This window comes from Festucalex cinctus, chromosome 7 (assembly GCF_051991245.1).
Source record: "Festucalex cinctus isolate MCC-2025b chromosome 7, RoL_Fcin_1.0, whole genome shotgun sequence".
In the NCBI taxonomy this organism is placed as follows: domain Eukaryota; kingdom Metazoa; phylum Chordata; class Actinopteri; order Syngnathiformes; family Syngnathidae; genus Festucalex; species Festucalex cinctus.
Genome location: NC_135417.1, coordinates 4,084,268 through 4,228,446, shown reverse-complemented (window position 1 = coordinate 4,228,446; position 144,179 = coordinate 4,084,268). Strand labels below are relative to the sequence as shown.

The window sequence follows — 144,179 nt, the reverse complement described above, 5'->3', positions numbered from 1 at the left end:
CTGAGCAAGAACTTCTCAATCGCGTTCTTCTTCCCAGCTTTCGTCACACTTCTGTTCTTCCAGCACAACAGGACTGTTTACGACATGGTCGCCGGCACCATTGTTGTCAAGCGCTCCAGGGTCAGATGACCCCAGACGAGCATCATCATCATCATCATCACCGCCGCCTGCGTCAAGTGTTTGAAGCTAAATCTGCGCAGAACTTATTTCTGGTCAGTGTGCACCAGGGCTTCATAACGAGGGTCTTATGGAAGGATGCGCCACAGCCTGCGCTCGGTTTGTGTCTGACCAATCGGCTGCATGCGTCTCTGTGCCAAGTTCATGTCTTTTTTTTTTTTTTTTTTTTTTTTTTTTTTTATATGGGGGGTATGACATCTCTTTTCATAAATACATGATTTGACTTTTTTTGTTTTTAATTCTATTTTAGGTCGGGGTGACTGTTCATTCACTCACTATTTAAGTTACGAATTCATGTATTTATAACATGATAGCATCAGTATCTACCTGTGAAATAATTTGAAACACTGGGTCTTTGGGTTTGGCTCATCGTTTCAGGTGCTTAAGGGCTTTTATTTTTCAAAGGTTTATTCAGTGTTTTAAAGCTTGAACTCTTCCTCAATTTGGCTCATCGTGGTAATTTTATGTAATTAGAAAAATGTGTGGTTGATTGAATTGGACTACAGCAAAACTGCTAAGGTCATACATGCTATGTTCCAGAATGCAAGTGAACCTTTGAATGTTTTTAAAATGCAAAAACAGCGAGTCTTTAATGTCAAAGTGAAACTAATTCACATCAGATTTTTATAAGCATTCTTAAAAAAAGAAGTGAAGTTAAAGGAAAAAATAATGCACTCCCTTTATGTGATAATATGGCAATGCCGTCTGACAGCTTTAAATTTGAATCTGCTTGTTGTACATTAAGTGATTTTACGTTTTCTCACGATCCTGTTGAGGCTGCTCGTTTAAGTGTTGCAACAAGAAAAACATGATGCTCACAGAACGGCGCACTCATGAGGAACAACGAGGTCATGGCAGAAGTGACTTTTTGAGAAATATTTTTCCTTTCATGTCCTAAATTGCATGACCTCGGGGACATTTGACTTTACAGGTTTCAACGTAAAGCCCACCAGTCTTTTTGTATAAAAAAATAATCACAACAATTTTTTCATGAGAGCAGTCTCAAACAAGCAGTGTTGTGTTGACCACTAAGTGCATGATTAACATTTTGTCAAACGTCTCTAATTCATCAGCTCGGCAGATACAAGGGATTATCACAAATGTCGTTTAACTTAAACCTGATTTTCAATCATAATTGTCTCCTATTATGGCTATAACTTAAACAGTTTTGTGCAGTTGGTTGACTTGTTTTTATGAAAAAAGTATTTGCTGTTTTTTTCCCCTTTTGCCTGTTCGTACAAAAATGCTATTAATTCTCATAAAGTAAAAGATTAATTCAGAGCAAATAAAGCTTTACAATTCGGAAAGTAAGAAAATGTGCTTGCATCCTTTGGGTGTAAAAAAAAATAATTGCTCTTTATTTTGTTTTGTTTAATTAAATGTTTCGAGGATGGTCGGAAGTCGGACTTTTCCGAATTCAAACCAGGAAGTGTGTACGGGAACGCCCCCTTGAACTTGAAAATTACATTTGCGAAGTCAGAAAAAAAGGACCCCGACTTCACCGATGGACAAGTGACGTCACTCTACAATGGTTTCCCATGGTAAAACACAATTTGCTTGAGTATAAAACTAGATAGCTTTCTTCATTCATCGATATTCGACATAACTTCATTTAATGCAAAGTACGTGACAGTATGCCGCTATCTACCTGCATGAAATTATACGGTGAACTACTGAACTGTATGGAATGCTTATGAAATAAGATAAAAACAACAAATGAAGCAAAATTACGAGAAGGTAAAAAAAATAAAAATAAATTACCACTATCCGCCATTTTGATTGTTTACTTTCGCCTCTAACGCTTTTAGGTTGGAACTGGGAAAAACCAACTCGGATGTTTCTGATTTTCGACCGTCCTCGAATGCAGCAGTAACTTGCAAACTTTTCAGCCTTTTGCAATTACATTATTGAGCACAAACCAAATTTAATATCGAAAAATACGTCCAACTTCTAACGTGATAAGCTTTACCTACCAAATGCAGACTTTTAGAATATTTGTTGACATCTTTATGAATTTGGCTCCCCCTAGTGTACGCTCACTCGTCATTCATACGCTTCAAAATCTGCCGCTTCAAAACACAGTCACTAAGTATGATGCATGCAGTACTGTACAATTGCAATAACAGACGTTAATTGATACCTCTTCAACATCGCTATCTTTAACAGACATAATTTTTGATAAAACTCTTTTATATAAAATAACTACAGTGGGCTGACAACGTCCCATGTCGAAATCTATTTGTGGCCCCCATCTTGAGTGAGAATCTGCAGGAGGAAGATTTTTGAGAACTCATTGCTTCAATTTATGACAGACCTTTGTGTTAAACTACGCCAATGCACAATAAATCTGACCATGGGTTAGGCAAGCACCATTAGCTACTGTACACCAATAATTCATGCAAACTGCTGTGAGAATCAACCTTGTATTTGTAAATTAGAGTCATAACTTCATAATAGTTATACCAACAGTAGCTGGATGAATCCACAGAGCAATAGATGGCTGGAGTAATTGAAATCCATCACCAAAGGTGTCATTGAAGTTGACATGTGATACATAAATATAAAGCACTGTGTCATTGTCTTTGCTTCCAAAGCAGAATTGATATCCGCCATGTACCTACCGTACTTTTCCAATATGGCGCCTGGCCAACCTATTATGAATGAACTCATTTCTAGGCTGGTGAATAAATAAGCGTTACCATGACATGAATAAAGCACATTTTCAGAGGCACACCGAGCTCCGCCGCTGTTACAAAAATAGACACGAGGCAAAGCAGAAAACTCACGATGAGTGATGCACAATCATGAAGTTCCCATGCGAGCGTGGGTATTAAATAACCTTTTGGTTAGCCTGCTTTTAGTTCTCTGTATTTAGTATTGTGTTGATTTTTACCAAAACAGTTGTCTTGACAACCATGGAGGACTGATTTGGAGTACTTCCTGTCTCCCTTTGATGACACTGTTGCTTGGTCTGATTTTCATTTGCTGAAAAGAAATTATTGTGTAAACAAGGAAAATATGCTTGACATTTGTTAACCATTTTAATCCCAGTGAGGAGGATAAGTGGTTCAGAAAATGGATGGATGTGTTACATTATTTTCATCGTCCTAATCATCGATTTGAAATGTACACTTAAATATATCTATCTACAGTAGATTGAGTGTTTAAATTTCAATTGTATTCAGTGCTGCCCTCTGCTGTTGTAATGCGGTAGTGATGCTGCTGCAATAAGTAAGTAAGAAAGTGAGTAAGTAAGTAAGCTTCATTTGTATAACGTGAGGAGGTGGAGTGGGCAGGCTTTCACTGGGGTCACTGAGGTCATTTAAGTGATGGTTGGTTCCTTATATGAACACAGGCATCCAGATCACGTGACACACCATGTAAATCAATGTTACATACATGTTTGAATGTAGCTTTGCTTTTATCCGAAGTGGGAGTTGCCTGGGCTGTTCACATGGCCGATAATTTACACCCTGAGCTCCATTTGGCATTTTCCAGATACTTTTGGCTCCCTGCGATTCTGTTTCTCCACCCCCACAAATCACTCCCGCCCGGCGCTGCCTAAACTATGTTGTGGAGACGTGCGTAAGCAGTGACTTTCTATTTTGAGCTGAATGAAAAGCAGTCTTGGCACTTGGACTCAGCCAAGAAGAAACCTGTTTTGTTCGGAGGATTTTCGCTTTCAGCATCTACACAAGAAACTAATTGCGTTTCATTGTCACCCATGTTGGAAAAGACGTCTGACTGTCAAATATTCCAAAAACAAACCTGAGGTTGCCAAGCCAACGACTGTTTAAAATTCCTTATTAGGTCATTGCAGCCATTTTCTGCAGGATCCCTTTTAAAATACAGTCGCAGTCACCGTCTACGTTGTTTTAATGTCATCCGAAACATACTCCTATTCAAAATATTAGGACTCTCAACTGCGCTTTGAGCAATTTAGTTTGAAAAACATCCAGAGCCTAAAATAACAAAATGTTTCCAAACTTCTTTCCGGATATAAAGCGATAAACATCCTCCAATACAATGAAGAGCCAGTACCATTTCCTGGAATGTAGAAACGAAGTTCCCCGGGCTTTTAAAGTGTTTCAAATAAATTGAAATGCCTTTTTTACAACTTGTTTTCAGCATTAAAAGCAGCAGTATCATTTGCACACGTTAAAAACAACAGTGAGGAATCACGAACAAACGAACTAATTTTTAACTAAGCCAAATGACTTTGGGTGTAGTTAGCTTAGATGTCGCTATGTATCAGTTGTTTGTGATTGTGAATGTAACAGAATGTAATATTTTATATTTAGCTCACTTTACATTCAAGGAACTATATGTGAATGTCCCGTACATGATTATATATCATTTTACTACGTGTTAAAGTTCATACAAGAAGTGTACACACGTCAAATTAGTAATGCTAGTATTGGCGCTAATGCTAACACAAGCTGTCCTGACGTGTCCTGTCTGGTTCACCATTATCATAGACCAAAATAGGTCATCTAAGGACACCACTGCAGTGATATGGATGGCCATTTTCTAATCTTATATACTATTACAACCTTTGTAGAAGGCGTTTATGTCAAATTAATGTTGTTACGTTAATTCGTAGCACTAATATCTGTGCCCATCTCCTCACCCTGAGGCACAATAGAGAAAAAGGACAAGATGTAATATTTTCAAACAGCTCAAATGAGGTCATCCTCCATGTGGATTGCTGATTTTCTTCTGTGGCCATTAACTAATTCACAAGCTCTCAATAGGCTCTTTCAGCGTGTCATGCTCCCCGCCATTGAGCCGCGCGGCCACGTTGCTAGCCGTCTTTCTTAATGTGGGCCGGAGACTGTGGAGCGGCCTTGTTGCCATGGCAGCAAGCACTTTCACATTCTCCCCGCATAGCGTTGGAGCGTTCGTGTTGCTACTTCCGAACCGGTGCCCAGTCACAGCCGGAGGAAGGTCTGCTCTCAGACAGGACCTCGCCAGGGTGGTTTTACCTCCCACTCTGCTAACACATGCTCCCATAACGCCAACACCCACTCACTATTCTCCATTCTCTATTTTACTAATGCAAAGGATTTCCCCAGGGTGCCCCCCCTCCCACATCACCGCCTCCTCTGACAGGATAGAATAGAACAGAGTATAGTGTAGCAGTTCTATTGTTGCATGTTAAAGAATTATGTAATTGTTTTGAAAGACACTGTTGAAATTTGGCCTCACTATTCCTCTGGGATAGTTATTTGTAAGATAACGGCCTTGTTACCTATCTTACATGGATATTTTTTTTCTAAGCTATATTATTTCTATTTCTTGAATAATGTTAGTCTAAAATAATGAGATCACAGTGTCACTGAATAAGCTAGCTTGACTTGATTAAAGTAACAGTGTGTAGAATTATCTGACATCCAGTGGTGATATAATAGAATGCACCGACCTATGTTTGAAGCGCGTGCAATTTGAAGCATGCGCATCACGATGCCTCAGAGAGACCACAAGCCTACCACTAATTACTATATTTGCTAAATTTGTCTCCTTTGGGTGTCCGTAGCAGTAAGATGGTAGCAAAACATGTCAGCCTTCTGTCAGGTGAGGAGAGATCAGTGTAATATAATTAGTGATTACTATACCTAGGAATAGATTATATAAAAGATCATTTTTTTGCATATTTAAATTAAGAGTTGGTTTTTAAAATAAACACTGGAAAATCCTAAATTTCTACACATTGTCCATTTAAGTTTATATATGTAATGCTGGCATTTAAAAATACTGTTGAGATTAATAATCATGTCCAAATACTCGCAGTTCCAATGCTGTGGATTCACCTTTTCATGTTTTTTTTTATATCGTTTTCACCCCCAATATTTTAAAATATTTAATAATAATAATAATAATAATAATAATAATAATAATAATTTTGTTTTCTTTGAGTTTTTTTGTGGAAAATGCACATTTTAGTTTAGCTGTTTTTTGTTGTTGTTTTGTTTTGTTTTTACCCTCAGTGCTTTTTAAAGGCTGTCAGTTATATGCGTATTGTCACTATTTGCAAACCAGCATGATCCTCATCCCTTTCTTCTTTAACTTATAGGCTATTATATGTTTAATACATAAAATACAATATGCAGTAATTTTAGTTATAAAAAAAATGAGCAAGAGAGCATGCATCCATTTTCTACAGGGTTTTTCTGATTCGGGTCACTGCACCCTGGACTGGTCAACAGTAGTCATGCGCTGATTACTCTTTTGACGGTATGCCCCAGTTTTAAAATGTTAGTTTCAAAACCGCTGAAACTTTCTATCACTAGTGCTAACTTTTTTTTCCTCCCTTCCCCATTCGAGTTATTATTATGAAACCTACAAGTTATAATGAATTTTAGGAATCAAAAACCAAACTCAATGTGTATTTACTGCAAATTAATGGAACTATTGCTGTTCAGGAATGCTTCATTTTTAAAACAAAGTCCTTTTCTTTGTTTATGTTTACCATCCTCGAAAAAATATTGCCAGAAAAGAAATATAACACAAATTCTGAGCAACATCCGAAAGGTTTTGTTTATTGATTTACATATTCTTAATGACAATGCCAATAATATTAAGTCATCCATTTATCCACTTTATATTCTTCAGGTGAGCTAGAGCACTAATTTCAGACCTGAATCTCAGAACTGTGAGATAGATATGCTAGCTACTCGCACAAAATGCTGCCCCAGTCATGACATTTCTTTTCCGCGCTAATAATTCATTCCAGTGTTCTGAAAGTAAACAAACTCAACTGAAGCCGGCGCTTACGTCATACTCCGCAACAGATCAGCAGGCCTTCTGTCATTTGCCATGTTATGCTGTAATGCAACAAGTGAGCTCAGAAGCCACATTTACGCCCACCTGAGTTTGCTGACCTAATGAATATTCATCATTAGCACATCGACCTCATTAAACCAGCAGTTGTTGCTCTTGGCTGTTTGCATCATGCTTTCTGTGTGTGGATCAGTGATACATGTCTGGACATGTCCGCCACACTTATAGGAGGATCTCACAGCAACGGGTGCTGGTGAAGAAACAGAGAAGCCAGAGGCCAGTGATGACACTTGGATTCCATTCATTGTGGACACCTCCACCTTTTCAAGGTAACCTGTCGGCACTTCAGGCTTGGATATATTTGTTGTGTTAAAAGCTCTTTCCAAAGATAAATTGGAAGTTTGAGAGTGGAAAAGGGCACAATCTTGCAGCATATATCGTGCTCAAGTGGGAAGCCACTGGAGGTTTTTGTGCAGTGTGTTGCTGTAGGCGACTTGTGTTATTGTGCACGCGGGAGTGTGTAGTGTGAGATACTATGTGGGTGTTCAATAATGCAGGATTGTAAACATGAAGCAGTACAGTGACGTCTTGAAGTAATACCTTTTTTTTGTGTAAATACAAAACTCTATTGCTATTATTTTGTTTGTTTTGACATGATTGTACTACACTTGCAGCACATGCTAATCTTCATCCAACCGCTGCAAATAGGCGACGGAAGCCGGACTCGTGCTGAAGAAATTCATAAATGCAAACGATAGTGGAAAAATCTTAAATCAAAGTGACAGATTTGAGAGTTCTGCCTTCATTCACACTCAAACGCAGTGCGGCGCAACTTTACGCATCGTAGCATTCTTTGCTAGAACTCCCATTTGAAAGCTTGTTTTAGCCTGCTTGACTGGTTCAACAATTTAAGGAGGGAAAGCCTGCTCTCTGCGCATGTGTTTCGCTTTTTCTTGGACTCGCTAATGATATTATAAAAAAAAGGAACAGCATCAACAAGGGCGTTAAGAGAAGAACATGAGAAGAGACACAGTGAACTCACGTTCAAAAGCAGCAGCATGCATGAAAATGAAGCGTTTTTTAATTGTTATTAAATCGTACTAATGACTTTTTAATGCTTATGTGACAACGAAGAAAACTAAAGCTAAAATTGAAACAACATTTTTGTTCACAAAATGAAATAAAAATGTCATTTTTTTTTCAAAAGTACATTTTAAATTTATAAAACTAATTAAAACATATTATAATTATTGACAAATGACCTTTGCCAAATAACATTATATACATGAGCTTTCATGGTTTATTTTAAATGTTTTTATTTGGTATTATAGCATAACTATAATACAAAAATGATTGATTTTAGTGTGTATAATAAAGTTGGGAAATGGTAAATTGGCCCTTGCGACTATTGATTTTTCTTCATGTGGCCCCTAAATGCAAAATGTTTGGACACCCCTTGGACTAGACAGTCAAAGTTTGAATGTACGTTGACATTACTTTGGGTTGTTTTGGGAAAGCCCAAAATAAAAATAAAAAAAAAAATAAAAAATCACATCTTTGGTCATCCAAAGTAGACATCGGAACCCTTTCCATAATAGCCAAAAGTCCTCGCAGGATATTTATTAAGTGTACGATTTTGTTGAACGCCCCTTCCCCCCTCTCCCCAGCGTGCCGTCAATTTGGAGGGGCCACCCTGCATGTGGCGCCTGCAGAGGAGCAGATAGCAGTCTGTTGGCACTAGAGTGCCCGTCTGCAGCCTGGCGCTCTCTCGCTGCCCTGTGCCCAGCAAGGGAAAGTGGACCGAAGAGGGCCAAGTGGCTGGGTGTGGGGGGAAAATATCTCCGGGGGCAAAAGGCAGAGGAGAACTAGTTGTTGGTTACTCTGAGTCATTTTCCAGCTGACGAGAAGCTCAGTCATTGGCAGGCAGATTAGATGGAGATTTGCCTGGAGAGTGGAAATGCATATGAAAATGAACAAGGGCAGAGAATTAACTCTTTGACTGCCAAAAACGTTTAATCACGATTAATAAAATTACAATGTATGCCGCCATAAACGTTAAATGACGTCAACTACATTTTTTGTATTTTATTTTATTTATTTTTTAATCAATGGGCACTGCAACATCTAAGTGCAGCGCTGCCTGGTCAATGGGTTGTGGAATCAAAAACACTAACTAACTATGGCCACCAGATGGCAGCATTGTATCTCTTCAATGGGCTGCCCGTGGATCAAATTACAATGAAAGATGACGAAGTCTGATGAAATATGACGTTTTCAAGGATGACGTGAATGATAACGTTTTGATAACGTGTGGCAGTAAAAGAGTTAAAGGGGCTTTTGCTGACACACTCCACAATTTAATCCTCTGTCAGTTTTGCGCGCGTGCATATGCGCCAGAGTCTTCGCATGAATATGCCCATGTGAATCGTTCTTTATATTCATGCACATCCATGACTGTCTATGCAAACCCCTCCGAGTTTGCCTCCCTCCTTCGTCCCTCCGTCTGTTGCTCACTGCCACCCTCCCTCCCTTGTGTGAGCGTAGTCGTCTGGGCTCGGAGCCAAGTAGTGTTTTTTTTTTTTTTTTTGAATGAATACCTGATGGCTGATGGGGCTGGCGGAGGGGGAGGAGCCGTGTCAGTTGGAGTACTGAGGGAGAGAGGCAGGGAGAAAGAGGGGAGAGAGGCAGCCAGGCAGAGAGAGAGAGAGAGAGAGGGAGCTGGCGGTCTGGTGGCCTTGCATAACACACGTTGGAGAAGCCTCGCACGCAAGACCTGGTGTGGGCTTTTGCACAGGAAAGGGGGGGCCGGCGGAGGGGGGAGACCTCCTCTGCCATCAGGCCGATTGCAGGGGCAACGGAGGGGCAACTCCTAAACAGGGTCCTCTCTGCTTCTGCTGCACAAAGGACGCCGCGAGGGAAGCACGTCTCCAGGATTCACTCAGGAGGAATCGTTGCACATGTTCTGCAAGCGGTGGCTGTGGAAGGACTGGTGAGCTATTCTTAGTACTCGAACCAGCAGAAGAGGGGGGTGGGAGGAGGAGACTTGTCTCTTTGCCTTTTGATTTGTGGCATCGTAGTATTTTCTGTCCCGCTACTATAACACTACTGTCATGCTACAAAAGAAAAACAGGGAGGTGTTCAACCGGTTCAGATGTGGAGCTCTGGGAAGGGGAGGGGGGGGGGGGCTGCATGTCAGCACGCCCGAGTGTGTGTTCTGTGTGTGTCCGGCACTGATGCAGAACTCTGGAGTAATTTGTGGAGACAAAACAGCCTGAGCCCTCAGCCCCAGTGCCTGTTCTTTGGCTGTAGCCAAGCACACGGCCCGGTCCGCCTCTTAAAGGGACACATACACGTTGGACAGGACAGTAAAATGGCTCTTTTGGGTTTAAAAAAACAAAACAAACAAACAACCCAGACTGTATTGTATTGGTGGTGGTGGGATTAAGGCAAGCTTCTATTTATACGCAGAGAATCCCGCATGCATGCCTTTCTCGGTAATTCCCCCCCGCAGTTTCATGCATGCTCAGATTGATAATGATGATGTTTTTGTTTTCTAAATATAGCCACTGCTGCACAGGGCTGTGAATCTGTGTCTGGTCTAGCAGGTGAGATATGAATATAAGCATTAGTGATTACACGAATGTCAGTCCAGGGTCATTTTATTGTGGCTACATTATCAAGCCTTCCTGCTGCAGAGATGTTATTGCTATGAAGCCGAGGATCAATGCGAGCGCGGGGTTGGCGGGGTGGGAGTGGGGTACCGCTGCGTAAGAGAGGACGTGTATCTGCCTTTCACCTGGAGACACAACGGTTGCGTACGAGCGTGGTTGTGTGTGGGTTTTTGTCAGGGACTATCACTCCCATCGCACCATATGAAAATGCCGTCTGCCCCTCCGCCCCTCCTTATCTGATGTCATCCCTTCATCATACTCGTCTTGGCAGAGTGTCCACGCCGTGTTCACTCGTTGTGACATTCGCGTCTTGGAAGCGCGCCTTTGTTCTCCATAGCACAGGGGGCATGCGTTTTCTAGTCGCCGATCTAATAATAGGCCGGAAGATCAAGAGATGATGTTGACGTGTGACCATGTGCACAGTGAGTGATGGCGGGGGAAGACGCCTTCCGATTTGATGTCAAATTAGGTAATCTTTAGTCGCGCTGAGATGATGATGTCATTCCAGGTGATGCTGCGCGGCGGGTAGTGTGAGTGAGTGCGGTGACATCGCAAGGCGGGGGCTGATGCTGCAGGCGCTGCTCAATGTGGGTCAGGAGGAGCTGCGCTGTCGTTCTCACCCCATTCTCTCTCCCTCTTCCCCCATTCCGAATCCTTTCCCGCTCTATCCATCATCCTACATTGCCGTTTTTCCTCTCCTCCCCCTCAGTCTTTGTTATATCTGGTGGCTGTATGAGGCTTTATGATCACATACATTGCTCGGAGTTTTGTGTAACCTGTAATCTCGAGATAGGCTCATCCAAACAGAAACCGACCAAGGTCCACTTGTGATTGCTCTATATTTTAGGTAGGCCACTTGTGTTTGTCTAGTGTGGTGAACTTCCTATGTATGCTCATTTAATTGTAATGTTATGCATGCATGTGAGTGTGTGTCATGCACTCAATCTCTGCGGTGCCTCCAGCTAGTGAGCAACCTAGCTGTGTCTTGCTCATTGACCCAAAGATAAGCCTGCATAAAAGAACAGAACATCTAGGAAAGTACAGTTGAAACAAGTGGAAAGTCATCCAATGGGAATTCTGCTTTGAAAATTCAATCATCATAGTAAACAAATGAACAAGGTCAACTCGTGTGTTTACTGTGTGCAGCTATAGAATATGTTGATTTGTCCCTGCAGTCAAATATTGACCATTTGCCTTGTTGATATCCATACTGTCTTGACTAAAGTATGACGCTCAGGGATGCAACTTTGTAACAAAATTCATCAGTGATAAAACCCCTCAATTAAATTTCAACTTGTTTTGTTCTGCCTCTGAAATGCACCCAACTGACCGAGTCGAGTAAACGTTTATATTTACAGTTGCACTGACTCAACTGAAGGCCCTGGCGAGTAGAAAAAAGAAACGTTCCAAGAGAAATGCACACTCCACAGGAGCATGGATGTTCTGAGGCAAACTGTTGCCAGGGAAACCCCAATCTCTGGAAATAATATTATACTGCTTTCTCTCATGGAAATCATTGTTGGAGTCTGGGATTTGTTGTCTGTAAATTTGTGAATGGATGTTTAAAAACGACTGTCGAAGAAGTATGCAAATAATAACATGCTCCCGAGCAATAACGTCAACCTGCTATATCAAGGGTAGTTTTAGTTTCGTGGTAACTATTTATACTACACCTAGTGGCTAAAAACAGGCAGAACACCGTGACAGACATGAAAGCAGGCACACTTTTGAAGTTGATCAGTGGATGTCTGCCTTTTAAGTACTGGCACTCCACTGTAAGAACCACTTGAGAAACACATGATTGTAATAACTGTTACATACATATGTCTTCAAAGGCCCATTTTCAATAGAAAAGCAAAGGAATGAGTGTTGCATAACCAAAATATTTTTATACAATGCTGATGGGTGTGAACCCAATAGTAGACAGAGACAGTTGAGCAATGCAAGTACAAAATGCACCCTGGACTTTACTGTTTGCAGCTTCAAATGATGTATTGCAACCATTTAGAACTTTTCAAACGCATGTTTAGTAAAGATAAGCTGTGTTTACTGAGCTGGCCTTGCATGGCTAGTGATCAGGGCAAATTGATAATCTCTGGAACCAAACCATGTATACACAAAATGAACTTACCCATTGCGTTTGTCTCTCTGTCATTAGATTCCCGCCAACATTGTGGAAGAAGTTCACCCATTAGAGATGATTCCCCATGAAGTTTATGGAGCTCATTTTATGAGCTGTAGCGATTCCACCCTGTCTGGATTGAGACCTGGAGCTGTATGATAGTGACCACCAGCAGATCCATTGCACCCTGGCAAAGAGACAAGACATTAACACTGAGTGAGAGAGATTCTGAAGACAATAGAAGTGCTAACGAGAGATATTTAAAACCGATCTGACACAATGAAATCCAATCAGGAGCGAAGTAATGGATGCCTGCCGCCTAAAAAGCGAGAAATTCTGGCGCTGGAGCAGAGGCCAGTGGCAGTGGCTACGTCAACTCCTCCAGTGGTCCATCACAATCCTGCTCCCCACACTGAGAACCTAGCATGGCTGGCAAGCGTAGCCAGTGAACGATGTAGGTTCAGAGACTCAGACAGCCCAAGATGTCCTATCCCATCTACTTCCGCCTCTTCTCCTCCCGCTAATCCAACATCAGCAGCCACTCTATCAGCAGTGCCGCTGGCCTCGCTACCTGCGGTTTATCCTACAGCCATTCCTCAGCCCACAGGAACGATCCAGTTTGCTCAGCTTGGTCCGAATGTTCAGTTCATAAGCTCCGGGCCCTATGCCGGTTACATCTCCTCTCATGTAGTTCCCGCCAATACCAGCCCTATGGGACAGCGCCCTCACCTGGATGGTTACACCACTGCCCTGATCTCGCCTGGCGCCAAAGGAGAACAGCAGTTCCAAATTGGCCTCTCTCCCACAGAGCTTGCACCCGTCTCCCTTCCAAGCTCTCCACAAGTCACCAGCCAGTACATCCATCTTGATAGCAGAACACCTTTGACTGTCAGTGGAGCCGGTGTCTCCACACCTGGAGCCCACCTTCAGCTCCACCCTCATACTGCTGTGCTCCCTCAAACGCTCACCCTCGCACCCTCCCAGCTGGTAGTTCAGTATGCGGATGGTTCTGCCGGAAAGAAACCAGACGTGCATGCCAAAGGTGTGCTTAACGGGGAGCTAGAAGTGGTCAAACAGATGAAAGCGCCCAGCCAACCAGCAAATCATCATCAGCAGGTTCAGAGCTATGAGGCCCGACACATTCTCGTGCCTGCAGACTATGGCCAGAACCCATCAGGACTTCAGACCTCCTTAGTACTTGTGGCCCAGCCAAACCATAGCGCTGATCAGGAACATGGTTCAAATAAGATTTCCTTAGTTCAGACTGAGAAGGGAGGCATCTGTTTAGGGAAACCTATATCGAGATCATCATCCTTCTCCTCCCTCTCATCAGGAGAGGTGATGAAGTCTGTCACACCCCATACAGTCATTCAGACGACTCTACCCCCGGATGAGCTGCCAGCCAGTCTTTATTCTTCCACACAAGCACCCATCATTGGCTATATCACCAGTGGCAACCAGCATGCAGTCAGCTACCATGCGGCACTGCCACAGCACCTGGTCATTCCAAGTGGTCAGTCCCTGCTCATCCCAGTCAGCAGTGCGAATAACGGCACAGAAATGGAGACCAGCCGCGCTGTCAGCTCCCTGACGGCGACCACGACGCCTCAAATATCCACCGCCATGCCTCATGCCTATCTTGCCACTGCCCTCTCCAAATGTGAGCCTTTAGGGTCAGATGGAAATCACGTTGCTCCCACAGTGGCTCCGGCTCCTGCTCCCCCATCCTTGCCTTCCAACCCAGTCCCTGCAGTGGTGGCAGCTCCCTCCCCAGCCCCAGCTCCAGTCACTGTTCCCGTCAATGCTCCCGTCCCTGCTTCCATCCAAGCTTCTCCCACCATCTCCTCTCCCTCCTCCCCCGTGGCTCTCCCGCCTTTCTTTATGCGAGGCTCAATCATCCAGCTTGCTGATGGGGAGTTGAAGCGTGTGGAGGATCTCAAAACAGAGGATTTCATCCAGAGTGCGGAGATCAGCAGCGAGCTGAAGATTGACTCCAGCACTGTTGAGCGAATCGATAGTGGCCAGAGTCCTAATGCTGTGGTCATACAGTTTTCTGTGGGGGAGCTAAAAGCCCAGGTGAGAAACATATTCCATGCATGGTCTATCACTACTATCTATATTGAATGCCACTTTATAGAATATTCAGTGGTCCCACTGGTAGAATAAAAATGGTTGAAAACAAACTCGTAATATATTAATAGGCAGTGAACATCATCAGTATATTGTTTCTATGAGATAAGAACATTTAGGAAATGTATCCGTACAGACATGTTTAATAGGAAAGCTCTGATATATGCTTGCTCTTTAAGTAAGTAAAACAGAAAAGGAAAGTAACATTTATGTTCTACAGACCCAAGCACAAAGTCCTATTGTTGTATACCCCCTCGTAAATATCCTCTGCAAAATATTAAAGTTTAGGAGAATGCTTCAGGTACACATATGTGTTTCTGCAGGTGTGCGTGGAGGTGTTGGTGGAATATCCCTTCTTCGTATTTGGACAGGGTTGGTCCTCATGCTGTCCTGACCGGACCACGCAGCTCTTTGAGTTGTCCTGCGCTAAGCTGTGCGTAGGTGATGTTTGCGTGTCGCTGACCCTTCGGGGTCTAAGGCATGGCTCCCTAACAGACAGCCAGGCTTTGGGGGCTAGACTGAAGACCACAAGACTCTCTGACCCCGGCAACATTACAGATCCCGCTGTTAGCAACAGTCCAAGGCCAAACACAACAAGCATTAACAGCGGTATTCTTATGAAGACTTCTGGTGTCGAAAGGATAGCTGGATCCATGTCAGGTCGGCAGTTACTAACCGAAATGGAACTAAATCCTGGATCAGTGGAGGGGTTCTGTGGAGGAGAATCTGTGTTGGCAATGTCTGGAACTGCAGGTAAAAGACAGGGATCAGAGAATATAGATATGCCCACGCTCTGCAAAATACAGTCCAGATATCCAGACAGAACCACTGTTCGCAAGAGACGATGGTCCGCTCCGGAGCGGGACCAGACTGAAAGGGTGGAGGGGGAGCCGCCGTTGACTCTGCTCAAACCCTCCATCATCTCTCAGGAGGTGAAAATCAGCATAGAGGGCCACTCGAGCAGTGGCAGAGAAAAATGCTTGATCAAACTATAGAGTATCGAGGGAAGAAATGTGTTTATACTGTGTTTATCTACTCTGTGTTCTCTCTATTCAGACTACTATAACTTAGCAGAGTTTACACAGTATCACCATTTTTATTTCTGCCACAGGCTCAGACACCTTCAACAAAGTACAGTGTGTGGTCGCACACACTGTGCAATCAGTGCAATCAAGCTGTAAGCAAAAATGAGTGCAGTGTGAATGTTGAGCTTGAGTGTTGGTAAGACACCTTTTAAGTGTGTCATCGATCATGAGCTGGATCTCTGTTGTCACATCGTCCACAGCCATCACATTCTGGACTTACAAACATGAACAAGCACAGAACAGATGTTCATGTGCAGAAGGCGAGCCATCAGATTTTGTGTTTCTTTAGCTGGAGTGACGTTATGAGTGCTTGTACATTTAAGAGTCAAAGATCAACCATTGTGTGATTTCATGATGATATTAATTTGGCAATAATCATGGCAGAAATCTTTGCCACCTCACACATCTGTTTTTTTTTTCTTTTCCCAATGACTATCATCCATTCTTCTTTCACGGAGTGTATGTGCTGCCGCAGATTCTGTGTATGTGACTGTGTGTTTGTCAACAGTAAGGCACATAAGGTGCACAGGGGTCAGGTATGAATGTAAACCACCGTTTTTTGTCCTCAATACTGACTTACGAAGTCATGGATGTGTTGTTTGCTGCACCTTCAAGGAGCACAATGCTCGACAATTTGATACTTGCAACAAGTATCAAACAATTTGACATTTGCAACATGTGTGACAGCAGTCACATAATCACACATTCCTGTAGTAGCTCCAATCGAAAGAAAGAAGGCAGGCCCAGGAGAAGATGTTTTCAGAACCTGTTCTAGGAAAACAATAACAAATACTACCAATTGGAGCATAATCATAGCAGCAATGCACACTCTAAAAAAGTATATTATGTACCTTTAAGGGTACTATAGCTTGTAAAACAGGGTGGTACCTCAAAGAGTACATGCTTGGAACCATTGACGCTTGACATTTACAACTTGGGAGTACACCAATACCTTTACCTTGGAGTCCATTAGCCTGACTGAGTATAGTAGGGTTGAGTTCTCGAGTGGCATTAATGGATTCCCACTGCACCCCTATTTCTGAAACAGTGTAGATCCAAACTGCAATATGAACAGAAGCTGGCAAGCCAACAGCAAACAATTGCCTTATTACGCATCCAGCAGACAAGAAGAAACCTCAGCCTCCATATGGAGTCAAGCAGAAGCCTGATCAAATTCACTCTCCCTTTTAGCCCTGTTTCGGTTTCCTGAGGGAAATACAGTACAGCTAGTAAGTGATCCTCTTGCTCACTATCAGCTTCCAGCTCCCTTTGCAGGCTCACTACCCCGGGCATCTAGTGCCGCAGTTCCACTGCATAGTATGTGCTCAACTCTGATGTACTCTTCCTAGCTAAGGATGGTTGATTTTTGACTTCAAAATAGTACTCTGGGAAACGGTGAAGAGCAAAACCTCATTGAACACGCCAATCTGAATTCCTTAACAATAGAGAAGAATGAGGTTCTTGGAAGGCAAGAGGTGGACAACATCAAGATGGCTATGATGACAGAGAATTCCTACGTGAGTGCATGAAGGCGTTGCAGAGAAGGCTGGGAAAGTGTGTCACCTGGGGGATTCCTTCTTTTTTTTTTTTTTTTTTTTTTTTTTTTTTTTTTTTTTTTTTTTTTTTTGTGTGTGTGTGTATGTGTGCGTGCGTTTGCGTGCGTGCGTTTGCGTGCGTGCGTGCGTTTGCGTGTGTGCGTTTGCGTGCGTTTGCGTGCGTGCGTGCAAATACGTATAAATTTATACTCATTCATTCACCTAAAACCTTATAAATATCCCATTACCCTTCGCCTTAACCAGGTACTTCAGAATCTTGCCAGAGTCGTGAGATTTAAATGGTCAGGAGACCAGAGAAAAGGTCAGAAAAAAAAGAAATAAAGAGAAAAGAAAGGTAAATCAAAGTGACATCCAGCACCGACCAAACACTTCCTGCCTTCCCCATGATTACAAAATCAAAGTCTTACGCCAACCCCGGAAGCCTCTAAATTCCAGCAAATTTAGCGAGATCTCAAGAGCCCAGAGGAAAAACTAAAGAGAGGAAGGAGGGAAGGATCGATAAGGCAGAGTGAGATCAATAGAAGCCAGTACATCCAATCCATCAAAGTGAAGTCCAGCACCAACAAGACCCCTCCTGCGTGGTTACAAAACCGGAGTCTTATGCCAACCCCAGAAACCTCATACTTCTAATAAATTAAGATCTCAAGTGACCAGAGGAAAAACTAAAGAGAGGAAGGAGGGAAGGATAGATAAAGAAAAGTGAGAACCACAGACACCAGCACCAACTGATTCAAGGGGCTGTGGGAGGGAGAGGGTACTTCTGTTGAGTTTCAGTAGATGCTGGTGCGACGGATCTGGCATGCATAAGGACCACCACCAAAGAGAGAAGCCGTCAACCGCGGTCCAGCAAAGCGAGCACCCCCCCCCCCCCCACCCCCACCCCCCCCGGAATCCCCAGGCCGCGGCAGCACCAAGGCCACCCCCAAGCCACCCGAGCGGACACCGGTCAGCGAGCCGACCCAGATACCCGGAACACCCCCGCCCCAGCCCCGGCCCACACCCCCGAGCCCAAGGCCGCAGAACGAGGCCCAGCGGGCCCCCACAGCGCCCCACCGGTCCCCAGCCCCCATCCCCCCACGACCCCCCCGCACCCCACCCAAACCCGCCATCCACCACGACCCAGGCCCCACCACCCCCGACCCCCAAACCCCCGAACACACCCCGACCCCCAGCACCCAACCCCCCACCCACCCATACCTCCACCCCCCCCCAAACAAGCCGCCCCCCCCCCGACGGCCGCCACCCCCCCCCCCGCGAACCCGGCCCCCCGCGAGAACCCCCCACCCCCCCCCGGAAACCGGCACCGGGCAGCAGCGCAGAGAGGGAAGAATCTTGGCTATGATGACAGAGAATTCCTACGTGAGTGCATGAAGGCGTTGCAGAGAAGGCTGGGAAAGTGTGTCACCTGGGGGATTCCTTCTAAGGGGAAAACTTGTACTTTGTAGTTGGCTTTGAAATACATCCTTTGTGACACCAGTCCTGGAACTTTGCTGACATTATGCGTACGTAGCTAAAGCCCTGCAATTGGGTAAGCTAACCTTCGCACACATGTAGCCATATAAGCTAAGCGACAAGGAGGTACTGTGCAGTGGAAAAAAGGCACAATGCTCTGTGGGTTTATCAGGTACAGTGGGCCCTAGTCAGTGTACAACTTCTGAGTTGTTCAACGTTCCCAAACAGAAATTGTCCCATGTCGTCCGATTTTCATTCAGGTTCTGAAGGTTCTCAGAAATTCTTTGCCAAATTCAGAATTCTTCTGTTCAACTGTTTCTGTCTTTGAAACAGCTGCTTAGTAATCAGCATGGCGAAGGCTAAAGCACAATATCCTCTGTTATACTCGAAAGCTAGAGAGTGCTAAGTAGAGCCGAGGGAGATTGATGAGTCAGGTGATCACATTGTTAGGGTCATAACTAGATCAGGTTGGCCTGGTTTACAAACCAGGAGGGGGCGGTAGAAAAACAACCTCTTTTCCTCAATGACGTTCTTGTCTTCAAGTACCTACCTTGCTACATCAGCGCCTCTGCGCTGTCCGTCTTTTTTGCTATTTCGTTTCCTTTTAAGAATAGAGCCAAAATTTTACAGTTCATACTCAGGAAGGGTGTGTGTGTCTGTACGCATGTATGTGTGTCCGGGACGGTAAATCTATGTTGGATGATCACTTGTGTTTGTGTACGTTCTGAGCAGCAGCACTTTGATGAAGCATCCGGCGGGTGTGGGGTGTTGGCAAAGGCGGTGGCGGAACACCCGGTGAGGATAATCAACTGACTGTTTATCATCATGTCCTACATATATAATGATGGAATAGTGAGGCAGGGAATGTAAACACCCATTGGACAAACTATCTCACTTTTATTTTTGATGATGGATAGAGCTACTATTTAGAGAAAGAAAGTTACTGAAAGCCAGCTAGTGTTGATTTGTACAGTAAATTGTATCTTAGAATGTGTACAGTGTGTGTATAGATATTCTAACCCTTATGTAGCCTATGTACTGTATGTGCCACGGCGCCCTTTCTTCAATCATTCCATTGATGCAGCCATCAAAGTGGTCCTGTTATTGCTTCAATTCATGAATGTGACACCATCTTTGAATTTGGCCTTCTCCTTAAGAGTTGACTTGACCTTGCACAGTGTAAAATTCAATATGTGATGATCCCATTCACCGTGATAGCCATTGTCCTTTTCTAACTCCTGTAGGTGTTTACTTGTAATCTTAAAAAAAAAAAAAAAAAAAAAAAAAAAAAAAAACATAAAAAACTGACTGTTCTGTTTGTGTTCTGCTCAGGCTAAACACTGCCCACTGACTGTTGTCCATCCAAAATCGCACATTGTTCACTTCAATGTATAACACGACTCAAAATTTGTCAGCAAAGTACGGGTTTTGTTTCTTTTTGTTTTCCATTCTAAGACAAATATGTTTGGTGGCTAAGCTTACCAATATTGTATAGTATCCTGTATTTCTGTTGTGTATCGTAAGACTCACGACCTTGCGGTCTGGTTTGCTGAAAAACGCTTTTAAACCCGCTTGAAATCCAAACGGATGTCATGTTTGAGAAACCACACCCTGTAGTTGGAAGCAGTCTGTGTTTGGACAATGTTGGAATTTTCCATCCGAATTTGTTTCTTCGGACGCTAATCTAAAATGGCATCACAGCGCGGATAAATCAATAAAATGTGGTGTTGACACTAGAACAAATAGTTGTTGAAACAAGTTGAGATGTTGCTCAGTAAAGACAAAGCCATACACTTTCAGAAAAAAAAGGTACATTGTACCTTTAGGACTACAATAGCATGTCAGAGGTGTAGTACCCACAAAGGTACTGCTTTTGTACCATTGACACTTACATTGTACAACTTGGTAAGTGTACCTTTTAGGTCATGGGAAATGTACATAGCAAGTTAGCTAGCAGTCCAGTAATTAGCCAGCTGACTCCTACTGTACCCCTATTTCTGACAGTGTAGCTCGCAGTGGATTAGCTTAGCATAAACAAGTGAAACCAACTCAAACGTCTCCAAGGAATTTCTCAAGTGAAAATTAAGTATACAAACACACACATTTAGTTTTAACAAGCAAAAAAAAAAAAAAGATGATTAATAAGTGGAAGTATTCTACCAGCAAAACGTGATGTACAACAAGTGGCAGTATCTTACCTGGAGATTGTACCTTGCATTTGTCAGGATAATTCTCCAGGAAGTAGACTTCTTAAATTCAACCACTGGGAGTTATTTTTTGTAGGAAAAGGAAGTGTAGCTTGTCAAACATTTCCTCAAGCCACTCGCCTGTTATTGGACCGGCAGATTTACACTTATGGCATATGTATGTATAAACTCTATTTATACTTTGAAGTAAAAAGACCCAACAGTAATAGCTAATTCAACAACAGATGTCAATAATCTACTGCCCCAAATTAGATAATTGTACTGAATAATGGTGACTACGGTGGAGTACTGCATTGCACTTTGAGATATGGGGCCAACTTATGAATTGTAAATAGCCAACGTCTTCCAAAATGATGTTGAAGGAGAGGATGATAATAATAATAATAATAATAATAATAATAATAATAATAATAAAAGTTTAATATCCAATTTACATGGTCACTTATTTACCAGACAATTACAGCATTTGCTTTTGTTTGCACCAGTTCAACACACCCAGTACGAGCACTTTCTTTCCCAAACATCTGTACACTGACTTTGTAAAACAATTTTGTAACAAGGGTCTGTTTGTTGGCTAAGTGTCAGCCATGATACCCAAATGTCCTAAAAAACACTTTATTATGTATCAATACAATAATGTTCCCGTTTTGGTGGTGTTGAGGTTTGCTAGTCAGAAACTGTTAAATCTTTGCTTACGATGTTTGTTTTCAAATTTGATCAAATATATTCAAAGAAATAAAGACTCTAATGTAACTCACTGGGACTTTTTTTTTTTTTTTTTTTTTAAATCCATCTTCTGCCTTTGTCATCTAATACAGCATTTCACATTATATTAGCAAATCATTTAACTTTTCATATGCTTTTTCTCTGCTTGCAGCCCCTCAGTTCCCTTTAATAACAATTATTGACATAAATTTGATAAATTTTATTTTATGAAGCATTTTTTCTTCATTATTTGGCTGGGAGGAATCACATGATTCTACTCGTGTTTATAGTAGGCTATAACTGTATATTTATGAAGTCGTTTGTTGTCCTACGGAGAGCCAAAAATGAATAAAATATATTGGACTAAGTGTTTTTAATATTTCAAGTTGAAGGTTAATGAGTAATTGCAATATTGTAATTATACTTCCCTTATCAAATTATTAGATATTTTTATCTCATTATTTATTGATGCATTTTCAGTCCCCATGGAACTTCTTAATATTAATACAGTAATTAATGTTTTATGAGTTTTTATTCAAGACTGTGCTCTGCTTTCTAACATGAACACAAAAGAAGGCCTGTAAAATGTTTTTCCAATATGAATGAACAGAAATTTGACATTTAAATGTAATTCAAAAAAGCTGCATGGTTCCATGGATAGATAATAAAATCTCTCAAAATGTATCCAATGTCGAATTCCACTTTGTTAATCTGTGGTAGACTGGTAGTGTGACGTTAAGGAAAGAAAGAAAAAAAAAAAAACTTGTTTCCATGAATCAATATTCTGGGTGTGAGATCACTCTTTCAAAGCAAACTTACTTGTGTTCTACCAATACAAGTTCCTAAAGGTTAAACATGACATCTATCTAATTTTAAACCATAGCAAATATTTTTTTTTAAATGATATTTTCCGACTTTAACCACCACCGTGTTGCCTTTAAGAGGGCACAGTTCAGCCTCACTTTTGGAACTGGTGAGCTCTTCAGTTCTTCTTCTTACCATCAGGGGGAGCAAGAGTTCTTCCTCAGAAGCGTAATTGTTAGGCGTGAAACACAGTTTGACAGGCAAATTTGACAAATAACAAATAGAGACCTTAATATAATAAAACATCTTTGACGTCAGATTTATTGTCTGTGGTCTGTTTTCCCCATTTACAAACTAAGAAAACATTCGAAATGGAACGCAGATGATTTTCATTATTCAATGTAACATCACCAGATGAATTGGCATGTGATGAAATAACCATATATGATGTATGCTGTTTTAAATTAACATCACTTTAGTTCAACTGGTTGATGAATAGAAAACAAAAACGACTCTATCATGAAACAATTACATTTAGGGTTCTGCTTACAGTTTGTGACACTTCCCCCACATGTGTGTGTATGACATACAACACTATAAAAACATTACATAAAATTCAAACACAACTCACAGTCAACAGTTTATCATGTTAAGTGGACTCACTTCCGTATATACATACACACTATTAAGCTCTGATAAAAAATAATGCCAGTGTAAACAAGCTTCAGTATCACGCAATGTTCAAATATTGCACGTACGTTCCATAAATACACGTTTGCTTTGTGCCTTCACGTTAATGCGTCTGTATGCGTGTGACACGTGACGCAGAACAGAACATTGGATTTAAGAGAAGCCCCTACTTAACACGCACACAATATGTACAGTTCCTGCACACAAACATCCACGCAAACACGCAACGGTCACAACATTAGGTACACTTGCACAAGCTAAAGAAAAGTTTGTTGTTATTGTTCTATGATGCTGAAGAGGGCGCCAAAGCCCTGACTAACAACAGCATATAAGCTTTGCTTATACTTTTCGACTGAGAGACTAATATCCGGTCTACGTTTTAAACAAATTATATAGCAGGGTTTTATTGTGCAGTTGTACCTAATATTGTGGCTAGCGAGTGTTTAAGCTAACATTCGCATTAGCACAGTTCAAGCCCCCCCGTGGCTCATCTTTGTGCCTAATTTAACCCAAGTTGAAGATCTTCCTTCACGCTGTTCTCTTGTGGTCCTTCGTCACCACAACCCCAAAAATGTCTTCCACTGAAGTGCGCTTTGGATTCGTGCTGTCAAAATGGTGGCCTTTGGTCTGATGCAGACTGAAGCCAGTTCGTCGACAAGAGCCGAGAAATGTCTAACAACTCCAGATCTCCAGTTAGGGTTGAGTTCAGTCAGAAGGTGCACGTTCCTCTAAAAAAAACAACAAAAACACAGTTCCGCCTTATTAGGATGTATTCCATGTGTGTTTTAAGCTTCCCCGGTTTGAGCCGACGTCAGCTGCTCTTGGTCGGAGATGTTGTCCCCCGCTGGCGGTCTCGCTCGGTCGAAGAAACCGCACTGAGAGGAAAAACAGTTTTGGCATAGTATCGGTCGAGAGATGACGACGTTGGAAAAGGTGTCAAATTGAATACGTACCTTCCACATTGCGAGCGTTAGCACGGCGAGTACTAGCAAGCCAAGCAGTATGGCCAGGATGATGACCCACAGGGGAACGGCAAAGGACACGTCTGGTGTCCCCCATAAGACGGGTGTCCCCATCTACGCATTCAACACAAAAAAGGGTAGTTGTATTCATTTATTTCTAGTTTGTGGTTGTGGTAGTGTGGTGGGCTTAGCATGTCCGCCTCAAAGTTGAGAGGTTGCAAGATCACTGTATTGTACTGTTTACAATAATATACCGCAAGTTAAGTATAGTTTACATGGCAATGTACCAAGTAAAAGCAGGAATCCTTATCCTTTGTATTTGCAAAATGTTTCACTAAAGTCAATAACACTGACCTGCAAAGACGTATCCTCCCAGGTTAGCTTAGCGTTAGCTAGCTGGTACAACAGAATTTAACATGAGGCTTGTTATGGTTATGGATAAAGCGCTACTTGAGTGCACATTTATCATTTACTAAGGAAGTAACAATATCCATCCGTCACAATACGATATTATCACTATATTGTATGGATGTTGGCGATATAAAAAACTTATAATACCATATAATAATAATATTGAGGCACTTGCTAATGCGTGCATTGTAAATCAAGTCAATTTGTGGAGGAACTAAAACGTGTTATGTTCCCCTTTATTGGCCATTCCGATTAGTATGGGTTCTTAAAAGTAGGTGGCCAAGACATGCCCAATTCAAATTAAACTGCACTAATAAACTAACCACCAGAGGGTGCTGGAACTGCACAGATGGAAAACAACCTGGCCTTTATAACAGATGCGCTGCTTTTAATATCATAAATGGCGACGACGATATCGTGGCAATTTCAATGTAGTGATTAGAATATTTTTAGAATCGATTAATCTATCGATTATTCCATCGATTAATCGACTAATTGGATTCATTTTAATTTTGCATTAAAGTGTATTACAAAAGCATTTTCCCCTGATTGGTTGATGAAAAAAGGGGGATTGATGTTGTACTATGTTTACGATTACTCGATTATTAAAATAGTTGTCGATTAATTATATTATAGATTACTTGTCGATTAATCGATTCATTTTGACAGCTCTAACCTGTTATGTTCTGGATTGGATCCCAAAGCGCAGACACAAATAAGATTTTAACTCTTTATTCGCATAACATCGAGAGGCGTGGAACAAACTTGACTAGACGAGAAATAACGAGAGTTGCACAGAGGAACAGAGGTAATAATCCGACAAAAACACACACTTCTCAGACAGGCTTATATAGACAGCGAATCGATCTGATTGGTTGTGGCTAGACATGTGGGTAACAGGATTGACATTGAATTATCTGATTGGCTGTTGACCAGATAAAGATATTAAAGATTCCTGACATCCCATAGCGTCTTACCAGTTTGAAACTAGATGCTGGTTACATCAGTTCAAAACAGACACTTGACCTCAACAGTGACCAAATATAACCCTTGCATGACCCTAGTCATGACATAGCCGTGATATCGCGATACTGCTGCAATCGTTACACCATTACCATTTACCATTATGATCAATATGGATTTTTTATTTTTTGGACCGTGATGTGTTATTTAGTAGAAATTTGGGTGCAAGTCCGAGCTGTCGAGAAAAGCCATGCAAGCGCTGGAAGACCTGGCAAATTTCACACTGAAAGACCTGATCCTAAACAAATTCCAACCCATTTCTGAGCCAAGTCAAAAACGTCCCTGAATCTTACCGAGATGGTGCGTTGAGGCAGGGAGGGGGGCTGGACCCGATAAGGCACGGCCAGGACCGCGAAGGTCACAGTGGAGTTGAGAATGTAGGGGTCATTACGCCGCTGCGGGACAAATACGCAAGTCATTTGAGCAACGAATATCGGCTGAACTGACACGACTTGTTGTGACTTCAACCTTTTTCGGTTCGTTACGCAGCAAATCCAGGTCGGGCCCAATAAACAAAAGGTTAATGAAGCAAAGATGTGGAACCAGACTGACCTGCAGGAAAGTGTGCGCCCACAGTCTCGACCGGACTTTAACGACGGCGCTCTGGCCGCGATCCAAACGGCCCACGACGCACGTGATTCTCAGGCAGGAGATGTTAGTGCAGTTCTGCAGAAGACACACCTGTGAACATTTTGATTCTGTAGTTGGCGCACGACGATTCTCGCGGTTCTCACCAGGGTTTTGCCGCTGTGGCTGTGGGCGGTGCTAGCGGCTCGCTTGTGGCGGCGAAGAGGAGCGCTGGTGTTCCTCAGGAAGCCGAGAAGTTCAGGAGTATCTTGGAGGGATGAAATCTGAAGATTTATAGAACATGTTTACTCAGCTTTGCAAAAATAGATATAATCTAGAACAGAGGTCAACAACCTTTACTGTCAAAAGTACCATTTTAAGGCCAAAAAAAAAAAAATCTGTATGGAGCCGCAAAACCTTTGAACATTGTTTGTGATGAACAAAACAGTTTGTACATATTATGCTCAGTTTTTGCCTCTCTTCTTCATTTTTTTGGGCATTTTATGGCTATTTTTGGTCATTTCTTTTCCTGCCTTTTTTGCTATCAATTTTCTGATATTTTTTTTGGGCAATTTTGTGAACATTTTATGGCAATTTTGGGGGGATTTCTTCTTTTGTTTTTGGACATTTTATAGCTACTTTTAAAACTTTTTCTTTTTTGACTTTTTAAAAATAAATGTTCTGACTTTTTGGCAATGTGTATATTATATAATAATTTGTGGGATTTCTTCTTCTTTTTTATTTATTTATTTTTTTACATTTTATAGTTACTTGTTGTTTTTCTGCCTTTTTTTTAAAATAATGAATTTTGACTTTTTTTTTTGGCAATTGTAAAGACACTTTATGGTTATTTTTGCCTTTTTTTGTTTTTGGACATTTCAGGTGACTTTTTGAACATTTTCTTTCCTGCCTTTATTAAAATTAATTTTCCGACCTTCTTTTTGGCAATTTTGTGTATATTATATGATAATTTGTGGGAATTTTTCTTTATTTTTTGTCATTTTATAGTTACTTTTTGAATGTTGTTTTTCTGCCTTTTTTATTTTTAACAATTGTTTTTCTTTACTTTTTTGGCAATTGTAAATACATTTTATGGTTATTTTTTGGTCTTTTTTTTTTTTTTGGACATTTTTGGTGACTTTTTGAACATTTTCTTTTCTGCCTTTATTAAAATTAATGTTCTGACTTCTTTTTTTGGTAATTTTGTGTACATAATAATTTTCTGCTGTTTTTCGAATATTTTAAGGTCACTTTTTGGACATTTTTAGGTATTTTAAAAACATTTTCATCAACTTTTTGTCTCTATTTTCTTGACAACTTACTTATATTTGGACATTTTAAAAATTGATTTTTTTTTGTTATTCAAAGAATATTTTATCTAAAAAAATTAAAATAAAAAATTATTATTATTATTATTATTTTTTAAGAGATCCACAGGGAGCCACAGGAGAGGGACTAAAGGGCCACATGTGGCTCCGGAGCCGCATGTTGCAGATCCCTGATCTCGAAAAACATGAATATGATTGATGACAACACTCAAGTCAGTCATAAGCCCCATTTGTGATTCATGTGTTGTTATGTCCCGTTTTTCTTCGCATGCAAACACAAATGTGCCCATTTTCATTCCGAATTACACTGCAGATGCTATCATCACGCACTGGAAAATACTCAAAATGTAATTTCTGCTAATAAGCAAAATCTTCTTTTTGAGCCAGCTGGCAAAGACGACGGGGAGCAGACAGAACAACGGCTGAATTTTTCTTGAACGAGCGGATACAAATCCTGCAGCAATCGATAGATGGATAAGCTTCTGCTTTGATTGTCGGCATGTTTTGTCAGCAGTTTAGGGGCATTTCTCCTCCATGTTTACAAAAACGCCATCTAATGAGATCCAGTATGAGAATCTACATTTACCAAGACCATAATACTCAGTTTTCAGTCTTATTCTGCTACTGAGCATTTGCCAAGATATATTTTTCATGCACTTCTCTTAATGGTACACAGTACAGTAACAAATTCACTCATTTGAGTACTTTTGTGTGACACCTACCATTAGATATTTATGTTTTTTGTGCACTTTTTACAACACTCTAAAATGCCACATGGTGCCAAAATCCTAGCTAATAGAAAAGCAGTACTGTAATTGGTGACGACGTACTGTCGGCCTACTGTGTGTTGAAGTGATCTTGTCTAAACAGGCGCCAATTCTTGTTTTTTTTTTTTTCTCTATGAGGCAGGGCTTAGTCATTATCCCTTGCAAAAAGTGAGGGGATTACTGTACCTAATAAAGTGGCTGGTGACTGTAATCCCCTCTCCACTGCAGGGGTTATGTTCAGAGACCACCCCCACAAAAAAAGCGAATTCAGCTTCTAGAAATATCCTCATTAAATAGATGTGTTTTGATCACATTTATGGCGCTTGTTTGTTTTTAAGGCATGGAAATTATATAGCATATTTTCACATGAGAATTTGAGTATTGCTGCAATTGGCTGGCGACCAGTCCAGAGTGTACCTTGCCTAGTGCCCTAAGCAAGCTGGGATGGGCTCCAGCACCCCCCGCGACCCTTGTGAGGAGTAAGCGGTTCAGACGATGGATGGATGGAATTTGAATATTGTACAAAAGATAATGCCCATAAAATAAATAAATAAATAACGTACTCCCAACAACATAGCCTCTGCTTTGAAATTATGGCAAAAACAAACAAACAAACAAACAACAAAAAGCGTCTTCATCAAGCGCTCAAACTGTTTCCGTGTAAACGTATCTGTTTTATACTGCCCCCATGTGGCCAAGATTCGCATACCAAAAGTTCCATCACAATGTCCATTACATTTAAAGGTGCTGAATGCAGAAAATTTTTTGAAAATATTTTGAATCGCTACTGCCCCCCTGTGGCCGAAAAGTGAAACTCAAACCCGAATCCTCTCTTTAAGCTATTGGCCAGGGGCTTGCAGGAGTACCCATTGGGAACAGTTTAAGCGTTAATCTACTAACTAGACTAAGTGCAATTTCTGGAGAAATTGCGTGGGAATGCTGAAAGCTGAATGCCAATAGCTGAATGCTTATGAAGTAAATTCAAAGATAAATTATGTAAAATACATGTTAATTGAAGTGGAAAGATAAATGAATAAAAAGAACTGAGCAGTAGCATAGAGCTGGTAATGATGATCACTTGTATGTAAGGATGGAAGTGGGCATGGAAAGTGGGACAAAGTTCAATTTCAGTCCTATTGAAAATGAATGGGGAAAAGTTGACATTTAATGTCAAAATGTGCGAGTACTGTAGGAAACGTATAATCAGACGATATATATGCGCTGGAATGTGTGAATTTTTGAAGCAAGTTGAAATTTGAACGGTGTAAATCGGAAGTATTATGTGGGAGTTGTTTTTCTGCAAAAAAAGTGAGGAGAATAAAAATCCAAATAACATATTAGAAGATGTTCCAGTCACAAATGGTCACATAGAAAGACTATTGTAAAGATATTTTTGTGCAAATTGTTACAAAGAGTAGTTTTAAGCATCAAACTGTTTAATTCTTCCTAACAAAAACACATTACGCAACACCTTGTTTTGCTGGAATGGATTAATTACACTTCCATTCATTTGCATGGAAAAAGATATGAGACTTATTTTTTTAAAACCACATCAGTACAATGGACTACACAATATTCCGACTTGTTTTTGATATGCACTGTATGTGTTTGTATACATGTAGTGTCTGTTTATGATTACCTGTAGTCCAAGCGGGTTGAGGCTGCTATTCGTCCGACAGCTTATTGGTCCATCCGTTTTAATGTCCATCGCATACAGCAGGTTCTCGTCACGGAAGCGGGAAGGCCATCCGACCTCAACCTCGGCCTCCCGAATACTACTGGGACCCGAGTTATGGAGCTGGAGACGTTAGAAGCGGTCCACAAGTTAGTCGTTTTATTGCCGTGGGCCTCAAGTGACTATATGCTATAATTAGGTTATCATAACTGTGGCGTGATGACACGGGCCACCTGGGTTTTTTTTTTGGCCGCACGCCGCAACGCTAATAGGCCTTCACTCAGCCGGGATTGCAGACGGAGACGAGACAAATCTACAAGCTTCGGAACTTGTTTGGCATCGGAACGAGGCGGGATGAATTAGGAGCTTAAACGAACCATCAATTCAACAAAGCCACCTTTTCCTCTCACTCACACATTCTCGCGTAGACACACAACGGTCATTAACGGTGAGGTAAGTCATGCAAACGGGACATGATCCTGGTGCTGCGGGGCAGGAATTCTGGCGCAAAACTGTCCTCCTTAAGTAGAAGCAGCTGCCAAGTGGGAAAAGTACCGCCAATGAAAATCATTATCAGCTGCAGGAAAGGCCAGATGCTGCAGCGCTTGAGTTCAATAAAGTAGTGGCCCCTTTAAAAATCGAAAGACATCACATGTACGGCACATGGACGCCCTCATTGTAAACTGTCGCCAGCGTGTCTGCCATCCTCCCTCCTATCTCTACCTCATTTTGAACTATTTTTTCCCCCTCGCTAATTATCCCATATTGAAATATCATGCTAGTCTGCATTAGGGCTGGGTCTAAAATATATCGAAAAATCGATATCGAATCGATATTCCTTTTCATAGCCCAATATCGATTCATAAAACCATAAATCAATACTTAATAGTTTCCCCCCCCCCCCCCCCTGTAAATTAATGTGCCAAATAGGGCCCGACCAATTAATCGGCCGCTCATTATAATTGACCGATTATTGGCCTTCAAACATCAGCCAAAACAATCGGCCAATTGAGCTAAATGGCCGATTATTTTCGCCTTACGTTACGTTACGTTATCGAAGACAGCCAAAGTTTCCGACACTGTGAAAGTACCCTGAATGCACCATATTTTGCTTGTGTAGCATTAGCATCTAGCAAGTGTGTAGCGTATGTTATTCTGTTGTCCCTCTGTACGTTTAGCTGGTTAATTACTAGCGATGTAATGATAATGGCAATATCGTGATATCGTGATATTAAAACTGCCACAATATCGTCGTCGTCATATTCATAATATTTTAAGGGAACACATCTGTTAAAAAAAAAGTCAGGTTGATTTCCAATTGTTCAGTTCTAGCACCCTCTGGTGGCTAGTTTTTTAGTGCAATTTAATTTTCATTAGGGATGTTTTGGCCCTTCTATGTTTAAAATCTACAGTAATTGTCAGGTGAAAGCAAGTCAATATGTGGAGGAACTCAATGTTTGTGTGGATTAACATAACAATAATAATAATAATAATAAAACACAACATTAATGTTATGTACAAAAGCGAGCACAATATTGTGCTTTTTTTTAGAATGAATTTTTTTTTTTTTTTTTTTTTTTTTTTTTTACAATATTTTGACCTTTTTTAAATATCGCCAACCTCCCCACAATATTATGATTATTATCGTATCGTGAGCTTTATAGCGTGATAATATCGTATTTTGATGTTTGGATATCGTTATATCCCTATTAATTACCACAGTTGGAGTTAACTGTAAAACTAAATACAGAACGTGAAGAATTATAGCCACTGTATATTTAAATACAAAACACGCTTTGTTTTTAAAACATCGCTAAACCTAGCGCTAACAGGAAGTTAGCAAATGCTAACGGGAAGTTAGCATCGACTTCGGGAGTGTTTATCTTTCAAATAACGAATCGAATCGATTTTGGAAATCTGAATCGATACCCAGCCCTCGTCTGCATCCACCTGCCTTCGTAGCAGCCATTACATCTCAGATTTTAATTGACCTTTCTGCGTTATTTTTTTTTTTGTAAGGTCCACTAATTTGATGCAGGTGTTTACCTCGTAGATGTGCGTCACCTGTGGCCCCACGTCATCCTCCCTGACAGGCTTCTCTTTGGGCTCCCAGCGTGGAAACGGCAACACCACCTGAGAGGGATGAGACACCCTGGGGAGGCGACGGCACACAGAGTTCAACAATTGCATATCGTGAAAGTAAACGATCGTCAGAGGTTGTTTAACACATTTAAATACACTTTGTTGGAAATTGACGATCATTAACATAGAGACAAAACAAGAACAGTCGGTGAGTGCAGAGCTTTGCCAAGGGTTAAACATTTGTCACCTACAAAATCAAACTAGCACCTGAATTGTTTACATTTGGCTCGTTTTGAATCAGAAGAAACTCTGGATCCACATCAACATTTACCTCTTTGTAGCTATTCTGATCTCACGCAAGCGCAACAAATTACAACGTGACTGAACCTTCCTATAAACCGCTGAGGACATGTTAAATAGGATTTTCCGCATTACATTTCAAATGCTGCCAAAATGTCCAATCTGGATCCGATACGGACGAACCTGATTTGACAATAATGATTCTTTGCAGAGCCAAATTCAAAGAGCGTATTAGTCAGAGCAAAGTTCCGTGCTCAAGTTACCTCCACGGGGCCTGGCAAAACCAATGCTGCTGGAGTGAGGTGCTCGTGAGCAGAACTAAACCTGTAAACGAGACGTTCTGAGAATTGTTTGAGTGCATTTTGATCGTTTTTTTTTAACAGTTGTATTTTACAGGAGCAGCATTGTATTTGATGATTTGACATGAATTCCAAGATTTTACTCAAGTAACTATCTATTAAGAGCAAGAACAAAAAGTAAAAGCAGAAGTAGAAAAATGTGATTCATCGCGATTAATTATGGAAAATTGTGCAGTTAATTAGTAGAAAAATTTGAACGCTTTGGTCAAAGAAAGCCATTAGAATAGTCTTTGTTTTGGTTATTTTACATTAATTCCAAGATTTTACTAAAGTAACTATTAAGAGCTTTGAAGAACAAAAAAGGAAAAGCAGAAGTAGAAAAATGTGATTAATCGCGATTAATTATGAAAAATTATGCAATAAATTAATTGAATTTTTTTTATCGTTTGGTCAAAAAAGCCTTTAGAACAGTCTTTGATTTGATGATTTTACACGAATTCCAAGATTTTACCAACTATCTGTTATAAGCTTTGAAGAAAAAAATAGTAAAAGCAGAATTAGAAAAATGTTATTAATCACGATTAATTATGGAAAATTGTGCAATTAATTAGTAGAAAAATTGTAATCCTTTTGTCAAAGAAAGACATTAGAATAGTCTTTGTATTGATCATTTTACATGAATTCCAAGATTTTACTCAACTATCTGCTACAAGCTTTGAAGAACAAAAAGTAGAAGCAGAAGAAGAAAATTGTGATTAATCGCGATTAATTGTGGAAAATTGCGCAATTAATTAGTAGAAAAATTTTAATCCGTTGGTCAAAGAAAGACATTAGAATAGTCTGTGTTTTGATGATTTTACATGAATTCCAAGATTTTACTCAAGTAACTCTATTATAAAGTAAAAGAAGAAGTACAAAAATGTGATTAATCACAATTAATTATGCAAAATTGTGCAATTAATTTGTTCAAAAGTTTTAATCACTTGACAGCACTGGGAGTCCTCGAGTTACAGGCGACTTCCGTTCTACACTGGCAATGTAACCAGAATTTCGTCTTAAGTCGGATTTCACCATTAAAGTCGATATAATTTACCTCAAAATACTGTACTACAATAATTTAACAAAACATATTTGTGATTACTATGGAAAATTAGAGAAAAACAAGGTGCTACGGACGAGTAATGCAAAATGATATTGATTTTTTTTTAAGAGTGCTTGATGGCAGCCGACCTTTTTATGTTTTTCCATTTCATGTCTCGAGTTTTCAGTTTACATGTTTGTACGCGTATCAGTGTGCACGCCGAGGGCTCACAATTAACCCATGTGCACATGATTACAGCAGATGTATTTTTTTTATTTAATCATGCACAATACACTGTGGCAGAGCAAAAAAAAAAAAAAAAAAAAAGCTCTAAGCAGCAAAAACATAAAAGCAGATGGTTTGTATGTCAGAGATGAAGAAAATGTCAAGACTCACCCTCGTAAATCAATCTGAGCTTTGGCAACGATGGCCAGATTCAGGCTGACTGGGTTGCTATCAGGGTTGTCTTTGTTGGAGCTGCGTGGGGGGTGAATATTCACAGTGGGTGTCAAGGAAATAAAACAGAACCCCGCCATGCTGTAAAACTGTGACCTAATATAAGTGACAGGAGCGTCTTCGATGATCATTTTAGTCTGTCGTCGTGTTTAACAAATGTGACATTGTGTGGCATCGGGGATGTCCCATAGTCTACAGCGTGCGTGTGATAAATGGTGACATTGCTCACAAAAGCCACACACATTGAAAGTGTGAACAGCTTTTTCCTTGTCCACAATGTCAGACAAAACATCTCTTTCTACAGTGTTGTAAGTGTATATATGTGTGTGTATGTGGTGTATGGTGGGCGTGTCACCTGTGAATCTGTAGCTCAAAGTTAATCTTTGGTCCAGCATCTTCAAGCCTTTGGACTGAAAACCGCAAACCGACAGACAGCTGTGGGGAATAGATTTATAAAAAAAAACAAAAAAAAAAAACAGTTGAAGCAAGTTAACACATTCACTGCCATAGACGGGTGTAGACGTCAAAGATGAATTTTTATTGTGCTGGCAGTGATTAACTCCTTCACTCCCATCCATTTTCACTGAAGCAACCCCCTTTTGCTCCCGTCTGTTTTACTGGATTTTGACTGATTCAGAAGATTCTGTTCTATTGCTATGAACTGCGATTGGCTGGCAACCAGTCCAGGGTGTCCCCCGCCTACTGCCCAGAGCCAGCTGAGATAGGTGCCAGCACCCCCCCCCTTGCCGTCAAGAAAATGGATGGATGGATGGATATTGCTATGAAAACATGGAACCCACCAAAAGAAAGATTAGAGTCTCTTTTTTTCATTAGGAAAAAAAAAAGTATATTTTGTATCTGTTTCCATTTTGCAGCAATTAGCATTAGAATATAGCTAAATTTCATCATTATTCACAAACCTGTTGAAAACATTGGCAAAAAGAGCTCGTTGCAAATGGCCGTGGCTGATCTCTTATACTCTGCTGCCACCTGCTGGCCGTTTTTTTTGTTGTTGTTGCAATAACTACCATTGCTTTAAATGACCTCTTCATGTCAGAAGCTGTATCTTTATGGTCTAGCATTAAAAACCTCCAAAACAAAACAAAAAACAAACAAAAAAAAACAGAAAAAAAACGCATAAATATGTTTTTGGGAGTGAAGAACAAAGTATTGAAAAACGTATTCATACGTCTTTGGGTTTGAATGAGTTAAGAAGAAAGAAGTTGGATATGTCCATTTAAAAGCCACATTATACTCCAGTGTCCATTAATGAGACAGGAAAGGCCCGATTAACTCGGCCATTTGTCCGCTATTATGCGAGTCGAAGATCCAGTTTGTCGTGTTGACAAGACGCACGCAAAGATGCTTGTGAATCCGCTAACGCAAAACACATGCAAGCGCGCGCTCATCGCCCAACTACACAACAGCCCCGCGCTGGACATCAGGCCTTGACGTATGGTTGTGAAAATGACAGCAAGCAGACTAAAAGGAGCAACCCCGTGGGGGCACAGAGATTTGAGGCCGTCTATATGGAACACATTTGTGAGGCTGCAGGAGAAAAACCAGGTGCTGATGATCCAAAAGAGGGCAAACGGGTAACGGGTCGGTCAAAGCCAAGACGTCACAGATCTCAAAAGCGGCTGTTAAATCTTTACTGTTGTCGTTTTATTCCTCGGAGTCGAGCATCTGCGGTCAGCATGGAGCTACAAAAAGATCATTGACGTGCCTTAAAACTACATCTTGTTCGCTTAAATACTGAATAAATGCTGAGTATTGCAAAATGTGATTGTTAAGCCAGTATATGGATCAAGATGCATCTTATCCACATCAAAGTGCTCACAAATGCTGATTGAGTGAAACTACACTGGGATGCGGACTGCAAAAACAAAACAAATATATTCAGTATACAATCCTCACCACTAATGAGATTGTAAATCTGTCACTGACAGAGAGGGAAGCTGAGACTGAAAATACTTTGCCATGAACTGTAAATGGATAAGTAGACAACCACTATCAAATCCTATCCATTATCGGAGCAGACATATTCTGGATTTTCTCATGTATTTCAATACAATATGCAAGCAGAAGAAAAAAGCACAACAGTGTGGTTGTTCTACCCAGTGAGGAAGGTGGTTTTAGTTTCACCAACTCTACTCAAAATTCCTCAAAATGGAAAAACAAATACATTTTTGGTGTTATGTTGACATTTAAAGTATTGATTATTTGTTGTCAAAGTCGACTGCTTGATGATGTCATTGATATTTTCTCAGCACAGTAGGCAGGCACCCAACATTTTTTTTTTTTTTTTACAGTATGGGCCGGTTTCACGTAAAGGCTTATTTAACTCATTTGCTCCCAATAACACATTTAAAAAAAATATATTTTAAGTGTCCCAAAGACGTATTTATACGTTTTTTAAATTAATTAATTTTTTTTATGCTAGAGCCTACAGAAGGATTCGATGCAGCCTCTCAACTGCAAAGAACGGTTGCAGAAATTGTAGTTATTACACATTAGGTGGCAGCAGAGCAAAGGAGATCAACCAGGGCCATGTTGAAAAAAAAAAGCTCAATTACTCACAATTTTAAATAGATTTGTGAAAACTGATTAAACTTAGCTATATTCTAATGCTAATTACTGCAAAATGGAAACAGATATATACTTTTTTTTCCTGATGAAAGAAGCGACTTTAATCTTTTTTTTCATAGGTTCCATGTTTTATAGCAATAGACCACAATATTCTGTGGGCCTTGCAAAATCAGTCACAATCCAGTAAAACAGCCGGGAGCGAATGAGTTAATATTAATATTTTTAAAAGAACATCACAAAAAAAACAAAAAAACAATTGACATTCATGTTCCAATTCTTTTGGTGTGGACTGTATAAGAGCGAGGGACGTCCTATTACCCTGGCCGAACTTTTGACATAGCTCTTGTAATGGATAACAACATTGTGCAGGTGCGTTCAATGTTACATCCACAGTATGTTTCTCCATCCATCCATCCATTTTCTTGACCGCTTATTCCTCACAAGGGTCGCGGGGGCTGCTGGCGCCTATCTCAGCTGGCTCTGGGCAGTAGGCGGGGGACACCCTGGACTGGTTGCCAACCAATCGCAGGGCCAGTATGTTTCTAATTAATTTTAATGAAAAGTTCTACTTTTTGCTTTTTACATTTGCGCTCCATCATACTAATTCCTTCTCGGGGATGTGCTACATCTGTGACATGAAGCAGAAGGAATGACTGAACTCCAGTGATGACAACTCGTTATAGGCCAGCGTGTGCATGGGGGTGCATGCAAGTATGTTTGGCACAAGCCTGTGGATTCCTGAGCATCCAGGGGGGGTAAAGGGGGGGAGTTAATAACTCTCATCTGGACGGGTGGGACACACCCCCACACACACAGACACACCTTTTGCATGCCTCGTTATGCACTCTTTTTTTTCCTCAAGCAGTGTAACATGACCACATAATTGATTTATAACAATGTTGGTGTCACATCGCCATTGACACCTAAGATCCTACACACACATGCTAATGTGACTGTTATGTTCTGGGGTTGGATCCCACACAGGCAGACACAAATAAGATTTTAACTCTTTATTCGCATAACATCGAGAGGCGTAGAACAAACTTGACTAGACGAGAAACAACAAGAATGTATCAAGAATCACGAAACGCTACGCTAACTTGGGCCGTGGTGTTGCACGGAGGGACAGAGGTAATAATCCGACAAAGACACTTCTCAGACAGGCTTATAGGCAGCGAATCGATCTGATTGGTTGTGGCTAGACATGTGGGTAACAGGACTGACATGGAATTATCTGATTGGCTGTTGACTAGGTAAAGAGATTAAAGATTCCTGACATCACGTAACTTCTGACATCACATAGCGTCTTACGAATTGAAACTAAATGCTGGTTACATCAGTTCAAAACAGACACTTGACCTCAGTTCAAAACAGACACTTGACCACACGGTCATGACCCAAACATAACCCTTGCATGGCCCAAACATAACCGTTGCATGACTCTAGTCCTGACAGTAAACATAACCCTTGCAAGAACCTAGACATGACAGTAAACATAACCCTTGCATGACCCAAACATAAGCCGTGCATGGCCCTAACATAACCCTAGCATGACCCTAGTCCTGACAGTAAACATAACCCTTACATGACCCTAGTCATGATAGGAAGCATAACCCTTGCATGCCTAGTCCTGACAGTAAACATAACCCTTGCATGACCCTAGTCATGACAGTAAACATAACCCTTGCATGACCCTAGTCCTGACAGTAAACATAACCCTTGCATGACCCTAGTCCTGACAGTAAACATAACCCTTGCATGACCCTAGTCATGACAGTGACATGAGCTCTATGCAGAAAATAAAGACCTGTTACTTTACTAAGCCTTGGCTCCCTGCACGTGTCAGTCATCAAGGAGTGCAAGCGGAGTCAAGGCGAACAAAATTGTGTGGAATGGAATGCGGGTCAAGGAGATGATCAGTAACCATTGGAAACAATCAATCAGTATGTGTTAAAGCTGAGGAGATGCAGTGCTAGATTTTAGGAGGGAGGTGACAAAGGAAAAAAAAGTGCTTGATGGATTTGACAGTGTGCATCCACTCACCTCCGTTTGGGCCACCATAGGATTGCCCAGGTCACAAACCACCAGCCTGGACTCATTCACCATCTTGTACTCGCAGTTCAGCTGAGCCAGAGACTGGAAAAAAAAGAGACATGGGGGGGAAAAAAACAACACAAAAAGGGTGGGTGATTTAGTTGAGTGGTCAAAAGGGTCTGAGGTGCTGTATAGGCCACAAATAGTATTCACCTCTCACATCGCCACAAAAATTTCACATGGACCAAAACCTCACTGGCACCAAAATGTCATCCATATTCATCCAGCCAAAAAACTCACATTAACTAAAAAAATTCTCATACATGTGAAAAAAAAAAACTCTCATTCATTAAAAACCTCTCATATACACTAAAAGACATTTACTCACACAGAAAAACCCTCAAATACACACATTCACATCCACAGAAAAACCCTTACATTCATCTGAAAACCTCAAACAGCTTCCAAAAATCCTCTCATTTACAAAAAAAACTCTCACACTCATAACCAAAAACTTTCACATGTACCCAAAACTCACATGAACAAACAAAGCCTCTCTTTCTCTCACATACCTATCACACTCACCCAAAAAACCTTTCACCAAAAAAAGAAAAAAAATATTCACTCACCAAATTCTTACACTTACCAAAAACGTCTCTCACAAACACCAAAAAGTCATCCACATTCACTCTGCAAAAACCTTTTGCTCATGCCAAAAAACTCTCAGGTACTAAAAAAGAGCCCTCACATATATCAAATGACTCTCATTCACCAAAAATCTCTCACATTCACTAAAAAACATTTACTCACACTCAAATAGACCTAAAAACCTAAAAACCACATGCAGAGGAAAAACTCTCATTCTTCTAGAAACTTTCAGTCATACAAAAAACTCATTCACCAAAAAATGCTCACATATACAAAAACATTTTCACATTCACCTCTCTCTCTCTCTCTCTCTCTCTCTCTCTCTCTCTCTCTCTCTCTCTCTCTCTCTCTCTCTCTCTCTCGTTAACACAAAAAAAACATGGTTTTTTTTGCCCTGAGACTGTTTAAGATAGTCAAAAATTGTGTGAAAGAAGTACATGCATTGTATTTAGTGTACTATGTGTCATATTTTTTTTTGTTGCATGCACATTTTTTGGTGAATATGAGTGTTTTAGATTTGCATGCAAGTTTTTTTTTTTGTCCGACCGGGCACCTTATTGACAGGAGGAAGGAGGACAAACAAGGGAGGAAAACAGCATCAAAAAGGGGGTGGGAGGGACGAAGTGATGAATGCTCTGACAGTAACAACCTCATCCATCACGCTGCTCCATTACACTCTCATTAGCGTAGACACACACACACACACGCGCACACACACACAAAACGAGGTGAACGCGCACACATGGCAGTTGCCCCTGTCGATTTCCGGGGGCCGCTAATGCAGCTTGGGCATCACAAAAAGGAAGCTTTCTGGTCTTTTGCCAACGAAGCGTAAACAAACAGCTGATAGTGCCGCCTTACACGGCCCAAATGTCGCACTGTAACTGAACGCACACTTCATATTTTAAGCATGACGGGAAAATTGCTTCATTGTGAGGTTTCTATTTTCAGAACTGGTGCGGCTGGGCAGCGGCAGGATCTTTAGATTTAGTGTGTGTGCCGAGCACGTGTGTGATTTATTTCACCTCGACTCTTCTCTCCACGCCGATGTAGTCGGCCTGTGATGGGATCAGTACGTGTAGCTCCGTCTCGTAGGCTCCTTCTCCTTGGTTGGCCGCGGTGATGGTCAACATAAACAAATTGTCATCTCCGATCACCAGTTCAGAGTGATCCCTGTAGGGGGATTTCATTTTTTTTAGGCTGAATACATGCTGGCTAAAAACTTTTCCATATAGATATCATTTTTATCTGATTTTCTTTTGATGCCAGGGTGGAGAAAATATACATGATTGACTTGAATTATTGCGTCCAAAATGACACCGAAAGTTGGGTCAAATTGCCCCGCCCCTTCATGACCCAAATTCTGCTATTTTTGACCCAAATGTTTTTAGAGTGATGCATTTGTGTAATCAAACGTCCTCGACCTCAACATGTGTGCATGCATGTGTCAGTCAGTCGTGGGTGACAGGATGTTTGTGCAACGTTGCCATGGCGATGACGTGCATCTGGAAGCACTACAGAGAGCTTTTTTGCTCCACATGGTAGACTGAACAACAATGCGCGACTCTGATGTAAACCTTTCCCATTGTTTGAGTAGTAACAGATTTTTGGGCTTGGCTGTGTCTTTCTGACAAGTTCCATGTTTTTTGTTTTTGTTTTTATTTTTTATTTTTGGAGGGTTGAGGTCTTACATGCTGGCAGTGAGCTGAAGGTCCGGGATGCAAATATTGTCGTCACCGCAGTCCAGGAGAATGTAGGCCTGAGAGGAAGAAGGGGATTTAAAAAAAAAACAAAAAAAAAATTTTTTTTTTTTTTTTTTTTTACGTGTGTTAAGGTGCACTGCTACTAACATGCTCTTGCAGAAAAGTGCTACTGTAGTAGTTGAGGACCGGCGGCAGCGTCTGGCCGTGAGAGGGAGGAGCCAAGCTGTAGTTCAGAGCCAATGAGATGGGAGTTAATTTGTCACGGAACTCATCTTCCTCCTGTGAAGAAAGAAACCAGCGCTTAGTTAAAATTGACCATAAACAAGATAAATGTTTAATGAGTGTGCACCTCACTCTTAGGTAAATGGTATAGTTGAGGCATGTTTGTGGATAGCCATGGCCCGGTTTTAGGAGTCCGGTGAGCCTGTGCTGTTGGTTATCTATAAAGAGGACTCGCTTCACACCCCCTCGGACGCCTTTCAACCAATCCAAATGCAGCTCTGCTCTCAAATCTGATGAGGTCATAGAGATGGATGCAGCAAATGATTCAGTCGTTCAATTCAAAGAGAGAAACACATATATTGGTTTTTCAATTCCTAGCTAATTTCTACAGTATATTCAATTATTATTATTTTTTGATTGTTTCATATTTGTAATTTCTTGTGATGGTGATTTTTTTTATAATGATACAATATAGAGATGTGAATGTTATGAATGAGTGAAAATGTGCTTACCCACAGAGCTGGGGATGCCCACTCCACTCACTTGTGCACACACATCCACCTTCAGGCTGCAAGATACAGTAAGTGATGCAGTTAATGTTGTGTATAGTGCTCAATGTGGACAAGCTAATGGACTTTATCCAGGTCATTTATTTCTTGGGGTGGCGAATTCCTCAGGGAGCGTTACGCGGGCAACTGTTGTGCATTTCCGCTATTTACGTGTTTATCAATTCTGTGGGTGTCTTATCACCTCTTTAAATCAAGGAAGTGAGCCCCACATTAGGGGCTGCTTATATCCCATAATAATCTAAGCAAGCGTGGGGACAATCCTGAATTAAAACTACGCAACATGAGGCACAGTTTGTTTGGTTCCACCTCAACAACTTTAATGACTTCATTGCATATACGGAGCTTGTCTGAATTGGCTTCAAAATCAGCAATAAAGAGTTGGCTTTCCAGAATTTTGTAAATGTGTATGATGCAGATGCTTTACTGTCTGTAGTAAAACACAAACATAAAAAAAAAACACCCCTGCAGTTATTTTGACCTCTCCAGGTGGTTTTGTGAGCGCTGCATGTGTTTTATATTGTATGTATCTGGGTGGGTGACTCCATTGATATTCACTGTGTGTGTGTGTGGCACATTACACATATGGGAATGCAGCAAACAGCCTTAGCGCTTTCTTAGTCATGACTACAGAGAACCTGGAATGGTTCCCAAAAATGCATGTGTGCTTTACCACCCAACACATTGTTATTATTAGACATGCTTACTGTAAACCCCCTCCGCAAGTTACATTTAATGAGTGAGGACCTTTAAGACATACACCCCAGTTCCATCCTCAATCCATCATTCATGGCCTATCTCCTCCTGTGAAACATTAGATAAGCCATTTATTATTTGAAATACTGCGACCAATAGTCATTGTCTGGCCTCAATCTGTTTTGCCTTTAGAAGAACAGTTCATTCCCAGTCGCCACGGGATGCATGCTTGGAAGCACAAGTCGAGCCAAATAGAAAACAACACTGGATTGGATCAATTTTTTGCAAGATTCATAAAAAAAAATTAAAAAATCATTGAGGAATGCATTGTTTGCATATTGGTGAAAAAAGAACAAGGGGGATCGGTTTCTGCATTTTCGGTGGTGAGACCACAAACTACTTAAAAAAAAAACATATATCAGAGAATCAACAACATTATAATAGCTTGTTCATTCTACAATGCGTTTTGAATAAATATAATAAATATTGCATGTATCAGTGATTTAAAATCTTTTTTTAATTATGACTTGAGCTGAACGTTCCGATAATAATGAATAATGCAAAACAAATTTATGACATGTTTTGTACAGACCGTAATCGCATAACATAATTATATAATCCCTTAGACAAGCAGCAGCTGTCACTCTAAATAATTATCTTTTGAGTCTTGTGATTGGTTAATTGATCTTGCTTATAGATCTTTTAGGCTTGATGGTATTTGCATCAGGTATCAGGTACTCGTGGAGGCCGCTGATACAAGCCACCAAAGGACATTAAGTCCTCCAGGGCAGTAGTTGGCGCTATAGTGCAGCAATTTGACACATTGGCAAATCATCTGTGTCATACTTTGTTCACAATTTTTGTCACTGTGTGCGAATTCCGTGTGCTGCTGTTTGATCCTGCGTGTGTGTGTGTGTCATGGCATATCTGGTTCCATACCTCCGAACCAACTTCGTGCCTGTTTATTTGAAGTAGCTGAGTATTATTATGACACAGCTCCATAGTTTAGTGCTTGTTGTCAATCAGGCTCAAGTCTCGGCCGCCGCCAACATTCACATGCCGCCGCACCGTGATGGCAGCGAGCCCAGCGCACTTTTCTTGTCTAAACAGTCCCACTTCCAGCCCGAATATGTTCGGACCAGTGCTCGATGTAGGTGAAGCGGCGGGAGATTTTTAGACTTGGTTCTCATTCAACTGTCCAAATTGACCCATGGGAAAAATAATATATTGAAAACAGGATTACACAGTTTCAAATTAATTGAACCCTTAAAGCAGGGGTGTCCAAACTTTTTCAATTTAGGGCCACATACAGAAAATCAGAAGGACGCAAGGGCCAAGAGAAATTGTGTTTAGTCCTAAAAATTGTACAAATAATTTATTTGTGCTTTTGAATATTTAGAAAAAATGCTAAAGTATATAAACCAATTTATTTATAATATGGCAGTAGGGTTATTATAGTTTGGGAATTTTTTATTTTCGTTTTTTTCTTTTTAATTTGAACTCAGTTTTATGAAATAATATGAAATTACTGTATCAACGACTAACAGATGCAGCCATATTTCTATCAGTTTAACATTTTTTCCACTTCTATGTTAACCAGAATATGAAAACTTTTTTTTTTACATTTTTTTTTACTGTACATTTAGAACAGATATAAAATTTGTGATTAATCGTGAGTTAAATATTGAAGACATACGATTAATTACGATTAAAGATGTTAAACACCACTCAATACAATTATAAACCAAAAAAATATTCATTATAATCTCACTAAAATGTCTAATCTGATTGTGACTTCTGTGCAATACTGTACATTATTTACATAAATACCTCCATTCATGTTATCATCCAGTCTCACAATAGCTTCATATGTGACTATTGCGGCGTTTACGACCACTAAGAAGTCTGAACTATCTCACTTGGTGCTCGCGACGTTTGACCCCAACGTGTTCCATTCGAATGAAAACAAAAAACAAAACATGCCTGACGACCACAATGAGGTAATATTTTGCTTTGTTTTTTGCATACATAATGTGTGTCAGAAGTCCTGACAACAAAATAAATCTTCTATTTTCAGCAGCCATGATAATTTAAAACACATTTTATGCAATCACTTCATACATAGGCTACGTAGCACAACTGATGGCAATTAATAAAATCTGGTCCATTTTGCATGATCTCCCTGTGCTTGTGTGACTTCCTCCCATACTTCAAAAACGAAATTGTTTGTCGTGTGAATGTGCACAGAGATCTTACCAGGTCACCATGTCATCGGTGAGCGGCAGACGACACTGCCTGTCATCGGGATTCAGGATTCTGGGGGTCAGGATCATTACCGCATCCACAGACACAACAGCTTGAGCCCTATACAACAACACGCAGGCGATTTTTTTGAGAGGTAAGCCTTGACTTGTAAAGAACCGAGGGCAAGGTCTTGCATTACCTGTACACAGACACTTCTCCGGCACCAAATGACCCCACGATCAAGTCTGCATGGGGGGGGGGAGAGAGAGACGGGAACTAAGAGGGTTTCAAAGAGGGCAACAGATGGGATTGATTTGAAGCCCCCAAACAATCTTCATCAACACACTCTTCGTGTTTAACGCACAAGGACACAGTGTGCGGCACGGCTATCACTCCACTCTCGCTTTTCACCCATGACCCACCTCAGACTAAATTCAGACACCCCCAAAATTTTTCGTGTGTATTTATATTTCGGCTACATCGTACCATAGTGTGAAGCAGCAACGCAATCTCCTTCCCAGCTGCTATTTGTTGTTTTCACTGATTTTGGGATCAACTTCTAACTTTTAATTGGCTCTCGCAGTTTAGAAGAATGCTGATATTTAATGCTTGTGGTTATGGCGACACATGCCGATGAAAAACACACACACACAGACGCACACTGATTCAAACAATCTGTCAATTGTAAAAAAAAAAGAAAAAAAAAGAGGCACTTAATTGATACAAGCCACCAAAACCAGACACAGCAGTTAACTTGATCCTGAGAAAGAAAACCCCATAATGCACATAGAGAGAGGTAACTAATTGCAGTCTATTTTCATAGTCAATTAACAATTAACTTGGCTGACACATTTTTTGGCAAAAAATGGTAAAACCACATTTGATGCTAATAAATAGACTGCTTTTAATATTGCGCTTTATCTACACCATATGGCACCCAAAGTGCTTTACAATGTCTCACATTCACCCATTCACGCACACAAGTGGTCGGCTGCTATGCAGGGCAAATAGGGGGTTCAGTGTCTTGCTCAAGGACACTTCGACATGCATGGTCACCAGGGATGATGATCGAACCAACAACCTCACAGGTGGAAAGGACCCCTCTACCACTGAGCCATGCCGCCCCTGATGTTTTTATGTAGGTATATTACTAGGCAGGGTGGCCTAGTGGTTTGCATGGTTGTATATTTCATGGATAGACACAAAACTAAAAATATCAACCAGTGTTACTGTATTACTGTAATTGGAAATGTCCATCACAATGAGACCATTTGCCAATTGAAATGGCAAGTAGTGTTGCGACCATTCTTAATTAGCTATAAAAAGTGTTATAAAATTAATTCATGTCAACACTGAACTTTGACCTTCATCAATGTCAAAGAGTGAGCGCCTCTCGCGCAATTCATTTCAAGTGAATGAGGAGCCTGGAAGCTGTGTTCGAGCCCACAACGGCACATAAGCGAAAATAAAAGAAAGAAAACTCCACCCATTTGCACAATTAGACCGCTCGTTTGCGCTGGGTATAAAATAGAGCCGTACATATTGTAAAATAAATGTTACATTTTAAAATGAACTAGGGCTGTGCAATTAACTCATTTGCTCCCAATAACGTGTAAATGTTTTTTTTAAATGTTTTATGTGTCCCAAAGACGTACTTATACGTTTTTTGTTTTGTTTTTATGCTAAAGCATACAGAAGGCTTTGATGCAGCCTCTCAACTGCAAAGAACGGTTGGAGAAATGGTAGTTATTACACAAACGGCCAGCAGGTGGCAGCAGAGCAAAGGAGATCAACCAGGGCCATCTAGAAAAAAAGCTAAATTACTTACAATTTTAAATAGATTTGTGAAAACTGATGAAACTTAGCTCTCTTCTAATGCTAATTGCTGCAAAACGGAAACAGATAGAAACAAACTTTTTTTTCCTGATGAAAGAGGAGACTTTAATCTTTCTTTTGATAGGTTCCATGCTTTTATAGCAATAGAACACAATATTCTGTGGGCCTTGCAAAATTTTGTTTTTACGTTGTACCAAAAAAATAAATGATCATCCAACTGCACAGTGCACATGCTGCACTCCAACTTCAAGTTTTTGCCAACATGAATAAATAAAATATATTTTAATATAAATATATATAATATAATATAATTCTGTTTGGTCCAAAAGGAACTTAGAGTACCGATATCAATATATATTTTTTTTGTTATTTTATTTTATTTTTTTAAATATTTTTATAAAATATTAATATATTTACACTAGTCGATTTGTCTAAATGAATCCTGATCGATTGCTTTGGCAGCATATTGAAGCCAATGTGCATGTTTACAAGTCATTGTGCTTTAAAAAGTGTCCTTACATCAGGAAATTTTTTTGGTGTACATAACAATTTTACTTTGTAACCAAGCCCAAAGGACATAAAAAAAAAAAAAAACTTGGCCATGTCGTCTTCCTTTGTAGTGTGTGTCCCTTCCTACATATTTAAGAAGGGGACTAACTGAATTGGAAAGAGTCACATCTGTTTCTGTCTTTGCCTGAAACGACATTAAACATTTAGGTCCCCCGGGGTGCCGGGCGCCGCTATGTGCGGTTGTGACAAGAAAGGACCTCGAGATGTGGCTTTTGTGGGGCACTCGGAGGTGTACGGAGAAGTGGCGGTGGGGGAAGGGGTAGCGGCTCATGTACTTGGCCTTTAATAGGCTGCAATCTGTGAAAGTCATCAGCAGCAAGGTGTGCTTTCACCAGATGGTGAGAAAAGAAAGGAACCACCTTGCTCAGTTTCTGGCTCATTTTAGCTATATTTGGGCGCTGGAAGCAGGAAACTCCATCCTTGCAATTGGAAGGTATCTTTCCTTAAAACCACTCTATGATTTGAGGGTTAAGTGGAAGCCTAATATTAAATAACGGGTTATATTCCCTTACATGTCAATCCTTTTCTGCCAGTGTTTTAACGGACTTCTCTTTTGGTAATCCAGCCTCTTGCTCACCTATATTGCTAAGAAAACATGACCTTCGTGCAGAGTTTAGACAGACTGTCAAGCTGTCTAACGGCGAAACTGCGGGGGACCAGCAGCGATGAGGCGAGGTCAAAAGTCAATGGCCCTCAGTGGAGAAGAAGGTGGTTTTTGTGGAGATGCTTGGGATTTCTTCAATCTTGGGTGTCTGTGTGGGATTTTAAGATATTCTATGACTTATTTGCGCAAGTGCATTGGGAGATGGCTTTACCATATGATTTGCAACATTATACCGTAATGAATAGCTGACAAATATTATTTCTGGAGTATTTCCCCCAATGTGCACTATTTTTGCAAGTTGTGCAAAGTTTGCAATAAATTCGGACTTGATGACAAATGTAACGATCCCACAGCACCACACACGTTGATGAACAATGACATGACTTTCCGTAAATCAGCACGCCTGTGTGACTGGCAGGTAAATGTTGTCCGTTTTTCACCTTTCACCCTTGAGATGCAGAGAAAAGGCATCCGCAGGGAATGTGTTCGTGATTCAGTGGCTGACCCTCACCCGGTTCCTGCAAGGCCTCCGACATATTTAATGAAATATCATCTCTGTGTCTTCTGTCAAATGCGTTTACACACTGGGGGTGCACATTTGTTTTTATTTATTTACTTTATGCGATAGATCATGGGCGTTTCGAGACCATTTTTTTGGGGGGGGAGGGGGGCTCAAGCACCCCTAAATTGAACCGCACCAACAGCAAGAGTGGCATGGCTCAGGTGGTAGAATGGTTGTCTCTCAAGCTGAAGGTCATTAGTTCGTTCCTCAACGCTTGAGTAACTGTTTTTCTTTAATAAACTGATAAAAATGTACTTAAAACTCTCCTTGTAAAATGTACTGAGAATTTCTGATTGAAAAAATGTTACTAGTTTTTACGAGTAAATATTACTTTTTTTTGTATTTCTCATCACCTTGAGTTTCCTCATGAAAGTGACACAATAAAAATAAATATATACAACACAACCCTCAATTGGAGCTAAAAGCAGCTCCAAGTTTAATTATGATCCCGTCCTGTGTCTGTGAGTAATAACGCTAAACGTTATTGGCGACTCGCAGGCCTCCCAGTTCCTTCATAAGACTGATCAAACATTTTGCGTCCTTTGAACAGTGTGACTTTACTGGCCTGCAAACGACTCACCATGTGCCTCACTTCCGTCTACCGACTCGTTAATGACAGGCGACGCAGGCCGTACGCTACACTTAAAGGGCACACGTTGGTGTTGGACCACTATTTTGCCACCCAGCCACTCAACCCAACTTCCTCCTGCAGCAAAGTTTCAACCTGTTACCCGTGTATTTGCATTTACCGCACAGTATTTCTACTTGCAAGATTTCTAATTAGCAGTTACATAAGGTCTCACGTCGACCAGGACCGCTAATGAAACAAATCAAAAGCCAGACTAGTCAACATGTGTGCATTTAGGCGTGTGCCACCATCGCAAAATAAAGAAATCTCCATCAATGTAGCCACACAAATGAGGAAGGGTGGTGCAAGTAAAGAAAATTACAACTAAAGTTAAATTATGGTGTTATCCTTAGAGCAGAAAGGTTCCAAATTGGGGGGGAATGAGCTCGTAAAAGTGTGATTTTACAGCCCTAAATGGCTTATATTCCCTCAGATGTAAACAAGTGTGTATACAAACTGCTATACACTTAAAGAAATCTTCTTCTCAATTCGATTAAATGGCAGAGGTTTGTACTTAAAGTAAAAACGGTAATTCAATTAGGTCCTGCTTTAATGGCTAAACCTTACTGGGAAAATGCATTATATGGAAGGTGGAGGGAGGCATTGAGGGAGGGAGAGTGGGTGTGAGGGAGGGATGAATATACGATAGACAGAAAGAAAGGAATAGTTAGAAGTTGGATAGCTAGAAGGGGAAAAATGGATGGATGGATGGATGGATGGATGGATGGACGGATGGATGGACGGACGGACGGACGGACTGAATGGTTGGGGTGAGGAAGATGAACTGGAGGAAGATGAACTGGAGGAATGGACGATGGGGTGAGGAAGGTGGGTGGAGGGTGGGAGGGACAGATGGATGGATCAATGGATGGATTGGGGAAGGGGTGGAGTGAGGGAGGGAGGTCAGGAAGGAGGGAATGATGGTTGGATGGAGTAAGGCTGTGTAGAGTTGAGGGAGGAATGGAGAGATGGATGGTGGAGTGATGAAGGCAGGATGGAGGGAGGGATGGATTGTTGGACTGATGGATTGAGTGAGAAAGGTGGGATGGATGGATTAATGGATGAATGGATGATGGCTGGAAGGAGCATTATAAGGATGGGAGAAATGGAGGGAGTAGAAGGATGGATAGAGCGACAGCTATCTAGCTAGAATAATAGATAGATAGATAGATAGATAGATAGATAGATAGATAGATAGATAGATAGATAGATAGATAGATAGATAGATAGATAGATAGATAGAAAGAGAGAGAGAGAGAGAGCAAAAGAGAAAGAGAGCTAGCTAGCTAGCTAGATAGAGGGACAGCTAGCTAGCTACCTAGCTAGATAGATAGAGAGATAGCTAGCTAACCAGCTAGACAGACAGATAGACAGATAGATAGACACATCTTGACAAATTGTTACATAAACCCTGAGTAAAGAATGCATTCAGTTCATTGGCACCGCTCCTTGGCGGCCCTCCTTGTAAATGATGACTTTAGCAGAGCGGGCCGAGGGAGGCAACAGAGGAGAACATGGCAAAAGGAGGACGGATGAAATGTGGAGGTCAGGAATGAAGAGGAGGGAGGATGTAATAAGAGCAGCTGGAAACCAAGGGGAAAGTGAAGGATTTGCAACTTGAAAGAGGAATTCTGATGACACAAACACAGGCACAGCCAGACTGGCTCCTTATGTCGCTACCTGGGTACTGGTTGTGGTCCAGGTCTTGGCCTCCTCGCAGGGTGAAGCCGTAACCAGACAGGCCGCCGGCAGGGGAGGAGGCAGCTTTCAGCTCTTGGCTCAGGGTCAGGCCCTGTGTCGTTGCATCTCTGTGGCCGTTAAAGATCAATACTCGTCCTCCGCGATCCTCCCCACCAAACGGACAACCCACTGCCACGTCTGAGAGATGACACACACGCACATGGTATAGACATCAGCACGGTTCTGGTCCCTTGGAGAGCAAAGCAGGGGGAAAACATTCCCAGCGACCTTCGTCTACCTGCCCCCATGACGATATCAGTAAGCTCTTCAGCATCCTTTCAAATCGTTGCCATTGGTTTGGCTGTTAGTTATTTATTTCTCTGACATATCTAGGACATTGCAGGTATCTCAGTATTCGAGCCAGCTTAGAAATTGAAATCGCATCCAAACTGTCTCATAAGAATTTAATAGGAATCAAAAATGCAAGTGCTTTTCCACGATGCAACTATGTCACTCTAAAATGGCGTCCTGCCTCAACTAATTTTTACAAATATGTTCCACAAACTATCTCAGAACACATGAGAACATTCTATTTTACCTTGAAAACACCTTGGGAGTTTAACAACTTCAATACCACCAGTGTATGTCCACTAAGATTGAATAAAATGTAAGATATTGATAGCGTACACCCTCCTAGATTAGCAAATAGCAGCTAGCATGAAGCTACTTGCTGTACATAAAAAAATGGGTGAGTTACGTTTAACATTGTTATTTTTTGTCAACTTGACCGCGCAAACTTCCTGCTGTTGTTGTTATTCTTCTCTCACTTGTGTGCGAAATCTGACCACAACGTCAAACACCTTGAGACCACCAATAGTTGGAAGTGGTGGAACAGCAGGTGTTGAAAAAGTGTTTGATGCCACTAGCATCTTTTGTGTTTTTAAATAGGGAAGATTTTATTAAAAAGAATGTTTACAGAACTTTGTTTTGGCTGTGGTAATTTTTTTTAAGTGATCTATAAATAAAGTTGAGTTGAATTGTTCCATTTAATTGATTTTTAAAAGAATTGTCCAAGCTTTGTAGAAAATTTAAATGAAATTTAGGTCTACTCCACTCCAGTCCTGTAGGTGGGGGTAGCATGTTGCACAAGCTGATTGACAACTGCCAAAGTGAAGGAGAGATTGGAATGTATAGTTGTATAATTATTGTCGTATTTCTATTTGGAAATTGTATACATAGTTTAACATGCAAACATGCAAATAAAAACATCCACAACTACCTCACTTATCTTGACAACAAACAACCATTCACACTCACATCTACGGGCAATTTTGAGTCTTGAATGAGCCTAACATGCATGCTTTTGGAATGTGAGAAGAAGCCAGAGAAAACACACAAAGTCCACACAGGAAGACCGGAGCTGAGATTCGAAACCCGATTCTGAGAATTGTGAAGCGGATGTGCTAACCACTCAGTCACTATGCCACCCCAAACAAAAATAATAAACACTAAGCATGTTTATCAAATGACTAAGTTCTACTAATTTTACTATTTTAGGATATGAAATATTCTTGTTTCTTGAGACTGCCTTATAATACAATGCGCCCAAAGTGTATAGTTAGCTATCGACAAACACTAAACACAAAATGCTTATTTAGCTCAGCATAAAGACTTGATAAGTGATTTCCTTTCCATGTCCAGGAAGTTATTGTTGTTTCCGCATCACTTTCTGTTTTGTTTTTACCACCGCCGGAGCACTATATTATTTCCCATCATCCCTAACTTGTTTTTTTTTTTTTTTTTTTTTCAATAATAACAATCTAAGCTCTGGTCGGAATGAGAAAAATGGATTGTTTCAATTTTGCAGAAAGTGGGGTTAACCATTTCTGCCTTCGAGATTAGCCAACCGTCTCCTAGCTTTCACTCCATATCTTCAGGATAAACGGAAGAGCCCCGCTGATCTTCTCATCTAAATATTGGCGGGACAGCAGGTAAGAACATTTCCATAAAAGGTCAAACTATTACCTCAAAGTGCTGCAGGCGGACTCCACACATATCGTGGAAAAACGCACACATATATAAGCAGCATACATAAGCACCTGCTTTCATAGAATAAGTCCGATCATTACATGCAATCCGGGTTGACGCATATTTGCATGAACCTGCACAAGAGAACGACTCGACCTTGTCGTGCATAAACACCTCGATACATCCTGTTTGTCTCTGGACCCCCTCAGCCCAAGTCAGTCTAAACAAGTAGTTCCACATGAAGCGGACTGGAGGAGAGAGGATAAGTGCATCCATGTGTGGATACTGTATATAGCATTTACTGTGTGTACAGTTAACACTAAGGTTGCTCCATTATGGGAAAAATGATAATCGCGATTATTTTGGCAATAATTGAAATCACGATTAATTATTTTTTGATACAAAACAAGAAAATGTTTAAGCATTTAAAAATGTTAAGACCAATTAAAAATCTAAACACTATAATTATGTAAGTTACTTTTGGATCAAACTGAATTTATAATAATGTAGATTATATTTATTTATGTTGGCAAAACTTGAAGATGGAGTGCAGCAGTGCAGTAGGATAATATTAGGATAATAGGATAATATATAGGATAATATAATTTATTTTTTGGTACAAAAATAAGAAAATGCTTAAAATAAAAAAAAAAATACATAAAAAATATTAAGACACATAAAATTCTTTGAAACACTATAATTATGCAACTTTTGGATGAGACAAAATGTATTAAATTTGTTATTTAAAAATTTAAAAATGGTGCAAATATAAATATATTTATAAATATAAATTTAAACAACTAAAAAATTATTATTAATATTATTTTTTTACGATTATGCTGATTTTGTAATTGTGGAGTGTAATAATTAAAATTGGCATTGAATTTCGATTAATTGCACAGCCCGAATACAGTATTGCACTTTTGGTGCCCTTCTCCATCTTTTTTCCTCGAACACCACTGCAATGATGTCACAGTCATCACGTAGATCAGACTGATCGATGGTGACAGGAAGTTAATTGAGATGATTCAAAATACAAACACACGGCTTTATAGACTGCCAACTCAGCTGCACTCAACTGATTTAAACAGCTGATTCTAAACAAAACATGAGGATGAGCGAATTTTTTTTTTTTTAGAGGAATGTACAAACACTGTGATGATGACATCTGCCAGTGATTACACGCAGATGGAAAAAAATGGGGGCACAGGTATGTTTTTGCACACTTAAAGAATTTGACATGCACAAAAAAAAAAAAAAAAAAAGTCACTGACAACCTAGATTGCAAAGTTGCCATGACGATCACCATAACGAAATCACGCAGACACGGGCGTGCACTCATTAGATTAGAAAAAAAAGGTCAACACATGTCTGCATGGGAGCTCGTCACATCCTGACAGACAGCTTGACGTGATTTATGTCAGCCTCGCTATTGATCCACTGGCTATTGATACGATAGTTAACGAGGTGAAACGCACGTTAACAGACTGGTGTCCATTAATAAGTCAAACATAAATCCCTGGGATGGAAGGTCCAGATGTGCATCCCGTTGGTTACGAAGCTCCGTGGACATCGGAGCTCCATCAGGCTGGCGTGCACGTGTGCGAGTCCAATCAACGTGAGGATAAAACAAACACACGGAAGAGAAATGAACTCCGCGCTCCAGGACAGAAATTCACTCCCAGATGATTTCTATCTGCAGGCACATGTGGAGGGTTAAAAATAACTTGCTCAGACAACAAGGCTTTAACCTTGGACAACACGGACGGAAACGTGTTCACGCAGACGAGCTTTCATCGCGGGACTTCCTGACTCGCGTTTGAGCTTTTTGATGGGATTTCCTCTATCAGAGACCAAACAGTCTTGAATGTAGAGGAAATGCAGAAAAAGATCTGTCTGACATCAGATTTACCTTTGTCCGAAATTGTCAAACAGGAGGGTCAAAATCTCTTTAACACCGATTTAAATCGACGTACCGCTCTGACAACTGTAAACAGCCATCGACTGAACTTTGTCGAACCCCCGAAACTGAAACAATGGCTGGAGGTTGCGTGGGAGGAGGGGAACTACTTTGTGTTTATTGTTGCAGTTCTAAACAAAGACAGACGTTCCAAATATGAACTTGTGCAGACTTTCAGTTTAATCAAGACAAAGTAAAACCTAAATCGTAATAGACTACAAGTGTGAGGGGAATAACGTGACTTAGTGCACGCGTGATGAGCACATGGTTTTAATTCTTGTCTTTTTATTTCACTATATTCTAGTACAGATTAATGAGTCTCTACACAATTTGTATTTAAAATATAATAAAATTTGTTTTTATTTGTCATTTTTTATTAAAAACTTTTTAATAAGCATGTCTGCACAGCAGTTGCTATTATAATTTAGTTTTATTTATGTAAAGCACCAAGTGATGGATTTTTATTATATATAAAAAGTGCTACATAAATGAAATTAGATTGTTTGATACAGTGAAACCTCTGAAAGTGTATTTTCAGTTTGAGTTTTTTAGGAATAGGACATAATGACCTCAAAATGAAAACCATCATAATGTAATGTTTTGAGAAACATTTTAACATTCTAACCTGTCATACAGGTGTAAAAACACCCCCAAAATTTCTTGACAATAATATGTTCTATGCAGCCCCACTCATGCAAATACGGTATTCTGGTTAATATTGCGTTAGTGGAATATAAGTTAAGCAGCAAAATCTAGCAGTTTTTGTCAATATCAGAAGGCGGCCATTTTGCCACTTGCTGTCGAGGGAAAATGACATCACAGTTGCACAGGTCTCAGGTAACAACCAATCACACCGCAGTGTCAGAAAACAGGTGAGCTGTGATTGGTTGTTACCTGAGACCTGTGCAACTGTGATGTCATCTTCAGTCGATAGCCAGTGGCAAAATGGCCGCCCCGTGAGATGGATAAAAATACCTGGATTTTGCTGCATAACTCATATTCTACAAATGTCATACTAATCCGAATGTCATGTTTAGACTAGTGAGGTCACATATAGCATATTATTGTCAAGGAATGTTTAAGGTTGACTTCCTCTTTAATACTGAAGGTCCTATTTTCATGACCAATGTAAATTGTGCAGCTGTGGAAGTACTCATAGCCAACTTCAATAATGGCCAATCAAAGCAGCTCTTTTCATTCACTTTAAATCTGGTGCACTAGTTGTGCACTAGTCTCGCACCTATAGCTGTTCCGCCTGGTGGGATGATTTATAAAACATAATACAGATTGTTCAGAGGTTTTGTTGCCTGATGTACACAATTTGAATAAATTAATGTGCTCTAGTGTGGTCACACAAATCCCAAATTCTTAATTTCCTCTAATCCCTTCATATTCATTTTGTACAAACACCTCCTAAATTTTGGTGAGAACAGGCTCCATTGAATATGTTTGACAAAATACATCATCAGTATTTATCCTCTTTAATTTAAATCCTATAAACAAGCCTGCAAGGAAATTGGCTATGAAAGATTATTTCTATTATTGATGTAATGATGTTACAATAATAAGGTCAAGTTTTTGTTATGATCTGCCACTTCTCTATCAGCCTCAAGCCAAAAATGGCAAAGACTGTGAAGTATGCGAGGAGGCCTTGTTATTTTTCCTCTCGCATTTGTTTGTGTTGCTCAGATAAATTTCATCCAACTTAATTGACTTTGTATCGTTTCTTTCCCACACTCCCCCGGCTTACCGTTGTATCCGTCGTTGTTGACGTCTCCCAGAGGCGCTATGGCTGTGCCGAAGCGGCCGAAGGTGTGCGTGCCGGTGAGGGCGACGGGTTTGGAGAAGGTGAGTGGGGCCTTCTGCAGGTACAAGTAGACCCTGCCCACTTCTCTGGGCTTGCTTTCCATCTCCCTCTCCATGTAGAGGGGGGCTCCGACGAGCACGTCGTCCGTCCTGGAGGTGCGAGGCGGAGTTTAGACAATACAATACATACATGTAATACATGCTAATATGATATGGCCCGCTTACCCATCTCCGTTCAGGTCAGTTACAGCCACTGAGTAGCCAAAATAAGAGGCCATCTGAAGTACAGAGTATTGCGTATTAAGACATATTTGTGAAAAGACTCTTTGTGCAAAACATGTCAAACAATCAATTATGCTCGTGTAACCCATGAAAAGGTGTGCATGTAAAATGGGGATTAAAAATTCAGAAAACCTTCAGTTGAAAACTCAAGGTGGGAAATTAATTACGTAGAATTAATGAAAGTAGCCCATTATAAGACTAGACGAAGTGCAATTTCTGGAGAAATTGCGTGGTAATGCTGAAAGCTGAATGTTAATAGCGGACTGCTAAGCTGAATGTTAATAGCGGACTGCTAAGCTGAATGCTTATAAAGTAAATTGAAAGACAAATTATGTGAAAATTACAAAGTTTTCATTGAAGTTGAAAGATAAATTAATAAAAGGAAAACTTGAACTGCAATCTGTGTAAGGATGGATTTAATCATTTCGAAGACATTATAATCCATTTCCTGATGAAAGCCACCATGCATTTAATCATTTCAGTTGCCATTTTACATATTTGCAATGTACAGTCAGAGGTGGGTTTCGAACCTGGTACCTCCTGGTTAGTGGACAGCACACTTAACCAAGTGCACCACTGAGCAGTATCAGAGCGCTAGTAATGATAATAAATTGTATGTATGGAAGTGGGCGTGGAAAGTGGGACTTAGAAAAAGTTTAATGTCAGCCCCATTTCAAATGAATGGGGAAAAGGAGCTTTAACGTTAAATTGTGCGAGTATAATAAGTAATGTGGAGTCAGACCATATATACCCCAGAAGGCGTGAATTTTTGAAGCAAGTTGAAATTTGAATGCTGTAAATCGGAAGTATAATGTAGGAGTTGTTTCTCTGCAAAAAAAGCTTTCAGCATTCCCACAACAATGAGCCTTATTTTTGATAACTTACAATTGAGTCAAAATGGACGTGACTAGTACAACAGTCAGATGGAATTGGCTCCAGTTATAAGAATAACAATAATAAGCTCCACAGTAATTGGGTGGATGGATAATTATTTTAGCAAAAACAATCTTACTAATGAAATTTGGTAAACTGCAGGTTAGGTCTATAACTGGGTAATCTTGAGTTTTGTTCTTCAATGAAAGCATCAAATGATATATTCACCAATAATTCTCATAAATTTGAAAGAGATTGCTTTGAATATTTCCTAAATGTGTCCGGCTAAAAGTATGCTAGCTACACTCGCAGGGCAAATGCAATCACAATCTCGTGGCTAACACTTGACCACAACTGACTTCTAAAACTTTTAAGATTATAAGACAAGTTTATTCAGACAACAAAAGTAAATTTGTGCTCTAAAATATACCTACCTGTTCTCCAGTGAAATTCTGAATAAAGGTCAGGTTGGTGGAGTTGATTATCACGACCTAAAGAAGCAGAAGGACAACTCGTGAGTTGTCATGACTCAGCAGCTTTTGTCCTGACCAGACATATATATAATATATATATATATATATATATATATATATATATATATATTAAAAAACTAAAACCAACACCACAAAGCTTAAATGCCTTTTTTAAAATTTTTTATCCTGCCCTCCCCCATTACCATCCTTCGTGCTCCCCTTTAACCCGCCTTCCCCCAAAAGCAACCCTGCTTGTCGGGAGAGATGGAGGGGCGGGGAGGCTGAGAATTCCTTCATAAGACCTAAAATAACAACCACATGGGGACAGCCGGGGGCTTAACACACACATACACACAAACACAGGAGGATACTGCTCAACCCATTCGCAGATGTTGCAAAGACACACTAACCCAGGATTGATTTACAAACAGAAAGAGAGATGAAGAAAAACACAAATATCAGATTCATAACATTAAATGTTAACTAGTCCCAGTGGGACGGTCATCTGGGACATGGAAACAACCAACCTGCATCCTCTATTACGCTCATTATACCAACGCAGGATTCTCTCCCTGCTCGAAAACACAATGTTGCAAAGTGTGCGTGTACTGTGCGTGCACTGTGATTACAGGTTAAGGTCGTGTGTGTGAAGGCGGGTTAGCGGGGTGACGCGGGGTCAGCGCCTTTCACATGCCGCGGAAGCAGTGTGTCATTAGGGAGGACGGACACAGTCAGCCCCGGGGACAAGTTCCCATAAGAGTGCATGGCAGTTCGACACAAAACACAACATAGAGCATCAGAGCGAGTTGTTCTGAGCCGCAAATGTCTGTTTGGTCTCGTGCTTCTTCTTGACCTGCCAGCTTTGCGAATCGCGACGACGCTTGACAAGTTCAAGGCCCGGGTCTCCACGTGGTGAACCGCAAACATCCACCAGAGTCAATGTATTGTTCCCCAACGTCTAAAAGAGACATTCCTCACGCTGTTGTTGTCATGTTGAGAGTGGTGGAGGAGCAGGGTGCCGTGTAACACGCTAGAATGACTGTGGTCAAAATCTGGAAACGGTTTCTCATCCGTTTGTCACAAAGTCGAAACAGTGGCGTAGCATGGGGGGTAGGCGCCATGAGTCAAGTATTTCTGCCCCCCTCCTTGCACTCATTTTCATCAGTCTAATGCAGGGGGTTGATGACAGAGATCAGTTCCTGCAGTGGCGATGCAACCCAAAATCTCTTAGAATGTGTGTTGTCTATCACTAACCTACGCAGTCATAATTACAGTACATATCGACATCTAAATGCACTAAGACAGGGGTCTGTAACCTGTGGGTCTGGAGCCACATGTGGCTCTTTAGTCGCTCTAAAAAAATAATAAATAAATAAATAAATAAATAAATAAATAAATAAATAAATAACATAAAAAAAATAAATAAAAAAAATACAATAAAAAATAGATTTTTTAAGTATTTTAATTTTTTTATATAAAATATTCTTTGAATTAATTAAAACTTTAGATACAAAAAGGAATAATTCAATACTAAAAATGTCAGAATCCAATTTGTAAGTTGTCAGAAAAAGAGACCAGAGGGAGATGGCAAAAGTAAAAAAAAAAAACAAAAAAACAAAAAAAAAAACTAAAAATATCCAAAAAGTGACCATAAAATGTCCAAAAAGAGCGGAAAATTACCATATAATGTAAACAAAATTGCCAATATGAAGTCTGATTTTTTTTTTTTTTTGTAAAGGCAGAAAAAAAAAGTTCATAAATTAATCATAAAATGTCCAAAAACAAGAAAATTGCCATAAAATGTCTTTGGAATTGCCAAAAAAGCAAAAAATAAATTCTTAAAATTATCATATAATGTACACAAAATTGTCAAAAAAGTCAGAAAAGAGAACATTGAAAAAGTAACTCTAAAATGTCCCAAAACAAAAGAATAAATCCCCCAAATTACCATAAAATGTCCACAAAATTGCCAAAAATTTCCAAAAAAGGAAGAAGAGAGGTAAAAAATTACTATAATATGTCCGTACTGCTTTGTTCATCACAATGTTCAAACTGGTTTTATGGCTCCAGACAGATTTTTTATTTGTATTTATTTGGTCTAAAATGTCTCTTTTGACAGTAAAGGTTGCTGATCTCATAAACTAAGATAGCCTACTTACAAAATGAAATGTTTTCAGCACTGCATGTCTGTGGAGCGCATTGCAGTGGGACCTTTTTTCTTCCCTTGAGGGGTTTTGCACACGAGGTCAGAGGTCATTCACATGCACCGAGGCCACTTTGATCGTAAAGGTTCTCAACTTATTGTATGATTTCCTCCCAAATCCTTGCAAAAACACACAAATCTCAAGCACTTTTTTTTTGCATTCCTGCATCCATACTCACATATCCAAAGTTCTGCGCTCCTCTCGGCACTCCGGCTATCAGCTCTGAAAAATTCCAAAACAGACTTGAATTAGTGCGCGTGTGGGAAAGACTTACAATCAAAGACGGGGCTCGACAGGGGTTTGTCAAAGGATTGAAACACTAAACAGTGCAGCGACTGTGAGAAAAGAAGAGTTGAATGATGGTCTAATAGTGACTGATGACTGTGGTGCAATTAACATCTCAGGGTGATCAGAGAGACCCCTTGCTTTCCTGTCCTCCAGCGCTTCCTTAGACCACAAAGCATAACTTCCCATCACCGCTAGAACTTTTAAATTACGACCACTTCACTTATGAAGACTTACAAGCCCACCGTGAGCTTCGCACCACAACACTTGCATCTAAAGGCTGGTGTAACTTTTGAGACTCTTTGACATGTGTTGGGCCAGTGGGCCTTTGAGTTGGCTATTGGGGGTTCATAAAAGCCAGCTCATTCAGTAAAAATCCCACTAAATGGTGATTGACAAAGAGGCGCCAATAGATGACATTAGAAATGGAGGCAATGACGGCAGCAATGTTGTCTGAAAAGGAAGCAATACAAATCTAAATGTGTCTGGAAAAAAATCCCTCTTTCTTTAGTCTTACTTAAATTGTGTTATGTGCTGAGGTTGGATCTCAAAGCACAGAGACAAATAAGATTTTAACTATTTATTCACATCGAGAGGCGTGGCACAAACTTGACTAGACGAGAAACAACGAGTTGCTCAGAGGAACAGAGGTAATAATCTGACAAAAACACACACTTCTCAGACAGGCTTATAAAGACAGTGAATCGATCTGATTGGTTGTGGCTAATCATGTGGGTAACAGAACTGACATGGAATTATCTGATTGGCTCTTGACTAGATAAAGAGATTAAAGATTCCTGACATCACATAGCTTCTGACATCACATAGCGTCTTACCAGTTGAAATTAGATGCTGGTTACATCCGTTCAAAACAGACACTTGACATCACGGTCGTGACCCAAACATAACCCTTGCATGACCTTAGTCATGACAGTAAAAACATAACCCTTGCATGACCCTAGTCATAACAGTACTAAATATTACCCTTGCATGACCCTAGTCATGACAGGAAAAGCATAACCCTTGCATGACCCTAGTTATAACAGTAAGCCTAACCCTTGCATGACCCTAGTCATGACAGTACTAAACATGACCCTTGCATGACCCTAGTCATAACAGTAAGCATAACCCTTGCATGACCCTAGTCATGACAGTATAAGCATAAACCTTGCGTGACCCTAGTCATAATAGTAAGCATAACCCTTGCTTGACCCTGGTCATGACAAATTGACAGTCCTAGTGCTGCTGTTTTGGTTAGCTTTAGCAATGGCGTAAGTGATAGAGATCAAATGGGCTCAGTGGTTTACAATTTAATGCCCACATGTCATTTCAGTTATTCTTGATTCCAGACGTTAATTTGTGGTGGGAAATGCACTTGAAGCCACTATTTGAGAAAATACATAATGCCCCCCCCAAAAAACTTTCATTTTCAAAAAACCCAGATGATACACCCATTTTCCTTTCAGATGAAATCCTCGTAAATCCATCCAGCACAGGTTCATTAGCTATTTTGTTCAAGTCCAGAAGAAATTCTAAACCTCTATCTGCAGGTTTAGTCTGCCACTAATCATCCTAATCAGTCAGAGCGGAGCGCAGGAAATCCCGTTATCAGTAATTCCCAAAGACGTGTCCCCTCGGGGTTGCGACCCAGACATTCAGAGACAGTTCTCATTTATTGCCTGCGGTTCAGAGCTGCACATTGTCACCCAGCTGTGTGCGCGCGCTTCCTTTGGGTCAACTAATCACACGCCACAGTGATGTGAGCATTCCAAGTGAGAAGGAGACAAGTTGTACTGTTTTGGTGCTGCATGTGTTCTTTGTTGGTTTTCTCACCTTGTTCCGAATCGCCGGTAAACTCCCCCACCGCTACAGAGTAACCTAGAGGGAGAGATCATTTACCAATTAAAACACACTAGTGACATTTGGGAAACATTTACAAATGACGTTGTGAAATCGAGCTGAAAAGGATGTAGTATGCATGCCAGGCCATTAGCTGGCGCTATTTTGCAAAAATATTATCCAAAACCGTTTTGCCAATCTTGCCATTCCCATAGGCAGTACTGTCCACAACTCTATGGACCGACATCGTCATCTAGTCCCCAGAGGGAAATTACATAATCCTGGTGGAGGCTGTGAAGAAGCTGCAGAGAAGATAAAAGCTAAATTCCAGCAACGATTGCCGGAACAAGGGGGAGAATAACATGGTTGATGACGGTCACAGTTTGAGGGTTCCCAGCTCAATAGGCGTGGAATCTAGTGACAAAGGTTTGACTGAGAGGCCACTTGAGGAAAGAAGACGTACGTAGGCTGGGAGAAAGGTCAGAGAGAGCCCCAGGATTTCTGTGGGACATGAGAGAGGATATGTGATCTGTTGTCATTGCTGACTGAAGCTTAGGGACTACCTGACGAACTCTCTTTCAGGTTAAGGTTATATGTTTCCATCATGGATGTATTATACAACTGATTCTGTTCTTCCAATTCTCAGGAATTGTTTTTCATTGTCAGAGCAAGTCTTCATAGTTTTTATTTGCTGTCCCACAAAATGAGATGACAGCCAAGTCTATATCTTTAACCTATTACCAGCAACTGATCCTACTGGGAAAGATACACTGTCCAGTCAACTTTTTTTTTTTGGTTTGGCGATAATGTCTGTGGAGCAGTATTTCCCAACTTTTATTGGGCCAAGGCACATATTTTACATTCGAAAAATCTCACGGCTCACAATCAAACCAAGATGTCAAAAAAAGTACATTCAGTGGTGCTTTGAAATCCAAGTTCGATGTGTTCCGTGACCTCGATCAGAACACAAAAGACATATCTAAATTCATCTTTCCCCATTGAAATGAATGAAAAAGTCATTAATCTGTTCCAGCCTTCCCCCAAAACAAAACAAAAACGTTGTGCTTGTGTTTTTAATAGGGGGAAATAGCTCTCTATAATATTCTACTTTATAATATATAACGTAACATAATTAAATATAAATAATAAAACATTTTGTGCATCATGTGAAAAAAGATATCTGTCAACATATGTTGCTCCACTGTTTGTGTTTAATTACATGCCAAAGGTGGTGTACATTGTGTGTTAGCATTAAGCTAGCAGGCCATGATATCTATCAACAAATTTTGCTCCACTGTGTTCAAATATCTAGTGCTTGAATGTTCTAAGAACATCTATTGTCAAAGCTAACTGTTAACATGCCAAAGTGGTGTCCATTTTGTTTTAGCATTAGCTAGCAGGCTATGATATCTATCAACATATTTTGCTCCACTGTGTTCAAATATCTATTGCTGAATGTTCTAAAAACCTATATTGTCAAAGCTAACTCTTAACATGCCAAAGTGGTGTCCATTTTGTGTTAGCATTAGCTAGCAAGACATTTTTAAAGCTAAGTTGTGTGGTTTTTTAAATACAAAATATGTAGTTCTCCTTGTTTTACTTTACTTTGACTAGAAGTGCCATTAAACAGCTTGAAGCATCTTTTCTGATGAATTGTTTAATATTTTCCAAACTGCTGGTTATTGTAAAGTGAGCTGAGTTGAGTTCACTGTAACCATTTAGTGCTATTATAGTCAAAGCAAAAAAATTGGCTGAATGACAACTTAAATTGGGTCACTATAATATCTCAAGGCACCACTGAACACTGAAATAATGATGATATGTGGTGGTAGGGGAAGAGCATTAGTTATCCTTGGCATAGATAGACGAACAAAGTCATTATTTGTAGTAAATACCGAGGTAACTGTCATCGTGTGTGTCTTCAGCAGCGACGGTTTGTTTCTCTCCTGGAACTCGTCTTAGCACAGCTTTCAAGGAGTAACCATTCAGTATCTCAGCTACGCCTGCTGTCATCACCTGACCTGCACACACACACAAAATAGAGATACTGTACATGGAATAAACAAGCAGGGTGAGCGCACTGCATCTGTTTAGAGCATGCGTAAAACTCGCGACACATCGGCGTCAACCTCGAGGGGAGGTAAAACCCATCATTAGTAGAGTGAAAAACAGGAAACATGTTCCTCATGTTCCTTAAAACACTCAAGAAAGCAGGGTTGTTTTTTTTTCCACAGTGAGGGTTTATGATTTACACGCGCTTGCAGAGACACAAACAACACCTTTGCTCTGCTGTTGAACAGCAGGGCAAACAAACAAACCATTTTATCTACAGCCGTACTCAACCTTCCATAAATCGTCTTTAATGTGCATGCGTGCACGTGTTGGGACTCAGGCAGAGGAAACGGAGCACTCTTAACCTTCTGGACAGCTCGACATTGCCTACTTGGCCTGGCTTTATCTCCCAAAATAACACATCAACACATTCAACTCACCATTAAACTTGATGAATGACACATGGTTTTATAATTGAGGACCTATTACGCCAAGTAATGGGCTGACCATACAGTGACTTGCCACAATATTAGGCACAAGTTCAGAATGTGAATATTGTGGTGGTTGGACTGCAATGTATCACACTGACAGGTGGTCTCAGTATGAGAAGACTGAATTTCTTCCCCCACAGTGAACGATAGCCAAAATAATAAACAAATTGTTAAATAAATACCTCCCTGGCGTTGCCAATCATAACTGAGCGTGATTATCTTTTCAAAGACAATTCTTGATACGGGTCTTGTATGATATTGTGTTTGTACCTAATGAAGTGTCCAGGGAGTATATATGGCTCTACTGCTGATGATGATTGTTTCATATAATAGTCTATAAAATCCAGGCAAAGTGCTTTTATAAACATTAAGAGGAAGTATTTTAACTGGAGGCAGCCGGCCTTGCTGAGATGAGGGCACTGAGAGAGGGAGCAGTCCATTAGTGGAGTCTGCTGTGGCTTTTATATGCTAAGTAACAACGGCACCACTAACAAACAACAAACCTGAATCGTACAAATATTGTTTGGTGGTCTCTATACAACGGTTTCTGCATTTTTTTTTTTAATCTCCACTAAATGTGCACTGGTGTGTTGTTTTGATTACCCATTAACAGTTGTGTTAGCTATGTAGCAGGATTATGTGAAAAATCACACAATGTGCAAAAGTTGAGTCTCGATTACTGGACTTTTGTTCGTTGTTGTAAACAAATGTCATTGGATGCCGTTGTGGGAGGGAATTCAGTTGACTCCCGGCCAATTGAAGCGGCTCCACTCATTCCTTTAATTTAGCCCAGAGAGAGAGAGGGAGCTACACGGTCTATATTCAACATTTGACTCATAAAGTAACATTCCCACTGCCCTGGAATGCAAATGAACAAACACAAATGTGACATTCGGTAATGTTTTTCCAGATTTGTTTGAGGAATTTTTTCTTCTCACTCCTCGTAATCGTAACAGCAACAAAAATGGCGTGACCCCCATCATTATCAACAAACTGCGCTCCACAATCATGGTTCTGTTTTTGCAAGACTGATTTATTTTCTTTTTTTCCGCCTTTATTTGAGTCACGGGGCAAATATTCCTCTTGCCCTAGCAAGCAATGCTTCCCCATGGAAAAGTCACATGGTGTTCTCATTCTACATCAGGGGTGTCCAAACTTTTTCCTCTGAGGGCCACATACAGAAAAATAGAAAGCTGCAAGGGCCACTTTGATTTTTTAAAAAGTTATTTATTAACACATTCATTGCCAGACCAGCAAAAAAATGCATAATTTGACGTCTTTTTCCGTCAATGGCAGTGAATGAGTTAAACATGGTAAAAATCAATGAAGCAATTATAAATTGTTGAGATAATGTACAGTTACTTATTGAAAAATTGTGTCTTTGCATAGCTAGAAATGTTTAATCCACCCTCGTTTTTTTTTTTTTTTTTTAAACAGCATTGAAAAATTATTTTTAGTATTTGCCGCAGGCCGCCAAAAAAATTTATGGCGGGCCGCAAATGGCCCCCGGGCCGTAGTTTGGACACCACTGTTCTACATAAAGCAAGAATTAGCCTGCTAGTTAAAAAGATAGCTGCACAAATAGAACTGAAACATTCCCCTTGTGCCAAAATGCTCAACCTTGGTGGAAGCGTGCATTGTACTCTGTCTTTCCTTGATGCCATTTTGAATAAAACAGGAAACTGGAGATAAATGAGCATCTGCAGAACAGTGTTTTCCCTAATTTAGATGAAGGGAAAAGGAAAGGGGGGACCCTTGAGAGCACACCTGGAATAGTGGGAGTACTGGCACACTTGTAAGGGTGAACTCCACTTCGATGACATTTCAGCATTCTGCTCGGACTCAACATCCTGAAAGGAATCTATCGTGCAGGAAATGCATCTGCGCTGTCTAAATAACCTCCTCCCTCACCTCGCATCCCTCTCGTGGCCTTCTGCAACACGTTACTGTCATCTCCTTAATGACCCGCTATCACACCTTTCCTTTCCAGAGCCTCCTTCCCCTTATGGAGCAGAGTGGCTGTCGCTCCTGGCAACCCCCCCCCCCCCCCCCCCCCCCCCCCCCCACCCTCCAAAGATCAACTCAATGTGTAGCCAGGGGTCTGCAACCTGTGGCTCTGAAGCCACATATTGCTTTTTAGTCCCTATTTGGCTCCCTGTGGATCTCTAATTTTTTTTAATAGAAATTAATATAGATTTTTTTAACATATTTATATACATTTTCTACATAATATATTATTTTAGGGAATCAACGATTTAGGAAAAAAAGAATAAATTAAATATTCAAAAAATGCCAGAGACCAAATTTGTAAGTTGTCAGAAAAATTATGACAAAGTTAAAAAATGTCCAAAAAGTTACCATAAAATGTCCAAAAGATCCAAAAAGAGCTGAAAATGACCATGCAATGCACACAAAATTCCAAATAGTACAAAGATTTATTTAAAAAAAAAAAAAAAGCAGAAAAGAAAAATGTTCAAAAAGCAACTATAAAATGTCCAAAATTATTATATAATGTACACAAAACAAAAAATTATTTTAAAAAAGTCAGAAAAGAAAAAATTTAAAAAGTAACTACAAAATGTCCAACAACAGACCAATAAATTCCCCAAAATGTCCATAAAATTGTCAAAAATATCAGAATTGATAGCAAAAATGGCAGAAAAAAAAGTAAAAAAACAACAACAAAAAAATGGTCCCAAAATTGAAGAAGAGAGGCAAAAAACAAAACAAAACAAAACAAAACAAAACCATAGTATGTCCATACTATTTCGTTCATCACAATGATTACTTTTTTTTTATTTATTTTATTTGGCCTAAAATGGCTCTTTTCACAGTAAAGGTTGCTGACCCCTGATGTAAAACAACCACTTCCTGTCACACTCTTACAGATATGAAGTAGAAAGGATGAGGGAAAGTATGGAAAGAAGAGTCATATCTCTGCGATGACACTGCTTATCTGGCAAGCGTGCCGCTGTGTTGTGTGTGTTTTGGTTGTATGACTGGTAAACGCATCACCTTAACTCATATGTGTAGCATTCTGTATGCATGCAGTGGAACCTCTAATATTGAACAAACTTCATTTAGCAATTGCTGGTCGACCTCTTTCAAATTCCCGTTGAAAATAATCTGCTCCTGGGTGAAATTTTTACCACTTTAAAAACTACTGCACTTGTCTGAGAAATTACCAACATCAGGCCTAACCTGCCTCTGTGCAGGATTTACACCAGTACCGAAAATGAAGCACTCGCCTGTAGGTGTAAATATGTGTGTGAAATGTGAATGGTTTGTTTTTTTGCACGTGTTCCTTGCGATTGGACAGGCTCCAGCTCACCCATGACACTAATGAGGATAAGCAGTATAGAAAATGCATGTATGGATAATTTATGGATTTGAGTTACATTTCAGGCCCTCATTAAATGTCTCTGTTTACATTCCAGTCACCTTTTGGGAGCTTTATGGATGGATGTTTGGTTGAATTTGAACTTATTTGACTCCAGAGGTTCCACTCCATCATTTTGGTGTACACGTAGTGTGTTACTGCATTTACCTTGCCAGTAAAAGCTTCCAGGGCCTCCTACCACCAGCCTTCCTTCCTGGAATAAATACAATTACTTGCGGTTAGTCATGTGACAGGAACTTGCGAGTGCAAGTGACTATTTGCGTGGCAACAAATGTGGTCCGTATGTTTTGATTCCTGCTGTCATACATGTTGACAACTTCTGCAGAGTGAGAGCTTCCTGTACAGGAGGGTTACGATGGGCCGTGAGATGGAGGTTAAAGGTCGCCGCTGACTTTACAGTGAAAGAATGCATTTGTGTGTATTTAGCCTATTGTGTTATGAGGCGCAATGGGACAAGAGGCTCCCCGTGGGACAAACAGGCTCCCATCTTTCACAATAAATCGCAAAAAAGGGAGGTCTCCGCTTTAAGTGTCGCGATGCGTTCAGGGAGTGTTGTCGAGGTCATTCGTACCTTGGTGAAATCCACACTGAAGCCCGCCTGGCAGAAGCCCTGCCCCTCTGGGTCCGGGTCATCTGCAAACCACACAAGCACACGCACGCACACACAATTGAGCGTAAAGAGGCAGCGTGCCATTCGTTTTAATCAGCGGGAAGGTTTGTTTTCTAGAGCTACACGCTCATCTGACACGGGCGAGTATTACTCATATCAGATGAAACAATTTGATAAAAGAAAAACAACATGGTCGAAAGCGTGTTTTTATTTGAATTACATCGCCTAACTGTGCATGAAAATGAAAAGGATGGATTGTTCCCCATGTTGGAGGCACCCCGAGGTGAAGCTTGATGATGTGTAACAACGCACATGAGCGTATAAACACAACGTGATTTATGGGATGTAGGGAGGGTGCACATTCAAGCGTTAGTGGAAGCGCAGAAATCAGACATATGATAGGAAATATAGCGCGGCTTTATGTCTCCCTGGAGAACAACATGGTTCACTGTGTTAAGTGGGGCTTTGTTTGCACTGGCACATACGTGTCGTGCACGTTTGAGTGCAAACAGTGAAGGATTTGTTAGCGGCGAAGCCGACAATAAAGTCCACATTTGATCTTCTGTTTACGATGTGCCACCTGATAGCCTCCATTCGCCCTTATCGCGCTCACATCACCCTGCAGGGAGGACGGACCTGGATGTGAGGGTTAGGGTGCAAGGCAGGAAAATCCCTACAAGCCCATTAAGATGACAGAAAAAAGACACAGATATGCTATCAGTTGGGGAAAGACTTGAAAGTGAGATGTGAAGTAGCAAGTCCATTTATGTGCCGAGTGTTTGGTTGAGATTGCAAGATAAGCTCTTTGGACAGACACCTATTCCACCAGCATTGCACAATCTAAACAGATACAACAAGAGTTGTATCAGATAACTGTTTATTTATTTACTTATTTAAGAAAATTGTTAATTTAACAAATAAGCTTAATACTTCCTGAAATATATTGGCCAGAGGCTTGTAGGGGTACCCATTGTGAACAGCTAAGATGTTGATCTACGAATTAGTAGATGTTTTAGTCATAATTGGTCAAATAAAAATGCTACTGTAAAGATATTTTGGGGGGAAATCCTCCATATTGCAGCTTTAAATTAACATCGCAAAATTATTTTTCTAAGCACGTATACCTTATGTTGTGGCCAGTGAGTGCATGCACTACATTTAGATTCAGTTGCAAAGGCAAAAAAAAATAAAAAATAAAAATAAAAAATAGGTGAGGTGGATAGGAAGTGTAGGCGGAATCGTAGAGTGACTCACTGGTTCGACACGGCGAGTATTCTGCGTAGGCACTGAAGTTCTGGACGGCCACGTAGCAGGTACCCACGGGATCCATCTCACCGCTCAACTTCACCGTACGCCAGTGGTAGAGGGGAGCGCACGCCTGTATAATTCATCACAAGTTTACTTTTTGGAAAACAAGCTCAAAAGCAGAAGTTGAGAAAAAAAATCCACTTCATTTTCATTTTCTACTTTTATAAAATTACAATCGTTTTAAAATAAATGATAAAGAATAAACACAAATAAACAAAATCTATACAAAAAAACTTTTAAGTGCATATATTATATCTAATTAGATTTCTGCGCTTCCACTAACACTTGAATGTGCATTTAATCATCCAATTATTAAAATAAATAAATAAATAAATAAACAAACAAGCTTATTTTTTGGTCCCTTAACACAACAACAATGAAATAAATTACAGGCAGAATATTTGATTGTTTTAGAATACTTTGTGGTGATAAACGCTTTAGGTTTAGGCCATAAATGTATGCAGTACATGAGCAACATAATGGTAAATTCATAATTCATTCATTTTTTTTTTTTTGGGTGGAAGATTCTTTCTTTTGTATATTTTTGTAGACAGGCAGTGTTCAAAATTTCCAATAACTACGTTGTGGGAATAAACACAGTCGGCTTGATTCCCGGCCAATTGAAAGGACTCCTTTCATTCCCTTTAAATTAATTGAAATGGCCTTTTTCAAAATACGATATCCACCACACATATCAGCGGAGTGCAGAATCTGTCTGACTGTGCCTGGATCAAATCCACCAAAATCCCATTACACCATCTGCACCACAACTTAGACCTGGTTCACCTGGTCAAAAGTCTAGTCTACTTTCTGTCACCAAATGTACTGCACATTTTTCAACTTTTTTATTCCACAGTTAACGTCATAGTAAAATATTTCATTATTATTGTCACATTATAAACTACTGTCATTCTGATACTCATATTACAGCACATGGCTCTTGATTCTTTTTTACTGCCGCAGATCTCTGACATCTATTATGTCCCTCATTGCACATCGTTTGGTGTGATATATAGTCTGGAGTGTCACTAAACCTGGAGCGGCTAAACTGCTTCTCATTTTTCTGCAACAATGACAATAAACATTTTATTACCATTTTCCAATGATTACTTACTACCACTTTGCCTTTGTGTGTCCTTACTGAGGCTCCAAACCACTGATGGGACTTAAACTCCAAAGGTTCTCTGCTGCCATTTACCTTTATCATACGGTTATCTGTGAAAAAGAACAAGCAAAAATTCATTGTCATGAACTTAAACTCTGGCACTGACTTCATTCTTGAAGTCTGAGAGGATGGAAAGCATTTGGCCTTGATAAAACAAAGTCTTAAACAGGCCAATAAATAAACACCAAAACAACATTTGCTCCACAGAAACAGACATTTGTCAGGATGTTAGTGCTCCATTTTTCTTAAGTAGCTAAAGCCGGTCTCATAAAATATAACAACACCTGGGAGACAAACACATTACAAGCATCTCCCCGCTGACTGAACTAAATTGTGTTAGGATTGATGTAATGGAGTGTATACGTGTTTCTTTGTGGATATTTCACAACATTATTGCAGCTGGGTCTCTCGGAATGTGTACCCTCCATCCTTGTTAAACACCTTCCTCCAACACATGCTCACTCAAATTCGCACTGTGCATATGCGCATGTTGTAATGCCTGGATGACATCATTCATTAAACAGGAAGAGGCCATTTTATTGGTGATTCTGACCATTTGGAAGATTGATTGACATTACACTGCTCCTCACCAAACTCCAAATTTGACATGGTGGGCTAGGGTTTCGTTTATATGCCCTTCAGTGTTGCCAAAAAGTGAAGTCCGTAGAAGAATACTTGGTTCAGTGTGAAGGAATTTGAGACCTGACCTCAACTGCATCAAATACCTATAGGATGATTAAAAAAAGAGATTGTGTGAGGCCCAATATTAACTCATTCAAACCCAAAAACTTGTAAATATGTTTTTAATACTTTGTCCTTCACTCTCCAAAATGTATTTATGTTTTTGTTTTTTTTATGCAAGAGCATACATAAGGCTTTGATGCAGCTTCTGACATGAAGAGGTGGCTGAAAGCAATGGTAGTATTACAAAAAACGGCCAACAGTTGGCAACAGAGTATAAGAGATCAGCCAGGGCCATGTTGCAACAAGCTCTTTTTGTCAGTGTTTTCACCAGGAATGTGAATAGTGATGAAACTTAGCTCTATTTTTAATGCTAATTGCTGCAAAATATACAATTTTTTTCCTGATAAAAGAAGAGACTCTAATCGTTCTTTTGGAAGGGTCTATGCTTTAATAGCAATAGAACGCAATATTCTGCGGGCCTTGCAAAATCAGTCAAAATCCAGTAAAACATCTGGGAGCAAAGAGGGTTGCTTCAGTGAAAATGGCTGGGAGTGAATGAGTTAATAAACTCTGATTCTCAAATTCCCACAGACAAATTCTTCTTCACCTTCACACTTACTAGCTGTAATAGCTACAAAATGGCAACCCTACTATTTATTTTCTCTTCCTGTATGCCCAGGTGTCCCAATACTTTTGTCCAGTCTATCTGTCCCACTAATCGGCTTCAGTTTTCCATCCGAATGATATGCTAACATGACACGACAAGTCTACCTTTTGTCACAGCTCCCAGGCAGACACGCAGGTACGTATTACACTTAATCAGGCGCATGTGAAATTGACGTGTGAATAATAACCAGCAAGACACACGCACACACACAGATGTTTGCCACACTCTCCCTGGTTATGCTGTTCATGTGTGCTTCTTCCACTGTCTGGTTTGTACCTGTAATAATGGGTCTGCTGTAACTCTAGAAAAATCCACCATGGCCTCGATCATCAATCACTTAGTGGTCCACAAAGAGATACGTATGCTGGTATTTAGATTACTGCACACGTGCAAGCACACACTTGCTTCTGGCTTATTACTCTGGTTTCCGAACATGCAATTAACCCATCTAAAAACTAAGCCTGTGTGAAAAATTACCCACGATTAGCAGGATAATGTCCTCCATAAAGGCGCAATCAATTGATAGTATGCAACCAGTAAACTTCCATGAACCATTTAGCTAGCTACTCATTTGTATCCTAATGTTATCGTCTGTATATAGTTCTGTTCAAATGTTATGCCAATGTAGGGATATGAATAACAATTACCCCATCAGTTAATTATTAAACAACTAGTCAACTAGTTTATTAAGTAAAGAAGTCCAACATGACATCAGCTATACATACATCTATGCATATCTCCATTATAACAGCAATATCTATAATATCTAAAACATTGACACAGAAGGAAGAGTTTAGAACATTCTATATTTTTACAGGGGAGGTCAACCCAAAACTTTTCTTCACAATAATATGTTGTTTGAGCCCCCACTTTTATAAACATAGCATTCTGATTGTCATTGTATTTCTGGAATATGAATTAAGCAGTAAAATCCACCCGTTTTTATCCATCTCATGGGGCGGCCATTTTACCACTTGCTGTCGACTCAAAATGACATCACAGTTCAGGGGTCAGGTAACGACCAATCACGGCTCACCAGTTTTCTGAATTTGGTCATGTGACATTCACAAGCTGAGCCGTGATTGATCGTGACCTGAGCACTAAGCAACTGTGATGTCATTTCCAGTCGATAGCAAGTGACAAAATGGCCGCCCCAGTGAGAGTAGAAAAGTACAGTAGTGAGAAGGCTACTTCCTGGTTCATGACTAACTTATAACTTAGCACTAATGTACTTGATGGACTCACATTGCTGCCTACTCACCATAGCAAGAAATGAAGCCACCAGCAGCCATTTTACGTTGCCACTCGCTAAGCGCGTACATTGATTTCTACATGGCGTTTTCACGATATTTTCTGTCTCTGTGTGGCGCACGGCTCTACATATAAGCCTGGGAGAAGCGCTACAAACACATTTCATCAGTAAGAATGTGAGCATCATTTTTTTTTCTCATAAAGTTTATCTCCAAGTGCTAGTCAAATATTTGTTGTCAATAACAGTGGCAACGTAAGATGGCTGCTCTCTGGCTTCAGTTGTAAGTACCCAATTTGTCTTATTGTCAGTGCCATTAATTCTGGAAGGTAAAGAATCCCATTGATGCCATAGTGTCTCAAATGCAACTTTATGTAGATCCTCATTGAAAATAGTTGACCTCTGCAGTACCTCTTTCCAAAAATATCCTACTGTTTTATTATATCTAAATGACAGTTGAAAAGAAGGTCCTTAAAACAACAAAGCATATGGTGGCCTACACTGTCACAGTACCATATGTACAGTATATAATACAGTTTTTTATTTCCATATGCGTGGTCATAACTTGTCTTTTCAAAGCTTTCAAATTTGATGCTGCTCAGATGCTGATTTAAAGCCACTTCCTCCAGCCAAGTAGGCATGAAAAAGTCATTTTTGCCCTCTCATTCTGAGGATGTTAAGTCATCTCGGAGAAAGAGCGAGGGGGTGGATTGATGGAGGGGAGACAAGAGGAGGGGAAAGGAGACAGGGATACATTTTCAAGATGTAATGAAAAGCAGACCTCACCCAATCCCCCGTCTTTCTTCCGAAAGGGAACTAAATTCCCACGTGCATACAAAGCGCCCCCCACCCCCTCCCCATACTCCCCGCCTTTCTTGTGTTCTCACTTGTCCTGGATTTTAACCTCTATCCATTGCACACGTTAGAGATGGAGCAGAGGCTGATTGGATACTTTGCATATCAAACTAATCAGTCCTGCTCCAGCAAATCTGCCAGCCATCTTTTTGATCAAAGCCATATGTCTTATCACTTGTGTTTTTTCCATGCAAACAACATGCCAGCTCACATACAAGTAACTCATTAGTTCCAAATGTAACAACTGAAGTCACCTTTAGCTTTAAAGGGCTTGCATCAAATATATGACGACAGCTCTTGGTTCAGGACAAAATAAGGGAGGGAACTCACTGGCATTGTCAAAGGGTATTTGTCTGCAGCTGTCAGGCAGGCCCGGCCAAGGGCAGTAGTAGACGGACCCGGCCTCCACAATGCCAGGTTGGGAGGTGTTGGCCTTGGGAGCCCCCACCAACACACTGAACCTGGGACACAAATTCATCTTAATAGAAATGCAAGGAAAGAAAGGGAAATATATGCTACAAAAGATTAGGGCTGTCCCGAAACAACTTTTTCACTTCCGATATGAGACCGATATTGCAGCCCGTAGAGTATACCCGATACCGATATTGATCCAATATCAGCATGAATAATACATGCTTTACATTAGACTTGATCAAGTGATATAATTCAAATAAAGAACAATCGTCATCAACGGTATAGTATGAGAAAATGTAACCCATTCCAAATATTTGGGTTACATAAATTCAACCTCCAACATGAGGAATGTACTGCACTTGAAAAAAAAATAAATACAAAATAAAGGACCCTGAGAAATAACCCTAATAAAGTCAATAAAAACAAATTACATACTCATTAAAGTGCAAAATAACATTTCAAGTTTATGTCAGTACATTCAGAATCAATTTTTGACATTCAGTATATGGTGGGAACAACTGCTTATGAGTGCTAATATCTGGAGGTAAAACCTATGATATTCTCCTGTTTATTTATTTTTGGCTGATATCTGACCAATATCCGATATCAATATCGGAACGCAAACACCCCTACTAAAGATCATATTCGGTTATAACAGAAGACATGAGTCTTTGTACATTTGTTACATTAGTGTCTAGTACAGCATATTTGGAGATAATTGCTTGTTATGAGAATTGAACAATAATTTAATATCTACATATAAATATATACAATACATATATGTAGATACATAAACATATATGTAAATATTATATATACAATATAGGTACATACATAGGTACATGGGTATATTGTATATACTGTACACATCTTATACATGATTTATATTACAAAACATACACAGCTCTGGTAGCTAGATAGTTAGCTAGCGCTAGCTAGTTAGTGATAGACAGACAGGCAGACAAACAGATGGTGGATGTTTATGAATATTTCAGTTTACATGGACGGTATGGTAAGTAATGTTGAGCAGTGTTGACAGTAACTGTAAGACAATTTGGAGTGAGACAGATTATATTAAAAGGTCAAAACTGCATATCAATATTTGATGCATGTTAGCCTCTACTATAACCATTGTGACATAAAAGAAGCTATATTTGGTTACCTCCTACCACATGATGATGATCATAATAATGATAATAATAACTCAATATGCTGCGGCGTAGCTCTGTAACCATTTTGACTATATATTATTAAATTAATTAAAGTGAAAAGTGTATTATTCTTATTGTAGAAATGTTACTGCAATGGACCTTAATATCTATCAAATGATGCGTTCAACAAAGTTGCCACTCACGTCTTGCTGCCGCTGCTGGCCTGGTAGAAGTCCACGGAATAACCGAAATAACTCCCACTGGGTCCGCGGTACACCGTGGGATGCTGTGCGTAAAGGTTGAAGCTCCACACTCCACTTGGCGCGCACCACAGGAGGGAGAGTAACCGGAGTGTGAACATTCCCGTGTCGCCTGAACGCTCCATCCTAATGCTTATAATCCCCGGTTCGACGATGAGAGGCAGGCGGAAGCAGGTCCCACCGTGTGCAGGTGAGGTCGCTTCAAGTGCCGGCTGGAGTCCGTCTGGATCACCGCGCTCCTCCCCCGGATCTTCTCCTTCTTCTGACCCCCCTTCAAACCAGCAGCAGGTCTAGTGGCTTGGGAACCTCCACAATGTAACAAAGTCCCACCCCCGCCCCCCCCTGCCTGCTCAAAACTTTTGCCCCCCTACTCACACACGCGCGGTCATTAAAGCAGGCACAAACCACAAGTGAGCGCGCAAACCGTGCGTCATTGCCCCTTTTATGGCGCCCTTTCCGCATGGGGAAATTAAACCATCAACAATAAACACAATCAAAGTGAGACTTTAAAATGTACACATTAGCTAAAAATTAGGAAACTTTGACGTGCATGTTAATCTAGCATCCCCATTGCTATAATTAACACGTTTCCTTGCATTATATTGGGGGACTTGGCTGTAACGCAACTGCAAAAACTCTTGCATGAACAAATCTGATGAGAATTCAAAGTGATGGGATCTCTTGTGATGCGTGTGTGCTTTTAAGTCGAAGTCAAACGGTGGATTAGCGGTTACATGTTCTGAGATTCTCGGTTTGAGTTGAGTGCCTGCATGGATTTTCTCTGGGGATTCCTCCCACGTTTCACAGACATGCAACAATATATAATGTACATAAAATGCTAAATTGTGGCTATTCAATGTAAATATGTAGCTTCCTCTAGACATTATTGCCTCCAAACTTATCCACACAAAACAGGAAGAAAAGGGTTTGAACTGTTAATAAATTTAAAGAGTCCAAATCCTGGTTTTCAGTCAAATGTAAATAATATAGGATTTCCTGATTTCTCAATGAAAGCAAACAAATTATCTTTATCAAAGGCGACTGGACTTCCAAACCAAAGCATGCGGCCTTGCCCAAACATATGCTGAGGTCAATTTGATCAGTCTGATCAGCACATAAGAACATAATCAATCATTCCCAAATATTGTAGTTTTCATAACCGTGCTCCAGTTTTTATATTTGTAAAGTAGTGAGCAGAAAATAAGGAAAGCTTTGGCTTTGTTTGTCCATGAAATAAGCACAATAATAAACTGGACCACAAACGTTTCACACGCCACTCATTAACCCTCTCAATACTACCAATTAGAGATAGACCGATAAGGTTTTTCGGGCCCGATACCGATACCAATTATTAGTAGTGAAGGATGCCGATAACCGATATTTGGAGCCGATATTCATTTTCACTAAAAAGGGACATCAAAATTTGGAAAAAAATACAAACTCCAGCTCTTATCTTTTTTTTTTTTTTTTTTTTTAAAGCATATGTTTATTGAGCAACTTTTAGGGTTAGTAAAATATTTTTAAGGGTTTTTTTTTCTACACGAAATAAAAGTCATCCAAAATTAAAAAATATCCAAAGTATTAAATTTTTACTTATCTCAGTTTTAATTTCAACCAAAAACAGAAGGTGCAGAGAGTTCCCAGGGTCGACAAAAATGAAATAAAAACTTTTTTAAAACATTTACATTTAAATTAGTTTCCTGAAGTTAACACTTAAAAAAAAAATTGATCTATTATCGGCCATATGATTCGTCAAAATGGCCGATGCCGACATTTCTCAAAATGCTAAATATCGGCGCCGATAATCGGCCCAGCCGATAATCGGTCTATCCCTACTACCAATTTTTCAAAATCGTCCACATTATCGACATATAACAGTTTGACTCAACTTACATGGCATGTTGAACATTAGATCAGTGATCATCTGCTCTGTGACAGCTCATGAAGGCGTCAAAGGAAAGGATGCATTCAAGAGCAGCTCGGAATTGCGGGGACTAGCTTGTTAAAAATGAATGCAATTGTTTTTAATGGTTGTAAAAGTGTGTAAGAATATGAGGTAAATTAGATAGAGATGTATTGGGGGTTGTAACTGGCCTCTCCTGACCTTTTGTAGAACGTTTTGCTGCATCATGTTAGATTTACATGAGGACATAGAGCAGACCGTTGGCATACATACTTCTTGCATAAAAGCTTGCTGATAGGTGTTGGATGCCTCTCCGTTAGACGCTCAAGTTTTTTTTTTCTTTTTTTTTTTTCTTGTCAGGCACTAATGGTGTTTCATTTGTCTTTGCGCTGCCACTGGAGTTCATTTTGTTATTAATGTACCTGTAAGCTCCGTTAAGTAAAACAGACTGTCCAAAGTGTTTTGTTTTGTTTTTTTTCTCAGTCCATTATCATCATCTCTTTGTAAATGTTTTTAACGCATTCACTGCCAGCCCAGTAAAAATGGATCTTTGACGTGTATAGCCGTCAATGGCACTGAAAGAGTTGATCACATATTAGAATTTCGATTAATCACCTAAGCAAAAAGGCTTTTTCAACATTTTTTTTTTGAAGAACACCTGTTGTGTGATAATTCTTTCAACATTTATGAGCACATCTTGAACATTTTTTGATCCGCTGCACACTCGCTCATCCTCCTCTTATTTTAATCAGTTAATTACTTTAAACAATTGATTTTTCTTTTTATAAATTTCCTCCATAAAACAATAACAGATCATTTTAAATGAAGACATATATCCCAATATAGTATTTTACCTTAAAATTGCCTGAAGTTAATAGCAATTTTCTGCTTCTAATTTATATTTCCTGTAAAACGGCCACAAGGGGTGTAAGAGTACATATACTTTGATTTTTTATTTTTTTTTAAACAAAAATTAGAGCTCTCGTGATTATTTTTTATAACCATTAATTAATTCACTGCCAGCCCAGTAAAAATGGATCTTTGACGTGTATAGCCGTCAATGGCACTGAATGAGTTAAATTGGAGTAGGGAATTAAGGTTAGGCCTGTCACCAGAAGATGACATGAAATGTATTTTTATTCAAGTTTTATTCAAGTTTTGTATTCATATTAATCATCATTGGTGTTTTATGGGCAATATGTTATGTAATGCTTTGAAGGAGGTTTTATTCATAAATAAGAGGTATAGTTTATTCTTAAAACATAGGAGCTATGACAGCATAAAAAATAGATTACGACAGCATAAAAACTAGACATTGTCTATAAATGTGTTTTGCAGAATAAACAAAACTGGCATTGATGAGAGAAGTCACAAGGTAACAGGGGAAGTCTGGGGATTTGAACGTTTCGTGAGGTCCACAAAACAGGCCTTTTTAGGAACTGAAAACGATTCTAAGCACTAGATGTCTTATAACTCAGCAGTCTGTCAAAACCAGCACAAACTGGCTGGGACACACCCTCATTTAGTCACGCTATGTTCAGCCTCCGAGGTTATAAATTAGCAGAGATAAATGAAGCTCATTGCAAAAAACAAAAGAGCAAAGCACCATCGACAGAGACGTGTTTACTGCCATTTTTGCCCCGTTTACCCTCCCCCAGATGCTAAGCGAGGAAGTTCCTCTAACAATTAAGATATGAGTAATTTGTAGCTGACAAGTTATTTTGATTAGTTGTTGGAGGTTTGCAGTTTTTTCCCCCTATTTTAATCTGTTTTATTAAATTAATAGCAGGGAGAGTAAATGGCCAGCTTCCTCAATTATCTTCTTTAAGCATTTTGTTTAGCTTAAAGTTAATTTGATCCAGGAGGTTCATCACAGATTAGCTACCTCTCATAACCACCCATCAAAGGAATAATACTCTTTCAAAGCTTTTGCCCTTCTTTTCACTTTGTTGTATTTCTTCAATTGGTGATCTGGAATGAGGAGCAACAGATTGTGAGTACATGTGATTTTATTTGTTTTGAAATTATTTTGTGAATCATTATCTCTTGTCTGTAATCAAAATATATTCCATATTAAATGATTTTGCTTCGCGATTGGTTTGAATATTAATCAAGTAATCAAGAAAGACAAAATGTGGTTTAGAGTTTTGTGTGTTGTCACGTTAATCATTGACTTCTTGAGTCCCACTTTCACTTTCCTGCTTTAATTATTATTTTTTTTTACTATTTGAGTCATACTTTGAGATACCTTAATGATCTCTTATCGAATAGATAACAATTCCAAATAAATGATAGCTGTACTCCAAAAATCCTATAATGTTACTTCGGCTTACATGAATAAAATAAAACAAGCCCTTGCGGTCCTAACAAGGACAGCTAAACACATTTAGGTCTTATCAAGTGCAATCGGTCATTAGAAAAGGAGCCGCTGTAAAAAGAGTGTGATTAGATTTATATCCTTAAATCATTAAAGGTTACTCTTTAGGGGTATTAATCTAAGGTAAGATGGGGCTGACATTCTAAAACTGGGGCGGTGAGAACCTAAACGAATCCTTTTAAACGCCAGCTTGGAGAGTCCCCGTCACCTCTGTGAATTCCGTGTTACTACGGTTTGAGACAAAGGGGGACTTTAACCCTTTAAACCGGAGAGTTGGCCAGGTAAGCGAGATCAGACAGGACACTTACAACATTAAACAAAAACGTATTTATACGTTATTGTTAGTAAATGAGTTAAGTGTACTAAAGTGAGAACACATCATTTTACACCATTTTTATCAGACATCGTAACTCACCATCCTGGAGCTGCAGTGAAATATCGCCTGTGAGACTTAGCAGAGTGCAAAGTGAGTTAGTGATGAAAGGATGCAAGATGGGTCTGGAAACTTGTCGTTTCCCCCAAGTTGGGTCGAGGAGGACTCGGCATTTAAACAACAGAGGAGGATGCCAAAAAAAAAAAAAGTTTATTCCACAATCTGAACTGTGAGCGTGTTAATAAATACATGAGCGCCCGGCCAACTTTTGTGTGGTGCATGAGGTACATTGTCGTACATGTTGTCGAAGACATTGAAGAAACCTTCACAGTTGTTTGAGTGCCTACGTTGCTCCTAACATTGTAAACGTTTAGCAGTGAGAGTGAAAAGTCTTGTGTTCTCACGTGGAAGGCTTTGGTCGTTCCTTTTTGTTTTTGCCGTCCTTCAGTTGTGGAGTTGTCGTAACAACTCGACGCGCCTGGCGTGTGATTTTGTGACACGCTACAGTTCAACATGATAAACATCCTGTGTGACGAATGGCAAGCCGTGCTGAACAGACAATAGCATCGTTTACTGAAAGAATGAATCTCAGGCATATACAGTTGTCGGGAGACTTTTTGTGTGCGTTTGTGAGGTTCTCATTCATCGATGTTGCGTGTATGTGGTTGTGGTCCCCGGTCTCTTAAGAGCTCCCTTAGAGCAGAGCCGTTTGTGTCTGTGTGTGAGATGGAGGCAGTAGTGGTCCGTTGCACGTACAAACAAGACTAGTTGAGTGACGGCGAGCGCTCGGTGGTCCACAGCAGCTCGATGTAGGGCCACTTGGTCTGTAGGCAGCGCTTGACTGGAGTGTCGTCGGTCCGTACCATGGGGTCTTCAAACCCGAGCACCAAAGCGGTCCCTTCCACGTACTCTACCTGAAACACACACACACGCACCTTAGTTCAAACGAACACATTTTCTCATGTAATACATGGATGGATACAGTTTTTTTTTTTTTTTTAACTCATTCACTCCCAGCCATTTTCACAGAAGCAATGCCATTCGCTCCCGGCCGTTTTACTGAATTTTAACTGATTTTGCAAGGCCCACAGAATATTGTGTTCAATTGCTATATCAAAAGAAAGATTCAAGTCTCTTCTTTCATCAGGAAAAAAAAAAGTATATTTCTATCTTTTACCGTTTTGCAGCAATTAGCATTAGAAGAGAGCTAAGTTTCAAGTTTTCACAAATCTATTCAAAATTGTAAGTCATTTGGCTTTTTTTCCTAGATGGCCCTGGTTGATCTCCTTTGCTCTGCTGCCACCTGCTGGCCGTTTGTGTAATAACTACCATTTCTGCAACCGTTCTTTGCAATTGAGAGGCTGCGTCAAAGCCTTCTGTATGCTTTAGCATTAAAAAACAAAAAAACGTATAAATACGTCTTTGGGACACTTAAAACATTTAAAAAAAACATATTTACACGTTATTGGGAGCAAATGAGTTAAACGGGTGATTATGATTTTCATGTACATTGCTTGAGCATTGTAATGCCCCAAATAGCAACTGACCTTAGTGTGCAGCAAATATTTCTGTGGTCAACAACTATAAATGCAACGTATCCCAGTGGGAAACAATATCGCATGATTTAATTTGTGTTGACCCTGGCGACAGACAGTGGTGCTATCAATCCCTTTCCAGGCACTTCTCCTAAAGTGGTGTGGGTTGAAATGTGTGTCGATGTTATTTTCGAGTAGACACACCCACTTGTGCAGACATACACATTTATACCAGCTGCAGGGGTGGGAAGGTGGGAATAGTACTTGAAAATACTTTCATGAGCTGTTATACTCATTTGAGTCGATGGAAAAGGAATCGCCACAGCAACCTTAGAGGCGCCTTGGCGTGCATATATGCATAGTGTATGTTTCTGTCTACTTGCGGTGCACCTTCTACAGCCAGGGGTCAGCAACTTTACTGTCAAAACAGCTATTTTAGACCAAATATATGCCAAAAAAAATATTCTGTGGCCGCAAAACCTTTGAACATTGTGATAAACAAAGCCATATGGACATACAGTATTATAATTTTTTTTATGCCTCATTCCTTTTTTTCGGCTATTTTTTTGCTATCAATTTTTGGCAATTTTTTTTGGACATTATATGGCAATTTGTGGGATTTCTTCTTTTGTTTTTGAACATTTTAAAGTTACATTTTAAACTTACATTTCTGACTTTTTAAAATAATTCTTCTGACTTTTTTGGGGGGCAATTTTATATGCATTATATGATAATTTTTGGGATTTTTTAAATTTTTATTATTATTATTTTTTTAACATTTTTTAGACACACACACACATACACACACAAAGTTCCTGCCTTTTTGATAATGAACTTTTTTTTTTTTGGCAATTCCAAAGACATTTTATGGTAATTTTCTGACTTTCTTTGTTTGAATATTTTCTTTTCTGCCTTTAACATTAATTTTACTTTTTTTTTTTTTCTGGCAATTTTGTGTATAATTTTGTGTCATGGTAATTTTCTGCTCTTTTTGGACATTTTTGTTGTTGTCACTTTGTGAGCTTTAAAAAAAAAAAAAAAAAAAAAAAAAGTTTTCATCTACATTCTTTTTTTTTCTTTTTTTTTTTTTTCTTTAAGAGCTCAGAATTGTTCATTCTGTCTCCTTTTCTGACAACTTACAAATTTCGATAATGACATTTTAATTTATAATTTATTCAAATAATTTGTATCTAAAAAAATTAAAAATATGAAAAAAAAATCTGCCATTTCTTTCTTTTTTAATTTTTTTTTTATTTTTATTTTTTTTATGAGAGCCACAGGTTGCAGACTCGTGTACACCTTCAGGTAGATGTATGGGCTAAAAAAAAAAAAAAAAAAAAAAAAAAAAAAAAAAAAAAAAGTTTCACAGACAGCCCTATCCATGCTGTCAGTTGCAGAAAGTGATATTCCTGAGTACCAGGCTAGTCAAGTGCTATGCATTGACAGCTATCCATCACACGAAGCCTGTCGGTGAACATTCATCACAGCCGTGCTGTTGACACTCACCTACCTCTGTGTCGTAATGGCTTTGAGGACCAGGAGGGAAAGCCATAGAAGTTTTTGGATGACTGAACAAGCTATTAGGCTTGTAACGGCTACTGTTTATTCTGGAAGGGGTTGGATACCGCCAACAGTGTGTGTGTGTGTGTGTGTGTGTGTGTGACTTGGAATGAAGACATCCAGCATGGATGGAGACGGCTTAAGAGAAGGAAGCGCCACTGTCTTACCCTCTCGTTGTGGTTGGACTGTTTGAGTCCATTGTAGTGGTAGACGGGAAACGAGTCCGGGATTCCTGAATCCTGGAACGCAAGCCGGGAAACAGAGTGAAAAACATGCTGGGGAGACTCTCTGGCCGGAACATAATCGTACAACTGGAGATTAAAACCCAAAAGTGGAACATTTTTGACTGCAAAATCCTGGCAGCAAACTTGCAATCTTGCGTGTTACATTCAGGCTAAGTGTAACTCCAATTACCACATAACAGCCAAAACGAGGAAGACAATAACACTTGTGCTGACTTTGGCTTAATAGGGTGTGTTGTCTGAGCGCGCGTCCAGTTTCTCATGTTTGTATGCCTTTCATATGAAACCCAAACCCTTGACCCGATCCCACGTGTGTCTGCGTGTGCGTACACTTGGCTAATGGCGGTATAATTTCTTTGCAGCTCCGGGCTGCTCCCCTGGTGGGTCCCCAAAGCCCTGATCACTTTAACACAGTTCCCTCTATCTCTGCCTCATAAAAAAAAAAAAAAAAGGAAGGCTTAACCGCTCTCTCTGCTCTTTAGCAAGCAGCGTCATGTGATTGTGAACACACGCATAGATATCACATGAGACGCCACAAGAATGTCTTGGCGCAAAAGCCTTTGATTAGCCAACAGCACTTGGCCAGTGAGATCGATGCTTATGTGAAGGCGACCTCAGTCTGATCGTTTTTTAACTGCGATAAATACAAACAAATCAAATGGGGACGGAAGGAATTTGTGAGTCCACTTTTGTACTTCACAGACCTGATTAGGGAAGAATTCCAAGAGGAACGGTCCCAGGAGAATTATGCCCAGGTTCTCTGGGTCCAGCTTGTTCTTCACCAGATTGACACTGAAGGGGAAAGAAAAAAAAAAAAAAAAAAAGTTTGGTAAGAAAAGGGAAACATCACGTCAGCTCTCATGTTTTGGTGAGCGCCTGCGTGTTTTCACAAAGACTGTGGTGCAACTAAATATACCACTTTCCAGACATTCCTGTGTTAGGTCAGCGTTATTATTATTATTGCCGAGCAAATGAAAAAGAAAAAAACAAAACTTGTTCGATTGCCCTTTTAAGGAAAAAGGGAGAGACTCGACACCGACAACATGCAAGTGTGATGCGTGCGTGTATACATGACGTGGTTGTTTAAAAGCGGACTGGATGCAATGCTGGGGCGTGCTGCAGGTTTTTCCTCGTGTCTAATCCATCCTTGAGTATTGTGCGCTAATGCAATCAGCTGATGTTTTCTCTGGAACCGCTCTATGATTTACGGCCATGCGCCAATCGGTTTCGGTATACAGACACTGCGCTCCTTTATCTGGCAGCAGTCTGAGGAAGTCACGCGAATTTCAACAGAACATTCGCTTGGCTGGTTTGAAAGCACCATTGCGGTTTTGATGACATTAGCAGCTTTCTGTCAATAATAGAGATGAGAGAACAGAACATTCAGATATACAGTAGCTTGCAAAATAAGACGTACTGTATCACACACAAATGTTACAGACAGGAAATCAAATTTCACATGCGTAAGACATTCACAAGGAGAACAAAGTAGAAAACCCCCAGACCTGTTTCCCCCCCATCTCAGAGGGCAGCCATTTTGCCACTTGCTGTCGACTCACAATGACATCACAGTTATTAAGGGCTCAGCTTGTGAACATCGCATGACCAAACTAAGAAAACAGGTGAGCCCCGATTGGTCATGACCTGAGCAACTGTGATGTCATTTTGAGTCGACTGCAAGGGACAAAATGGCCCCCATTTGACATGGATAAAAACGGGTAGATTTTGCTGCCTAATTCATATTCCATAAACGCAATATTAATCAGAATGCCATGTTTTGACTAGTTGTGAAGCATACAACTATATTGTAAAAAAAACAAACAAAAAACAAAACAAAACAAATTTGGCTCATTATGAACAAAAATAATGTTACTATGGTAACACAGAATTAGGGTTGAGAATCCAATGGAACTGTCAATCAATCAAACTTTATTTATATAGCACCTTTCATACATTAAAATGCAAATCAAGGTGACACCAAAACATCCATAATACAATAACCCCCCCCCCCCCCCCCCCCCCACACACACACACACACACACACACAAAATAAATAAATAAATTGGCGGGGCACAGAGAAACCATGTGAGGAAATGCACCCAGGAAGCACGGACTAAAAAGTAAGGGACAACAAAATAAAAACAGTTAAAAGCTAAAAGAAAACAGAATAAAATGCAAACTGGGAGCTAAGTAAAGAAATAAAAGCTGTTAAAAACTGGGACTAACATTCTGCGGTTCTCCTGGAACTATTCAGATTTTAAGATGTTGGCGCTAAATTTTGATGCCTACTTTGCCATGCATTGTGCGGAAAAGTGAGATGGAAATCACAACTGTGCGATATTGCTGTCATGGGCCATCTAATTAATGACACTAGAAAGGAAACTAATTGATGCACAACTGACCAGGAAATCCCAATCCTTTCTCTTGTTGCACAATAACAATTACTAATGCCTAAAAAAAAAAAAAAAAAAAAGACGAGTCAACTCTGATTTTATTTATTTCCCACAGTGAGCTATGAATAAATTCCACTTTGCATGTGTAAAAGGTAGAAAACATTCCACACTGATGGTCTCAATTCACCCCGAGTCCAAAATAGCCCACAATAAGGCAAGAAACCATATTTGGAATCTTAAAACTTGAGTCAAAATGAGCACATTAAAGGTTAATTTTCACTTGAAGGAACATGCTGTAAAAAACTCGCTGAAATGAACCCAATCCCCAAAACATGAGCACGCTCTGGAGGCTGAACAGACGTGATCAACTTCAAACAGAAGGACATTAACACAAAATACTTTTATGGCTGAGAATATCTACAATTTGATCGTAAGTGGCCAGAAGCTGACCATCACAGGAAATAATAAACCATTACAGGCAGCGTGAGGCACATGAAAAGAACTGCATGTCCTCGTTCTGCTGGTAATAAAATTACAAAACGGGCTGTTTTAGCCCTGCTCCGCCATCTAACTGAATATTATTCAATATGGTGGATTTGGGACTGTTACACTGGTGTCATGTGTGGCAAGCAGAGAGAAAGGAGTACCCCCCCCCAATGGTGTGCTCTGCTACGTTGTGATATGTTGGCCATCTGGGGCTCTGCAGAGCACATCAGTGGTCCAAAGACTCGACGATGCCCGGAGTCCCAATGCAGGGCTTAACACTCCTCGGTGGAAAACGTGCTCCTGTTTGAAGCGTTGCTTTTAAGTGTTTCCTCTCTTACAGGCATTCTTCCTGTCGTTAATGTTCTCCCTCTGAGCCTCGGATTCTGACCTATTTTTTTTTTTTTTTTTTTTAAGAATTAGAGTCGGCTCGAGCTGTACTTTATCCAAGCCTGGTAGTGAAACGTGAGCTGCGCTGTTGACCTGGCCTGGCCGTGACTTTGGAGTGGGAACTTAAGAGCTACAGGTGCCACACACACACACATGCAAGACCAGCCTCAAGACATGCAGGCAACTTACTATTCTGGCTCTGAGACTAGGTCAAGGGCTTTCATCACATCCTGTAGCAGAGAGTCTGGAATGAAGCCGTTATCTGAGGGGAGACGCACAGAGAGACGGATGAACACGTTGGTGTAGGACACAACTGTAGCTAAAAAAGAAGACCTTCACCCATACCGCACACATACATACCATATGGGAATTAACTTGTGATGCAAGTTAAAATAACCTCGCGTATATACACCTTGCCCTTTCTTTGTGACCCGCATTCCATGGACATGATGATTACTTTACCTGTGAGGAGACGCTTTAAACGCTAACATGTGCTAAGATGTGTCGGTCGGGATTTGGAATGTGACTCACTCAAACATGAACATGTGCGTGCCTACGTGGGCTCTACATCCTATTGCATGTGTGCATATGGCGGTCTACATCTTATACAAATTCGAGGTGAAGGTCAATGAGCAAGTGCGAAAAAGAAAACATGCTAATCACGTTGCCCAGGCAGGATGCGATCGGTGTCTGTCACCATATAATGCTACAGTCTGTGTGTTTAGACAGCTGGGACAAAAAAAAAAAAGGTATTATATATTGAATGTATTGTAAAGAGATACATCATTAATGGCGACAAAAAGGGATAATGCTGTTAACATGACCGGCTGTGATTTCCGTGGATGACGGGCCTCATTTTCAAAATATTAACCACACCAGTCATGGTGCACGTCAAAGTAAAACGGGATGAACATAACAAAACCAGACAGGAAGTAATAACAAAAGTTACAAAATACCCCTGGGCAATAAATCAAAGTTTGTCATGTTTACAATAGCTACCGACTACTTAATTGTGGCATTAAAGCGCAAGTTATGAATGTTATGTTTATATTAAAACAGATTTAGAATCTGTACACATAATTGTCGTCTGAACATTTTGCACAGGAATTATTTTTGAATAAATGAAACCTTAAAATAAATGTTTGTTGGGTTTATTAGATTAAAATCGTAATCATCCTGAATGACAGGAAAAAAAAAGAAATTTTATTTTTTGGCCATATCGCCCCGTCCTATAACAAAATTAAGTCTGCTGTAGAGGGACAAGAAGCATATGAATCCTCGACATCTCACAGTCAGAGCTGCTGTTTGATACGCATTTTATCATGTTTGTCAAGCTTTGATGGCAACCTAGTGTTTAGTCACATAATTCCGTCATGGCGCGTGTCATTACATGCATGGTCTGGGAGGTGGTAATCAGACATTGATTACAACATAAGAAATGCGAAAGACACAATCAGATCGTAATGTGCTGGGTGGAAACGTTGACAACAAAAATAAATACCGGTAAGTAAATAAATAAATAAAATAATGAAGCCAAAACAGGGCTTCAAAGTTCAATCACAATTTTTTCATGTAAAGCAGCCAATTACATCTGTACTATAATATACTATCTTGAATTCTAGAACAAAGATGTGGTTGAGAATTTTGCAGTACTGTATTGTACATCTGCGATTGGCTGGCAACCAGTCCAGTGTGTCCCCCGCCCACTGCCCAGAGCCAGCTGAGATAGGCGCCAGCACCCCCTGCGACCCTTGTGAGGAATAAGCGGTCAAGAAAATGGATGGATGGATGGATGGATGTATTGTACATATAGTGAGTTAACTAGGGCAGCACGGTGAATAGGTGGTTAGAATGTCTGCCTCCCAGTACAGAGGACGCAAGATTGAGTCCAGGTTCCGACCTTCCTGGGTGGAGTTTGCATGTTCTCTCTCTCTTCTCTCCTCCCACATTCCAAAGACATGCTTGGCAGGTTAATTGGGCGAATTGTCCCTAGGTGTGCTTGTGTGTGTGGATGGTTGTTCGTCTCTGTGTGCCCTGCGATTGGCTGGCAACCCGTTCAGGGTGTACCCCACCTACTGCCCGAAGCCAGCTAGGATAGGCTCCAGCATCCCCGCGACCCTTGTGAGGAGCGAGCGGTTAAAAAAAATGGATGGATGGATGAAGTTAACTGTGGGAATTAATTTGAGGTTTGTAGACATTCATTAATATTGCATCTCACCCTATTTCGCTAATGAACACATTCATAACTTTTTATGTTCCAGGCAAGTCTTAAACCAATGTCCCCCAACCTACTACCAAATGGCTGCGGACCAGTGGTCGGGGACTACCGTCTTACACAGGAAACAACTCCCTTATCCAAACCCATTCTTTGTATTATTACTATTGCATCACTCTATTTGTCCTTTCCCCCAGTAACCTGGAAAGCGACAAGGAGAAAAAAAAAGTGTGATGGTTGACTCAGCTGTACGAGAAGCTGAGCTCACCAACCTAAACAACAACAGTGGAGATGAGAGAGAAAAGGCGTTCTGGTGACTGAAGAGGAAAAATATTGCAAAAGAAAAATAAAAAAAAGCAAATTGAGGAAGAAGCAAAGGAGAATCACTAGATAGGCGTGGAATGCGTGTCGAATATGCCATGTCTCCTCATTATTGTGAGCGTGATGCCATGTAATGAATACGTTGCAACAATTGATTACCTTCAGGATCAAATGACTGGAAGACCCTCCGTGCCTGCTCTGATGGACACTCTGGACCGACCAGGGACATCTCCTATAGGCAGAGAATTGACAATGGAAAAAAAAAAAAAAACAATGACGTGAGTGAATAAGGAGAATGATTGACTTATAAATGTCTCGGATTTGAGCCAAGCAAGCAGACATAGGATGTGTGGGAAGTAGTATAAATAAAATGGATGTTGAGTGTCTGGCAATGTAACCAACAACCCGTAGAAACGTGTGCATGTGGTCATGTGGGCTGAACGAGCGTGTGTGCGTGTGACTGTGCAAGGGGCCAGTGTAATCGCTGGAGTCTGCCAGGCTATTAGCTGATTTTCTGATAAAGTCTGCCGACTTGTTTTTACTGCAAACATACAATCAGGTAATCAAGTCCTACACATAAACATGACTCATGAGAAACTCCGCACTTTGTTTGTTGGTGAAACTCCCCCAGATAAGATTAGCGGTAAGTAAATACCCAAGTGTAATTTTTGGATATTCATTCATTTTGATAGGTTCTTTTGGATATTAAATGTCGAGAATCCCACTTCTGATGTTTCCAAACATGGGCATCAAATATCGAGAATGAACACACATCTGTTATTGTTTTCATTCTGACGTAAAAAAAAAAAAAAAAGAGACAATAAATCACTTGAGGAGGGATTGAACAGTTTCAAATACCAGCCAACTTTGGCACAAAACATCCTAAGAGGAATTTTAGCTTCTAACATGACGCTGACTGAACCCAAAAATATATATCTCAATAAAAAACAAAGGTTTTGACAGTGTGGGCAAAGATGTTCCATGTGCGTATGTTCAGAAAATGGAAATGTTATAAATTCACATTATTTTAGGGGGAAAAATAATTTTAACAGAGTTGTGATCAAAAATATCAAGTATAGTTAAAAGGGAAGTCAACCCAAAAATGTTCCTCACGATATGTTCTATGCAGCCCCAGTAGTCCAAAAACAGTACTCTTGATTAATACTGTGTTTGTGGAATACCAATAAAACAGCAGAATCCACCCATTTTTATCCATCTCGGGGCGGCCATTTTGCCACTTGCTATCAACTGAAAGTGACATCACAGTGGCTTTATAGCTCAGTCAAAAAAATAAAAAAATAAAAAATCAGGCTCAATTTGTGAACATCACATTATCAAGCTAAGAAAACAGGTCGTGAGTTGTGATTGATTGTTACCTGGCACCTGAGCAACTCTGATGTCATTTTGAATTGACAGCAAGTGGCAAAATGGCCGCCGACTGAGATGGGAATAAACAGGTGTTTTTTTGCTGCTTAGTTCATATTCCACAAATGCAATATTAATCAGAATGTTGTGTTTACACTAGTGGGGGTGCATAAAATATATTTTTGTCCAGACAATCTTTGGGTTGACCTAAGACAGGTGTAGTTAAAAAAAATAAATGAATCTGCTCAGTAAAGTCAAATGAGACATTTTTGTTAACAGAACTGTCATGAGGTGTCTAGATGAGACATGCAGACATTTCTTTGTATTTCTGATAAACTAATACATAACTTTGTTGTCGGGCAAATGATCATCTCATCTCAGTCATCCTTGGCCTTTATTGAAGCTTGATCCGGGCAGGCTGCTAAGGTTTCACTGTCCACTTATTACTGTGCTCAGTGTTCACTTGGGAGGGAGACTGAGCAGCGATGACTCCCAGCTGCCTTTGCTTCAGATACAAAGAAAACAGACCAGTCGACACGGTGATCTGTCACACATACTATAGCCTGCCCTGATTTGTTAACATTATAGGCTTCATAAATCTGCTGGAAGATTTGTCATTAGCTCAAAGTGTCTGTCCCACAAGGAGCGTAAACGGTGACTGATCATCATGAGAAATTCTAAAAGTCACCAGTTGAGCGCTGCAGTGGAGGTTTTGTCACGTCGACAATGTTGATCAGCCGTAAACCTCATTAACGTTAAGAATTGTTTCTTTGCAAGGTGATGAGAACCACAATGGATTTCATGGGGCCTTAAAAACCCAGAAGTGCCATGAACATTGTAAAACTAAGTTCAACTAAAGTTTTTATTGTCTTCCGAGACCTAATGCATGGTAATCAACAGAAAAATAGCGCCATTATGGCTGTTCAGTAGATGATATTACAAAGCTCGAGTTGTCAGAACATGCTCACGAGGTAAAATAATCGCGGCCAAACTGACGCAACTGTGTGTGATGACAGGTCTGCTTGCTTGTCTTTGATCTGTGTTTTATTAGAGGCCTGAGGAAGATGCTGCTGAGTTGGGAAACATGGAGCAAACACACTCCGCGGGAATGCACGTGTATGCGTGTCTACTTCTTGGTGCCATTACTGTGAATGTGTGTTTGAGACACAGTGTAATAATTCCCCATTTGCAAAACGTTTATTTGCCTGGAAAGAGAACAACTATATTCGAGTTGTGCATGCAGAGATTCTACAAACGACACTTAAAACAAGACATAATATCAACAGGGTAAAAAGTGTGCTTGTGTGTGGCCTTGAGGAACACATTCCATTCCCCACAGTCCAACGTTTTGGCTGAAATCCTTGACCCTCTTCACGGAGCAACAAGCTTCTCAACACAGGAACAAAGTTAAGAAAACACCGGCGAAAAATCAAGAAAGTCCTATTAAACTGATACTGACGTAAGACTATCAACAACAAAAAAAAAAAAAAAACCTTTTCAACCCTGCATTTGATCACATCTGATTGTATACGTGCACAAAAAGTCCAATCTACAGATCACCCATTTTATTTTCTCTCTCACTCGACCTGGGGTTTGTCGTTTAAATGAGAAGTGCACTAAAGTCCAGTTTAAAAAAGGTACTTTCAAATTTGGAGTACTTCCTCTTTGTCTTCCATGCTTCCTTTCCCCCCCGGTTCGAACCCTTATCTTCCCATGCAGGAAGCTACGGGAGTAATTTCCCTCCGGTCCGCCCAAAAGAGCTATTGTAAGTGCTGAGAGGCTTTGAGTGCCCAAGAAGAAAGTCTGAAGGGATCCGTTTCAAGACAACAAAGCCGAGATCTTGTCAACCGGCATGCTCAACCTGAAAAGGTTTCGTATCTCACTGTAGCTGTTTTTTGGGTACATGTGTTTCAGGTATGGAGTCTTACATGTTGGATTACCTTGCCAGAAAATAGCGGTGACACCACAAAATGGTTCAACATTTCCAAGGATCCTCTAACAAAAAAACAATACACGGGGGGAAAGGACGACTAATGCAGCACACACAAAGCCTTTCAGCCTTCGACAATAGCCTTTGGTCTAACCTGTCAAAAGATTATTAATGACTGTTAATGTACACCGCTTTGCTACTTTGCGCTTCTACGTTGCCCTCACCTCACTTCTCCTCCTTGAAAGCTTATTTAGAAAAGACGAGGGACGTCTCACAGATACTACTAGTATTTTTTATACATAAAATGTGCCCCAAAAAACAAAGCCAGATACATTTAAAAGGGACTAGGGACAATCAATAATCACTTTTTTCCTGTCCAATACCAGTACGAGTACTCAAGTCTCCAGTAGTCACCATTGGTAATTAAGTACAGACACCGCTAGTATTTTTTGATACGTAAACTTTGCACCAAAAAATACGAATTTTAAATACCTACAAATAGAAATATAGCATTTTTCCATAAAACTGTACTGTATGAAAAATGGCACTACATGCTGCTACTGCATACACGGGTGTATCGACCCCCATCGCAAGTACCGATACCTTGAAATAAGGCCGGCATTTGGCCCAATAGGCCCCAATTCCTAGAAAGAAAGGCTATTGTTTCTTCATTGTTAATGCCAAGTTGTTATTATATGAGGCAATACAGTGTGACTGCATGATCTGACAGAATCATTTCGACGTATGGGGATTTTTGTTTGTTTTTAAACAATTAATGTAATTTATTTGTTATGATATTGTGCAAAATTATTTTCCAGCAAATTGAACCCACACAATTTTAATCACAATTTTTTTTTTTTTTTTTTTTTAAAAGGAATATAGGTCTTTCTTTAAAATGATCGGTCCTTTTTTGGGAAATCTTATGTATTTAATTTTATCGGTACTTGTTTATCGGTGACTACTCGAGAGAACTTGTACTGGTATTGGGTCTGGAAAAAAAGTGGTGTCGAACATCCCTAGCCATTTATTACAACTTTATAGGTATATTTTTTATAGAAGAAGAAAAAACAATAATCACCAGGGTTCCCCCTGTATGTATGCGTTCTCCATCAAAGCGAGATCCCAACTAAATGAAAATCAACTCCTATAAATCCATCTCACTCACCTGATAGATTTATTGTATTGTATTGTTTTAAGTTGAAACTTAAAGCATTATAAATTTTAGTGTTTGTTATTTTTGGAATCTAACAGAATTGTGTAGTGCGGAAAAAAAAACTTAAGCCCCATCAAGAGGTTTTCTGCTATTTAATGCGGTGAAACGTCTCTACCATGTCATTTCACATGCACATGGTCTGTTTGCGATGGCATGGCTTTAATAACCTTTTGTGGTTCTGCCAACATGGGGGAGAGAACTTGACATCAACTCTGTTTGCACTCTGCACATATGTTTTCTCTGTCTTGTACCAATCCTTGAAGAAAATTTGCAGCATGTGTGTGCGTTCACGGAGTATTCTCAGGACACAGCGCGCCAGAGCGGCTCTTCCCTCTGCTAGTAAATCACTGGTCAGGACTACTGTACATAACCACATACACACCTGTAACTCCCTCAGAATGAAATACAGCAGCCCTCATCACTCACTGAAGAGAGTAAAGGTCGGTTAAAAATGTCCTCCACGCACACGCTTTTCCTAAGTGACCACTGTGCTGTTGCTGACCTAATCCCCTCCTTCCTCTTCAGTCCTCATTTGGGACCAATATACTGAAGATGTTTGTGGAAGTATTTTACTTGGACAAGTGACATCTACAGTGGCTTGTAATTTCATGGAGAAAGCGATTAAATTAAAGGCAAAATGAATCTTTTGAGAGGGAAACACAAAATAGAGAAAATTATTGAAGCTGTCCCATCCATCATCTCCACCTTTTTTTTCCTGGCATCTCAAAAACAGATCCCGTTACATGCTATCAAACATTTCTCGCACACAAGAGAAGTGTGTATGGGTAGAGAGATGGTGGAATGGCTTCTTGTGTAGGTAGATTAGATTAACAAAAACACTAACGCTATTAAGCTGATGGACTAAAAAGCCGCAGTCACACACCGGTGACAACTCCGGGGAATACACACCCGTCCCCAAAGGCAGGCAGAAGGCGCGACTGACACATCAGAGGCAGGGATCGGATGTTCTGCCTTTGTGAGGATGTCGCTATACTGGGACTAAAAGCTACATTAGCAGGTAGTACAGATTTGGTATCACAATATCTGGGAAATCGTAGTACACTTCAAATAAAGCAGATTTACTGTCAAGCAGAGCGGTTTTAGGCTGACAGAGCATGTTAATGGTGGCAGAGCGTAAAGAAAAGTCATCTCCAGTACGTCAGAAAACATGCATGTGCATATATTCGGGTCTAGTCTTAAGCGGACAAATGGATCCAGATGGGAATTTTGGATTCGCTTTCACTCACAGGAACACAAACGCTAATCAGGATTAGGTTCCCTGCGCTCAATGAGAGCGTGTGGCTGTATATGTTTGCGAATATGTCACTAACGTCAGTGGAACTGAGGCAAACGGGAAGCACTCGAAACGACGTTTGGTCATCAGCGAACCAACACATAATTCACCCGACTTATACGCATGTAACTGAGCTTTTAATCAATGGCGTATTACGGGCGTGGTGTTGTAATGAAGATGATTGCATGGGATATATATATTGTTTGCCTCAAGGTTAAGTAGAGTTGTTCTTAAAGTGGAAGTCAACTTGTAGCATTTCTTGACAATAATATATGTGACCTCAATAGTCCAAACATGACATTCTGATTATATTACATTTGTGAAATACGAGCTATGAAGCAAAATCCAACCATTTTTATCCAATCTCAGGGTGCGGCCATTTTGCAACTTGCTGTCGACTGAAGATGACATCAATGTTGCTCAGGGCTCAGGCAACAACTAATCACAGCTCACCTGTTTTCTGACACTGCGGTGTGATTGGTTGTTACTGAGACCTGTGCAACTGTGATGTCATCTTCACTCGACAACAAGAGACAAAATGGCCGCCCCCTGAGATGGATAAAATGGCTGGATTTTGCTGCTTAACTCATATTCCACTAACTAATATTAACCAGAATACCATATTTAGACTAGTGGGGCTGCATAGAACATATTGTCAAAAATATTTTTTGGGGTTGATTTCCGCTTTAACCTGGCACCAGTTTCCTATGTGCATTCACCAAAGCCATTAGTGAAAAATATCTTTTTTTCTTCTTCTCCAAATTCAAGACATAAGGTATCGGGTTTACTGGTAAATAAAATAAACATGGACCGACCACTTCCTTTTTGTTTTTGCTCAACATAGTATGAAGAGATTACAATAATGTAATGACAAAAATCACACGACGTACCATCACAAGAGCCACAAGTCGAGTGTACCAAAATTCCCTGCAGCACAGATAGGTCAATGCTCTAGTTCCTTATTTCCCCAGTACAGCAAGGAGAATTGATTTGGTCCAAGTCAACCGGCCAGCTAAATGCACAAGACACCACAATATCTTAAGTTACTTGTCCAGGGACTGAGAGCTGTCTGAATGTTGGACTGCCCTGCACACACACACAGTGAAATCTGAGGATTCTGACTCCTGAGGGTCTTTGATTGGAAGTTGAAACACAGTTGACCTCGGTATGGATGAGGGGATTACACACCATGCAAGGTAGCACGATGCATCTGTTATTGTGAAATGATCTGAGGATCATTTAACAAGTAACCCCTTAAGGAATTCAAGGAACATGGATCCAATCTCACTGCTAACCCAAACCAACCTGCTATGATGTAACACTTTATGATGGCCAAGCTACCTTTAAAAAAAGTTCTTGATCCATCCTCTATGCCGCTTATCCTTCATTCGGCAGGAAATGGCGTCTATTCCAACCGACTTAAGCCACATCCTGGACTGATCACTGCCAGTCAATCACGAGGTAATTACGAAGAGCACATTGAGCGGAAACTGATATGAACTATGACAATGGCTCAATCATTAAGCCGTCTGCCACAAAACCACATGGAGCAAAGGCCAAAATGTTTGCGCTTCAGATGGAGCTGGCGGACATGTGGGCTGCACGTCCACTTTCATTAGTGACAGCTCACGGTCAATCAGCATACTTGCAAAAGGAGCTGGAGTCATAACTAATACATTCATTGTAATCAGACCAATGAATACAGTATGTATGATTGCGTTTTAGTTCAGACTTCCTTTCCACATGCGGGACTGATCAATACTGGAAAGAACATAAACAGAAACCAGAGTATTTCGTCATGTTGCTTGTCAGCAGATTATGTATGAGGATGCAGGTTACAGTCGTCACAAATGCGTGTACATAGAAATGGAATACAGCTAAGCATTCTATTTTCTGGAAACAAACTGAATTTTGCTATTTGCCAGTCTTAACAATGATCAATGATCATTAACCTGAAAACTAAAATCTTCACTACTTCAGAGGCAATTGTGTGGCCTTTTTGAAGTCTTCAGCTCCTGATGATAATTCTCCACCATGAGCCATGATCTCTTCCCACAAATGGACTCCAAACCTCACTCAAAACAAATATGAGCATTTGTCTATCTCATTAAAACAAACTCAACCACGTGTCTTTGACTTTTACATCACTAAAATGAAATTCCTTTCTGCTGCTACATTCCCTCCAGCTGACAGTTAAAACGGCCTGACTAATTTTGGAAGACAAGTTTATTTGACTGACACTGACGACCAGTACCTCTTGAAGCCTTGTTTGAGCCTCAAGGACTGTGGATTTATCCCTGCATTACTTACCGCTTTCGAGAAGAATGCCTGACCACAAGTAATAATTACCACAATCAATAACAGTTTTATGTACCGTACATATGTACACCAGGCATGAGGATGAGACATTTTTTCCATGGTTACAGGTTTGTATCGTGTGGAGCTTGCATGTTTCTGCACAGTGCACTCCTTTTAACTCATTTGCTCCAAAAAACACACAACATTCTATTTTAAATATAGCCATACTCCCAAAGACGTATTTATACGTTTAAAAAATAATAATAATAATAATGTTTTTCTGTGCTAGAGCATACAGAAGGCTTTGATGCAGCCTCTCAACTGCAGTGAACGGGAGAAAAAAAATAATGGTAGTAATTACAAAAACGGCCACAAGGTGGCAGCAGAGTGTAAGAGATCAACCAGGGCCATGTTGCAAAAGGCTCTTAATGATGAAACTTAGCTATATTCTCATGCTAGTTGCTGCAAAACAGAAACAGAAATATACTTTTTTTTTTTTTTTCCTGATGAAAGAAGAGACTAATCTTTCTTTTGGTAGGTTCCATGTTTTTATAGCAATAGAACACAATATTCCGTGGGCCTTGTAAAATTCAGTTAAAATGGCTGGGAGTGAATGAGTTAAGAAAAAAATGAATAGGTGGAAAGCCAAGAAAACAGCACTGGCCATATATGACTATGTCTCTTACACTTACTTTTCCCTCTGCTCACTCCTCCCTTGCACTGATATCTGACCTCACTTTATTAAATCTGTTAAGTGGGTTCCATATTTTGGTTCTCCTAACCTGTCGAGAAGTCTGGCTTTTATTAAACACTGCGTGACATGTGTTTAGACAATTACGGCGTTGAACTTGCCTTTGAGAAAAACACAGAAAGGTGAGTTTCACTGCCAATGATCCAAATAGGGAACTTGGGCGACTTCAGGAAAGCCCCTACCTGGAATAAGAAGAAAATGTGTTTTGATTTAATATTGATTTAATTTGTTCTTCCTATTATGAATCATAATGTGTTTAATTCGAGACATCACATGAGTATTTCTCTGTTCTGTGTTGCTGGCCTCATTTCACGTAAAGTTTTTTTTTTTTTCCCCCCCATCCATTCATTTTCTATACCTCTTGATCCTGTTCAGAGTCACGGGTAGCTGGAGCCTAAACCAGCTGACTCTGGGAGAAAGGCAGACAACACCCATACAGGGCACGAGATATACAACCATTCATATTTTTGCACTCACACATGACTGCACTGAAGTCAGGCGAATGCACTCATAAATAACTCGTTTATTTATTTGAAATAAATACAGCAGCACTTGAATAACTTCACACAATGGCCTCTTAAAACTTTATTTCGACTCACTCTGGCATCCATCACCTTGTCATTTCCTTTTTGGTCATTACTTAGGCAATAACAAATAGCCCAAATTCTTTCTGTCACATCTAACAAAATATAGATATATATATATATTTAAAAAAAAAAACTGTGGCTGTTGTTTAGAATCACAGGAGGTTTGCATGTTTTTTTTTTGTTTTTTTTTTTTTTACAGTTTCAGTAAACTGCAATATGGACAAACTCTACTGTACATGTAGCAGTGATGCTTATGTTTATTTGTATTCGTAGTGATGTACAGTAACTGTACCTTGCAGTAGCGTAGAGACTCCATGAGCGTGAGGAAACCAACTGATGCTTGCTTATGAATGCCGTGAAGCTCTGAACATGGAAGACACAGAGGACAGAAAAAGTGACTGAATGGCAGAATGTCAACATGAGCTTAAACTACTGCCCTCTGGTGGACGTGATTGCCAAAGAGATGTTACGCAAGTTTGTGCATCACCAAATGGCATCGTATGTCTGATGTGATGTTTTCTATAACTGACTATATTAAATATTTGCTCTCTTACTCATTCCAGAACACTCTCGATCTCCATCCCAGACATTAGAGACTGCATGGCCCGTTACAAGGAGGTTGACCAGACTCTGACTGCAAAATGAACAAAACTATATAAATAAAGATTGGTTATGATGAAAATACATGCCATTATGGGTATGGCCATGCAACTATGTATCATTCTTTTTTTTGTGCTGAAGTGTGAAAATGTGTTCCGGTACCTTCCATGGCCGTGCACTGGGTCTACAAGGGGTTCCATCGTGTCCTGGATCTCATTTTTAATATTCTCAATTCCCTGTAGACACCAATAGTGTGACATTCACTCTTCATATTACCCATCAAATACATAAATTAGTTCTGCTTTTGATTCCACAACCATACCTTGGTGAGGATGACAGAATAGAGGAAAAGCAAAACTCCACAGCACCCCCTCCAGGTTTGGAAGAGAGAAAGCACCTCGGCTTGGAGATCTGACACAGATGTCACAACCCGCTTCCTGCAGGAAAAGAAAAAACAATTGTTAAACTATTACTTTACTTTATTATGCAAATTATGGATCTTAGTCAGCATTCAGTGCCTTTTGTTCAATCAATAAAAAGCGAATGTAAACGGCCAATTCATTATCAAAGCCTTTTTATTGTGATTTATCATTTTTTTTTTTTTTTTTTTTTTTTTACAAAAGATATGGATGTACCATTCCTCCAAGTAACTCTAGTAAGAAGTGAGTGCATCTGTGTCAAGCGAGCAGGTATTAAAGGCGGCAAACAATGGAAAAATTACTTTTTAATTACAAACAGCTGGATTTGTGCGTGTTTGACATTACCATGCCATCAAATGTGTCAGTAAACAAGTTGATTCTGTTTAATTGAGATAATACAGACCACACAACTAAAGTTTGGCAGCTTCGTTGTGTGCATTTTATTTTAATCTTCCAGGTAGACTACACACTGAAACACTCACGTCAAAGCCAAATGTTACGTAGAGCTCAGATGCACAGATTAGCATTAGCTAACAGGGTTATACGCACTAAAGTGGTTGCTCGTGCACCAATTCACGAGTATTCCAAGTTATGAGCAGTTGCTTTTTTTTTTTTTTTTTTCTCTGCACACTAATTGACTATATTCTGGCTGCTCAGTGATAAATTGCTGCCTTGACTTACTATACTTTTACTGCTTATAGTGCATTACTTTCCTCTCATGGTAACGCAAAAGCAATTGATTTATACAGGGGTGGTGAGTTTGAGCTGTATTTTATTTTTATTTTTTTTTTAACATTAGGGTATTCTGAACAAAACACATTCCAGAATTTTTTATGAAAATTACAGAATATTTACAAGGACTGTTTTAATTTGTGGGGGAAAAAATAACATGTCTCTATCTCTAAAATTGAAGTATTATTGTAGAGAGAAGTCAAAAGTGCCACTTACTGAAGAATACTGTGAAATCGCTCAAAGCCAAGGTCTTCAGCAGCCAAAGCAGCTAAGTGCAAGAAAACAAACATACACAGTGGATATAAAAACTCTATGCACCCCTGCTCAAATGCCAAGTTTCCGTCATCTAAAATGTTTGACCATAATAAATCATATCACATTTGTTTCCACTATTAATATGACCTATAATCTGAACAGTTCAATTAAAGAAAAAAAAAAAGCCTTCATAAGGTGAAGTGAAATTAGATGAGAAATGTTTTGGCATAAATGTACTCAAACTTTCAGAATTAAACAAGTACACTCTAAAAAGAGATTTGTTGAACCAATTTAAGATTGAATTGTTGACCAACTTACTAGTAATAAAATTGCTTCAAGAGGAAATATATTGCTTTGGATTAAATTAATTCAATCATGTTACCACTTCAAGCAATTTTATTAATGGTCAACAATTATCTTTTTAGAGTGCACGTTAAAACTCATGTTAACAAAACCTTCAGTCTTCTGCCAGAATATAAAATAATGTAAGGGAAAGTCTACTAGAAGAGCTGAAATGTAATTATTTAAATGGTGTGAGCTGACACCCATTTCACATGATTTTTTTTTTTTTTTTTTTTTTGTGTAATGTGACTGGGTAATTCTGAGCACAGCCACACCCCAGGTCTAACAGCATGTGTGCAATTGCACATTATTTCACTTGTTAATTTTTACTCCCCCTCTTGAAAAGATGACAAAAAAAAAGAAAAAAAATCAATTGAATTGCACGGGATATAGGTCATTGTGGGAAATGTTTTGAAATGATTTATGTTTCATTTATTTTGTCACAAAACCTTGACATTTGAACAAAGGGGTCTGTAAACTTGTCATATGTACTGTACACTATGGTGTTACTGCTAGACACAGTAACAACCAAAAAAAACAAAAATACAAAACCAAAAACAAAACAAAACCAGTAATTCAGAGGACTACCTGTATTCTTGTGAAGGCGTGAGCATTCTTGTTTGAGTGTCATTCTAAATCAGAGCCTTGTAAAAGACAACAGACGTTAAGACTCACTGGGTTGTTGCCCGTCTAGTGGTTGGCTGCTCTCTGGCACTGGCACGTCCTGTGTTTCTAACTGAGTCTGTGCTTTCGTGTGCGTGTGGGTAGGCGGGATCTGTCCCTTGGCCCACGACACAAGGCAGAACTCTGTGGAGGTGCTGGAACAGGCCGACTCCAGGATTTCACTCAGTGCAGAACATAGGACAGTTTTCTGCTCCTCCTCTAAAAACACATAACCATGCGTGATTTAATAAGCATACAGAAAGAATGGTAAAGGATCTTGGTTTGCTGTACCACCTGTCATGTGTCTCCAGTTTGAAGTTTCCCGGTGAAAGAGAATCGTCTTTAGGAGGAAAGCCTGTAAGGAGAACACAAATGTCTACTGCAATATGCTTCACTTGATGAGTGCTGTTTTCCGTGGCCACATAGTCACTTTACTTAACATTTTAGAAAAGCAACATACCTGTACAGGTACAATCACAGCACATGGCCCCCCTTCAAACTGCTCCAGTGCTGTGTGCTCATTCTCACTGAACACAAACCCTGTGAACAAGACACAACAAATATGCAGGAAGGTGGTATTCCTGACTGCACTCAATCTACAATGCAATTAAAGCCAAAACATGCTACCTTGTGTCCATCTGCGAAAGATAGAGGCTGAAACTGCCCCGCTTGTTGGTCTCCCCCACACTAAATCCACCAGCTCTTTGTTTAAGTCTGACATGACAAATTTCTCTGCAGGCTGATGCACAGTCACTCACTATGCAGGCCAACTGATATTTGTCGGTGCCAACTTGCAAGATGTTTAGTCCGAATGGTAGTCCACTTCCCTGGGCAGGTAGAGCCTGTGGCATTGGCCACAAGCTACCTGTGGAACAAGGCAGTATTCTTCTCTGCGCTGGCAGGACACAGTTTGGTACGAGGAATGACATCAACGTGGTCCCATCGGCCTGCAGGTAGCATGAAAACAAACACGTTAAGCAGGAACCTACTTATGGAATAACTTAATAACAAATAGAACCACACGCGGTGTATAAAACTAGAATTGCACTTATAACACAAACAAGCAAATGAGCAGCTGGGAGGCTAGCTAATAATTTCCAGGAATGAATAACGAAAAAAATAATGACGACAGTTGACAGGGGCAAAACGATTGCGTGACTACCTTGTTTCATACTTGTGCATTCAATACGCGTATGATACATTTTTAAGCCCAAATGTGATTGATAGGTATGATAACGCACGCTAGCATTAGCATTACTACGAGTATCAGCTAACCTTAGTATATCTTAGCAACTCCATTTGCTGACAATACGAGGATAATATATTTGTATATTGGTGGCCAATGGTAATATCACGCGGAAGCTCACTTACCTGAGATACGAAGTCGAGTCAGGTTCCCGTATTGATTGTGCGATGTCATTAATATCAACGCCTCTGTCATTCGTATTTACAACAGAGCCAAAAAAAAGTCTGTGCGTAAATGTAACGTGCTCGCCCATTGGTTGAAATCCAGAAGGGTCCCAATACGTCAGGGGTGCGTTCTCAACACGTTGTGTCATTGGTCGATACGCTTGTCATTTATATGAATCCCGCCCTCGTTTCCAAATTTCATCCCGCCACAATAATCGTCTGTTGGATATCAGAGGTAAATGTCTTTATAGAGTATGTATTAAACAGGGATGTATTGGGTAAAGTGGAATAATATTTTTTATTTTGAACAGCAGCCACGGTTCGTACAGTATGACTATGGTGTATATGCCACGGAAGAGGCGGGACTATTTTTGCACATCAGTTTGTTTCCGGTTCGGTTTGCGACATGTGGGCTGCGTCAAAAATGCTTGCGCTTCCGACTTTGTGCCCCTCGGTTGTGCGTTCGCAACCCGGACCGGAAACAAACTGATGTGCAAAATCACGTCCCGCCTCTTCCTTGGCATATACCCCATTTTTACACATTTGTGTAAAATGTCTACTGTGAGTCGCCGTACCTGACAGGAAGCTATTGCTCGGCGCATGCGCACCATGTAAGTTTCTTTCTCACCTCTGCTTTCCATGTGTTTTGGGTCTCAATTTGTGACAATCTACTCTTTAAGTCCAAATTGTTGAAACGTAAGTCATTGAATTCCGAATTATGGGAGGGCAGGCTAAGGCTAAAAAGAAAACCAAGCCCAAGAGGAACGACAGCCGCCCAAACAACGGTAAGAGGTGAATGTATTACCATGCCCCCAAAAATGGCCAAGCTTACCATTCCCCTTTATGTGTTTTACTACTCAAGATACCGGCATAGTGGGCTTGACACCTCAAGAGAGGATGAAAGTGAGAATGCATGAAAAGGCAAAGAAGAAAACAGCTGCCAAATACTCTGTTGAGCAGCTACTAGAAAAGGTACAACTGACAAGTACAATTAAACACAACCTATTAAATGAAGTATGCCATTGTTGCCCTGGTTTTGTTTCTTCACGTTATCATGCTGTTTTGTGTTACACAGACTGAAGAATGCATGGACAGTTTTGACTATGAGATGGCTGGACTCTACTGTCAGCGTGCCCTGGACCTGGAGTCCACCAATCTGCAAGCTCTTGACATGCTGGGACACATCTCCTCTGAGCTTGGAGACACAGAAAAAGCTAAAGGGATATCCTTTACTGTGGCTTTCATCTTTAATCATACCTTCAACTGGTGCCAGTAGCCTCCTTGACTTATCATGCACGTTTTTCTGCGGGCTGTGGAGCTGAGCCCGGATGTAGGTCACAGTAAGTACATGTACCTGGGACAACTGCACACAGGCCAGGATGCTGTTGGCTACTACACCAAAGGGATACAGGTCCTACTCTCTGCATTAGACAAACAAGCACAGACCACTGTGAGTGATGCTGATTGAAATACACGTCCAATATATTACAAATACAAGTCTATCTATCTATCTATCTATCTATCTATCTATCTATCTATCTATCTATCTATCTATCTATCTATCTATATATCTATCTATATATCTATCTAATCATCTATTTTATCCATTCATATTATCTATGTATCCATCCACATCTCTAACATCCACCCATTACAAGTTTTCCATATACCTGATGCATTCTAATGTTTTGTCACAAGGTGGTGCTATTGATGTCTGAGAACATTTCATTTCTTATTCTGGTTATTAAAGCTTAAAGTACCACTGATTGTCACATCCACCGGTGGGTGAAATTTGTTCTCCGCATTTGACCCATCCCCTGAGGGAGCGGTGAGCAGCAGGGACCGCACTCGGGAATTATTTGGTGATCTGACATTTACTAGTAAAAATGACATGCTAGTCGTGATAGTCAGTATTAAATGTTGTTAACATGTCATAAAAGTACAATGCATTTTGTTCATGAAATTGTAAAAGCTTAACATACATTTTGGGGAAAATAGGGTGTTAAAGTTGACTACCACTGATTGTCGAATCCACCTAAGTGGGGTGAAATTTGTTCTCTGCATTTGACCCATCACCTGGGGAAAATGGTGAAAAGCGGGGACCATGCTCGGGAATCATTTGGTGATTTTATAGTGATCTGAAAAAGGCTAAACAAGAGCTTATTTCCACGATTTGTGTCACATCTTACGTATACGTGGTCATTGAATTGCTAAAACAATGTCTGCTTGCACCCTTGTCCGAAAACAGGCCCAGGCCGGGGCTGCAGCACCTGTAGATGACGATCTTGAACTCCCGACGATGAAGGATGTTAGCGTGGCTTATTGCTCCATCGCCGAACTTTACCTAACAGATCTCTGGTAATTGAGAACATAATTTGACTACTTCTGTAATCGCTCTTCATGTCTCTATTTGGTTTAATGATTTGAGACTTGTCAATATGTGTGCAGCATGGAGGAGGGAGCTGCTGATAAGTGCAAAGAGTTCATTGAGAGAGCGTTGCAATATCACCCTGGCAACCCTGAAGGCCTCCAGCTCATGGCCAGCTACTTGTTCAGTACAGAGAAAAATCAGGTCAGGTCATACACGCGCGCACGCATACGCTCATGGGATGAATTATCACCACATTAAAGGAGGAATATGCTGAGTTAATTATTCCCAGCAAATTGAATCGTATGCCATTAATCAGCAGATGGACACTTAAATTATCAGTTGCGCACACACTCGGGAGGTCTTGTGGATTGGAATGCTAATTATCAGGCAGATCATTGAAGTCATATAATTGTCGAACTATGAGCGAGATAATCAGGGGCGACTGGTTGAAGACGAAATGTCCCAAGAACATTCATTCAATTTGAAGAAAAATGTTTAAATGATGACTGGAGGAGTTTTGACTGTTCAGCGCAAGGACACTGGAGTGTTCAGTCAGCCGTGCAGTTCATACGGTCAGCATAAGCATTTCATAGCCTTCGAGCTGGTTTGAGCAAGTTGCTCTCAAATTCACTTATAACTTTCGAATAATTTAAAAAGAAGTTCCTTGCGAAGTGAGTTGGAGACAGTCCACATATCAAGTGAAAGGTCACAAGCTGACCTTTCCAGGAAATGTCTTTTCTACGTAAGAAATAAGAAAATTATTTTGCATTTAATTAAATCCTGATGAAGGTCTGGCGGCCAACCTTTCACAACCCTCTGTCCATGTCTCCACACCTTTTTCATATTGACATTTTAATTTCACATATTGTAAGTAATGAGAAAGAAAGTGGAACTCATGTATTGAATGGGTTTAGTGATGGTTTTGCATGTACAATTAATTATACAAGGACGTGTCTTATACTGTAAAATAATATTTTGCAAATGTGTTCATGGTTATAACAGTGCAGCAAAGTAATTAAATGTTCATTCTGAATAGCTATTCATTGACTCCAATATCAATTATTTTGTATAAAATTATGTTGAATTAAAAAAAAAACCTTTGTGCTAAATGTAAACCATAAAAAAATGTCAAATTATTATGACAGCAAGATGTACAATTACATTTTCAAAATAATGTTCCTCCTATTAATGCCATTCAGATAAGATGTGGCATTCATTAAATGAATGAGTAATTATTAATTTATTTATTTTTTCAGGAACTGAAATTAGAAGGCAAAATGGGTTTTGGCTCACTAGATGTTGGGATTTTTTGTAAATTCATCCTGAAATAAATTTTGTCGGGGCAGAAATGTTTCACTGGTCAGGTCAAATTCCTCCACAACCAAACTCATCCAAACCTTTATGAACCTCTTTGCATGCTCGGACATGTTCACGTTGGAACAGAAAAGCACCGTCCCCAAACAGTCAAACACAATTTTTTAAAGGTTTAATGGAATTGTACCTGAAATACCAGTTGCTATCTGTAGGGGGCAGGCTAGCTCCATTGAGAGAATCCCATGTCTACGTTTTTTTTTATTGCTGGACCCTGTAAATTAGACCTATACAGGAACCCACCCTATCGATATTAGTTTATATAAGAACCGTTAGAACAAATGTGTGTCTTGATTGTCATTCTTGTTTTTGTACTTCTTTGCACAACAATGTGGCGTCCTTAGGAAGGCAAAGAATATTTGTTGAAGAGTGTCAGACTGTGGCTGCCTGCCCAGAATCAGACCGAAGCATCCTCCAGCCTAGAAGATGACATGCAGGTGAGTCTCTATCATCAGCCGACATTTGTTTCACTTTTATTTATAAAACACTGTGGCCTAAAAGGATTTTCACAGAGCACTTTGCCACTAGCACAAACACCAGCAGAGATAAAAAGGAGAAGATAATGAAAAAAGGATAATAAAAGTTAAATGTGGAACCGACATTATGTTAAACTGTGTAATTTTGTGCGAGGAGTGTGCAAGTGAAAGCGAACAGAATAATGATTACAAAGGTTGTGATGAGGAAGAGAAACTTTTAAAACTAATTCTGTATGTGACCTGAGTTTGCATACATAAATGAAGTAAATGCATGTATGACATGATACAACAATCCCACAGTGGCGCCGTCATTGTTTGGCTTATCTTCCACAGCAGCTTGATTCGAACTCGGTCTGCTGTCATGTTCGCTGTGATTAACAACCACGTGGCCGCCGAACGTCCCCTACCTTGAAATTGGATCTTGCCATTATCGGACATTTGCGCGAGAACCGTGGTTGTGTAAATGCTCCTTTTGTCCCCTCTTCCATAGAACCAGATCCCGCCGTATGAGTCCCGCATCACCACAGCCAAGCTTCTCGTCGAGAGCGAGGAGTACGAGGTAAAAAAAAAAGAATGTGTGACGAGCTCAAACAATTCTGCTCTTGCCGTCGCCCTGTTTGGATTTGGTGGCAGGAGGGCAGCGAAGCACTTTTGCTTTCCAGTGAATAGCTTAGAAGGTGTCAAGGTCATGGCTGGTCTTTATCCCCTCCAGAGTCCCGTGTCAATACTTGAAGACAGGTATTTGCAGTGTGGCGCAAGGCTATTGGGCTGCTTGAGGAGAGAAAGACCACAAGCTAGAGTGGCACGCGGTTGAGAAAAGCCCTCCACCAAGGTCGAACAATCAATTACAATATGTCAATCTGACTGAAACATCAAGACAAGCTGGCTGATACTCCAGTTCAGTAGTTGGGGGTGATGCAAATTATAAAGTGGGTGCCAACTGCCACACGTTTTTATTTAGATTCATCTTTTGGAGTTGTTAAAGGGGAAGGCAGCCCCATTTTTTTTTTTTTTTAACAATAATATGTTCTATGCAGCCCCACTTGTGCAAATACGGTATTCTGGTTAATATTGCGTTAGTGGAATATGAGTTAAGCAACAAAATCCAACTGTTTTTATTCAGCTCAGTGGGCGGCCATTTTGCCACTTGCTGTCGACTGAAGATGACATCAGTGTTGCCCAGGTCTCAGGTAACACCAATCACAGCGCATCTTCAGAAAACAGGTGAGCTGTAATTGGTCGTTGCCTGAGCCCTGAGCAACTGTGACGTCATCTTCAGTCGACAGCAAGTGGCAAAATGGCCGCCCCCTGAGATGGGTAAAAACGGCTGGATTTTGCTTCATAACTGTCTGTCTGTCTGTCCGTCCATCCATCCATCCATCCATCCATCCATCTTCTTGACCGCTTCTTCCTCACAACGGTCGCGGGGCTTCATAATTCATATTCTAAAAATGTAATATTAATCAGAATGTCATTTTTAGACTAGTGAGGTCACATTTAACATCTTATTGTCAAGAAATGGTCAAGGTTGACTTCCACCTTATGATGGTGTGTATATTTTTCCGATTTACTATTAAAGATTGGTATTTGAAAAGGGTGAATCTCCACCTATCAGGGGACTTATGCAGGTGAATTTGGTGTGCTCAGTAGTTGACTTGTGACTGTAATGATGGCATGTCGTGTAATTTATTTATTATTACAGTTTTCATACTAACTGTGTTGAACAAAAACATAAAGTGGTGGGATGAATGTGTGCAATGTGAATTCAAATGATAACGGGACATATGGTGTTCCACAGGGTTCAATTCTGGGGCCTCTGCTATTTTCATTGTATCTGCTGCCCCTGGGTTCCATCTTAAGAAAGCAGCGATGGTTGTTTTTAAAGTGCTCTATAAATATAGACTTGAGTTGAGAGACCGGCGTCAGTGGAATACAAGAACACGACACTTTCTGAATTCAAGGTGAAGAAAGCCAGATTCGATGAAAAGGCTACTGTTCATTTTGTTCATCATTTTCTGTTTGGTGGGGTTCAGTACTGCCAATAAGGTTAAGAACCACTGACTTAATGATTTCCATCTATGTGAGATCATTAATGTTACTGACATCTCACAATAATTATCAACAATGATTTAACTTGATAACAAGCAAACAAATATTCAACACTTCAGTTCTTTAAATCTCTTCAAGTGTTTATATTCTTAAATAATCACTTCTGCAATATTCCTAGGAAATTACAATGTCTGACCACTGGAGAGTTATATTTTCGAACAAGCGCGTGGGCTGGGTTGGTGATCCTTGCTCTAGCCATTTATACTTAGTGGAGATATAAACGAAGCTGGAGTACAAGTTGCTGCCATGATGTTTTTATAACGGCACACTTGCCCGCTTAATCACCCATCAATTTCCCATATTAATTACCTTGATTTTTTTTGCGGCTAAATGCTTGTCGGTTCAGTGCAGAACCTCACGCTCATTAGCGTTTGAAGTCGTTTTCTGTGATTTCCGCCACGCTAACAGCGGTTCGGCTATATTCAGTTCTGATCCACTGATTAATTTGTGCTCACTCTCGTTGAGAGGTTTACGGTTATTACAGGAGGTGGCGGTGCGAGGGGAGGATGGGCCGTCAGGTGTATCAGTGAAATGACAGCGTCTTCAGTCCCCAGTTTCTGACACGTCATTTGTCTTCATCCGGCTGTCGGTGTCACCAGCTGCAGACACTTGTGACTGCTTCATAAATAATAACATCAGTGTTTTGCTGCGTGAGCATGTATGCATTTATATTCATTTACACCTCCTGCACACCATTTTTGCTCTTCATCTGTTTCGCAATTTGGAAGCTTGTGACGGAAAATGAGTTTAAAGGCGGCGGCAATCTTTTATGATTGTCCGTCTTCTCAGTCTGAGACTAATCCTGATTGAATATGAGCGCACACATACACATACGGACTCCCAGCAGAATATGAAGCCATCCGCAACATTCACAAAGTTTTGTGCTTGCACTTTGTGCTCTGTAAAGTTTTTGGTTTGAAGGCAGCCTCCCGAGCATTTTGCCAGAAACTGACCATTTGTCCATATTTTCCGCCATCGTGTGTTTTGTTTGGTCTTGCGGAACAGCGCCAAGGCTTTGAAATTTTCACACGTATCCATTTGCCAAAGAAGCATACTGCATGTCTAACGGTGCGTTTTGGAAGAGCAACAGTGTTAGAAGAAAAACACCTGTTTGTGTTGAGCTCTTTGTCTGATGGATCCAGTTTGGCCCTGCATGTTCCCTTCACTGCGTGGGTTGGACTTGGAGTAAATGAAGGGCTTGCCAAAACAAATACAAGATTCACAGCCAAGTAAACTTTGGTGTGTGACAGACTCTCAATAATGATTATGGTAATAGATAAATTGCATAAAAAGACACTTGTTATTTTGCGCACTATTTAGGGAAAAGATCACAATGAAATAGCAGATTGAATGCCATTTTTAAAATGAAGCGTGTTAAGGGTAACTAATTCAGCACCGCTGTGCAACATCTGCACCACTGAATCTTAAGTGTATTGCTTGCAATTTAATCTCTGTCAAGGCTTTACCTTTTCAAAATTGTGAAAGCTTTCCTTTTTCTAAGATGAGTGCATTTAAACAACTCAGCAATAAATGAGGGCATCCATTTGGCTAAGTATTTCATAGCCCTTCACACTATGCCAGCCTTGACCTCAACAACTTGCGAATGAGATTCAATTTTAAGTGTGCAAAGCATACATTTCACTCGTTTGATCATGTGAATATGTGTAAATATTAGGGGTGTTAAAAAAAAAAATCGATTCAGCGATATATCGCGATACTACATCGCGCGATTCTCGAATCGATTCAATAATAGGCAAAATCGATTTTTTTTTTTATTTTTTATTTTTTTTTAGGATTCACACCTTAAGCATGGAAGAATGTTATATGAACGGAACATTAAGCCTTAATATTTTATTTTAATGCTGTTTAAACATGAAACAGATTACAACCTCTATAAGACTGAAATTTCAGATAAATAAATAATACATTTTCATATAAATCTTACACTCTACAAGCTTACTGATTAGTATTTTCTAAATTTGAATGAAAAAAAATCGCAACAATCGACTTATAAATTCGTATCGGGATTAATCGGTATCGAATCGAATCGTGACCTGTGAATCGTGATACGAATCGAATCGTCAGGTACGAGGCAATTCACACCCCTAGTAAATATAATATGTAAAAAAAAAAAAAAAAAAAAAGAGTTACTACTACTTTTGTGCATATGTAAGAGAGATTGACTTGTGATACTTAAATTGAATCAACAACATTCAACTTGGCTGTTTGAGGCTTTGTATTGCTCATTTTATGGATTTTTTCTTTTTATTTCACATTCCATAGAAGGAAGAATTAATGACTGACAGGCAACTGTGATAATCGACTGTGTGGAGCACATGTTTGAGCAACTTGTCTTTGTTTACTTTGCATTGAAATATTTTTACCATATGTTTAGATTTTAAAGTGGAAGTCATATTTAAACATTTCTTGACAATAATATGTTATATGTGACCTCACTAGTCTAAACATGACATTCTGATTAATATTACATTTGTGGAATAAGAGTTATGAAGCACAATCCAGCAATTTTTATCCAACAACCAATCACAGCGCAGCTTCAGAAAACAGGTGCGCTGTGATTGGTTGATGCCTGAGCCCTGAGCAACATTGATGTCATCTTCAGTCGACAGTAAGTAGGCAAAATGGCAGCCCCCTGAGATGGATAATAATCTTTAATTAAAAACATGAAGATGTTTTCATTTATGGTGGACCCTGGCAGACACAGTCACCCCACTTCCCCCATTTTTTTTATTTATTTTTATTTTTTTTTAAATATTACAACTTTTGGGTTTGAGGAAGAGAAGAACTATGCGAACGTAGCTAGCCTCAGGTGGTAGTCGCAGCTCGAGTCGGACCCAACGGGTCGACCGCCGCTTCCCTTCCATAGCGGAGTCCTGTGATTCGGGAGCTCCCGCCGCATCCCTCTGATTTGTTCTCGTGAGCCTCTCCCCCTAGCCACTCCAGCTAGCTCTTGTTAGCCGTTCCAGTGAATTCAGTCACTCCAAATAATAATTGGTAGAAATTGGCGGTGTGCTTGTGAAGTGTGGTCTGTCTGAGGAACTGTAGAATTGTTGCATTCTATTAGTTCACCACCAAATGGCACTAATATTACACACTGTACCTTTAATATGACTATTGGATTTGGGCCAACTTGAAAATGGCCAGACATAGCTTAAATTTTCTCATTTATGGAATGTTGTAACATAGCAATCTGTTCCAGGTTGCTGGTTGACCCCCCACAAAATGTTTCCCATAGGAAGTAATGCAAAGGAGTCTGCTCCAAGCCCAAATGTGGAATTTTATGTTTGTATCTGAATTTGATCAGTCAGACGCTAACTAAAATGTGTACCACCATCCAATAGTTGAACATTATCAAGAGATAATTACAATTAATTAACTAAGAATACATTGAGGCTGCTTATTTTGCCACATGAAAAAAAAATTCTGCTTGTTTTCAGAGTGGGAAAAAATTGTCAGTCTGGTCTTTTGCCTCTGTTTGTCTTTTTTGTTTTTGTTTTTTTGTATTATAGTCACGGGCCCCCTAATTCACCTCAGGAAGCAGACATACAGACAGTCAGACAGACGGGCGTTCAGTCCCTTGACAGCTATTAAGGTGTCTTTCAGCATATTTATTAGCTGATGGCTGGTTTCCCTCCTGTGCTCTTGTCACTCTTGTTTACTTTTTTTGTCATTGAAGGTTTGTGTTCTGAAATGTAGCTCACGAAGGCATGTCGCTTGTACTTTCCAATGAGTTAAACCCGCCATAGTTGGATTTATTTACTTACGCGTTACTCTTTGTGTGTAAGAGTGTTCATGTGTCGGATATGTTGTTTGCCCTCGCTTGTGGAGTGATTTGTCTTTCACATCTCTCTGCTGCCGCACGCCGGCAAAATGGTTCTGTTAAACCAAATTGCCTCCAGATTGCTCAAAGTGCACACAACAGCTATTAAAAATGAGTTCCTCCCTACTGGTGATTCTCTTTTTTTGTCTGGGAAATAAAGGTGCTGAAATAAAGAGGGCAACGTGTACCTAGTGACTTTGAGGCGTGCGCATTTATCTTTGTGGTGCTTCTGCTGTTCACTGACCACTTTTGTGTTGTTTATGATGCAGCTTTTTGCCCCATCTTCTCAGCAAGCGGCCACGCTAGACCCCCCCCCCCCCCTCCCCATAGCCGTGCAGATATATTAATCTTCTTGCTTGTTGATGTTTAGTGTGAAGCAGCTTAAGAAGATCTGAATCTTTAATCATGGGCCCCCAGGGTTGACCAATGTAGTTAGGAAGCTCGGCACTTGGCCATGATGGAACGGATATCGCTGCTCACTTATCGTAGCTCTCTTGTTCTATTTTTGTTACTAAAAAAAAAAAAAACGCCTGTTCACACTCAAACACTCTTTGCTGCTATCTCTTATACCTTCCCACCTCAAATTACTGTTTGTCACAACGTTGTGATATACGGAAGCGTGGAACTGCCAGACAAGCGACGTTCACATTTTTGACTGTTGAGCACGATTGAACGTATTTGCGAATATGTTCGAACATATTTAACGCGTTCGAACGTACTCACAAGTTGCAGGCTGAATGCTACAAACATAGCATATTTTTCCATTATGCCACGGGGCATTAAGTGCACATGGAAGAGTGGGGGAAAAATGCTATTTTGGAAGAATTTGGCCCACAAAAATTAATTAAATAAACATTATTGATCCGTCATTTTTAGGATTTCTTATGTCTGCAGTACATAATTTGCATTGAGCATTTTTTTCCCATAATGCCACGGGGATGAGAAAAAATAAATAAATTAAGCATTTGGCATATATGTTTTAAAAATAAGTAAACATTATTTTTGTAATTTATATTTTAATTTTAATTGTAAATATTTTAAATATATATTTTAATATTATTTTGTAATTTATGAGTTGTTATATCTGCCGTGCATGATTTGCTTTCAATATTTTTCCCATAAAGCCACAGGGTGCACAAAATGCCGAACCTAAATCATATAGACATAATAACAAATAATAAAAGTTGCACATAAACCGTATATATATATATTTTTTTTTTTACTTAATTTTCGAATATATTAATAGAATGTGGGCCAAATGATTCCTCAGGTGCTACCTCCTGTGCATTATCCTCCTGACTACCAGGAAAAAAATATTGTCCAATCATGTTTATTTTGATATTCCCCAATCTTTGTGGAGTAACTGGAACACTGCAAAAGACATTTTTGAAATTTTTATTTTTTATTTTTAAGCTTTGATGTCCACTACAGAGGACATTTTTTAAAACTTAAATGCTAGGCTCAAATACAGTTACATGCACTGGGTGGGAGATATTCAGGTTTAAAAAGGTCCACTACAGAGGACAAATTGGAATTGCTGATAGTCAGGAGGATATGGGAAAATATGCTATGTTTGTAGCATTTAGACTACAAGTACAATGTTCGAATATGTATTTGAATAGGTTCCAACGTACTTGCAAGTCGAAAATGTTTACTCCACATTAGTATTTCCACGCTTCCGTAGTGATATGACGACAGTCAAACAGGTATTTCTGAGGCTGGGCATGAATCCATCTGTCTTCTGGGAATAGATGTTTTTGTTTGGCTATTTTTAATTAGACATCAATTAATCAAAGACCGCAGGTTTTCAGACGATAATTAGTCCAACGATCACTCAACTGAAATGGGCATTTGCACGCTCTTAACGAGATATTCTCAATTAACCCGTCTGTCCCTCTGTGCATCCTGGCAGCGCACTTCTTTATTGCCTCCGGAGCCGCACACGCGTAATGAAAAGAGAACTCCAAAGAGCAAGAGGAAGGGCGGTGGAATTCGGAAGCTCTCCAGCAAATAAGACTGCCGTAACAAGAGCTTGCTGATTGCACTTACTCTTTTGTGTAACTGCGGTGTGACGTGCGTGTGCGCGCACACTCTGGATTGTGCGTGCCTTTTATTCCTGCCCTTCACCACGGGTGATTGGCTAACAGTCGCCTCCAACCTGAAGTTGACAAAAATCAATAAATCATCACCTGGGGCCTCTCAAGCGCGCGCACGCAGCCCAACCGCAGCATCCACAGGAAGAGAGCGAGAGCAAAACAAACACAGCCTACCTGAGTCAAGGTCTGTTTTCCGTAATAGAACCTTCCCACAGCAACTGACCCAAACAATGACGCTCTCCAGCAAAAGGTCAGCCAACATTTGACTCCTTTCATAGCTCAAAGCGTCCCCGCAGGGCGCCAAGGGGAACGATTTAGAAAAATAGGCGTAAGTGGAGAGAAATGTGGACTACGGTTCGCGCTGCTGTTTAGATTTATCAGAGCGCGGAGTGGCGAGCCGGGCGGAAACAAACAGTGGATTGACTCCAAATGTCATTAAATAGATTAAAAAAGGCTATCGGGTAGAGCAGCTTAAGTGCCTATTGACTGCGCAATAAGCACTGCTGAGCGTGTCTGTCGATGTCGATGCCTGTTGTCTTGTCTTTGTATCTACAGCTTTGTGTATATTGGATGCAGGCTAGCCAGATGCTTATCAGATCTTTTGGTCTCTGTGATTGATCTGGCTGCCTCGGAGATTCAACAGTGTGTGTTTGTGGGTTTCTGCTGGAGGGTTTTTCTCATTATGTTTTTTTTTTTTTTCTCCTGTCTTTGCAAAGCTCCTTCCAACTTTTCATTGTAATTGCGTCTCATCTCTGGCTTTCTTTTTGCTTATTAGATGGCAGTGGAAGTACTTGAGGGTCTTCTGGAAGAGGACGATGAGGTTGTTCAGGTAAGCACTATAAAGCAAAGGCTTAGAATAGAAAAAAAAAATCTTCCTCAGCCATGCCTGCTTAGTTACCCACTATTGTTACTATAAAATTGCCAAAATCATTTTTTTTTCTCTCTACTTGTGTATAATACAGTTCCCAGATTTGATGGTATACTTTATTATCAGAGTGAATAATATGAATTATTCAAACCATACCAATAAAATGCAAATGCTTTTAAATCCAGGTTAAAAAATATGCTCTTTTTTTTCCCCCATACCTATGATTAAGGTCTTTCAAAATATTTTTAAAATTATGTTTTAAAAATCTTGTTCTTGCACTGTACGCTCTATTAGTAATTTTAGTAAGATTTTTATTTGTATTATTTTTATTTGTAATTCTTTACTTTGCTTTTAAACCTCTAACCCTACCTGTAACTTATTTTAAATATACTTTTAAGCATAATGAGTTATGTTGTATATGATATGCGCAATAAATCTGTGGTTCTATTTTTTTTTTATCTTAATTTTTTTTAGGACCCCTACCTAGGTACTAGACTAACAATGAGATTTTTTTAAATTTATGTATTTATTATTAATCTTCCGTTATAGTACCCTCCCTCCATTTTCCCCCCCAGAATAAATTTGTTTTATTCACAAGATTTTACAGTAAGTAGGATCTACAAAACCTTTCACTGAGAAATAATGATTCAAATATTTATTACTTCAAGTCTGGGCTGTTCATTCATACGGGCTACCGCTATTTGTAATCATGGGAGCAATCTCATTTGTAAGTCTTATTTTTGGTCCACATACATCATTCCACTCTCACCGCAGAAGCAATTTGTGTTTATTGAATGGCTTTGACAAGAAAGTTGCAAAATAAGGTGTTAGAGATATCAAAAAGTATTCTCCGTGTTCATATTATTATTATTTTTTTTGCAAATTGAATTATTCATACTCCTTTCTGGAAAGTCTTTTGCATGGAAAGAATCATGGTATGTGCAATATGTGCTGCCGCACACGCTCTCATCCACTGTCAGTCATATTGATGCTCTTCTGGATGAATGAGATATCACCATATCCCATATCCCAAAATGCCCATTAGATACAGTCTAACCCAGATTGTTCTTCCAGCTTGTTCCATGCTGCACTTCTTCTCCAGCTTATTGTTTTTCGGTTCGTCCTGCCAACAGTCGGCAGTCAAGCAGACAGACAAACCACCCACAGAGCAAAACATTACCTCTTTGGCAGAGGCAGCGATGGTTTTAGGAGTTACTCCACTTGTGTTTTGCAGCCGAATCTAAATTGCAGTTCGCTTCACAGGTCAGCTGTTGGTATTGACTGCTGTTTCCCTCAGTTGTGCAAGCAATTGAGCAGACAGCTTTGTAGACAGGATTACATGCTGGAATATCAAGCTCCTTGCCAAAAGGACAATAACTCTGATGCTTGGAAAGAGAAATGTTGCTATAATGTATTTAATAATTATATAATTTAATAATATTGTTAGAAAGTTTAGCAATGGCAGCACAGTGCGGTAACAGTTAGCATTCCTGTCTCACAGTTCAGAGTGTTGGGTTACATAAATTTCATAGTGCCTTTACAAATGAATGACAGTTTAAAATATTTTAGTAGGGGTGTCAAAATTAGTGTGTTAATTTTTAGTGACTTAATTTAAAGTTCCTTTAACACTGCGATTAATTACCGGCCCTTACTTGAAAAGCCTGTACTGGGAGAATTCCAGTCGCAATGCAGCAGATATCCATCCATCCATCCATCGCTTATTCCTCACAAGGGTCGCGGGGGCTGCTGGCGCCTATCTCAGCTGTCTCTGGGCAGTAGGCGGGGGACACCCTGGACTGGTTGCCAACCAATCGCAGGGCACACAGAGACGAACAACCATCCACACTCACACGCACACCTAGGGACAATTCGGAGCGCCCAATTAACCTGCCATGCATGTCTTTGGAATGTGGGAGGAGACCGGAGTACCCGGAGAAGACCCACGCGGGCACGGGGAGAACATGCAAACTCCACCCAGGAAGGTCCGAGCCTGGACTCGAACCGGAGACCTCAGAACTGGGAAGCGGACGTGCTAACCACTCGACTTGCAGCAGATATGTCCACGTCAAAATTTCGCAGTAATAAAGTGAATGATAATGCATATATTTGTGGAGACTGGGGTCAAGTTGTATTTTACAATTTTAAAATGTGCAGAATTTCACAAGTAACTTCATGTTAAAGATTTGATAGCTCTTAATATGAGAAGAAAATGCACTGAGCTGTCACCACCGTCTTACAAATGCAATTTTGCCATCTACTGGCAGAAGAATGACCTCAGCACAAATCAATATCACTTGTTTTTAATTTTTTTTAATTTTTTTTTACCGTACAGAATATCTTAGTAATTTTAACTCAATGTTATGAATTTTGAAATTACTGTCAATGACTAAAAGATGCAGCCATATTTCCTTTAGTTTAACACTTGTTTCCACTTTCATGTGAATCCATTTGCTCCCAAAAACATATAAATAGTATTTTAAATATTATCATGCTCCGAAAGATGTATTTGTTTTTTTGTATATATTTATTTATTTATATATCTATTTATTTATGCTGTAGCATACAGAAGGCTTTGATGCAGCCTCTGAACTGAAGAGAATGCATGAAGTAATGGTAGTTATTACACAATCTGCCAGTCAAAATCCAGTAAAACAGCCAGGAGCGAATGGGGTTGCTTCAGTGAAAATGGTTGCGAGTGAATGGGTTAACAAGAGTATGATATGAAACTTAGAAAAATAATAGTTTATTGTACATTTTATTGTACATTTAGAACAGATATAAAATTTGTGATTAATCGTGAGTTAACTATTGAAGTCATGCAATTAATTATGATTACAAATTTGAATCACTTAACACCTCAAATTTTTTGTTTTATGTATTTTGGGACAGTTCAGGAAAAAGTCATCAAATTTATGACCGAAAGAATGACATTTGTGTTTCTATTGCTGTCAAATGTCAAACGGGGACATATTTGACCTCAACAGTCTGTAAGCAAAATCTTCTACTGCCTTTGATTATGTGGTATTCTCTTCACATTTTTGTATTTCTTGCTTCTGCCGTGAGTTAGGAACTGCATGTTCATTAGCGAGGGGCGTGAATGGCAGTATTTTTATGCGCACTAGCAGGAACTCTGGAGTCCCTCAGCACTTGAAATCCCCACGGTGAGCAGCACAGAAAGCGAAGGTGCGCCACTGAGTGTCAAAGAGCACAACAGTGTCTCTCCCTCACTCCCCCTCAGGCTCAGCCTCCCACACAAACATATTCTCACGCACACACGCGGCCTCAGCTGACAGATTGAGAGCAGTCATCGGGGGGCTGAACTTTAAAACTTACTATAGAGATTTAGCTGTGACACTTGCCTGCGAGTGGGCATTTGGCCAATTGCAAATGCACACTCCACTTTTAATGGTCAGGAAGTGTTTAGTCAGAGTTTTTACCGCACACATTATATTTTGTCTTCATAATGCGTACAGCCTTTCCTTTGTGTCATGTCTTATTTTTTTGAAGTACACTAGATAAATTCGTTCGTGCTGGCTCGTCCGCTTTTGCTTGTCAGAAAGCTGGAGCCGACTCACGCCAAGCAAGCAGCACAAACGCTCGTTCCACTTGCTCCCAAATCTTGTTTCAAAGGTGTGGAGTTGATTCATGATTCTATTGTTCTTTCCTGAGCGGTGCCATATGGGAGTTAAGATGGGCCTCCACTTTGAAATGACAAGCGGTTTGATTGACAGACGCGGCATTTATTTAATTGAATCTTGTGTGCCTCTGTCTTGGGTTGTTGAAGGGTAAAGGAGAGCCTTTGAAGTTCTTAATTAGACGGCTTGCTTGGCTGACTTCATTTTTGGTTAAGATTTCTTTAAATCTTCACTTAGGCAAACTTTTCACAGAGGACCATCTGTATAGTGTTTTATGCTTGTATGTGTTATACCGTGGCTGAAAATTATTCCTTCAAACTATCCACTTTTTAAATTTTTTTTTTTAAAACTAAGTACAAACCCAATTCCAATTGAGTTAAACATGAAAAAAAAAAGAATACGATGATTTGCAAATCATGTTCAAACTATATTTAAATGAATACACTACAAAGCCAAGATATTTAATGTTCAAACTGATAAATCTTGTTGTTTTTGGCAAATAATCATTAACTCATTTACTCCCAGCCATTTTCACAGAAGCATCCCCTTCACTCCCGGCTGTTTTACTGGATTTTGAATGATTTTGCAAGGTCCACGGAATATTGTGTTGTATTGCTATATAAACATGGAACCTACCAAAAGAAAGATTAAAGTCTCTTCTTTCATCAGGACAAAAAATATATTTCCATCTTGCAGCATTTAGCATTATAATATAGGTAAATTCATCATTATTCATAAGTCTATTTAGAATTGTGAGTAATTGAGCTTTTTTCAACATGGTCCTGGGTGATCTCCTTTACTCTGCTGCCACCTACTGGCCGTTTGTGTAATAACTACTATTTCTTTAACCGTTCTTTGCAGTTGAGAAGCTGTATCAAAGGCTATATCAAATGCTCTAACATAAAAAATAAAAATAAAAAAAACACATAAACAACGTATAAATACGTCTTTGGCACAATTAAAACATTTAAAATAGAACGTATTTATATGTTTTTGGGAGCAAATAAGTTAACTTAGAATTTTACGGCTGCAACCTAAAAACAATTCAGAGAAACTGGAGCAATCACTACACTACTGTAAGCAGAAAGGCCGAAAACCATCATTGAATGCCCATGACCTTCGATCCCTCAGGCGGCACTGCATCAAAAACCGACCTCAATGTGCGAAAGGATGTCACCACATGGGCTCAGGAACACTTCAGAAAATACAAGTGCAGTTTGGCGCTACATCCGTAAGCACAACTTAAAACTCTATTATGCAAATCAAATGCCATTTATCACCAAAATCCGGAAACACCGCCAGCTTCTCTGGGCCTGAGCCCATCTAAGATGGAGTGATACAAAGCGGAAAAGTTTTCTGTGGTCTGATGAGTCCACATACCATATATGACAAAATAAAAGCCCACATGATGAAATAAGAGTGACTATTACAGAACCATAGCAATTACATGGCAACTGACAACTTTATTGTCACAAGGGACATAGCAACTGACCAAATAATCACATAATCATTATAAGAAACATAGTAACTGCATAAAACTTGGAAAGTTTACTTGATTTTCATCTGTATTCTTGCAGGAATGGTCATAATTTTCATTTGCCCTTACGTTGAACATCTTGCTACCAGAACAATATTGCATTTAGAGGTACTAAATTTTGGAATGACTTGGATACGGCTTTGAAAATATATCCTCTTACACTGTTTTAAAAAAGTCATTGAAGCTATTTACTCGTATCCTGATTTTTCACAATTATTTTACATTTCCCTCTTTGCATAAATCTGTTTTTTATCGTATGCACTTCTTATTCTCTATTCTCTCTCTTCTCAATTGAATTTATTTTGTACTCTCAGTTAAATAGATTTTACCGTTTTTCTAGATTATTTTTTTATTTTTATTTGTTATGACCCTTAGAGTGTGGAGTTGAATCTTGTACAAGCCATTTCGGCTTCATTCATTCCTTGTACTGTTTTTAAATTTTGCTAAATAAATAAACCAAACCAAACCAAGTGTGGCTAATACAGCTTAAACCTCCCATTATCACCATAGTAACTGTATAAGCATATTGCATTCATAACACAATGACCCCATGACCCAACCCAAAACACAGTCATAGCAGTTACCTTTAAAAAAAAAATGTTACTGACTATAAAATAATCATATTCAGTTGAAGTAAATCAGGAAAAGTACTTCAAAATTTGAACAAGTCGGAAATTGAGTTGGAGTTTAGAACAGACTGTTTGACCTTAAACTTCCCCTTGTGCAACACAAATGTTTCTTCTTCACGGGTCTTCGTTCTCAGGAAATGTTTCCTTGATTGGAAATGAAATCCTGCTGGTGCTGCAATCATGAGAGCAGTGCAAAGTCTTTTTATCCAGCGCTGCTGATCTTCTGGTGAGCGTGGCTGCAGGGGGTAGCTTCCCACTCAGCATATTTAACAACAATTCCGAATTCAGTACAGCACATCTTGATGTGTGTTTTTTTAGTAAAGTGGTCGAGAGACCCGACACCTCTGCTTTTACTCTTTATGAATAATGCCAATATTTGTGTTGATGCTCACAAAGAGAGGTGGGCGTTGATCTTTGGCCTCACATGAGTCACACACTCACACTTCCAAGTTCATAGAGAGATGAACTTGATTATGTTCAATGGTAGTACTTGTGATTATGCACATAGTTTTCTTTTAAGAAACAGGTTTGTTCCATGAGCAGCCAATCAATGCCATTCATACAATGATTGAGTGAGGTTTTTTTTTTTTTTTTTGTAAAGAAGCTGCCGCTTCTGCCATGTTTTCACTGGAGGCTCATACAGATTGGTGGTAATCACAGAACAACTCCAGATATAATCCAATTTCCCCATAGCCGAGATAGTGTCACGACAGTGCAACGCTGTGCATATTATTATTCACTCCATTTTTGTAAGCTTCCCAGATTTTGCTGAAGTATAACCAAGTGCGATGTGCCTTTTTCCTCACTGATTCTTGGCAGCGGAAGTTTCTGCTTGATTAATCCAAATGGAAATGGGAGTCTGATTATTGCAGAAGTTGTTTACTGTGTCCGACTTGGAGACCCCTTGTGAATACATTGTTCTTGTAAACGTCAGTTCGATTTTCTTTGTGAGCACAACACAGGTCACACTTGTATTTAGAGCTTGTTCAAATTGTGCGTATATGTGATGGCACAAGCACTCTCAGCATGGGTCAACAATTATTTCTTCAGTTTTGGTGCATTTGACCCCGTTGTGACCTGATGGTTTGTTAAACAACTGTTATTGTACACACAGTTTGTTAAGGCCAAAATCATTCATACCCTGAGCACTTTTCGAGTTAAAGTGATGGTGAATGGTAACTTTTAACTGGAGATGACACAGAATACAAACTCCAGAACCACTGAAGTTGGACTATTGTCTGAAATGTAAATAATAACAGAATTCAATGATTTGAAAATCATTTTCAACCTATAATCAATCGACTATGCAAGATCGACAAGACATTTAGTAGTATTTTATGTTTCATAAACCACACGTTTTGATTTGGAGACAGGTCTGGACTGCTGGCTGGCCAGCCTAGTACCCGGACAATTTTGTTACGAAGTGGCACTATTGTAACAATGCAGGATGTGTCTATCTGAAATAACAGGGACATCCCTGAAAATTACTTTGCTTGAATGGCAGCATATGTGTGTACCTTTCAGCATTAATGGTGCCTTCACAAATGTGCAAATTGGGCACTAACAACGACCGCTAGAAGTAAGTGTTCACATAAGCACGTGCTTTTTTTTAACTCATTTGCTCCCAAAAACGTATAAAATCGTTCCATTTTATATATTGCTATGATCCCAAAAATGTATTTATACTTTATTTATTTATTAATCTATTTATTTATGCTAGAGCATACAGGAGTCTTTGATGCAGCCTCTGAACTGAAGAGGTGGCTTAAAGCAATGGTAGTTATTAGGAAAAAACAGCAGGTGGCAGCAGAGTATAAGAGAACTAGGGCCATGTTGCAACGAGCTCTTTTGCCCAGTGTTTTGAACATGTTTGTGAATAATGATGTAACTTAACTATATGCTAATGCTAATTCCTGCAAAATGTATTATTTTTTTTTTCCTGATGAAAGAAGAGACTCTAATGTTACTTTTGGTAGGTTCCATATTTTTATAGCAATAGAACACAATATTATGTGGGACTTGCAAAATCAGTCAAAATCCAGTAAAACAGCCAGAAGCAAAGCTGGGAGTAAATGAGTTAAGCGCCAAGCAAACTGTAAAAAAAAAAAAATAATCGATATTTTCAGTGTAAATAATTATATAAAAGGCAGCAACTGACCATTTCACCAAATAACTACAAAAGTGATTCTTTGTGGTAATGAGATTGTCTTTTCTCTAAATGAGCATAATTCAACACATCCAGAAGCATTTTAATGGAAATGTACTGTGTCGGCGCTAAAGCGGGATTGTGGGAGAGAATTGCAGGTGTCGTCAACGTGAAGGCTTATCTTGGCTCTACACGAACACGGTAATCATACTTTTAATGCAACATTGCGTCGTGCAAACATTTTACGCTGATGTTGTCAGCTTTGTGTTTCCATGAATAGCCTACAGTAAATGCCTCTCATTATTTGCCACTTTATGTACATTTGTCGAGTTGACAGCCACAGGAAATTATACCATTTTTCTAGGGAGTTGATGCCTGAGGGAGTAGGATGTTACATGCCTGTTAAACATCCTTAATCAGGTTTGTTGTGCGCGTGCAATTACAACCACAATTCCAATGAAGTGGGGACGTCATCTAAATAAAAGCAGAATACAATGATTTGCTAATCCTTTTCAACCTACAATTAATTAAACTACACAGATGGTGTATGTATTGTTCAAACTGATAAACTTACTTATTTTAAAATGTAAACCTATTTTGAATTTGATGCCGGCAACATGTTCCAAAAAGGTCAGGACATGGGCATGTTTTCCACTGTTACGTCACCTTTACAGTTACCATTTGGGAAATGATGACACTAATTGTTGAAGCTCTTTTTTTAACAAGTTAAAAAAAAAGAACAATTGTATGGTATGTGCTGCTTTGAAGACCGCCTTTTTCCTTTTATTTTTCAGTTCCTTAAACTCCAATATTAGATTTGGAAGTGGCATCTTTTGTTGAATTACAGTTATAATTCTTTAATTAAAAAATGTACAAGTTTGCTCCTGCAAACATTACTAAGCATGTAATTTATACCGTATTTAAAGCAAGTTGTGGAAACTTAATTTCCATTGCATCTTTAAACCAAGGGCACCATCTAGAGGAGTAAAAAAAAATGTTGCAAGGACTTCATGAGGTGATTTGGTCAGTTTGAAGGATTTGTTAAGTGATAATCTTTTAAATTTAATTGTCTTTAAATTATATGACACGAGGAGGAAACTACGGCAAAAATACTTTTTACTTTTACTCGTCAAGTACATTTGTTTGAATGAGTACTTTTACTTTTATCAGGTAATTTTTTATGCAAGTAATTGTACTTTTACTCAAGTACAGACACTCAATGTCAGTAATGTTCTCATCTCTGCAGTTAGATGACTAAATTATGACTAAAAATTAAGTGTACTTACAAAAAGTAGCTCATCCTGAAATAACTTTCCCACTAATTTTCAAAAATTCTAATGATGGACAGAAGTCAGTAACTTAGGAAATTGTTTTTATGCAGTTATTTTATGAAATTCTTGACAAGGCCCTAAATAAAACTGTAATGCCATTGCAGAAAGTTTATAATCTGTATTGGGAATATCCCATACATACTGGAAATTGTAGATTTAAAAACATATTTTGCCTCAGGCAAAATCTGTATGTTACCAATACAACCCTGACTTTCAATACCTAACAGCTACTGTCTGGGCAGAAAATTCATTTGCATTCTAATGCATTTTTGTTCCATTACTTCATAGCTGTCGCACTTTTTGTTTGTAGATGTAAGAAAGTAGCATCAGCAAAACTATGTGGCCCAAATAGGCATTGGAATTCATGCCACATTTTGAAAATGATCAAATTGTAATCGGGGGGGGGGGGGGGGGGGGGGGGGTGTTTGCATGACTGCGCATTAAGGTGTGGGAGAAGTTTGGTGTAGAAGGTTATTTAGATCTCCCCCTGTTTTGTAAAGTAAATAATAAATAATGTCCCCCCCCTTCTGTCTCCCAGGTGTGGTATCTGTCCGGCTGGGTTTGCTACCTGCAGTTAGAGAGAGCCAAAGAGCTGCAGGAAAGAGAGGGGAGAACACTCACAGAGGTGGAGGAAGAAGAGAGGTCAGCGCTCAAGGAGGCGGCCCGATTGCATTTGACCAAGGCTAAGAAGGTAATCCATGAAATATGCCAATTAATTGTTAATTACCGTATTTTCACGACCATAAGGTGCACATTAAAGGGCGCAGTCTCAGTTACGGGTGCTATTTCTGTATTTACACCGCACTATTGGGTGCAGGCACGGTTAAACATACGCTAGCATGTTGTCACGCTAAAACATAGGCTAGCATGCATGCTAGCCTGTGTTTTTAAAAATGTAGCGAAGCAAAACTGAGTTTGGTTATACTTGATTGAAGTATTTAAAAATGAACTCGCGTTACTTTTGATCAATCCTCATCCACAAATCCCTCAAAGTCCTCATCACCTGTATCTGAAACGAACATCTGTGCTAGTTCTCCATCAAACACGCCAGGTTCCCTCTCGTCATTGTAGTATTGCCAGAGTCACTCTCGTTACTGTGCGGCTCCTCAGAATTGATGTGAAAGCTCGATTAGTGCAAGCAGACACGTTTCGCCCAAGCGTTCACAATCCATTCACAAATTGTGGGATAACTCGCTCTAGTGCTTCCATAAAGCGAAAGCAGTGGGCCCCAAGGCGTCCTACTGTATCTTATATACAGGAAACCCGACCATGGTTGAAGACTGGCAGGCATGAGAACCCAGTAGACTCACGCCATTTTTCAGTTGAGTCTTTCGGGCTCTCATGCCTGCCAGTCATCAACCAGGGCGGGATTTCCTGTATGTCAGCTATATGTCTGCACTGTTACGCTTGACTGTCTGGGAGCACTCGGCTCCCACCCAGACAGTCAAGCGGAAGCGCTTACCGAAGTCGCACAACATTTACAGATTTGGGATTTTCGCCGTAAATTTTTGAGAAAAAAAAATACGGTAAATTTGACTGTGACACATAAACACCATATTTTAGACTTAGACTTAGACTTGACTTTATTGATCCCTTTGGAATGGCTCCCTCTGGGAAATTTACATTTCCAGCAGCAATAAGAACAGATAGTAAAATAAAACATAATTCAATCAATCAATAAATAAGGTTATTACACCAGAGATTGAATTAATAATAATAATAAAAATAAAATATTTGTTTTTGGGTTTAATTGTACTCCCCCTTATTGTAAGTAAAACAGCTTTTTTTTTTTTTTTTTCACAATAACAAATGCATATTGCTGAGCTGCAGTCTTAATTACGTCCAAACCAGCGGGAATAAGCAACAGGCTACTTATTGTTTAGTCGCTTAGCAACCAGCGCCAAATATGGGCAAGCTTGCACCTCGTTGCTGTCATCCCTGCGCCGTCCTGCACGCCATGAAAACCGATTGCAATGTGTAAGTGCCTTCACAAAATTTTACTATAAAACACAAAATCAAAAAAGCAAATTTGATAAACAAGTGAAAAAAGTTACAGGCTCACTGTGTCTTTATAAGGCGTGTTAGAATACACATAGCCACACAAACGCAGATTTTCAGTTTCACCCAAAAAAAAAAAAAAAAGTGATGATGGTGTGTAGAGGACAAGAATAAAAACAGCCACAGGCGGGGCCGAAGCAGCGAGAACGACATAGGAGGCAAGGAAAGAAACAGATTGAATGTGAGGTGGATGTGCATGTGTGGTTTGTGTGGGTGGAAAGGAGTTGAGGCGAACATGGTGAATTGCGGTGCACATAAAATCAATCGTAAACCTGATGTGAAATGGAATTTGAGTCTCAGTCAGACGGTGCTAAGATTCAGGTCGGATCTGCTATACAGACACTGAGGACAATGGAATAGATGAATATATACTTGTGTGTGTGTGCAGTGTGCACAGACGCAAATAGAGGTCAAAGGCTTTACTATTTGATGTGGCTGAAAGGAGATCTCATGAGCAAGGATTGTGGGAAGGGTTGGACCAAGGTGTGCTCATGTCATGAAACTTTAATGACTTCCTCTGCCAAAAAATGTGACTGGAGGACTGAAACAAATGTGCGCTCACACCTTGTCCATCAGCTGATATTCCAGCCTCGCCAAGGAAGGACTAAAAACTCATTCACTCCCATACATGACTACAGATGCCAAATATGCACTGAATGTTGGCACTGAATGATTAAAAGAATATTTTATTTTGAATATGCAGGAAAAAGTTAGACGGGAGGCAATATTTTGTCACAATAGTACCAAAATGGCATGTGAGTGTGTACGCGCAGGAATGTAAAAAGAGGAATCTTGACACGGAAGGTCATTTGGAGAGAATGTGCGCCAGTGAAAAGCAAGCCAGCACATGAGAAGGTAAAGTGTGAGGATAGAAGATATTAACAAAGGAAATAAAATCAATGCAATGAAAAAAGAAAGTTATGGATAGTTGGATACTAATGGAGAATGAGGTAAAAAATAGCTTTGGCCATGGCAAGTTGACTATGGCACGCCTGAAATTGATTATTAACCCATTCAAACCCAAAAACGTATAAATGTGCTTTTTAAAATTTTGTCCTGCACTCCCAAAAACTGATTTATACGTTTTTAACTTTTTTTTTTTTTATATATTTTTTTTTTATGCTAGACCATACAGAAGGCTTTGATTTAGCTTCTGACATGAAGAGGTCGCTTAAAGCATTGGTAGTCATTCCAAAAAAACGGCCAGCAGGTGGAAGCAAAGTATTAGAGATCAGCCAGGGACATGTTGCAACAAGCTCTTTTTTTCCAAGTGTTTTCAACAGGTTTGTGAAGAATGATGAAACTTAGTTATGTTCTAATGCTAATTGCTGCAAAATGGAAACAGATGCAAATATACTTTTTTTTCCTAATAAAAGAAGAGACTCTAATCTTTCTTTTGGTAGGTTCCATGTTTTTACAGCAATAGAACAGATTATTCTGTGGACCTTGCAAAATCAGTCAAAATCCAGCAAAACAGCCGGTAGCGAAGGAGTTGCTTCAGTGAAAATGGCTGGGAGTCAATGAGTTAATAAATGCAATACCTACCACATTTTATTGAGTTAATGTTGTCCAAATGAAGTTGAAATGCCTTTGCTTTAACTTTGCTGCACAAAAAAAACTAGGGGCCATCACTTACCACTGACTCTCACAAAATGCTTCATTTCCAACTTAAATTCACCATCACTTAAATTCACCTTTTTTCCACCCGTTTCCGACGTTTGCCTTTATTATGGTCAAAATTGAGCTCGCCTGTTGCATTTTGAGAACTATAAATGTTTCAATTTGAGTGCTTGGAATGGTAAGACAGTCATTTATTTCATAACCCATGCCTATCAATCTGAAAAGAGTGCAAGGTCAGACGCAGTCTGTTACGGCAGTCATTTTCCCATCAGAAATAATGGGAATTGAATGAATCTGTTTCTGGGTAAAACTATTGCCGTCAAAAAAAATGTCACACTGTAAAAAGGAAGCTAAATTTTACATATATTTTTGATGAATCATCATATCCATCAGAAAGACGGTAAGGTCTTTGTTTACAATTATCTCTCTCATTGTGTTACTACAAATTTTGTCATAAGTACGAGTGGTACTGAAGACAGGGGGAAAAAATCGTATCTTGGCATCCCTTGGTTTAACCCGAGTATGGTTGTTAATTGAATAATGAAAGATAACATAGTATATTAGCGTAAACGTCCCAAAACACCGTTCAGTGTCATACATGAAGCTTGTGCTATCAATGTTGATTTGCAAAGGATTCTTAAGTTGTTTGTGTTGATGGCCTCACGAGTGCCAAGTTGTTCTACTTGAGGCTTCTTCAAATCAAGTGTGATATTTGCTGGCATAACTTGGTCTCGTTTCAATTGCTCCATGACTGACTCAGCAGTGGTCCTTTTGAGTGTTGCCTAGCAGCTTCTTTCCCTCCAGGCCAAAAGGGAAGGAGTGTCAGAAAATGTAAATTAATAAAGAATAATATTCATGGATTTTTGTGGGTTTAAACTGTGCAGACATTTGAATTGATTTTCACTTAGAATGCAATCTGTGCCATATGTTATTGTGACACACTGCTCTTGCATTCTGTCCCTAATCAATAGCTAGTTTTATTAAAGTTGAATACTTATGGACTTTGTTTATAAATATCTATATCTTACATTCACCAGTAATTCGTATCTGACCAGTATTGACACAAAATTCTCTTAGACACAGAGCCGATAGTTGCTTCAGAAAAAGAAGATTCCTTGGGTTGCTTTGCTGCTCCCTTATGAGGGTGGACTTATATTGTTGTAGTGATTTTTTTATTTTTTTGCTATTATCTCACGTGGTCATGATGGGGCTCGAGCTGTTCCAGTTTCTGTCCAAAAGGTCCTGAGCTTAGTTATTGTACTTACTCTTATATTTATTAGTCTATATTTATGGTAATGAAGTGTTTTTCATACAAATATTCACAGCGTTTATTCCTTTACTTACTTTTCAGGGGGGTGGCATGGCTCAGTGGTAGAGTGGTGAGGTTGTGGGTACGATCCTCACCCCTGGTGTCCATGTCGAAGTGTCCTTTAGCAAGCACCGTACCCCGATTATGTTATGTCATCGGCATACTCTGTTGTAAACAAAGTGTGGTTAAGGTGTGAGTAGAGAGTGCTGCAGGCTGTGAAAAGGACTTAAACGAAGAGCAAAGTGGACCTTGAAAAAGTTATGCAATTACACACACTTGCACACAACTTGTCTTGGCAACTCTTTCGGCCGTGAAAGAGTGACAAATGCAGTCTGATCTAAGCATCATGCTGTGGAGAATGTGTAAAGAATTGTTCTTATGTATAGCGAGCTTAGCCGTACAAAGTCTAAAGATTTCTGTTTTTTGTAATAAAAGAATCTTTAAACACTGCAGCATCTCTTTGTAGAGATGCTGGTGGATCATCGGAACCTCATTGATCGTAGTTGTAATTTGGGTTTCAAAAATGATACACTATTAACTCATTGACTCACAGCAACCCGGCTGTTTTACTGGATTTTGACAGATTTTACAAGGTCCACAGAATATTCTGTTCTATTGCTATAAAACATGGAACCTACCAAAAGACAGATTAGAGTCTCTTCTTTCATTAGGAAAAAAAAAGTATGTTTGTATCTGTTTCTGTTTTGCAGCAATTAGCATTAGAATATAGCTAAGTTTCATCATTATTCACAAACCTGTGGAAAACACTGGGAAAAAGAGCTTGTTGCAACATGTGCCTGGCTTGTAATGACTACCATTGCGACCTCTTCATGTCAGAAGCTATATCAAAGCCTTCTGTATGCTCTAGCAAAAAAAAAAAAAAAAAAACATTAAAAAAAAAACGTTTAAATCCGTTTTTGGGAGTGCAGGACAAAGTATTAAAAAACGTATATATAGATATAGATATAGAATGAGTAAAAAAAAAAAAAAAAAAGGTAATATTTATTAAAAAAAAAAGGTAATATTTACTTGAAGAAATCAAGTACATTTCTTTCCACTTCGAAATTCTAAGTAAAGTAAGTACATTTTGCCAGTTTATTAAAAAAAAAAAAAAAAAACGTTACTCAAGTGTTGAGGAATGAAGTCATGACCTTCAGCTTGGAAGGCAGTCACTCTACCACCTGAGTCTCGCCACTCTTGCTGTTCGCCACTATACTTTATTGCTGGTTTGCCCAAAATGAGACCAAAAAATGGGTCTGTTAGAGTTAACAAGGATTCCGCGTGACAGCATCAATATACAGTGTTTCCACTTTTCCTGCTGGGGTTAGGTTCCAAAAAATACTCACAATAAATGAAAGCCGTGAAGTAGTTTGTGTTGTTTTACATTTATTATAAATGTTTTAAGGCTCTGAAACCCACACAGTTTATACACTTTTCTCATCGAGGCATTTGCATTTTCTCACTTTTAACTCTTCTCAATGTTCAAACCTTCATACATTTTATAAAATAGGTACCTTACTATAAAAAAAAAAAAAAACTGCATGCAAAACTGCATTAAAAAACATCTGTGAAACACTGTACGAACACACAGCAGGAGCGGCATGGCTCAGGTGGTAGAGTGGCTGTCTCCCAACCTGATGGATGTGGGTTCGTTCCGTTCAAACTTTGAGTATTTTTTATTTATTTTTCATTTATTTATTTATGTATTTATTTTTAATAAATAATCTGGTAAAATGTACTCAAAACTGTCCTTGTAAAATTTACTTTACTCTTGTTTTCTGTTCTATTTTCTTTTTAACAGTGTCCGTCACTTGTGACACCAGTCCTGGAACTTTTCTGACGCAATTTCTCGGCATTAGCATTCAGCATACCAAGCGATTTTGGACAATTCTATATTCCCAACATTGTGGGAGCAGTTTGGAGATTTTCCTTTCCTCTTCCAACATTGCAGATGTTAAATTTCAGAGTCTTGTGTTGAGGAACTTGACCTCAACCTATTAGAACCCATTTGGGATTCGAGCCAGACCTTTCAGCGTGTGACACAAATGTCACAAATACGTTTCTGGAATCAATGGCTCAGTGGTGAACAGCCTTCACATATCATCTTGAACTCTTATCGATCAGGAACGGGATGTCACTTTAAGTTCACGTGAGTGAATACTGTTTGGCAATATTTTCTGCACAGGATGTCCTCTATGCACACTGTGATTTGATATGAGTCAGACTCTCACCCAAGGCTGCAAGATGCAATTATTCACTGTATTGAGCCCCAGCCACTGTGAGCACAGCCAACTTTTATTCAGAGCGGATAGACATCTCCAGGCGTCTGAGAGTGACAATCAATGCGTTTTTATTCTTCTTCTACCCGATGCATGAGTGTGTGTTGTGGCGTTAAGGAGGCTGAGAAGGTGGGAGTACGACAGACCTTGTGGCTGGGTCATGCTCTTCCCCCTCACCCCCTTCTTTTTCTGCCCCTTAGGAGCTGCAACCTGCGGAGAAAGCATCCTCTTAAATACACACACAAGTGCACATTGTTACGCTCCAAATGAGTTCCACTGACAGTGCGTGTCAGGATGTTGCTCAGAGCCCGCCGCTTTAGCAAGGCAGTCACACACGCTCGTCTCCTCTCTTCTGGCCTTGTGACCCCGCTTGTATACTAGATAGTACACTTTTACTATGGACTATTACAACTCCTCTAGTTTTGTTTCTCTCTCTTTAAAAAAAAAAAAAAAAAAAAGGTCGTTAGCGTAAATCTCTGCAGCCGCTCTGCTTACTCTGCATTTACACGCTGAGAATTACAGCGCTATGCTTCCTGTCCTCAGTGGCAGGGGAAGCAGTTTTATCACCCCGCTCCCCCTTTGAGTTCAGTAATTACACACAAGCGGAGTATTTTACAGAGATAAATCTGCTGGCTGCGTAGGGAACTTTTTTTTTTTTTTTGTCTGTTGCCTGCAATATTTCACAGAGATGGCAAATTTGATAGTGTGTTGCATAGCCATATGTGCTTCGAGCTCCAGAGTTTGATGTAGATAAGTACCTTTTTAGATCGTTTTCTCCATTTCTTTGTGAGTACAACAATAATTTTGGGGAGGATTAGATTCACTTGTTGTTCGAATTATTGTTTAATCTTATGCATATGTAGCTTTTCTGGCCTTTTTTTGCAACATTAAGTGAATTTGGTACATTTTTTTGTACATAAACAAATATCGATGTAACGATAATGGCGATATCGTGATATTAACTCATTCACTCCCAGCCATTTTCACAGAAGCAATCCCGTTCGCTCCCGGCTGTTTTACTGAATTTTGACTGATTTTGCAAGGCCCACAGAAAATTGTGTTCAATTGCTATAAACTACCAAAAGAAGATTAAAGTCTCTTCTTTTAACAGGAAAAAAAAGTATGTTTCTATCTGTTTCCGTTTTGCAGCAATTAGTATTAGAAGAGAGCTAAGTTTCATCAGTTTTCACAAATCTATTTAAAATTATGTAATTTAGCTTTTTTTCTAGAGGGCTCTGGTTGATCTCCTTTGCTCTGCTGCCACCTGCTGGCCGGTTGTGTAATAACTCCCATTTCTGCCACCGTTCTTTGGAGTTGAGAGGCTACATCAAAGCCTTCTGTATGCTCCAGCATAAAAACAAAACAAAAAAAAAGTATAAATACGTCTTAGGGACACTTAAAACATAAAAAACAACAACGTATTTACACGTTATGGGGAGCAAATGAGTTAAAACTGCCACAATATCGTCGTCGTCATGTTCACAATATTTAAAAACTACACATCTGTTAAAAATAAGTCAGGTTGATTTCCATTTGTGCAGTTCTAGCACCCTCTGGTGGCTAGTTTTTTTTTTAGTGCAGTTTAATTTTCATTAGGGATGTTTTGGCCCTTCTATGTTTAAAATCACTAATTGTCAGATGAATGGGATTGTAACATGCTTGTGAAGTGAGTGAATATGTGGAGGAACTCAATGTGGGCTTGCATTAGGTGAGTAAGTACCTCAATATTAAGTGTTATTAGAGATTGGAGGTAGTTTATATTTATTGCTGTTATGTACAAAAGCACAATATTATTATTATTAGTAGTATTTTTTTTAGTATGAGCTCATTTTTTACAATATTGTGACCTTTAAATATCGCCAACCTCCCCACAATATCGTGATAATTATCATATCTTGAGCTTCATATCGTGATAATATCATATCGTGATATTTTGATATCGTTACATCCCTATCTCATTTGCTAATAAATAGTTTTCATTTGTGATAGTATTTTATAGTTCAGTATGCCCTACAACATAATAATTTGTTGGAGTGTACTTATTAATGGTGCTCACTGTATATTGCAGGCCACCTAGAGCAGCAATAGGAAGACGGATGTTTTTTTCCCTCTGTGTAGCGGAGTGTTCCACCAAAGAAGCTAATTTGCCAAATGAAGGGAAAAAACTGTTTACCAGCGTTTTGCGAGCTGTGCCGGCCCCGCTGACAGCATGCAAGCTGCTCTAGGATAATTCAACCGTCCTAACCGGCACTTAGAGACTTAAAACGCCAGAGCTGCACACTTCCCTCAGCTCCAAGTGGCTGTTTGCTGACATCTTAATGTTGCACTGTTAAAATTCAGTGGCCCAGTGTGATAGCGTGGCAATTCAGGGACACAAGGTCTTGATCAAAGGAAGGAAGTGACTACATCAAACTACACACTGGACCCGGCAGGATTTTGTAGCTGAAGGTCAGTGTCAAGAAATATGTATTCTAATAACCTATCAGAGCTTGGCTTGGGACTTGGAGGGTCAAATATTATGATATCATGCAGACATTTTAATCTGTTTTCTGAAAGATGTAGAGTCCTTAAAGGGGAAGTTAACCTTCAACATTTCTTGACAATATGGTATGTGACCTCACTAAGTCTAAACGTGTCATTCTGATTAACTCATTCACTCCCAGCCATTTTCACAGAAGCAATCCCGTTCGCTCCCGGCTGTTTTACTGGATTTTGACTGATTTTACAAGGTGTTCAATTGCTATAAAAGCATGGAAAAAGATTAAAGTCTCTTCTTTCATCAGGAAAAAAAAGTATGTTTCTATCTGGTTCCGTTTTGCAGCAATTAGTATTAGAAGAGAGCTAAGTTTCATCAGTTTTCACAAATCTATTTAAAATTCTAAGTAATTTAGCTATTTTTCTACATGGCCCTGGTTGATCTCCTTTGCTCTGCTGCCACCTGCTGGCCGTTTGTGTAATAACTACCATTTCTGCAACCGTTCTTTGCAGTTGAGAGCCTGCATCAAAGCCTTCTGTATGCTCTAGCATAAAAACAAAACAAAAAAAAAACGTATAAATACGTCTTTGGGACACTTAAGACATTTAAAAAAAACGTGTTTACACGTTATTGGGAGCAAATGAGTTAATATTACATTTGTAAAATATGAGTTATGATGCCATTTTAAGCCGTTTTTATCCATCTCAGGGGGAGGCCATTTTGCTACTTGCTGTCGACTGATGATGACATCACAGTTGCTCAGGCAACGACCAATCACAGCTCACCTGTTTTCTGAATTTGATCTGTGATTGGTTGTTACTTGAGACCTGAGCAACTGTGATGTAATTTTCACTCGACAGCAAGTGGAAAAATGGCCGCCTTTTGATATTCATAAAAACTGCCGAATTTTGCTGCTTTAACTCATATTCCACTAACGCAATATTAAGCAAAATACAGTATTTAGACTATTGGGGTGGCATAGAGCATATTATTGTCAAGAAATTTTTTCGATTGGAGGGGGTGGGGGGGGGGGGGGGGTGACTTCTCCTTTAAATCTGTAATGGATTCATATGTGAATATAATATTACAGTCTAATGCAAGATTCTTTGGAGATTAGTAAAGAAAAAACCCGGAAACTCACATTTTGTTTTTTTCAGGTAGCTTCGTAGCTAAGACTAAATTAAACTAAAATATAAATAAAGTGATGTACATACGTGCACCACTATTCCATGTTGCAAGTTCATTTCTGGTTCTACAGCCCGGTGTCAAACTCATTTTCATAACATTCCACATCGGAGTTATGCTTGCCCTAAGAGACACGGTTATAATTGAAATGCGAGAAATGTAATTTAGTTATCATCCACTTTTACCAACAAATTAATGGAATATTTTAAATCAGATGTAAAGGGAAAATAGTGGCAAGCAGTAATTTGAGTAGCAGGAGTAGGGCCGAAATATACTGGGTAATGTCTGCTTTACCATGTATGGTATGATAATCATTGTGTAAATGAATACCTGTGTGGTTCAACATAATCATTTTAAAAAAACAAACACATGAACAGGTCTGTACAAAAATAATATTACCCCTAAAATAGAATATAGCGCCATGTTCAACCAAGGTGTGTCTTCTAATTAGCAACACAGGTGGTCCTCAAACTTGTAAATTAGTCAGTGGGTCTGCTGTCTGGTGACCTGAGGTGTACCACACTAAAAACATGGGCCAGAGGAAGCGAAAGAGGAAGTTGTCTCAGGAGAAAGAGAAAATTATTGAAGGTAAATGCTAAAAGACATTAATGATTCATAAACGAACCACTTTTACATGAGGCTTATTAACTCATTTGCTCCCAAAAACATATAAGTGTCCCAAAGACGTATTTATACGCTTTTTATGTTTGTTTGTTTTTTTATGCTAGAGCATACAGGAGGCTTTGATGCAGCCTCTCAACTGCAAAAAACAGTTGAAGAAATTGTAGTTATTACAAAAATGGCCAGCAGGTGTCAGCAGAGTATAAGAGATCAACCAGGGCCATGTTGAAAAAAAGCTCATTACTCCAGTCCCAATTCTCAATAGATTAGTGAATAATGATGAAACTTAGCTATATTCTAATACTAATTGTTGCAAAACATAAACAGACAGAAATATACTTTTTTTTTTCCTGATGAAAGAAGAGACTTTAATCTTTCTTTTGGTAGGTTCCATGTTTTTCTAGCAATAGAACAGAATATTCTGTGGGCCTTGCAAAATCACTCAAAATCTAGTAAAACAGCCGGGAGCGACCAGGATTGCTTCTGTGAAAATGTCTGGGAGTGAATGAGTTAATGGTATTAGCAATTTAGCCTAAACAACATGCCAGCACAAATTGAAGTCGTTAGTTCCACCTTTCAAGTTTTGGTCACCAGAGTCTGGCAGGCCACATAGAATTACGTGGGCCTTGAGTTTGGTAGTCCTCCTCACATAATTCCTTATTGTCAATACTGGTATTTTTTTTGCAGCAAGAATATTTCCCCAGAACACTTACATTGACCTCAAATAATCTACTTTAGATGCTTTTAACTGGAGGTTGTGCTTTAGAAATAATCTGTTCTGTTACAAAAAAAAAATAAATGGTGGAAGGCCGCTTACATCACATCTGCAAGAATATGCTCGTAGTGCATGACTGAACCTTGTGTATGAGCTACTCGCTTCTTTACTAGACTGGAAGCTCATGCCATTCGTTTTGTGTGTGTGTGTTTGGCAGCTGCACAGCAAGCTACGCTGTGACGACCAACCCATGTTGGAGCACGTGGAACAGCTGCTGGGCGAGCTTGGAGGAGAGTTGGAGGGCGAGGAGGCTGAAGTTGGGGTTGATGAAGACTACGAACCTGCTAGTGACGAGGAGGAGGCGAAGGAGGATACACCTATGGAACACTGACCACACCCCCTGTTTTGTAGTTCCCTGTAATATCAAATTACTCATAAGTGCCTTTCCACTGGCCAAACGTCACACATGTTTATCCGAGAAATGAAGTCAAGTTGATTAAAAGATGTAGCCAACTCACTCAATTTATGTGTTAAGTGTTTTCTTGACATGTTTTTCTTTTCACAATCTTGTAAAGTCTTTTTGTTTTTTAGGGGGTTTAAAACATTAAACCAGCTGTCAAAGCGGCCTACAAAAACACTACTGTGAGTTACGCTCGAAATGATACGCCGAGATTCGACATAAGAAGCTGGTTACAACAGTTAACACTCAAGATGTTATCCTTTGTTGTCACAGTTGAACAGATTTTATATTGAAACAATTGCGGTGTCGTTTTAGACCTTCTCGCCACTTTCACCCAAAAACGACACAAATCTTCCAGGTCAGAGAATGTCGCAGCAGCCGCAGACTATACTTCCACTGAAAGTGTTGCTTTAATGCCAAAGTGACAGTTGTGTCACTTCAAGAGGGGAAAGGAAGTGGTTGAGGTCACAGGCGGATTTAAATGATTCACAGTTTGCCATAGAGAATGCCAATCAGCAGCACTTTAACATAAGTCACTGCAGTGCTTGCATGTACTGAATAGACCCTGCACAGAAAAAGTTAAGGATTTTGGGTGAAGTTTCAAAGATGAACCTAAAATGCACTCAAGCCTTCACAGTTGAACTTCATTTGACCTTCTTTAAAAATTTAAATGCACAACTGTTTTCATTTTTCAGTACGTTTGCACAACTCGCTGTTCTCTAACAAGGAGCTAAACAACAAAATTCATAACCAGTGTTTAATACATGAATCATACTTTTTTGTTGTCCGCTTCTATTCTATTCCTTCTCTTCTCTGACTTTTGTTTCTGTGCATCCTGAAATTTACCCCCCCCCCCAAAAAAAAAAGCTCAATACCCCTACCTTTTTTTTTTTTTTTTTTTGTGAGTACACAGTTCCAAAAAAAGTATGTGAAATTTATGTGAATTAGACCTGTCAAACTACGAACTCATTCATTCCCAGCCACTGAAGCAACCTCCTTTTGGATTTTGACAGATTTTGCAAGGCCCACAGAATATTGTGTTCTATTGCTATAAAACATGGAACATACCAAAAGAAAGATTAGTCTCTTCTTTCATCAGGAAAAAAAAAAGTATTTTGTATCTGTTTCCCTTTTGCAGCCATTAGCATTAAAATACAGCTAAGTTTCATCAATATACAAATTCCTGGTGAAAACACTGTCAAAAAGCTTGTTGCAACATGACCCTGGCTGATCTCTTATACTCTGCTGTCACATGCTGGCCGTTTTTTTTTTTTTTTTTTTTTGTAATAACTACCATTGCTTTAAGCCACCTCTTCATGTCAGAAGTTGCATCAAAGTCTTCTGTATGCTCTTGCATTAGAAAAAAAAAAAAAAGTGTAAAGATGTTTTTGGGAGTGAAGGACAAAGTATTAAAAACGTGTTAACACACTTTTGGGATTGAATGAGTCAATTTTTTAAACACATCTTAGAATTTTGAATTTTCTATTCCAATATTACAATTATAGCAAATTTCCTAAAAATTGCTTGAAATTAATCGCAATTATATTTTTTCAGTTTGCTCATAAAAGTCATTTTGCATAGAGAACACAATAAAATGATAAAAAAAAAAATAGAGGGAATTCCAGTCGCAATGCAGCAGATATGTCCACCTCCAAATTTAGCAGTAATAAATTTAATAATTATGCATATATTTGTGGAGACTGGGGTCAAGTTGTATTTTACAATTTTAAAAATATGCATAATTTCACAAGTTAATTCATGTTAAAGATGAGATAGCTCTTAATATGAAAAGAAAACTGCATTGAGCTGTCACAACATCCTACAAATGCAATTATGCCATCTAGTGGCAGAAAAATGATCTCAACACAAATCGATATCACACTAGCAGTACATCTTTTTAATTTTGACTGAATTTTGTGAATTATTATTGTATCAGTGACTGAAAGATGCAGCCATATTTCTATTAGGTTAACTTTTTTTTCCACTTTTATGTTAACAAGAGTATAGAAACTTAGAAAAAATATTTTATTGTACATTTTAATATAAATTTAGAACAGATGTAAAATTTGCGATTAATCGTGAGTTAACTATTGAAGTCGTGCGATTTAATACGATTAAAAAATTTAATCGCCTGACACCCCTAGTTTCACGTAATTTAGTAAAAGCTAACATTTTAAGAATTCCTCAAGCTGTTGAGGGTGTGATGTTTAATTGAAAACCATGCTTTTAATTTGGAGAGCTGCTCTGCATTTCTGTTTCCTGTTCCACGTTCTCCGTTCATCATTCCTCTCATAACATCATTTCCTGATTGAAAAACAGCCACAAGAGCGGGTGATGATACCAGTATCGATATCTGTCGCATGTACCGATACCGTGAAATGTGTCCTGGTATCGGCCCGATATCTGATATCGGTACTCGCTCATCCATATAAAGGAGGGAAAACAACTCATGACACTAATGATGACAGGATTAAAACCTACATTCCAAATGCTGCAAGTGTTCGACCAAGCCAATTTCATATTCACCGCAGCGCGTATCACCCTCCAAACACAGACGCTCCCGCCCGTGAAGCCTCTTTGAAGGATTCCATAACCGCTAAATGGGAACGTTATCTGAGATCCTGGTCCCGATTGCGATCTGGCTGCAAGCTGAGCAACCTGTTTTGGAAAATGAAAGCTGGGATGCGCTGCTCCAGCTGCCGTTTGCGACTAAGGAGATGACAAATGACGCCGTGGCGCAAACGCGCAGATCCGAATCTCCTGACGTGTGATACAAGCTGCGTTTTATCAGCGCCTAACGCGATGTGATGTGTTGTTAGACTGTCGAGGCCTTTTTGCAACGATGTTTTTCCGCTTGTGTATGATAATGTGGCGGGGGTGCGGGCTTAAAGGACCGACTACCTGCGGCGAGGCTGTCATCCGGCATTTGGATGCGTAATTACAACGAGCTCTGGTGTGTCTGCCTTTTTCCATGCGTGTGTGCGTGCGCCTCATCTGCAGAGTTGTGTGATTAATGACTCCAGGGGTGACTGAACATGGTCGGTCAGCCCTTTCTAGTTATTCCGAGCTGACCTATTGTGAGTGGGCCGCGGTGGGCACAGAAAGCCTCGGGTAATCTCCGAATGCTTGGCCATTCGCTCACCTGTACGTCAGCATCAGCACCACCAGAGTATCTAAAAAAAAATAAAAAATTATTCTCTGAGAGGGGAGAATGCGCTTTCCACACAAGGACACATATTCAATCACGGGGAAAGGACACTCACTATACGGTTTGCCTCTGTCCACTGTCTTTGCTAGAATAGGTTTCTTGAGACCAAGGGCAGAAATGAAAAATAAATAAATTTAATAAATATGCAATACGAATCTGGCTTTAGTGGACTATATATTGTGGTCTTATTATTGACAAGGGTAGTAATTCTTTTGTGTGCTTGCAACCCTTTAAGTAAATGAGAAGTCATTGCCATGCCAGTCAGGATTCGAAATAAAAATCAACATTTTGCTCAGTTAAATTTACTATATATTTTTTTTTTCGCCGTTGCTTTGCTTATAGTGTAATTCGATCTCATAGTTTGCTAGCTAACAGCCAATCAGTGCCTACACAGTTTTGTATACTGTGCTGTGTGACCCATTGATTCAAATCATATCTAACAGCACAATGCCACAAAAATTACTTAGTTATTCACAATTGTAAACGCTACCTTTTACTTAAGTTTGTTTCTGCTTGATATGAATGTGTTGAGCAAGCTTCTGTATGTCATTTTATTTCATAAAACCATGACAAGAAACCATATGTATCGTTTTTAGTAAAATATTTCCACATGCTGGTAGCATATTTGGAAGACCAAAAATGCCCCCCCCCCAAAAAATAAATAAATAAATAAAATAAAATAAATAAAAATGAAATAAATAAAAATGAAAAAAAATAAAAGTGAAAATAAAAACGGATATAAAAAAATTAAATGCAAAGAAGAAATATAAATGTAAATAAAAATAACAATATATTTCAATAAATAAATACAAATAAAAATAAATACGAAAATAAAAGCCAAGATGAAAAAAAAAAAAAAATAGATGTGGAAATAAATACAAAAATAAATATAAAAATATAATTAAATGTCCATCAATACATAAAAACACTCTGCTCTCATATTTATTTATTTCATGCTGTAGACATTGTGAGCCTAATATATTGTTGTTTTTATTTACATTTATTTTTATTTTATTTCATTTGGAATTATATTTTTATATCAAATTTTTATTGTCACTTTTATTTATTTACTTCTATTTTGACATTTTTGGTCCTCCATAGTTACTAGTAGGGATTTCCGTTACCACTTTTTTTCAGACCGATACTGATACCGATACTCAGAACCTCAGTACTCACCGATACTGATACAGTACATTTTAACAAATACAAAAAAAATCAC

At 39.6% G+C, this 144,179-nt stretch overlaps 5 protein-coding genes and 1 long non-coding RNA gene across 10 annotated transcripts in view; 4 read left to right on the top strand and 2 right to left on the bottom strand.

The window, feature by feature from the left end:
* Window positions 1-360, top strand: part of LOC144022303 (protein FAM8A1-like) — a 2,384-nt gene extending 2,024 nt beyond the window's left edge. The window contains exon 5 of the mRNA XM_077527005.1: window positions 1-360. This exon is cut by the window's left edge and continues 16 nt beyond it. Coding sequence (XP_077383131.1) covers window positions 1-129 — 129 coding nt within the window. The 3' untranslated portion in view covers window positions 130-360.
* Window positions 361-9,628: 9,268 nt separating this feature from the next.
* Window positions 9,629-17,538, top strand: LOC144022465 (ataxin-1-like). 2 transcript variants are annotated; one of them, XM_077527292.1, is made up of 4 exons: window positions 11,003-11,050; window positions 11,137-11,215; window positions 12,787-14,826; window positions 15,204-17,538. In XM_077527292.1, exons 3-4 carry the CDS (start codon window positions 13,030-13,032, stop codon window positions 15,873-15,875), a joined length of 2,469 nt encoding a protein of 822 aa, XP_077383418.1. In that variant the 5' UTR covers window positions 11,003-11,050; window positions 11,137-11,215; window positions 12,787-13,029; the 3' UTR covers window positions 15,876-17,538. The 2 variants fall into 2 exon arrangements, with proteins under 2 accessions (XP_077383417.1, XP_077383418.1); XM_077527291.1 differs by lacking the exons at window positions 11,003-11,050; window positions 11,137-11,215 and adding an exon at window positions 9,629-9,946.
* Window positions 17,539-23,183: 5,645 nt separating this feature from the next.
* On the bottom strand, window positions 23,184-78,879 carry itga8 (integrin, alpha 8). The gene is made up of 31 exons (XM_077527117.1): window positions 78,862-78,879; window positions 76,912-77,239; window positions 75,474-75,604; window positions 71,638-71,738; window positions 70,470-70,593; window positions 69,177-69,238; window positions 68,753-68,798; window positions 64,558-64,683; window positions 62,657-62,701; window positions 60,717-60,760; window positions 58,296-58,352; window positions 56,932-56,984; window positions 56,651-56,856; window positions 50,913-51,110; window positions 45,232-45,277; window positions 45,045-45,152; window positions 42,039-42,094; window positions 41,659-41,816; window positions 41,452-41,583; window positions 41,293-41,360; window positions 40,627-40,774; window positions 38,963-39,055; window positions 34,686-34,765; window positions 34,271-34,351; window positions 32,159-32,264; window positions 30,077-30,235; window positions 26,510-26,626; window positions 26,328-26,441; window positions 26,069-26,170; window positions 24,333-24,455; window positions 23,184-24,254 (listed from the first exon to the last, which is right to left on the bottom strand). The coding sequence occupies exons 1-31, from the start codon at window positions 78,875-78,877 to the stop codon at window positions 24,165-24,167; spliced, it is 3,318 nt and encodes a 1,105-aa protein (XP_077383243.1). The 5' UTR covers window positions 78,878-78,879; the 3' UTR covers window positions 23,184-24,164.
* A 1,589-nt stretch (window positions 78,880-80,468) lies between these two features.
* Window positions 80,469-100,909, top strand: LOC144021952 (uncharacterized). Of its 4 annotated transcripts, XR_013284228.1 has the most exons (6): window positions 80,469-80,864; window positions 88,252-88,360; window positions 88,434-90,410; window positions 90,486-93,994; window positions 100,498-100,672; window positions 100,762-100,909. It is a non-coding gene; the product is annotated as an uncharacterized LOC144021952 (long non-coding RNA). The 4 variants fall into 4 exon arrangements; XR_013284226.1 differs by having other exon boundaries at window positions 88,434-93,994; window positions 100,498-100,663; XR_013284225.1 differs by having other exon boundaries at window positions 88,434-93,994.
* mindy3 (MINDY lysine 48 deubiquitinase 3) lies at window positions 81,831-104,750 on the bottom strand. The gene is made up of 16 exons (XM_077526256.1): window positions 104,581-104,750; window positions 103,837-104,156; window positions 103,670-103,749; window positions 103,504-103,564; window positions 103,222-103,428; window positions 102,166-102,217; window positions 101,121-101,235; window positions 100,961-101,034; window positions 100,753-100,832; window positions 100,491-100,561; window positions 99,713-99,793; window positions 90,920-90,992; window positions 88,414-88,486; window positions 85,663-85,750; window positions 84,884-84,955; window positions 81,831-82,535 (listed from the first exon to the last, which is right to left on the bottom strand). Exons 2-16 carry the CDS (start codon window positions 103,928-103,930, stop codon window positions 82,386-82,388), a joined length of 1,371 nt encoding a protein of 456 aa, XP_077382382.1. The 5' UTR covers window positions 103,931-104,156; window positions 104,581-104,750; the 3' UTR covers window positions 81,831-82,385.
* Window positions 104,751-105,041: 291 nt separating this feature from the next.
* LOC144021951 (uncharacterized) lies at window positions 105,042-139,814 on the top strand. The gene is made up of 11 exons (XM_077526257.1): window positions 105,042-105,404; window positions 105,482-105,591; window positions 105,695-105,841; window positions 105,917-106,069; window positions 106,868-106,977; window positions 107,068-107,191; window positions 108,706-108,798; window positions 109,328-109,396; window positions 117,659-117,712; window positions 127,568-127,720; window positions 139,510-139,814. Exons 1-11 carry the CDS (start codon window positions 105,338-105,340, stop codon window positions 139,681-139,683), a joined length of 1,254 nt encoding a protein of 417 aa, XP_077382383.1. The 5' UTR covers window positions 105,042-105,337; the 3' UTR covers window positions 139,684-139,814.
* The last annotated feature ends 4,365 nt before the right edge of the window (window positions 139,815-144,179 follow it).

Coding starts and splice junctions, on each gene's coding strand:
- LOC144022465 (XM_077527291.1), top strand. CDS start 13,030: ATGAAATCCAATCAGGAGCGAAGTAATGGATGCCTGCCGCCTAAAAAG. Junction 14,827..15,203: donor TGGGGGAGCTAAAAGCCCAG/GTGAGAAACATA, acceptor GTGTTTCTGCAG/GTGTGCGTGGAGGTGTTGGT.
- itga8 (XM_077527117.1), bottom strand. Junction 41,817..42,038: donor GGGCATCCCCAGCTCTGTGG/GTAAGCACATTT, acceptor TGACCTCATCAG/ATTTGAGAGCAGAGCTGCAT. Junction 34,352..34,685: donor TTTGAGCTACAGATTCACAG/GTGACACGCCCA, acceptor CCCCCCACGCAG/CTCCAACAAAGACAACCCTG.
- mindy3 (XM_077526256.1), bottom strand. CDS start 103,930: ATGTCAGACTTAAACAAAGAGCTGGTGGATTTAGTGTGGGGGAGACCA. Junction 99,794..100,490: donor AGTCTCTACGCTACTGCAAG/GTACAGTTACTG, acceptor TTCTTATTCCAG/GTAGGGGCTTTCCTGAAGTC. Junction 85,751..88,413: donor CTAGTCTCAGAGCCAGAATA/GTAAGTTGCCTG, acceptor TTTCCCCTTCAG/TGTCAATCTGGTGAAGAACA.
- LOC144021951 (XM_077526257.1), top strand. CDS start 105,338: ATGGGAGGGCAGGCTAAGGCTAAAAAGAAAACCAAGCCCAAGAGGAAC. Junction 106,070..106,867: donor ACAAACAAGCACAGACCACT/GTGAGTGATGCT, acceptor GTCCGAAAACAG/GCCCAGGCCGGGGCTGCAGC. Junction 109,397..117,658: donor TCGAGAGCGAGGAGTACGAG/GTAAAAAAAAAA, acceptor TTTGCTTATTAG/ATGGCAGTGGAAGTACTTGA.